Source organism: Malus sylvestris, chromosome 7, assembly GCF_916048215.2.
Source record: "Malus sylvestris chromosome 7, drMalSylv7.2, whole genome shotgun sequence".
Lineage (NCBI taxonomy): Eukaryota > Viridiplantae > Streptophyta > Magnoliopsida > Rosales > Rosaceae > Malus > Malus sylvestris.
This window is the reverse complement of record NC_062266.1, coordinates 25,907,541-26,047,362: the sequence shown is the minus strand read 5'-3', so window position 1 is coordinate 26,047,362 and position 139,822 is coordinate 25,907,541. Positions and strand designations below refer to the sequence as shown.

Below are 139,822 nucleotides of genomic sequence, written 5' to 3'. Positions count from 1 at the left end.
GGCATGGAATGGATAGCTTATGCTTGGAGCAAAAGGAATGGACGAAATTTGAAGTTTGTGCATCATCTTCTCCCTATAAATAACCATTTTAGCACACTTATTTCACCCAACACATTCACCTACCACTACATACACTCATTTCACCTAATACATCCACTCATTACAACCACCCAACACATTTATCTACCACTACATCCACTCATTTCACCCAACACATCCACTCATTTCAACCACCCAACACATTCACCTACCACTACATCCACTCATTACCACCACCCACTACATCCTCTTCCTAGCCTATAAATACATTCATCCACCCTTCATCAAAGGAGGGAGATATCAATCCAAACACATCCATTCATCTTCACATCCATTCCTCTATACAAACAAACCTTCAAACACTTACCAACACCTTGTGCCGTAGAAAAGGAAGGGAAGGAAAGTGCTTGGACATGCTTGCTGTCCAACTTGGATCGTTGGAGCGTTTAGGTGTTTTCTTTCTTTTGTTTCCAATGTTGAAATTCATTTTCTTTTGTTTTGTTGTGAATATGAGTGGCTAAACCCCTCTTGGCTAGGGGTGATTTCAAAGCCATGATTATGTGTGTAATATGATTTGATAAATTCCAGTTATGAACTCTTGAATCGTAAATGCAGTTAGCTTAACTATTTGATTGATAACTTATTTGTATTTGTTAATTAAGGGTCGACACTTAATTGGCATGCATAAATCCGTTGCTAGAATATAAGGAAGTTTCACATAATCGTTACAAACTTATATTCACATGTAGTGAAGGTCGCTTATAAACGATCGCGTTAAGTTCAATTCCTAGCATGAGTGACATGATGCCATAGTTGCAAGTGCTTTGTCAATGCTTATGATTTTCATTAAACGTAATGATCTTTGATTGTATCTCTATTATGATGTCATGTAGGGAACTTTAGAAGAATGTTTTGTGTTGTCGAATGATGTCATCCAATCTAATAAAACAAGGAAAATCTGAGAGTTAATTAGTAATGTCACGATTAATTTGGAGCATTGTCATTCATAATTCAATGAAGTAGTAACTGGAAATCGAGTTATTTGCATACATGTCATGTGTGGAGAAAAAGCCTCTAGCTATTCCATCCATCATCTTATTTCTCAAATTTGTTTTACAATCTGTCTAGTTTTTCATACTTGTTTGTTTGTTTCAACTTCGTCCAAAACTCAATCCCCCCCTTTACTTTAGTGTGTCTAATTATTTATAATCTGTTTTAATTCGTGTTTTTAAATGTTTTGATTCAAGTAAAAGTTAATTTTCGTCCAAAGTCATTCCTAGTATCTAGTTTAAGTTTATTTAGTTGTTTTAAGTTGTTTTGAGTATTTTAAGTTTGCTTTAAGTTTTGTGAGTCTTGTTAAGTATTTTTAAGTTTAGTTTTATGTTTTTGAGTCATTTTAGAGGTTATTAGCAAGCTCTCCTAATCCCCTGTCCAGAACGATCCCTACTTATACTTGTACTACAATTGTCAAAAGAGGGTTAAATTTGTGTGTTAAGATAATTTTCGCATCAAGCTACAATGAAAAACAATGTTAATAAGCCTAATAACTCCAACAAATTCTATTATAAACTTATAGTGAAATATGTTTACACTCAGTAGGAGACATTGTTGTTCGAGTAGCAATTGATGTTGGTTCTCCAAAAGTTCTTCTTGCATCTTTAAACCATGTTAGCTGAATTCAATAAATCGTGTTAGTTTAATCCAACAAAGTAATTATTATAATTTAAGTAATTGTGTACCTCATTTCCAAATTGGCCAACTACTGGTGATGCAGGGTCTAATTTAGAGTATACATTATATACAACACGTATAAGGGTACCATCATCTCCAACACCGGATCTGTATTAGTATCGAGGATTCAAATAATATGTTGTTCAAAGAAACACATACTCTAATAAGAGAAATAATACTTATGCAACTAAAGAAATGAATTGCCAATTATGACATAATTTATACCTGCTACATGCAAATCATGGTATAATGTTTTATACCATCGGTCTTCAATTATCTTTATGACCCACCTTGCACCATGTTTTCTTTCCAATTCATCATTCATTACACGCATCAACTCATATACTGCCCCCATAATAGGATACACTTATGTGTCAACAATCCGTAAAACCTTGTAAAGAGGTTCAAACACTTGGCACACATGTTCTGATTGAGTCCAAAAAGCATGATCAAACACTATACTTTGTACCATACGACCTACATTTGAGCTGCTGAAATTGTGGTTGGCCCAATCATCACTAGTGAATAGTTGCTTCAACCTTGCTTTCTTCTTAAGTAGGATGTCTAATGCAATATAGTTGGTGGCGAATCGAGTGGTAGCTGGACGAATAATTTCTCCTTTGCAAAATTCACGCATCTTTGCCAACAACCAACCGTGATTGTAAATATAATTTGTGATCGTTCTAGCTCTTTTGACCACAGTAGCAACATTCTCTCTCTTCCCCATTGCCTCAAACATGAGATCAATACAATGTGCTGCACATGATGTCCAAAACACATTATGATGCTTCATTAATTTTTTTCCAACTTTGACAAATGCAGAACCGTTGCCGGTCACGACTTGGACAACATTATGCTCTCCCATCTCCATGATTACATCCCTCAATAATTTGTAAATATACTTGTAGTTCTTTATATGGTCTAAAGCATCAACAGACTTCAAAAAAATTGTCTTTCCCTTGGAGTATACCATGAAGTTTATGATAAACAATCTGGTCGGGCCGGTCCATCCGTCACACATGATTGTGCAACCATTAGTTTCCCACTTTGACCTCAACTTGTTAATATACTCGCCAATGTCTTTATACTCCATATCCAAATATTTGTTTCTTATCTCATAGGGAGTGGGAGGTTGTACTCCAACACCGGCCTGTTGACATCCCACTACCATATTTTTGAAATGATGTGATGATGCTTTCTCAGCAGGGACATTTTCATAGATAAAGAAATTGCTAATTAGACGCCCCATTCCTTCCTTCACATTACCTCCAGTGAAATAACTCCAAACAATCTTTTGACGTGCTTTGGATGACTTATATAAACTTGGAGCTATTGGTGGTGTTGGTTGTGATTATCTAAGAATGCCTCCCCGTCTCATTTGTGCACCACCACTTGTCCCTGAACCTTGTGCTCTATTAGGAATTTTATGAAGGTGTTATCTTTCCCATGCTGACTGTTTGGAGGCACGTAATGCTTGTTTCAAACTGCGTCGTTCTTCAGGTCCTATGTCATCATCACATTCGTCCTCATCGTCATCATCATCACTGTCAACCGCTTGGCCATAGACTTCTCCTCGTAGCCCAGCTCGAATATTTTCCATTCCATGTGTTATCTTTTCCTTCTGCTGTTTTTTATTTTTTAATAATGTACTGATGAATGCCTTCACTTCTGGGGGGACATTATCGCATCGTTGGACATTTTTTGCTGGATCTAATCCACTAAGTTGGTACTTAAGTCGTGTCACTCCGCCACTCTTCATTACCCGACCACAATATTTGCAAATTGTGTCATGTTTGTTTCCGTCTATTGGGTCTCCATGTTCCCAAGCTGGATCACGTTTAGTAACTCCACTGGACATCTTAAACGTATCTATATTGATTTTTCATGAAAATTAGACAATTATTTTTTGGCCAAAAAATATAGTAGTGATGACGGTTATATAAGAGAACCTAAATAATAAAGTTATTCTACAGAAGAATTAAATACGAAGTAAAGAAATGATTGTAAAAATTTAAGTAATTATAAAAATAATATGGAATAATAAAATCTAATATTAATGAATAATAATCCAATTTGATAAAAAAAAAAATCCTAATATAAAACATAGTGATGAATAATAATCCAATTTGATAATAATCCAATTTAATAATAATCCAATTTAATGAATAATCCAATTTGATAATAATCCAATTTAATGAATAATAATCCAATTTGATAATAAAAAAAACCTAATATTAATGAATAATAATCCAAATTGATAATAAAACCTAATATTAATAAAATAATAAATAACATTAAACATATTAAAATTATCCTAGGGAATAATTATACAACATTACTTAATTACTTAAAAAAATTAACATGTAATTGTTAACATTACTTAATTACTTACAAAAACTAACATTTAAGTATTAATTACTTAAAAAAATTAACATGTAATTGTTAACATTACTTAATTACTTACAAAAACTAACATGCAAGTACTAATTACTTAAAAAAATTAACATACGAGTCCACACAAATTTTTTTGTTGTTGTATAAATTACAATAATATAAATATAAGTTTGTAAACTTACTTTAAATATGGAACCCTTTGTGTTCAAGCTCTGGAATGGATCTGGAATGGCTTTGACAGGGGTAAGGGAAGAAGAAGAAACGAAAATGCTCTGAATGGTTCTGATACTCCACCTCTTGAAAGAATATCACAGTGGCAGCTTTGAAAGGGGTAAGGGAAGAAGAAGAAACGAAAATGCTCTGAATGGCTATGATACTCCACCTCTTGAAGGAATATCGGCACACGGTTTTGAATGAAACCACCATCCATGGTCTGAAATTGTACAAGTTATAATTGTAAAAGTAGTATGAAATTGTCAAAATAATCGTAAAAGTTGTCAGGAATCCTGAGTGAGTCATGTGTCCTCCTGATAGGAGGAACCCCACACACACACACACACACAATGCACGCAACCATACACGCACACAACGCACACACACAAACATCACACACACAGACACGACCTCTGTCTCTCTCTCTCTCTCGATCCTTCTATATTCTCTCTATTCTCCACTCCCCCCCCCCCACACACACACACAGATCTCTCGATCTCTCTTCTCCCTTCTCCCACACACACACACACAGATCTCTCGATCTCTCTTCTCCCTTCTCCCACACACACACCACGGCCTTCTGCTCCTCCCTCTCCTTTCTTTCTGCACCGAGACCCACATACACCTCTCATTTCTCTCTGCACCGAGACCCACACACACACCACGGCCTTCTGCTCCTCCCTTTCCTTTCTCTCTGCACCGAGACCCACATACACCTCTCATTTCTCTCTGCACCAAGACCCACACGCACACCATCGCACCTGCTCCAGCGAGTTCCTTCAATTTCTCCGGTTAGGTAAGCTTCGGGTTTTTCTTTTTATGTTCTAGATCGAAGTTTAGATGTGAAATTGAAGTTCTATCTCGTGTTTTTGCAAGGTTTTTGGGATGAAATCGACTCGGGAATAGGCACACCCATCTCCGACGAGGCCGTGGGTGTCAACGAACTTTCCGAACACCTCCGACCATTTCACGGCAAATGGACGTTATAAAAACGTTCCTCTCGTCTTCTATTTCATTTTCATACCTAGATCGGAGTCTACGGGCTGTTTTACAGTCGCCCGGAGCTGTAGAAGCTTCGGCGTTGGTCTCCGACTTGCACAGTTTCGAAATTTCGTGATATTTTGACGAAAACCCCTTGGATACCTATTAAAATATCGGTTCGGGGAAAAACCGATAATATCGGCGATATATCGCCGATATTATCGGCATTTTGTTCCTTGGTCTTAAGTTTATGAAAAAAATAATAAAGAACCAACAATTGTGTCCTTAGTAGCATAACATAGGCACAAATAATATATTTGTGTCCATTTTTTTGTTTAAGCTTTCAAGGTAATGTATTGTGTCCATTTTTTTCTGAGAATTTTAACGAAAAGGTTTAGCTACTGTTAACTTTAACGAAAAATCAAATTTTTATACTAAAAAGTTAATCATGTTACTATTCATTTTACCCTTTATTTTGTTCTTATCGTTAAAACTCGAAGTTTTCAAGCATTTTTCATTAGTTTTTATTTATTTATTTATTTTTATTTTTTATTTTATTTTATTTTTTTACATTGGGCATAATAGACCTTCATGGAATGGGCAATGTTCCTCTATATTGGTGTTCAAAAAGACACAATATTTCATTTGTGTCCTTAATTTTGTACCCAATGGTCATTTTTTTTATTTTTTGTAGTGTAAGATGATAATTATTGAAGTCAAAGAAAGAATACAATTTGATTAAGTAACCAAAGAATATTCTGTCTGTTATCACTTCCAATGTCTGGATAAGTTCGATTCCAATCATCCAAAAAATCCGTTAAAAAAAGCTAAATTAATTAATTAGAATATTGGATGGATATGATTTGGTTGATGAACTGCTTAAAAAATTGTCACACTTCAACAATACATATAATTCTCTGCAGATTCCTGATTTCCTATGCAATTTTTCTTATTTTTCATCAATACGAAATTTTATTCATAATTCAGAGGGATACATCAACAATGTATAACAGATTAAAAGGTCTTCTTCCGGGAGCTGATCGTCAGTCACGAAGGGCCAATACAGATTTGTCGCCAAAAAGCGAGCTAGTTTGGTTAACCACATATTTTAGCACTACTAACGAGTGTGCATGATGCACATAATTTGTTTCTTAATTAGTGAGAACATAAAAGAAGTTAATTAGTTTGATCAAAGATCAAATTGTTTCTTAGATAATTAATTAATTAGTGATAAAAACGAGTTGGAATTTTTGTGATCTGGAGCTGTTAGGAAACAGATGTTCATCCACGCAAAATGTTCAGTAAAATTCAGGATTGTAATTGCAGTGCAGAAAGGAAGATCCAGAAAACTGAAGAGAGGTAGCAAAATGGACCTTAATTACTGCCAAGAAAGAGGAAGAGTTACATACTTCTAGCAGAACAACTTGGATAACATAATTACTTCAAAGTTCAAACCCTCAAAATTCAAAGTAAAAAAAGAAAAACACCAGAAACAAATAACTTCCCTTAATTAATTTATTTCATCATATAGTCACAATCTGCCATCTCTCTCTCTCTCTCTTCCCCTTTCCCAAAAGCTGGTAGCTTTAATCGTACCCATTAGAAGATTAGCTTGCAGAAGGTGAGCTTTCCCCTGAAGAATTGGTGTCACAGTTTGCTGCTGATCCTCCTGATGAACATGCTTGATTAGATCTGCCCCCAATCCCAAAGATACCGGCTTTGATAAGACCTCTTCTTGGTGGGAAATTCGTCAAGTCTCTCCCTTTTCCTTTCCTCTTCACTGGGTTGCTGCTGCTGTCTTTGTTTTCCATTTTTTTTTTCCTCAGCTGAATTATGGTGGAAAAGAATGAAATTGAGAGAGAAGAGAGGAATCGCAGAGGGCCAGATGGTATAGTGAAGTAGAGAGGTCTCTACTGTCCTATATATATATAGAGACCATATGTGATATCTACACATTTCTTTTTTCTTCTCTCACATATTTTTAATTTTTGACCATCGGATCAGATGAATTGAAGAATATCAAATAACATAAATTAACAAGATGTGAAAGAAATAAAAATAGGTCTAGATAGCACACCTATAGAGATATTTTGGGCCCATGATTGGCTTAGTGTCGCATGCAGATGATATATATATATATATATATATATATATATATATATATATATATATATTTAGTATGTTTATTTATGAGGAATGAAGGAATCAGTGTATATCATTTTTATTTTGCGTTTAAAAACACATAATATATTATACATATACTAAAACTCAAACTCAATATATTATCTATTATATATAAAGCCAGAGCCCTACTTTGGGGTCATGGCTTCGACAAAATATTTGGACCAAATTGCCCCTTAACCAAAAACATTCAAGAGCAGCCCATTATAATATAATCAAAGGAGAAATTAGGTTCTCATCCCTCTTTTTGCTACTTCATTGATTAAAATCTTATTCATTTTCAATTTTTTGATCAAGGTCTTTGGATATTAATAACATAATTAATTATTTCAATAATACAATATTTTTAAATATATTCCTTTAGTGTTAAAAATGTTACAATTAGTATATTTATATTTATGGCTAAATTTGTTATCATATATTTTTATTTTTAGTTTGTACCCATTTTGAATTTGCAAACCTTTTTTAATTTGTACCAATTTTCGTTTTCAGTTTTAATTTGTACCCATATATTTTTTTTTTGTCCCCATATTTTTTTTTTATTTGTGCCCATGTGTTTACCGTCATGTGACATTGTATAATTAATCAATGATAGAAAAATTACATATATTATATTTATGTTTTATAGCTAAACTTTGTATCATGTATTTATATTTTTAGTTTGTACCCACTTTTAATTTGCAACCACTTTTAATTTGCAACCTTTTTTAAAATTTGTTGTATTTGTTTTTTAGTTTTAATTTATACCCATGTATTAATTTCTTTTTACGCCCATATTTTTTAAAATTTCATTTGTACTCATAATTTTTTAATCTTTTATTTGTACCCTAATTTATTTATAATGTACCTATTCTTCTTATTAATGTACCACTTTGTTATATGTCAAATGTACCAATTTTTTTAACACTACGGATACATTCTTTTGCCATTTATTATTTTTTATTGTTACATAGTTTTTATCCATTTATTCAATCAAAATGTTTGAATTTTTTTATTGTAGCCGTTTCTAACAGTATTATAATGAGGGATTTTAAATTTATAGAATTATAAATCTCATAAAATATCTAACAATTAATGTCTAAACTATAAAAATATAAATATAAATATTAATAGTAATATAATGAGGTGTACAAAGTCAATGGACTTTGATCAAACTTTGAACACAATTAAGGTTTTAGTCAAAGAATGTTAGGAACTAGGGACCGCATCCAAAGTATCCCTATATCAAATAATGTGGGGGTAATTTGGTAATTTGGTCATTATAAAATATAATATAAATATAAGTGGGATGAGAGAAAAGAATAAAAAAATGGAAGGATGAGTGAAAGTTGATGGTGCCCACGTGAAGGGGAAAGAAAAATTATGAATATTGTGTTCAAAACATCTTAAGAGGCACGTAGTGCGGGTGATAAATTAGTAAAAAAAAATTTTATTTTTTTTATTTTTTATTTTTATAAATTTGTATCTTACAATAGGCTAGTAATAATGTGATTCAATCAGATGTTGTGAATAGTAATTTTGGTGTCACCAAGCCGTTCAAAACATCTTAAGAGGCGTGTAATACCGGTTATAAAAAAAGTCTTCCGCATGTTGATAATAATGTGATTAAATTAGTTGTTAAATGATTGTTTATTTCTATTTATAACAAACGATATTATCTATACTAAGGAGGATGGTGATGAGCTTAGCCCATCAATGGGCTAGCAATAATGTGATTTAATTAGTTGTTTATTCAATATTATTTTCTCTATTTTTAAACACGTTCAAAACATCTTAAGAGGCGTGTAATGTCGGTTATAAAAAAGGTCTTTCACACACGGATAATAATGTGATTAAATTAGTTGTCAAATAAATTTTTTTTTAACAAATGATATTATCTACACTAAGGGGGAGGAGGTGGGTTTAGCCTCACAATGGGCTAGCAATAATGTGTTTCAATCAATTGTTCATTAAATATTATTTTCTCTATTCTTATTGTAAATTCTATAGAGACCAATTTTATTATGTGAATTCAACTGTTTTAATTGGTTTATGAGGGGTTTCTTCTACCATGATATAAGATTATTCATTTACTTCAAATATTTGACTTTTTTTTTGTCAATTTACGCATATAAATACATTTAAAACGTGTAAGTCGCGCGTAGCACGCCGCGATTTAAAAAATGCCTTTTGCACGCGCTCATGTGCGTGCATGAAGGCTAGTACATATACTAAAACTCAAACTCAAGTGCAGTGTTCTTGGGCAGTGTGTGGACGAAAATGCCTCTCAATTTGTTTGTTAAGCCAAATTTTTGCCATCTTTTCCACAGTAAAAGGACGGCTCTGCCCTCGAAGGCCACGCATTGTTTCTTTCCTGTTTCGATTTCTTTGGATGCTTCGGTGCTCTTTCCTCTTTTCTTTATCGTTGTTGCCGTTCTCACCCATTTTGGGATTAGCTTTCTTTATCTCTCAAACCCTAATTTTTCTCCCTTTCTGATCTCATCTCTTTCCGCTCGCGCCGATTAGTCAAACTGTAAAAATTTCATCCATTTGCTGTCGTCACCTCTCTCCGCTTGCGCTGATCAGTTGAACTGTAAAAATTTCGTCTGTGTGCCATCGTTGTTCATATTATGCGGTTTAAAAACAAATAATATATAATTACTAAGAGATGTTGCTCATCTCATCTACGATCAACTACATGTCATTCTCATACCAGATAAAGTGAGTAAGCTGTCAATCAGAGACTGGCTGAGCCATGTGATTACATTTAGGGGTGGTTTGGGAGTGAGGTGCTTAAAAAAAAAGCACCCATGAAAAAAAGCTGTGAGGGTTTTAGGTGTTTGATAAACTAATAAAAAGGGGGCTTATTTTGGAAGCTGCTGTAAGAATAAGCTGAAATCAAAGGAAAAGCTGAAGCAGCTATTTGTAGCTTTGGAAAAATGGTTTTTTTTAAAGCACACGGAGCTACAGTGCTCCTTTAATGAAAAGATCCACTTTCAGACTGCTTTTTTTTTCTTTCCAAAAGCACTTTTACAAAAATGTTTACCAAACACTCTGCTGATTTATTTCACAGCCGTTTATTCTTACAACACAGCTGCTTATTCTCACAGCAGCTTTTTTTCAAAGTACAGCAATACCAAACCAGCCCTTATTTTGCTCATTCTAAGCAACCCTTTTCATTTTTCAGATAAAATTAAATTACTTTTAAACAAGTAATGTAAACAAATAATTCATATGCATCGAACACTAATAGCTCAAATAGTTAAAAATGTGAGTTGATTTTTATATTCGAGATCAGGCTTATTTGATCATTCGAAATGGACAACATTAAGTGGCTCAAAAATCAGATTCTACTGTAATGAAATCTTCAAAATTTTAAACTGATCATCGATTTAACAATTTTATTTATTTATTTATTCATAACTAGATCATACAGAACTCTAATTATTTTAGATTTGCCATCCTATTAGATTGAAAAAACTCTCTTTCCTAGCTAAGTTTTAGCTTTAACTAGCGAAAGTGTCTCTGCGCGATGCTGTGGGTTTTAAAACCGTATAAAACATATAGAAAGTTATAAATGTATATCCGATCGGCAATACTATTTACATACATGTGGAAATCTTACAACCCTATTTATGAAAAGGAACAAAATAGCAAATAATTTTGGCAAAACCATTTATATACGGTGACTTCATATTATGCAAAATTTGTGCAGACCCATTTTAAGAATAACATATGTGATTCTTCATTGTACACATAATTAAATTGTTACCCCATTCTTCAACACTATCAATCTGTTTTTGCCAATGAACACAAACACACACAGCCAACTACAGTTTCATTGTAGAAAGTGGTTCTACAACGTTTGAATTGATGGTACACAATTCTATGATTAGATGGGTGAAGCAAAACCGTATGCTTTTCATGCTTATCTAGGCTCAAGTGTATCCCTAATCTGTACATTATCTATGAAATCTTTGTAATTCACAATGAACATGTTCTGCGGAGGATCAGTGGTGTTGGAGAATCCCAAATGGATAGAACCCCATCCCACTGCACATACACAACCCCACGAAAATCGAAAAATACTTGGAACGAAGGCATGAAAAATTTAGATTTATTTCTAGCCTTTGAATTAAATAAAATCAAGCAAAAATCAAACAACAAAATAAGCAAAAACGTGCATAAGAAAAAAAAAAGTGTACGGAAATCATTTTCCTTTGAGTAAAATGAAGAAATTACATGAATTGGCCCTGAGAATTCCGTTAGAAAATGTCAAAAATCCTGTAGAATTAAGGGCCTTCTTAATTGGGATGAGCAGAGTGGACGAAATAGGCACATTGGGTGTATTTGTAGATCAAGACTTGGTGTTCTAGCTCTATCCATTGAGATGGAGAGAAAGGTCCTCTGCCTCCTGCTATACTCCATTGCATGGCTGCAGCTCCATTACTCAAACTCCCACTATTATGCCCTGAAACACAACCAGAAATCAGAAAACCGAAAAAATATATATATATATATATATATATATATATTTGAAGTTGAAAACATTTTTTAAAGAAAATTAAGCAATTCAGAGCCTTTGAAATTGGCCAAAAAAAGGGAGAACAGAGCTTCTGCACCTATAGTGAATATATTATGTGAACGTGGTTCTTGCTCTCTTTCTCTCAACATCACGATCATGAAATCTTCGACATAATCAAGAAAAAAAATTCTAAAGTCCAATTACATTAAATAAAAAATTCAAAACATTTTTTTAACATGCAATTATCGAAACATAAATACATAACTGTAAATAAATCTTCACAGTTTTGGAGGAGGAGCAGAGAGGAGGAGATGTGCGACCACCATGAAGCTCCAAAAGGTTTTCTAGTCGACCGGGAAGGAAGAAATCACGGAACATATGACTTTTTGTTCAGTTTTCATAGGCTATACAAATTGTTCGAACAGAAAATTCGGGTCTTTTAACAAATATTTAACAGATAGAACTAAAAAATTTTAAGAACAAAAACAAAAGGTTCGAAATTTACTCAAACCCAACAATAACAGACGAAATTAAAATTAATTAGAGCAAGGTCAGGGTACAAATTCGAAATTCTAAAAACCAAAATTATACGCAAAACATCAAAATTCATAACACAAAGAACTCACCGAAATCGAATCGAATGGAGAGAACGAACCATTAGGATATGAGGAATGAGGCAAGGCAGGGGCTACTATGAGTGAGTTTTGGGTTGTGGATTTCAGATATCTCATTCGGGGAAAGGATGAGGATTCTAGGTTGGGGAAAGCAAGGAGCAGGGAGAAAAAGGAGGATGCTTAAAAAAAGCAAAACGATTTCTAGGGTTTGATGGAGTCTGTAGCCAGTTGGACTTGCTAGAGAGTTTTATCATCGTGCTGTCGAAGAGAAAGAACGACAGCTACGAACTCAGCAGAAAGAATGGCAACCTTGTAATAACACAAACTAAGCAAGGGTACAATCGGAACTACACTGTGCTTATGAACAGTGTTTCGGTTGATTTTTTAGTTTTAGTATATATTGAATTTTAACTTTCTAGGGTGGAAATTTGGCTGCTTTTTGTAATAAATAAATCTTTATAGATCGTAGCTGAATTATATATGAAGAGGAAAGAAAGTTGGTGGGGGGGGGGGGTTTTGATGAGACCAAAGTGAGTTTTGTATATGACAGTGAAAAGAAGCAGATGTGTGTGAACACATGAGTTTTGGACACACACAAATAGACAAGTTCAACCAATCAGAAATACTAATATAGACAAAAGCACAACTGGCATATAATTTGGACCACATCAGAACTGTTGTTGGATACTTAGCAGGAAAGGGATCCTATACCTAATCCACCAAATTCGGAATCTGGACCATTGAAATTTGATCCAACAGCTACAGTTGTTATAACTTTTAAAGGGATCCCCTGTTTGTAGCTGTTGGATCAAATTTCAACGATCCGGATCATGAACTTGGTGAATTATGTGGAAAGGGATTCGGAGATGATCCCTTTCCTACTTAGCAAACCTCTCTCTAACTATCTTTTGGAGATTCATGAATATAACTGGGATACCGGGATATATCACTTTTTTCGGAAATTCTTACATACAAACAAATTAGAACAAATGTAATCACATATTATGGATTTATGGCATGCTAGGGTTCAATTGGTCCAACCCAAATAGAAATTCTAATTATTTGTAGATAAACTGTCATCTAAAAAGATTTGAATATATCCATATTGTTAAGAATGATGAACAGTTAATTTATAGCAAAATCAAAATGGACATTACATTTTTGTTACAGTAAAGGAAATCGAATGCTTTGACTTGACCGAACCCTAACCCATTTCCGTATTCACCCTTGCCGTTTGGGCAACCCCTAGGGCTTAAACAACTTGGATACTTGCCAAACCCTCAGACATTTAAAAGTAGCAATTTAAAAGAGAGAGGAAATAACCTACCCTTCCTCGCCCTTCCCTTTTTTTCCCCAAACCCTCCTCAGACATCTAAAAGTAGCAATTTAAAAGAGAGAAAATAACCTACCCTTCCTCTTCCTTCCCTTTTTTCCCAAACAGTGCTAGTATTTCTCATCAGAAGAATATGGGTAGACACTTGACGAGCCTGGTCTTTCCAGAAAACTGCCACCACACTTTCCTCCTGCTGCTCCTCCTGCTATGTAGGTCACAGTCTCCACTAGTTCCTCAAAGATTCTAGCTTTGACCTGACCTCATTTTGGTGGGATACTCTTATTGGCTATGACTTTTGATCCTTTGCCTTTCTTCACCGGCTTATTGCTTTTGCTTTCCATTTGATGAAGCAGCAGAAATTAAGAAGTAGGAGAGCAAGTGGTAAAGTGAGCTGAAGTGAACGTGTAGGGAATTATAATAATATATTGTTGGTGGTGGAAGCAATTATCAATTAAGGCAACTTTATCAAAAAGGACTGCAATCATATCATTCATGCATGCAGTGTGAACACTATATAAACTATTTGGGTGTGTTTGGAATCTTTGGATCCCCATACATAGATTCCGTCCCCTTGTAAACTATTTGAGTGTGTTTTTCCGTCCCCTTGTAAACTATTTGAGTGTGTTTGGAATCTTTGGAACCCCATACAGATTCCATCCCCTCTCTCTCTCTCTCTCTCTCTCTCTCTCTCTCTCTCTCTTAGTGCATAAACCATGTTAGGTACACAAAAATGCGCGGATGTATGTATAGCGAGAATATGCACGGATGTATGTATAGCGAGAAACACTACAAGAAAACATGGCTTAGGTGGCGACAGATGATGAGTCTATATTATACCATATATTTTACCCTAATCTTAGTATTAATTTATTGGTTATTTTGGTAGAATTTTGATACTTTGTTATATATTTCCAATGTAGGACATTCGACTACCTCTGGAGTAAAAAGTGATCAGACGGATGAATATTGGAGTGATTCTAATTGGAGGATGTTCGTGAGTCTTTCAAGATAATTGTGTCAAAATTCCAGATTTTTCTACCAGGCCGTTTGGCCGTGGTGAAGAAATAAAGGCCCAGTGCGCAGCTTTCCCAGATTGATGTTTGTGGACGTTTTGGAGGTCAAGATGGCATATTTTGAGGAAGATTCATTTTGAGGATTTGTAGGGGACGTCTCAAGCTTTCAAAAGAGACATTTTGGGACCAAATCGGAGTTGATTTGGTTCAAAAGTGTGATTTTCTGATAAGTCCGAATTTCAGTTCAAATAGGAAACCTTTTATTTTCTGTTTTATTATTTTATTATGTTTCCTAGTTTTATTCTAAGAGTTTTTAGGGTTTTATTTTGAATTAGTATAAATAAGATATTTAGATATTAGGGTTAAGGAGGAGAGGACGCACGCACTATTTGGAGAATTGCTTTTGACAATTCAAGTTTATTTTCAAGATGTTTTCTATCCATGTTTTTAATAATATTTTGTTTTACGGTTGTTCGTAACTAGTTTTGTTTGCTAGGGCGATGCCTTGAGCCTTAGCATGAATATGTAGTTTTTATTTAATTGCTTATGATATTATGCATGCATGCTTTGAATTATTAATCATTGTGCTTTAAACTATCTCTATATCTTAATGCTTAGCTACCATTAGGATGTTTAGATAAGTAATTGTATGTAATTCGGTCAGAATACCATCGGGGAATTGAGTATTGCTTCTTGTGATTAAGACCGTCTCCAATGGTTGGGCTAAAAACCAAATATTTTAGTCCGGAAAATTTAGCTTTTAGCCCAGAAACAATTTTTCTACTCCAACCGTTCTGACTTAAAATAAGTTAGTCTATTATCATGGGAAACTAATTAACAACATATTTGATAGCAACGTCTTGCAGGCATGCATTTGATCATTTAATATAAAACAAAATGTTGAGAAATTCCAAAACCTTTATGTTATATTCTCTCATATATGTAGCCTAAAATTGGGGACTCTGCACAAGGTGTTATGCTTAACAGCTTTTTCAGAAAGTGTTTGGTACATTTACGACAGAAGAATGGTTTAAAAACATTACCAAAACATGTCATGTTTCTCTAATACCAAAACATGTCATGTTTCTCTAAACTAAGAAAAATATACACTATGAACAAGTAGTTTAATATCCTCTCCAAAATATGTGATCCTCCAAATCATGAGATAAGAAAATGTATCTACCAAACCTTTTCCCTAAACATGGAGAAAGACTTAAATGGAACGGGTTCACCGCCACTTACACATGGAATTGTATTATTGAACACCATGCGACAGTGAACTTGCTCAATATAAGTTGCTCACAAGGAACCATATTCGCTTGGTGCCATATTGACCCCATTATTAAGCAACAGATCCGACACTTCTTGAAGATTAAAAAAACAACAAGCACAATGAAATTCTTTTCAAATTCCATGGCAACAATTCAATAAACATTGACAGATGAAATAAACAAATGCAGAGGCCATCCCAAGCATGAAAGCAATTCCATAAACACAGACACATAAACACAAGAACAAAAGCTAAATGATCAAATGTAGAGAAAACAAGAGAGACCCATATTGGAAAACAGTGAATAACAGAGGCCCTTTTAAGCAAAATTTCAAATTTTCACAGTTAAGATAAATTTACAAGAGAGAAATCAAGAAAAGTGCAATAATTTCAAGAGGTAGAGAGAGATTTGAGTACCTTATGAGAAGAAATTGGGAGAAAGGATAACTGAGAAACTAAGTCTTCTTAAATCAAAAAGAGTAAAGTATGAGAGCAAGCAGTTGAGGTTTGAGGAAGACGAAAGAGCGATGCAGTCATGGCCACCAACAATCTATCATTGACAAAGTTGAGAGACTAAGGCCTCGTTTGGCAACTCGGATTGTACTGACTATTTCAGTTGGATATGATAATTTGTGCATCGGATAGTATTGAGTAAATTTAGTCGGGTGTTTGGTGCAGTATTGGACTAGTGATTGGATTGCTAAAATAGAAAAAATACTTTTTTTTTTGTTCTTGCGAAAATTGCAGATTTGGATCTGAGGAAGGGGAGGGGAACAACAACAAATTCGTCACTCCTCGCAATCACTGACGCCAAATTCCATCATATCCATAGTTCTAATCCATTCAAATAAAAAGTCCAGATGAAATCTTTCCAATTGGATTTTGAATTTATAGGAATTGTGCAAATTGATTTTTGTTTTGGGTGAAGCAATGGGACATAGGAATGATGATTTATTGAATTGATACTTTATGAAATTGATTTTTGTTGATTGAACTTGCAAAAATTGCAGTTCAATGATTCATTGATCGATGCTCGCTCACTCAAGTCATATGCCTAGAAAAGATCGAGGAGAAGAAGTGAAAGGTTCAGACATAAGTGAAGTTGGGTTGTTCCAGATCCTGCAAATCTAATGGTGTCCTGAGAATAAAGAAGCATCAAGGAGTGGCGTATTAGAGGAGGGGAGAGAGGAGAAATGAAGGACTCGAAGACGAGGAGGAAGAAAGCAGATGCGTGTTTATGTTTTCAGTATGTTTTAGAGCTTCAGACAAATAACATTGGCCCTTTGGAGGGGATAAATTAGCGGGTGTTGACCGTATTAAATAGGTTGGACTGTTTAATTAGTCGGGCGACTATTTTCTACACAATTGCACAAAACACTTGGGACCGTACTATTAATCATATCCGGTCATTTATACGAGCTGCCAAACGAGGCCTAAGAGACGAAGTAGGGTGGGAGTAGAATAAATGAGTTCTAATTGGGGCTTTTGATTTTAATTATTTTTTTTTTGTTTTTAAGTTTTTTCCCTCTGCCTTTAGTAAAACAAATGGTGATGAATTAACTTTTCTCACATACTTAGGCATGAACCAAAATATCGATATTATCGGCGATATTTCGCCAATAATATCGTTTTTGTGAGAGGGCGATATTTTCACGAGTATCCATTTAATTATCGTCAATATATCACGATATTATCGATATTATCAGATGAATTCGTCGTTGTCGTTTGGAACCCTACTCCCCTATTGACGACAACCTCTTCGATCGCTTCCTGGACTCCCTCCTCTTCCTCGTCTTCAACAAGATCGGTGACTTGAAGACCCTCGGCCACCGCTGCGTCATTCTCTGTGGTGGTGAACGACTCTCGACGATGTGGCAGTCATCGGATCCCATTTGTTCGACGGCGGGACCCACTTGAACCCTTTGTCGCCTCTGTCCACGAGGTCCTCGTATGTGCACAGAAAGTGATCGAGTGGTGCTGCGTGTGACGGCGCGCTCGAATCGTCGACGATGAGGACGAGTCGAGGGAGGGGGTGTTCGGCGGGAAGAAAGAAATGGCTTCGCTATGGCGCAGGAGTACGGAGACGATATTGCCCATTGACTTTTTGATGGTGAACATCTTGGCCTGGGTGTCAAGCCGCGCCACCACGGCGTCGAGCCGCATGCAAGGCGGAGGTAGTTCATTTGTTCAGTGCACTTCCGGATCGCGTTCTCGGCGTAGATCTGTGTGCTGTCGACGTTTCCCTTCTCCATTGCCTTCTTGATCTTGAGCTTCTCAACTTTCTCCTCCTTCTCGCACTTCCTGGACTAGCACTGGAGCAACTTAGAGGTGAATTTGAGCTCCATGATCTGGTTCATCAACTTTTGGGGAATTTTTTGGGGGAATTTGATTTTCTAGGGTTTTGGTTTTCTGATCAGAGGAAGAAAGATCCGAGCTTTTGTGCGTTTTTGGACTTCAATACACGTGTTTCGTGTCCGTGCCTCAGAGAAGTCAATAAAGGAAAGGCCGAAGTTTCCTACCTTGCTTTTTTGGGCCCTTCTGTGCAATATTTTGGGCCTCGCTTGCAATTATGTTTTCAAAATATTTGGGGCATGTTAACCAAATTGTTAGTGATATCAAGGGTTTTGCCTCAAATTTTTGAATCATTAGTTGGAACCAAGGTCTAAAATATCGATATTATTGGCGATATTTCGTCGATAATATCATTTTTTTAGAGGGCGATTCGAACCCCTCCCTTTGTCAACCATGCACCTGGTCTTTATCCAACTTGCTACAGATGTGTTTGTGATTACATATTCAGCCTATAATATTTATATGGTCGTTAAGATGTCTGCAAGGCTTGCAAGCTAATATTTATTATCTAGGATAAATTTCTATAAAGTGTAAAATATTGTACTAATTCATTATATATAAATGATTATGGTGTGTTTAAACATCTTTCATTAATTACTACATATTTTCTACACTCACAATGTTTGCCAGCTCACTATATAATCAACTTAAATCAGTTAAATCCATCATGCAATGCATTTCCTTCCAATTTTTTGTGATAAACTAATAAATAATTGACTAAATAAACATCCTGCAAAGTTTCAATAAAAATTTCCAAGTTTTTCTTACAACTTCCATGGTTTTTATTCAATTTTTATCGATATCGATAATATTCCGATATTTCCATCGAAATTTTCATGTTTTTGGACTACCGATATTTCTGATATCATCGATATTTTATACCTTGATCTTAGGTTTTGTGAAGAACCCAACCTTTTTGTCACCGAGTGAAAACAATTGGGCGGCAAAATTTGGCGCCTAAAATTTTCTGAGGAATTTAGGCTTGCTATGTGACGAACAACATTCCAAAATTGTTTTGTATCCCACACTAGTATGTATGTGACGTTTTTTTTTTAAATTCCTCACATATTATACTAAAATGTGATGAATTTATGGGCGTCACATAAAATGTCGTCACCTAATCCTTGTTTTCTTGTAGTGAAAATAAAAAAAATGCACGTGGATAGAATCAACATTGTAACTGATTGTTTATTACTTTGTGTTTACATGTCTGATCACAGGTAATGATATAGATAGTCACACACAAAATTAGAAGCGAGAATAGCTAAGAATATTGCCTACATGTTGTATGTTTTATAGGAAAACCCCAAAGAAAAACAAAGCTAAGTGGGTGATTAATTATACACCTTTTTATTTTTTTAAAGGTGAAATTCATAAACTATTTATTGAGTAAAATGAGTACCTAAATTCATTAAAAATGTTGATTTCATCTCTAATCTAATATTTAAAGTTGTTCCATTGAATTTTTGTCAACTTAAGTCACGTGACTTGCGCATGACATTTAAAGATTAATACCGTCATTTCATTCCTATAAGTTCTCAATATTACATATAGGTTGCGAAGCTAACTTCTAACTTATCTTCCAAAGTTAACTTCATATGCTATTTTTTTTAAGAAAGAAATAAAACCTTATACTCATGGAAATTACTAATCTACCTTATACTCATAGAAATAAAACCTTATGCTGATTTGCTGATTTGCTGAAGCTGTTGATGAGCTCTTGGACTTCTCATTCCTATCAGATTGATAACAGTCTCTTTATGTTCTCAAATATTTTGGCTTTAATTTTACCTCTTTTGGGAGGAAGGAGTGGCTTCTTCTTTATACAGTGGTGGCTAATTAGTAATTTTGTCATCCATCCTTTTTGAGTTTGTAGCGGTGTGGATATGAGACTGAGGAGGGGTCGAAAAAGATTGAAGAAGTTCATGGATTCTTATGAGACCAAAGACAATGACAAAGCAGCTATATATTTTAGGGTTGCTGTTTTTTTTTTTTCAAAATTGTTTTTGTTGTGCTGTGAGAATAAACAACTGTTTAAAAAAAGTAGATAAATGTTTAGTAAACTATAGTGCTAAAAATTAATTTTTAGTGTTCACCTGCCTCCAATGAAATAGCTTTTTGAGAAGCACATGTAGGACGACTTCTACTTTTTGCTACTTTGGATTTGATAAAAAAAACACGTTTTTTTTTCATTTACCAAACACAATTAAGACCCTAAATTTTTTAAAAGCTGCATTTAAAAAATTTAAAGTAACCCTAAACTATCCCAAAGAGAAGATTTCCACACATTTCTTTTTTCTTTCTACACAATACTTTTTGTTTTTACTTTTTAAATTGAACAAATTAAAAAATTGAATTATAAATGTTCTAAAGAAGAAAATTTGTGTGTGGAAATTATTTTCCTATATTAGTTAAGCTAATTTTGTGAGCATGACCTAATTCCATGTAGTGTGAACGCATGAAAAATTCCTGAAGAGACAAATATACGTTTTAAAGTTGAATCAAAGAGAAAAATTAGGGTTGGTTCGGGTCGGGATCCCTCACTGAAACCCCTAACCCAAATTCCAAACCAAAATATTTCGGGATGAGATTTTATATCCCAAAACTGAACCGAAACTATTCAATTCTCGAAATTCGGGATTCCCGAAACTGTTTCCGGATTTTCGGGTCACTTCAGGATTGGGCATTGAAGCCCAAAATGTTGGGCTTTTTAAACTTCTTACAATTTAATCTCTTTAAATAGTAAGCCCACTCATTTTTCAGGAAAATAAAAAAAGTTAACAATTGCAGGCTTGCAGCCCACTACCCGCAGCCCACCTGTTTTTGTTTCACAATCACATAAATTCAATTCAATCAAAGTTCACCACTATTTCATCTCATAATTTCAATTTTCATACCAAGCAAGTAACAACTAACAAGTTAAGCTTAAGTTCACAATTGTCTACCAAACTAGTTAATTAAAAGTGCATGCAACCAAAATGAAATAAGTTAAGTTTTACAAACCAAACTTCCGAATGAATTTAGATTAAGTTACAAACCAAAAGCAAAACTTAGTTTATAAGCAAAAAAGTGCATGCAACCAAAATGAATCTTAAGTAAGTTCATTCCCTTTCGCCCCTTCGGCCCCTTCCCCTTGTTGATGAACGACCCATTGCCATTGATGGTGGACCCCTTCCTCTTGTTGATAATTGAACCCTTCTTTGTGTTGGTGTAGATGCTCTTGAAATGGGTGGTTGCAGAGGTTGTGATGGGCGGCGTTGAGCTTGAGGTGGTGGAGGAGGTGGCATTTCACTTTGTGTGGGATTCTCCTCACCTCCCATATTAGGCAACTCTAAAACAATAAAAACAATAAAACACAAAATATATTTAGAAAGTGAATGCATAAATTATAAAACTAAGAAAATAAAAACATGAAATCAAATACTTCACTTACCCTTCTCCAAGTATTCAAGTTCCTTGTAGAACATGAGGTCGTCGATTGTAGACTCCTTGTAGAAGGATATTTCATTCCCCCTTAGCCGATCACTTGTACACACCAAAACCTCAACTGTTCTCGGTGTTATGGAAGCTCTAAAATGATCTACAACTCTCCCACCAAGATTAAAAGCATTCTCACTAGCAACGGTGCTACTAGGAAGAGCAAAAATGTCCTTAGCAACCTTACTATATGTTCCACAATTGACTTTCCATCAATCCAAAATATTGAAACCCTTATATGTTAAGTTTTGGTGAGGATCATTGAAGTACATATCCACTTTATTGGATATCTCGTTTTGTAGGGCCGTCGCTCTTTTTGTTGGATCTTCTTTTGCATTCTTGTAGCAACATCATCATCTTCCAACCCCGAAGAATCATCTACCACAACACTTGGTCTTTGATCCATTGTAACACTACTACTAGAAACCTCTCCCTCCTTATACGCCTTAAACAAATATGTCAAGTTTTTTTTAATACTTGTCTTCACATCCAAGATTGCCTCACATGAATAGCGGAGTTCTTCTAAGCTTGCCTCCAACAATTCAAACTTGTACCTCGGGTCGAGTGCTTGAGCTATAAAGAGTATAGGGTTAACCTTTTCAATGTGCCCCCAATACTTGTCAAACTTAAGCTTCATGGAAGTTGCCACACCTTGCAAAGTGGCATTAGAGGAATTGCAAATCTTTTATTCTATCTCCACTTGCAATGCAATCATCATGCCGAGTATTAAGTTTGAAGTTGGAGTTAAGGTTGCACTAAGTGTCAAGGTGGCATGATAAAACTTTTTAAGAAAGTGAGCAAAACTCACCGCCCTCTCCCAATCTTCCAACACCGAAGGACCCACTCGTTTCACCTTGGTTGTGACCCCATTAATCTCTTTAGATACCTCCTCTTGAAAGTAAAAGATGAAAGTGTTGCACTCATCCGCCATCCTTGAGAACACTTGCTTAAATTTGAAGGCACTATTGAGCATTTCATAGGTGGCATTCCACCTTGTGACAACATAAATAAGAATATTCAACATCTTATCAAATCTCATCAAGATGCAATACTCCTTAAAAGTCTCCAACCTCGCAAGGGATGAGTGTATAAATTTGACACAATTCCTTATCCCTTCAATCTCAAGACTAAGCTCCGTCATTCCATCTTTAACTATCAAATTGAGGATGTGACAAGCACACCTCATGTGCAAGTGAGTCCCGTCAAGTAAAAGAGTACTATTGGACTTGAGCCTTCTCTTCATGTATGCAATGGCGGTGTCATTGGCACTACCATTGTCAACGGTAATGCTAAATACATTGTCTATGCCCCAATTATTCAAGCATACCTTTAGACACCTCCCAATATTATGATCATCGTGAGACGTAATTTGAACAAAATTTAGGATCCTCTTATGCAATGTCTAATCATTATCCAAAAAATGTGCCGTCACCACAATGTAGTTAATATTTTGGATTGAGGTCCAAGTATCGGTAGTGATACTCACCCTCAAACCATCAACCACCCCCTTGATTTTTTCCTTCTTTGTAAAATACAATTCTAAAACTGCCCCGCCACCTTGTGCCTATTTGGAAGCTTGTATTTTGGATTCAAGCCATGGATCCAATCTCTAAAGCCATCTTGATCAACCGCCTTAAAAGGCATCTCCGCTTTTGTTATCCACTTCATACATTTCATATCAAGCCTTTTTTTATTGAAAGTGTGAGCGACAATTTGACCCCCTATCACCCCTTGTGACAACAATGGTTGTTTTGAATCTGGAGCCTCGTAAAGACTAAAATTCGAGCATTTCTTCACATGATTAAGAATATCATTTGTCCCATGTCTAGAAGACTCCGTGGGCACTTGCATTTTGCAATGATTGCACTCCGCCATAACTGTTGTAATCCCAAATTCATCGGTCACATTTACCTTAGTGGCATCATTCCACGCCGGACTTGGCCCTTTAGTCCTATTACTTTTTTTCCGTTGACCCACCCTACTTGCTAATTGGCCATCAAAGGCATATGCCGCATGTCAAATTCAACACTATCCTCCTCACCTTCTTTTTCCTCTATTTCTTCATCTATTTCTTCTAACCCTATATCAGCATCCATATCCGGATCATTATCACAATTATCTTCATAGTATTCAGTTTGAGTGTATTGTGGATTTCATTTTACTAAAACCGAGGTCCTAGGTGTACTAGTAGATTGTGATTGGCTACCATTATTAGACCCGTCCATCCTGACAATGCACAATAATATATCACAACCATAGTTCAACATATATATAATATTCATATATCTCATATCTTGATCAAACACATATATATCATAACCATAAATCGATCCATAAATTGACAGAGTGCACATTCCATAAAATGATCCATAAACACATATTTATCTCTGATCCATAAATTGACCATAAACTAATCCATAAACATATATATATATATATATATATATATATATATATATATATCACATATATATTAAACACAGATTGCACATTCCATTTTTCAGGACTCAATATTGTAAGCTGAAGATTGCACATTGCACATTCCATTAATTGTAAACTAATATTTATCTCTGTAATGTTGCCGGCACAAGATTTTGAGGACCTAGAAGTGCACCATCGACATGTTGCAGGTCTTATTTTCCCACCCTAATCTGAAACCCCATAAAATTCATGCAGGTCCTATTTCCCCATCCCCTATAATTTTATTATACAAATTTGTGCACCTACCCATCCTAATCTTAATTTGAATGAACCCACAAATTCGATCACCCAACCTCCTAAAGGCATGCAGGTCCTGCACCTACCCATCCTAATTTGAAACCATAATCCTCAAACCCTCACACATTCGACAAAATACTCAGAAATCAAGTGAATCACCATGAAATTTGACCCTAAACAGTAAAGAACAAAACCCCATTGAAAATCAGAAACCCTTACCTAGATTTTGGGACTCGATTAGTGTCAGATTCATGTCTTCATGCGTCTGCGTCTGCGTCTCTATGTGTGTGGCCGGCTAGATGAGTTTCATTAAAGTGGACAGAAGACGGAAGGAGCAGTGGGACTCGAATCGATGGAGGAGCGGAGCGGCGGGAGCAAGAGCAACGTTCGGGAGATTGAGTGAGAGTGTGAGACTGTGAGAGCGAGTGACTGAGAGACCTTGTGAGGATAACAAATGACCTAACTCAATGGACGGTTGGATTAGATCTTAACCAATCCAACGGTCCAAGTAATTTCTAATTATAAATTAAAAATAAATAAATATATAATATTCGGTTCGGTTTGGGATTACCGGACACTTTCAAAGCTATGGCCGAATCCCAAATCGAAACTTTCGGGACGGGTTTGATTTCAGGTACTGAATTTTTAATGAAATTTGGTTCAGCCATTTTTCGGTCAAATTTCGGGACGGGTTTGGGATTTTCAAGAAAAAATTCCACCCCTAAGAAAAATCATTAAAATAGACAAGTGTTTTGCTGGTTTAACCAAAGGCCAGCCACCATAAGGCAACCAACCATCTGACCATATGAATGAGGATTCTTTCCGGATTTCTTTGTAAGGATTATGAGGATCCTTAAATCGTGTTCGTTTATTGTATATCGTGCGGTCAATTTTTTTCATGTACCATTCATATTTAATTTTAAATAAAAATATTTAAAATGATTTATAACCGCATGATGTACGATGAACATGCATGATTTGAGAATCCCCATGATCCTCACAAAGAGGATCTAGAGACGATCCTCATTCTGACCATATAACACATATGGATCACATCAAATTGTGTTTTTATTACCAAATCTTAAGATGGAATTGATCACGTATTACAATATAGATTATTCCCTTTTAATAAAAACGAAAATAATGAATCATTTATTTATATTATTTGTCAAATAGAAATAGGATCCGTCAACGCGTGTGGGTCTCATCTCTATTAGAGAGATGATATAAATAGATGGTAAGAATAACATTTTTAAAAAAGAACAATAGTGCTCCAAATGAATCCAACCCGGCCGTGGCATGTGGCATTTACAATTTCAACCTCGCCAACACAATAGTCGTTATTTAGGATAGTGCTATTCAGATACTTATTTTTACCTCCGACACGCTCTTGTTAATTTTTAATAATTGATATTCTTCAGTTCATTTGATTCGACGTTAAAAACTGAGAGGAATACGTGTGAAATAAAAAATAGATGTGAATAACACTGCTTTTAATTTATTTCTACATAAATAAAACTACTTTTTGCGGCCACCTTAATCCTTGCGGCCACCTTAATCCAGGGCCTAGACGGGGCCTGCCCAGGTTGGAGGGCGTTCTACGGCAAAGTCTTAGGGTGTAACTAATTTTCTATAAATCTCTCGTCACTTGATCATAAAGAATACATATATTCTTTGAGTTTCATATGTACTACAAATTTACAAGGTCCCTGATAATACCTTTTATAAAACAAAACAACTTGTATTTACTTAAGCATAACGTTTATCGTCCATTTGTTTTATGCATATCTTTTTTAAATCGAATGCTTTCTTTTGCAGATATAATCTTCAAACAGTAAAAAGAATGAACAATTTTAGTTAAGATGTTCGAACTGTAAAAGTTCATTAATTAGAATTGAGGGGACAAGTAAGTCTCCCATACTTTTTTTTCTGCTAAAATTTGCAGAATAGATAAACTATTTTCTCCTCTAAAAAATCCCGCCAAAAAAAAAACATGAAATACATTTCCATAAAAGACCTAAAAACTTGTACATAAATATAGTAATTTCCTAAATAACCAACTACCCACTTCAGCTAAAATGCCATGGGAGTCTACTGGCATGACCCTACCAGTCTTTTTTATTTCAAACCTCTATCTGTGTATATATATAGGAAGAAAAACCAATCAAAACTGCACCAATTCAAAATTTATTTCAAACTTGAAATGTGGCTATCTCTATTCCCCCTATGGAAGAGAAAAACTTACCTACACCTTAATACGTCGCATATACATCTCAGACTAATAATGTAATTCTAAATATTGTAACGTTCCTACATAACATTGTATTATTGATCCGTAATGTCATGGCGGTGTTGGTAAGCCTCTCTTCCTATGAAAGTGCAGGCTCAGCTTCCAAAGCATGCTTCCAAAGCATCCTCCTTTCTTTATTCCCAGTATTTTCACCACCGATGCTGCTGCAGCTTTTACTTTTGAGCCCAACGTTCTGAAAATCTTGGCTTTAATCTGACCTCTTGGCGGAGGCAGCCTCATCACTGGCCTCTCTCGGCAGTAATCAGCTACCATGGATTTGAATTGTACTGGAGCAACTGAAGCCATAAAAAAAAATACAGAGCTAAAAACCAGAGAAGGATGATAAAGTTCAAATTTTCAGAGAAGGGGAAGATTTTGAGGGAGGAGGAAACTTGGTGGGCTGCATACATTTATACACATTGGGAATTCTTGGGTGGGAATCATGGGATGGCTTGGAATAGTCAGAGGGGTTCACATAGTGTGAACGTGATTTTTAAATGCAGAAAATAATGAGTATAAAATTTGTGATGTGGGTTGGTGAAGTGTGTGTGTGTACAAGGAGGGACGACACCAGACAGCTTGGTTTTTTTTTTATATTTTTAATGTAAAGTCTATGTGATAGTATATTCACATGTGTGGGATGATGATTTCAAAGACGGACCAGGATCCTCTCCTGAGCTAAGGATGAGGATTCTCCTCATCAATCAGTGTGGGCCGTTGGATGAAAATTCAACGGCTACAAACAGGGGAGTTCCTTTAAAGTTATAATAATTGTAGCCGTTGGATTTTCATCCAACGGCCTACATCTCTTGATGAGGAGGATCCTCATCCTTAGCTCAGGAGAGGATCCTGGTCCTTCAAAGACTATATGGACTTGGTACAAGTAACAATTAACAAGCAAACAAAGGCCATTCAAAAGAGTAGCCAAGTATTCACTTGATTTGGTGGATAAAATTTTCAGACTGCTTGAAACCTATGGTCTGAATACTAAATGTCATAATACAATTGGTTAGACATTTATTTTTTTTCAAGTTTTCGATTAATTATATTATTACATTTAATGTACGAGACTTTGCCATCGACACACTAGAAAATCTCTTCGTTTGGTGAAGTAACATTGCATTCTTAATAGGATAATGTTAAGCAAATCATATTTTTAAACCAAATGAGGTGTCATTAATAGGATATAAGAACGTTAATCGACACTTAAACGTTAATCTAATCATCAACAACCATATCATTTGATTTAAAATTTAGTGTCCTTAACATTACTCTTCTTAATATATAAGAGTTATTTCCTGTTTTCTGCCAATTTGAGTTTAATAGATGTGGAAAAATAACTTATTCATATGAAATTGATTTTAGCATAATTTGTTTCTTCCGTTACACATGTTTATTTGTGATTTTTGGATTGAATAAATCAAATAAACAAAAATAATGAACGGTGCACAAAATATAAAAATAATGTGTGGAAATCATTTTGATATAATTTAAATAAATAAAAAATTTATGTATACGTGTCAAATTGTAATTTATCTATAGTAAAATGAAACATTTCCAACGTCATTTACATAACATACCCATAATTACAAAGGGACACCATGTAACCTTTTTCTTTTCTTTTTTTCTTTTTTTTTGGATCAAATGATAGATTTGTTAGACTAAATATTTAGATTAAGGAGCTGATGGGATTCAAACCACCTTGGGGTGCAAATACACATTCATTTCAATCGTTGTGGTAGAGGATCATTTGGTAACCCTCTTCTAGAAGAGTTAGTATTTTCAAGTATTATAAAAAGGGATAATTATTTCCCGAAAAAAAAAAAGGGATGCTACTACAAGTCTCTCTAGAAGATAAGGTCTACTTGTTCATGCTTAAGAGGCAAAGGAGATGAGTCAAAGGCTTAAAAGTCAGAAGAAGATCCTGGCCAGATTCTTTTCCTTTGGATTCAGGATATTCTGTGATCGTGTTTGTTCATCGTACATTATGCAGTCAGTTTTCGTTACGTACGATTTATATTTAATTTTAAATTTTAAATAATTTATTACCGTATAATGTACGATGAACGGACACGAACACGACAAGATACTTTTCCTTAAAAGTCATCCTTTAGATGGTCCAATTTATGCATCGTACAAACTGATTTCTTTGCCATGTCATAATCCCAGCCACTCCATCTCCAGTGCCCCACAAGATATGAAAGCTGTGAAAAGAATATGAAAGGTCTTTGGTCCACAGAGAGACAAATGTTGGGATAGGATGCCATTTTAGTCTTCTGATTAAGTCACTTGAGAGTGATAGAGGAAATTAAAATGCCATAACTTCTCATGTCGGTTCTTAACAAGAAAAATTGTTAGAAGTGGAAATTGAATTTGTTCACAGTTAATTATTTTAATCATTCTATAAAACAAAATTTTGTCCCAATATTCTTGTTAAATTATCACGTGAGTTACCACAAGATCACCTTTTTAAGGCATTTTTGTCAAACCAACCCCTCAACTTAACGATAATATTGACATATTTTTTTACAAATATGGAGAGTTATGTCAATCTCATATACTATTTTTATCGATTTTCATTGTCAATAATCAAAATAAAGAGTTATGTTAAATTTAGATATCATTTTGGCTAAAAATCCATTTAGAAAACAAATCTCTTTCACGTGTAAACTCATGTACTACACACTTTTCTATTTTCCCAACACTAAATATCTAAAAGTTTTGACTTCCATTGAAACTTTTAAGGTCAACATTTAACTACGAAGGGTTTCTCGGCGAAGACTTGCCTCATCTAAATGTGGGCGGTTTGGAAGTTTGCTTAAGGTATTAAAGTGCTTTAATTTGGAGAAATTTTTAGTTGTAAAGAGAACACGGATGTTACATCATTTATTATTATGTAAGTGGTGGAAAATTTTAATTTTTAAGTTATTAATCCTTTAACACACATAACCCACCATTTATATAGGCATACGTGGTGTGCCATCTCGTATGACGGTCACATTGAAAAATTTCTCCTTTATTTGTCCATTTCTATTAATTGTCTTGCGCATATTTAGGGTCTCACCACTAGAAACAATGTAGCAAAAGTTGGACAAAGTTGACCATTACTAGGAGTCTAAGAGTGAAATTTTCAATGTGTTTGAAATAATAGAGGAGGGGAGTATGCCATATATTTATACAATAGGAGAATTTTTCTTTTTTTTTCAAGTGTCTCTCCAATTGTGTAATAACATGTGACATTATATTCCATGTTCAGGCATGCTAAAAAATATCTCCATTACTAGATAGTGCAGATAAGTGAATTTTTTTTTTAATAATTTGCATCGGAGGCTTAAGTTTATTTGATTATTTAAACTTGTGATTAAATCTTACATCATAATTCTATACTTTTACTGCATGAAATTACACACGTGAGTCGTGATATAGTATACACACAAAATAAGATACGAGCGCTAAGTCATAAACATATCAACGTCTTGAAACAATAAAACAATTCCGCCAACTTTATTATGATAATTGTAGTATATTCTTAAACTCGTCATAAATTTATTACAGCTCTCATACTAAAATAATTTAGGGTTTGATCATTCTCTAATTAACTTAGGGTTTGATCATTCTCTAATCATGTACATGCCTGCAACTTGGATTGCTGGTACTAAGACCTCATCACCATTTTCCTTGACCCTGTAGAGTGGCTCCCCAACTTTAAAATTAGCAGTAATTCTCGCTTCGTATTTAGGCGACGATTTGACAACGAAAACCTTGTCGTGCTTGGTGACATGCAAATGTTTATGTCGTGCTTGCGTCAACGTTGGTGAACATACGACAAGAATCGCTAGCAGCAATGCCAGGAACTTGGTAGACATGTTCTTGATCATCAGGCCTCCATTGGAAGCTAGTTGAAGAAATTGTTGTTAATTTTCGAAAGGATGTTAATGTGACTTAAAATAGGGTGGTTATTTATATAGAGTGTGGTTAGGTCATAGTAATGGTCAACTGGCTTAAACAGATGGTAGAAACGGAAGTAGAATGGTAATTTAGGGTTATTTTTCTGCTGGAGGACGTAGTTCCTAAAAACGGTGGGCTGCCCTCTAGTCAACGCCTGGAGTTGGTTCATTAGAAAAATCTATCCCAGTTAGAAATTGGTTGGATTTATTTATTTCTATGTTCACTAGTTTTAATGATGAAACGAACTTTGTTTTGAGGCTATCTAGTATCTAGATCCCAAATTTGGTTAGTAACCCTCTCTTTTCGTTAATGAGTGACCACAATGTCCTAACTAATTGGTTTAATTGTGTATATAGGTATAGCAAATCTCACCTTCCGAGTAGGATGGTATCATGTGTTAAAATAATACTAGCCTAAAACCACACACTTTGTGTGTGAGAGCAATTCTTTTGCTTCTTGTTTTTTTTTTTTTTTTTTTTTTGGTAGTGGGTTTGTCGATAGAGATATAGGCGGGTGAGATAATTTAATGACAAGTGCGTGAGGGACAAGAAAAAAAGCAGTACAATAATTTTTTGCAATATTACCTTAATGCCCGTGATTTATCTTTTATGATATTTTTATTAAATTGTGAATGATAGTCAAATCGTATTTTCAATATCTTTTGATTGATAAAACGGAATTGATAATAGATAGTATATATGATAAATGAGATTAATAGTTATGAGATTAAACTTGTTTAACAGTTAAACAATAATTTTAGGCCTGTTCAGTAATCATTTGATTTTTTTGTCTTTACCTTTTGTTTGAGATGTGGGAAAAGTATATTGGAGAAGGGAGGTGGGACAAACAAGAGTTGTTGAAAGAGAGGGATAGAAGAAAATAAAGACGAATGAATGAAAACAAAATCTTAAAAGTTAAAATAATTTGAAATAGTTTTTGGTTTTTAGTTTTAAGTTGTTGAGAATGAATCACAAACTGATGGAGGAGGAACCTTATATGGGTTTATAAGTAAGTTGAATTACTCTTCATATTGTCAATTGATTTTATGGTGGATCTCAACCTACTTCAGTGTAACAGTAAGGTTGTTCCACATGTGAAGCCCAACGACCATATGTGCTTCATGTTACTGAATTGTGTTATTTACGTGTTAGGCATGAAAATTCGCCATACATGAAGGGGCATATTGAGAATGAATCCCATATTAATGGGAGGATGGACCTTACATGGTCTTATAAGTAAGTTGATTTACTCCCTATATTTACAATTAGTGTAATAGTGAAACCTTGTATAACCATTTAGTACTACGGTCTAGTAGTATTCTTCTTCACTTGTAAATGAAAAAGTCTTAGGTTCGATTCTCGTCAAATGCGAAGTTGAACCACATTATTGTTAGCTCATTATGAGGCTAAGCCCATCCCCCATCCTCATTCCCCTTAGTGTAATAATATCGTTTGTTAAAAAAAAAATGTGAAACCTCAACTTCCTTTATGGTACCATAGTTAGGTTGTCCTACGTGTGAAGCCCAATGGCCACACGTTCTTCATGTCATTCCATTTATGTTGTCCATGTGCTAGGCATGAAAATATGCTACATATGAGTGGCCTGTTGAGAATGAAACTCACATTGATGGAATGATGAACCTCGTATGAGCTTATAAGTAAATTGAACTATTCATATTGTTAATTAATTTTATGATGGAACCTTAACTTCTTTCATTATCATGTATTCATTTTCCTTATACATTTTTTCAAGGGTTTTTATCACAAATGGTTCCTGAAATTGACCCATCCCATCAAGATGGTCCATGGAATTGAAAATCAATCAATGTAGTCCTTGAAAATTAGTGTCGCAAATCAATGTGGTCCTTCCGTTACAATTCCGTCAAAATTTATGTTATGTGATGACGTGGCACATAACTGGTCCCACAAGTCTAATTAAATATTACTATATGAATTAAAATGTTTAAATAATAATTTTTTTTTAAGTTTTATATGATTAAAAATGAAAAAAAAAACAAGAAGATGAACATTTCATCTTCTTCTTCGCCTCCCACAGGAGCAACTACCCTAGTCCCTACCCCACCCTACCGAAAAACATGGACAAAACTCCGAATTCGACAAGTCCACCATTGCCATCCAAAAAGCCGCCTATTCCGTTGTACGTGAAGGCTTAACAGGACTAAGATCTCCTACCTCATCAACCCTATATTTCTGAACCCTGTATTTAATCTAGTCAAAGAATGAATTAAAGGGTAGGTTGCATTACTTATTCATAAGCGTTCACATGTGCAGTCAGGGGCGGAGGGACCATAGGACCACAGTAGTCCTAGGCCCAACCTGCTTTTGTTTATAAAAAAAAATTAGTACTACTTATTATTTTAATTATTTTAATCACTTTTTTATGACTCTTTCACTTGAGCCATTCCAATTTTCTAGACAAAATATCCGGCCCTCTTTAAATATTTTAAGCATATTTATGTAATCTAGTCTAACCCTAAAACCTATCTATTTCAACTTCCAACACTTCCATTCCTTTCCCCAATACTAAAAATTAGTATTTTTTTACTCTTTAATTTCTAGCCCTAGCCGACTGCAGCCTGCTGTTAGTCTGAAAAAAAAATAGTCAGGAACAGTACATGAACTTTAAAAAGGCCCCATGAAGCACCATTGTCTTTCAGTTCTTTGCCGTTGATCGTGTACTTTTTACCTGTAGTACACAACCTTGCTGCTTCTCTCATCTATAGCATGTCACAGTCTTCTATCAGTCTATTAGTCTTCAATAATTCAATTTCCATGATCCTCAAAGGTATGAACTTCGAATCTCTAAAGTTGTTATTTTCAATTAATTCATATATGTTGTTATCTACAATTATAAATTAATTTAACAAATAATATATTTTTTTTTGCAGATTAAAGAATTCCATTATTCCATCATTCCATCCAAAAAAGACATTGAAGACTTGAAGTTTAGTTAATTGGTCAACAACCCAAAGTATGTATTTTACTCTCAATTCCTGTTACAATTTTTTGTTTATAAATTATGATTAAATTGATGTCTTGCAATTTCTCTTAACTATTGCCTAATTTGTTTTAGTTTGTAAATTTAGCATATATGTTCATATTTCTTTTAATTTAAAGTTAGTCAATCTATGTTTTTTTACTTTTCAGTTATGGAAAGATATTTCAAAAGAAAAACACAACCTGAGATATTAGAACCGTCTCCAAAGAGTCCAAAGAACAATGAAAGTAGTTCAAAACAAACTTGTGTGGATTCTATGGAAATTAACTCGGAAACTCTCCAATATGATCCTGGATTGTGTACACCGATTTTGAGTTATCATCCTAATGTTCGAGACCAAGTTCGAAGAGCCTATCTCCAAAATAAACCTTGTCAACCAAAAACCCATGCATTTCCCTACACAAATTTTGGGACAAAGCCTAGAAGGTTCAATCCTGCTTGGTTTACTCAATTTCCTAATTGGTTGGAGTATAGCACATCACAGGATGCTGCCTATTGTTTATGTTGTTATCTCTTCAAACCTGATATTGGAGATCAATCTGGTGGGGATACTTTTGTTGGAGTCGGATTCAAGAATTGGAAGTGCAAGAAGAAACTAGAAATTCATGTTGGAAGACCTAATAGTTCTCATAATAGTGCTTGGAGAAACTGTGAAGCCTTATTAAACCAAAAGCAACATATTGAAACAGTTATCTCAAAACAAACTGACCAAGATCGAATTGATTATCGAACTCGATTAGGTGCATCAGTTGGTGTTAGTAGAATTCTCTTACAACAAGGTCTTCTATTTCGTGGGCATGATGAATCTGAAAATTCACTCAACCAAGGAAACTTTCTTGAAATTCTACGGTGGCTACGACATTATAATGAGGGTATAAAGGCTGTCACGCTAGAAAATGCTCCTGAAAATTTGAAATTGACATCACCTGATATTCAGAAGGACATCTCAAGTGCTATTTCATATGAAATCATCAGTGCAATCACTAGTGATATTAATGATTCTTTATTTTCCATTCTTGTTGATGAATCACGAGACAAGTCTTCAAATGAGCAAATGGCCATTGTATTGCGCTTTGTGGATAAGGGTCATGTGATAGAGCGCTTTGTAGGTATTGAGCATGTTGCAGATACTAAAGCTTCCTCACTCAAGTTAGCCATTGATGATTTCTTTTCTAGACATGGATTGAGCATATCAAAATTGCATGTGCAAGGCTATGATGGGGCAAGTAATATGCAAGGTGAGTTCAATGGCCTTAAAGCACTAATTTTAAATGAGTATGAGTCTACCTTTTATGTTCATTGTTTTGCTCATCAACTTCAATTAGCTCTAGTAGCAGTGGCCAAAAAAAAATTCTGAAATTGGAGATCTCTTTACTATGGTTTCTTCTGTGGTGAATATTGTGGTGGCATCTTCTAAGCGTCGTGATATTCTTAGAGAGAAACATGCTCATGTAGTTTTGGAAGCACTAGAAAATAACGAGCTTTCAAGTGGACAAGGGTTGAATCAAGAAACTACTCTTAAGCGGGCTAGTGACACGTGATGGAGCTCTCACTATAATTGTTTAATTAGCTTGGCTCACATGTTCTCATCAACGATAGAAGTGCTTGAGATTGTAAGAAAAGATGGAACAAGTTCTGAACAAAAATTTGAAGCAAAGGTTCTATTGACTTTTATTCAATCTTTCAACTTTATTTTTGGTCTACACTTGATGAAAAAGGTTTTGGGGATCACAAACAATTTATCGCAGGCATTGCAAAAGAAGGATCAAGATATTGTGAATGCAATGAACTTGGTCAATATATGCAAAGGAAGATTGCAAAGGATGCAAGAAAGTGGTTGGGAATCCTTATTTGATGAAGTTTCATCCTTTTGTGACAAGAATCGTATTAAAATTCCTAGCATGGATGATATTTTTACGAGTGGACAGTGACCAAACCGAAAAGCTCATCCCATCACAAACGTGCACCATTATCGGGTTGATTTATTCACCGATGTCATAGATAAACAACTCACTGAGTTAAATGATCGATTTACTGAGAAGAATACTGAACTACTTCTTTGTGTGGCATGTTTAAGTCCAAGTAATTCTTTCTCTGCCTTTGACAAAGAAAAATTGATGCGTCTTGCCCAATTTTATCCAAGTGATTTTTCAGAGCACGATCTTGAGTTACTCAAAGAACAGCTTGAGAATTATATTTGGGACATGACCTCTAATAGTGAGTTTGCAGATTTGAAAGGAATTAGTGATCTTGCACAAAAGATGGTTGGAACCAAGAAAGATCATACTTACCTGTTAGTGTACTTGCTTTTGACACTGGCACTCATCTTACCGGTTGCAACAACAAGTGTAGAGCGAGTCTTCTGCTATGAACATTGTTAAGAACACCTTAGCAATCGAATGGGTGATTTGTGGATGAACGATTGTTTGGTTGCTTATATTGAAAATGATATTTTTAATAGTATAGAGGACGAGGCTATCATGCAACGGTTTCAAAATATGAAAACTCGTCGAGGACAATTATTTTAATTATTGGGAATATGTAATATTATCAATGCTATGTTATTTTGAATTTTGGTTACTTTTCATATACATACTATGATGTTTTGGTTAACAGTTTTGTAACTACTATCGATTTAATTTTTTTTTAATATTTGTGAGAGGCCCCTCCTAACCCGAAATCCTGGCTCCGCCACTGTGTGCAGTGAAATATCAGGTTCCGCTCCACCAAGAACCCAGTTGACTGCTTCTTGAACATCCTCAGAAGGGTTTATAAGCAACCGCATCAGCTCCCCAAATACATTAAGCCGAGAATGGAGAACCTCTGGCTTCCCAAATATAGCAGAAGCAGCATTCCTCATCTGAGGGTGGATGTTCTTTAAGAAAAACTAGGCTGCCATAGCGTCATTCGTACCTTGGAACCTGCTGGAATAGTGTTAACAATCATGTGATGATATCTAATCCGATGATGAGTTATAGGCAATATCTTAGCACGTTTCTCATTTACCATATAATCGGCTGCTTCAATTTCATCCAGTTGCTACACAGAACGTTCATCTTCTTCTTCGCCTCCCACCCACCAGAGCAACCACCCTAGTCCCCACCCCACCCCACCTCACTGAAAAACATGGACAAAACTCCGAATCCGACAAGACCGCCACCGCCATCCAAAAAGCCGCCTATTCCGTTGTACGTGATGGCGTTGTCGAGCTTGCTCGAAGGCAATGAAGGACACGTGTCTTCAACCCATCAACTTCATCAAGACCCGGTTCCAGCTTGACTAGACCTGCACCTACAAGGGAACGTTTAATGTGCGACAGGGTGGGGTGGGATGTCGAGGTTGCTCGGGTGGGAGCCTGGGATGGGAAGAAGATGATGAACAATACATCTTCTTCTTCTTCTTTTTTCCTTTTTTTTTTTTTAAAGTTTCTAATTATATAAAACTAAAAATTGTTTTTTATTCTTTAAACATTTTTAATCCAACGAAATGGGCAAAGGAACAATAAGTTTCTGAAAGAGGAGGAACAAGACCCACACTCTTTGTGTGCGGTGCGGCTGCCGCAGCTTCCATCTCCAAAAGAGCCGCTGCTCCGCCTGCGCCTACCCTGCTACCTGTCTCAGAAAATATAATTGGAGTGAGAAGGCGCTGCGCCGAAAGACTACCGAAACTGGGCGGATGAGGTACCTGAGGAATGTGTTGAGAAGGTACCTGGGGTCAGTGGCGAAGCCAGAAATTGTCGTGCAAAGGGGCGAAAACGCTATCTCCACCGAATCAGTTGTAACTGGTAACACTAAATCCAATGTAAGAAGCTTATGCACTAATTTGTAGTCTTAGCACCTCTCAGTCTTCATATTATTTTTCTCTAATATATGGGAAATAATATTCACAGTGTCATTTTCTACCTTTCAATCATTCGTTTTTTGGGAACTTTAACAAAAATCTCTCGGTATTTGTTCATTTTAACGAAAAACCACATTTTACACTAAAAAGTCAATCCTGGTACTATTCACCTTACCCTTTATTTTGTCCTTATCGTTAAAACTCAAAGTTTTCAAGCTCTTTTCATTAGTTTTCTTTTGTTTTTTTCTAACATTTGCATTTGCGTTTGCATTCAATGAAGTAATAAAAATTAAGTGACATAAACAAGAGAATGAAGACAAAAAGAAAAAACAAAGGTTGTAAAAATTGTTGATGATGTTATCTTTTATGTGTGACTATTCTACTAGTTAATATATCAAATCTTTGGTCGGGATCATTTTTTATGATTGAGCATTATGGTGTAGTACCTAATGGGCCGGGTATTAGGTCTAGCGGCAGTTTTGATATCACAACAAATACAGTACCAATTTTGGCTAAAAAGTCAAAAGCAAAAGACGATCGTGTTTCCCTTGCAATATTAACGCCCTCATCTTCTGGTTTTCCTCCTAATCGGAGAAGATAGGCAACCAAATCTCCTTTGTAAGTCGTCGTTTTCAGGGCTTCAAATTCCTGCTCCTCAGAATTTGTGGTTTTCTGATTATTTCCTGGTGCTCTTCAAGCACAAAAGCAGCGATTGCAGAGGGGCGGATTCTTGTTCTCAGTGTTGAATTCCGACGATCGGAGGGGCGCCCCTCCTTGCTCTGCCGTAGCTTCGCCAGTGCCTGGGGTGGTTGCTCCGGTGGGAGGCGAAGAAGAAGATGAACTGTTCATCTTCTTGGTTTTTTTTTTCATTTTTAATTACATAAAACTTTAAAAAATTATTATTTAAACATTTTAATTCATATAGTAATATTTAATTAGACTTGTGGGACCAGTTATGTGCCACGTCAGCATATAACAAAAATTTTGACGGAATTGTAACGGAAGGACCACATTGATTTGCGACACTAATTTTTAAGGACTACATTGATTGATTTTTAATTTCATAGATCATCTTGATGAGGTGGGTCAATTTCAGGACCATTTGTGATAAAAAAAACCTTTTTTTTCAATATGTCTAGGATCATAATTGCTCTGTTATTCGATAAAAACAAAAAACAAAAAAAAAATAAAAAACCAAATGCATAGCAAACGGGCCCTTAACTCCTGCTTTTACCCTTAATAGGTTATTGGACTTAAAAGGAAGAGATACTAATGGCCCAAAGAATACCGAAATGCTTGGTACTATTTCTGCTGAAATGGACACTGAGCTATCTGATGTTGTTTTGTCTAGTTTTTGGGTCTTTGGATACATGATAAGTTGCCTCACCATGCCATTATTTGTTGGTTTCAAGGTTCTTGCTTCTCATTCCGTTGTTCACATGCATCCAGTTAGATGTCTTTGGGTATTTAATGTTTTTCCTGTTTTAATTTTGGAAATAAATTCTGAATATTGCTGTTGTTAACTAATTGGATTTTTTTCGCCCAAAAAAGAAAACTAGTAGAGTGTTGAGTGTATCACGCAGATCTTGACTGGGGAAGTAAGTTGGTAACACTTTTCAGCTAGTATGCAAGGATGATCGGTTTGGCAGTAATTGAATTCTCATAGAGAAAAAGTGAAGTTACTTTTAAACGGGCAGTATGTCTGAGCGGGCATGCACACCTGCAAGCTTTACCTGTTCATTTTGTAGAGCATAAAATACATTTTTATGCAATACTCCATCAAAGGTACAAAGACTTCTCCCCAACTCTCCTTCAAGGTCTTTTGAAAGTCTTCTTTCCAGGGAAGTCTGGGGATGACTTAGAAGCAGACAAGAACCTGAGGGCCATGAAGAAGCGAAGCACTTTGAAACTCCTTTCGGAACTTTTCTTTGTTGGAGTTATAGAAGATGGTGGTATTTTCGTGAATATCATTAAGGATCTTGCCAGTGGAGAACACTTAAAGGATCGGGATACTACTCAGACAAATTTGACTCTTCTTGCTAGTTTTGCTCGTCAGGGAAGAATGTTTCTTGGCCTTCCTCTCGCTGGGCCAGAAATTCATGAAGAAAGTGTCTCATCATACGAGAAGCTGCGGAAATGGAGCATGAAAATGCTAAAATCCTTAATGCTAAAGGAGAGCTCAGTGATGAAAGTGTCTCATCATACGAGAAGCTGAGAAATCTTATGAACATTTGTACCAAAATGTCTCATCGTAAGTTGCTTTACTATTTCACTGCAATTATTTGTGATATCTCATATCTGTTATCATGCCCATGACCAGGTCTGTTGGGTCTGGCAATGTTGTGATTTAAGTCTTCTTCCACTTTCTAGTCGTCTATGTTACATTGGATCCAGGATCCTTCTTTTAAACCTTGCATAGCTTAATTGCTCAAACTACTCTATTGAACATGTAATGATTGTTGTTATCCCAATTTTCATAGGATTGTCATTTAGAATACATCTCAGACTAATAATGCAATTCCAAATGTTGTAACGTTCCTACATAACATTGTATTATTGATCCGTAATGTCATGGCGGTGTAGGTAAGCCTCTCTTCCTATGAAAGTGCAGGCTCAGCTTCCAAAGCATCCTCCTTTCTTTATTCCCAGTATTTTCACCACCGATGCTGCTGCAGCTTTTACTTTTGAGCCCAACGTTCTGAAAATCTTGGCTTTAATCTGACCTCTTGGCGGAGGCAGCCTCATCACTGGCCTCTCTCGGCAGCAATCAGCTTCCATGGATTTGAATTGTACTGGAGCAACTGAAGCCATAAAAAAATACAGAGCTAAAAACCAGAGAAGGATGATAAAGTTCAAATTTTCAGAGAAAGGGAAGAATTTGATGGAGGAGGAAACTTGGTGGGCTGCATATATTTATACACATTGGGAATTCTTGGCTGGGAATCATGGGATGGCTTGGAATCGTCAGAGGGGTTCACATAGTGTGAACGTGATTTTTAAATGCAGAAAATAATGAGTAGAAAATTTGTGATGTGGGTTGGTGAAGTCTGTGTACGAGGAGAGACCCACACCAGACAGCTTGGTTTTATTTTTATTTTTAATGTAAAGTCTATGTGTTATTATCTTAACATGTGTGGGATAATGATTTGAAAGACTATATGGACTTGGTACAAGTAACAATTAACAAGCAAACAAAGGCCATTCAAAAGAGTCACCAAGAATTCACTTGATTTGGTGGATAAAATTTTCAGACTGCTGGAAACCTATGGTCTAAATACTAAATGTCACAATACAATTGGTTAGACATTTATTTTTTCAAGTTTTTAATTAATTATATTATTACATTTAATGTATGAGACTGTGTCATCGGCACACTAAAAAAATCTCTTCATTTGGTGAAGTAACATTGCATCTTAATATGATAATGTTAAGCAAATCAAAATTTTAAACCAAATGTGCAAACCAAATGAGGTGTCATCAATAGTAAATAAGAAGTTAATCGACATTTAATTAATAATTCAATTATCAACAACACATCATTTGATTTAAAATTTAATCTCCTTAGCATTACTCTTCTTAAGATGTAAACAGTTATTTCTCGTTTTCTGCCAATTTGAGTTTAATACATGTGCAAAAATAACTTATTCATATGAAATTGATTTTAGCATAATTTGTTTCTTCCGTTACATATGTTTATTTGTGATTTTTGGATTGAATAAATCAAATAAACAAAAATAACGAACGGTGCGCAAAATATGAAAATAATGTGTGGAATCATTTTGATAGAATTTAAATAAATAAATAAATTTACAGATGTGTCAAATTGTAATTTATCTATAGTAAAATGAAACTTATCCAACTTCATTTATATAACATACCCATAATTACGAAGGGACACCATGTAACATTTTTCTTCTGTTTTTTGGGTCAAATAATAGATTTGTTAGATTAAATGTTTAAATTAGGAAGCCGACGGAGTTCGAACCATCATGTGATGCAAAGACACACTTCTTTCCACCACTGTGGTAAAAGATCATTTGATAACCCTTTTCTAGAAGAGTTTAATATTTTTCGAAGTAATATAAAAAGGGATGCTAGTACATGTCTCTTTAGAAGATAAGGTCTACTTGTTCATGCTTAAGGCTTAGATGGTCCAACTTCATGCATAGTACAAACTGAATTCTTTGCCATGTCATAATCCCAACCACTCCGTGTCCAATACCCCACAAGATATGAAAGCTTTCTGTTTAATTGGGGAAAAGAATTTGAATGGTCTTTGGTCCTCAGAGAGACAAATGTTGGGATCGGATGGCATTTTAGTCTTCTGATTAAGTCGCTTGATAGTGCTAGAGGAAATTTATAACAACGGAAATTAAAATGCCATAACTTCTCACGTTGATTCTTAATAATAAAAACTGATAGAAGTGATCATTGAATTTGTCAACCGTTAGTCATTTTGATCATTCCATGAAAATTTTATCCCAATATTGTTGACCCTAAAAACTACCAAGCCTACGTGGCACGCAGGCCGAGTAATCTATAAGCCAGGGGCGAAGGGACCATAGGACCACAGTAGTCCTAGGCCCATCCTGCTTTTGTTTATAAAAAAAAATTAGTACTACTTATTATTTTAATTATTTTAATCACTTTTTTATGACTCTTTCACTTGAGCCATTCCAATTTTCTAGACAAAATATCCGGCCCTCTTTAAATATTTTAAGCATATTTATGTAATCTAGTCTAACCCTAAAACCTATCTATTTCAACTTCCAACACTTCCATTCCTTTCCCCAATACTAAAAATTAGTATTTTTTTACTCTTTAATTTCTAGCCCTAGCCGACTGCAGCCTGCTGCTAGTCTGAAAAAAAAATAGTCAGGAACAGTACATGAACTTTAAAGAGGCCCCTGCATGAAGCACCATTGTCTTTCAGTTCTTTGCCGTTGATCGTGTACTTTTTACCCGTAGTACACAACCTTGCTGCTTCTCTCATCTATAGCATGTCACAGTCTTCTATCAATCTATCAGTCTTCAATAATTCAATTTCCATGATCCTCAAAGGTATGAACTTCGAATCTCTAAAGTTGTTATTTTCAATTAATTCATATATGTTGTTATCTACAATTATAAATTAATTTAACAAATAATATATTTTTTTTTTTTGCAGATTAAAGAATTCCATTATTCCATTATTCCATCAAAAAAAGACATTGAAGACTTGAAGTTTAGTTAATTGGTCAACAACCCAAAGTATGTATTTTACTCTCAATTCCTGTTACAATTTTTTGTTTATAAATTATGATTAAATTGATGTCTTGCAATTTCTCTTAACTATTGCCTAATTTGTTTTAGTTTGTAAATTTAGCATATATGTTCATATTTCTTTTAATTTAAAGTTAGTCAATCTATGTTTTTTTACTTTTCAGTTATGGAAAGATATTTCAAAAGAAAAACACAACCTGAGATATTAGAACCGTCTCCAAAGAGTCCAAAGAACAATGAAAGTAGTTCAAGACAAACTTGTGTGGATTCTATGGAAATTAACTCGGAAACTCTCCAATATGATCCTGGATTGCGTACACCGATTTTGAGTTATCATCCTAATGTTCGAGACCAAGTTCGAAGAGCCTATCTCCAAAATAAACCTTGTCAACCAAAAACCCATGCATTTCCCTACACAAATTTTGGGACAAAGCCTAGAAGGTTCAATCCTGCTTGGTTTACTCAATTTCCTAATTGGTTGGAGTATAGCACATCATAGGATGTTGCCTATTGTTTATGTTGTTATCTCTTCAAACCTGATATTGGAGATCAATCTGGTGGGGATACTTTTGTTGGAGTCGGATTCAAGAATTGGAAGTGCAAGAAGAAACTAGAAATTCATGTTGGAGGACCTAATAGTTCTCATAATAATGCTTGGAGAAACTGTGAAGCCTTATTAAACCAAAAGCAACATATTGAAACAATTATCTCAAAACAAACTGACCAAGATCGAATTGATTATCGAACTCGATTAGGTGCATCAATTGGTGTTAGTAGAATTCTCTTACAACAAGGTCTTCCATTTCGTGGGCATGATGAATCTGAAAATTCACTCAACCAAGGAAACTTTCTTGAAATTCTACGGTGGCTACGTCATTCTAATGAGGGTATAAAGGCTGTCACGCTAGAAAATGCTCCTGAAAATTTGAAATTGACATCACCTGATATTCAGAATGACATTTCAAGTTCTATTTCATATGAAATCATTAGTGCAATCACTAGTGATATTAATGATTCTTTATTTTCCATTCTTGTTGATGAATCACGAGACAAGTCTTCAAAGGAGCAAATGGCCATTGTATTGCGCTTTGTGGATAAGGGTCATGTGATAGAGCGCTTTGTAGGTATTGAGCATGTTGTAGATACTAAAGCTTCCTCACTCAAGTTAGCCATTGATGATTTCTTTTCTAGACATGGATTGAGCATATCAAAATTGCATGGGCAAGGTTATGATGGGGTAAGTAATATGCAAGGTGAGTTCAATGGCCTTAAAGCACTAATTTTAAATGAGAATGAGTTTGCCTTTTATGTTCATTGTTTTGCTCATCAACTTCAATTAGCTCTAGTAGCAGTGGCAAAAAAAAATTCTGAAATTGGAGATCTCTTTACTATGGTTTCTTCTGTGGTGAATATTGTGGTGGCATCTTCTAAGCGTCGTGATATTCTTAGAGAGAAACATACTCATGTAGTTTTGGAAGCACTAGAAAATAACGAGCTTTCAAGTGGACAAGGTTTGAATCAAGAAACTACTCTTAAGCGGGCTAGTGACACGCGATGGAGCTCTCACTATAATTGTTTAATCAGCTTGGCTCACATGTTCTCATCAACGATAGAAGTGCTTGAGATTGTAAGAAAAGATGGAACAAGTTCTGAACAAAAATTTGAAGCAAAGGTTCTATTAACTTTTATTCAATCTTTCAACTTTATTTTTGGTCTACACTTGATGAAAAAGGTTTTGGGGATCACAAACGATTTATCGCAGGCATTGCAAAAGAAGGATCAAGATATTGTGAATGCAATGAACTTGGTCAATATATGCAAAGGATGCGAGAAAGTGGTTGGGAATCCTTATTTGATGAAGTTTCATCCTTTTGTGACAAGAATCGTATTAAAATTCCTAGCATGGATGATAGTTTTACGAGTGGAGAGCGACCAAACCGAAAAGCTCATCCCATCACAAACGTGCACCGTTATCGGGTTGATTTATTCACCGATGTCATAGATAAACAACTCACTGAGTTAAATGATCGATTTACTGAGAAGAATACTAAACTACTTCTTTGTGTGGCATGTTTAAGTCCAATTAATTCTTTCTTTGCCTTTGACAAAGAAAAATTGATGCGTCTTGCCCAATTTTATCCAAGTGATTTTTCAGAGCACGATCTTGAGTTACTCAAAGAACAGCTTGAGAATTATATTTGGGACATGACCTCTAATAGTGAGTTTGTAGATTTGAAAGGAATTAGTGATCTTGCACAAAAGATGGTTGGAACCAAGAAAGATCATACTTACCCGTTAGTGTACTTGCTTTTGACACTGGCACTCATCTTACCGGTTGCAACAGCAAGTGTAGAGCGAGTCTTTTCTGCTATGAACATTGTTAAGAACACCTTACGCAATCGAATGGGTGATTTGTGGATGAACGATTGTTTGGTTGCTTATATTGAAAAGGATATTTTTAATAGTATAGAGGACGAGGCTATCATGCAATGGTTTCAAAATATGAAAACTCGTCGAGGACAATTATTTTAATTATTGGGAATATGTAATATTATCAATGCTATGTTATTTTGAATTTTGGTTACTTTTCATATACATACTATGATGTTTTGGTTAACAGTTTTGTAACTATTATCGATTTAATTTTTTTTTTAATATTTGTGAGAGGCCCCTCCTAACCCGAAATCCTGGCTCCGCCACTGCTATAAGCTAACTACGTCCTTCGGTGAATGCGGGGCGTGCCAACTCGTCGGCCGAGCTCGGCCGAGGAGTAAAATTTGTTGATGTTGCGTTGGGTGCGCGGCTGACTTCTATGTCTTACGATTGCGACCGAGGAAGGAACACGTTTCGGCCTCTTGGGTCCTCGAACCTGAAGACAAGGCTAATATCCTTACGAAGTTCACGAATCGGCGTCGTTGGATTCGGTCACAGTGATGGTATTCGTCAGAGTAAACTCATGCCAAATCGACACCAAAGTGTAAGGGCACAGATACTCAAAGCGGATATAAGTCTTAATAGTGAACGTGGTTCGGCCGTCTGAATGTCGAACTCTAAATCCCACCTGAGAGTATCCAATCATAAAACAACTCAGCGTGCAAAGCACCGAGCTCAGTAAGCTGTAACACCTCACTTCGCCGAGAAGGCTAATGAGATGACCTCGACCAATAAGGATTCGGAAATCCTTCTCGACCTCGACTTGGATAGGTAACCAACCGTCCTCGCCGTAGTGCTGTTGATGCCAACAGAAGATGTTGCGAGATCGGCTGATTCTACGGTGACAGAGCTATCTATGTCGACTGAAGATATCACCGGTTGCTTTCACAGTGTTGTTGATGCCAACGGAAGATGTGTCAGCGAAAAGAGAAAATAAAAATCTCAAGTTGTTGAGAGAGTTTGCGCAGGGCAGTTGTGTGTTGAATTGCAGGAGCTTCTCGGATGTTGCCTATGGCTTTGTATTTATAGTGGCTGTAAACCCATTGGATGACATGTTTTTTCCCAACCAAAACTCCATCTCCCGAGTTATATGCGCAGATACATCCACACAATTCTGTAAAGAGTTTCAATTTAATTATAATTCTTCCCTCAACCCATCATCTGGTCGTTCATCTCTTCCAACGCATACGTCTTTATCTATTTCATGATGAGGCCATGTACTTGATGAGATGTATTTTATCTCAAACGGAACTCTAGGTTGATAACAAGAAGCCACGTGTGCTTGTCACTTCCTCAGATGTTGCATGCATGCCTAACTCCATCAATTCAAATGGAAAATCACAAACCAACTTAGTTTGACTGTGAATCAATCAAGTCATCACGTGCTGCATGCTTTTCAAATCAAATGTGATTAATTCAATCCTTTATCCAAGCAAAAAGGCATGACTTCATAGGCTTTCACAATTCTCACACTGTATTAATCCCATTTAATCTATCCTGATCTCCTCAGACTCAAAAGATCTCTCTCAAGATAATTACCATGATTAAAATTAATAGTAACATCAAGAAAAATCTGTTTAGTCTTGGGGTCATCTAATGATTTCAACGCAACAGGCCGATAGTGTAAAATCGGGTCCACGCAATTTTGTACAAGAAAATCAAGACGATTTAGAACCATGTGGCCTTGATTGCACGGGCCGATGGTGTAAATTTGAGCCCAAACAAATATTCTTGTTAAATTATCATGTGAACGACCACGTGATCACCTTTTTAAGGTATTTTTGTCAAACCAACCCCTAAACTTAATGATGATATTAACAGATTTTTCATATAATGAAATATGAGAAGTTTATGCCAATCTCATGAACCATTTTTATCGATTTTCACTATCAAGAACCAAAATAAAGAGTTATGTCAACTTCATATACTATTTTGGCTTAAAATCCATTTAGAAAACAAATCTCTCCCGCGTATAAACTAATGTACTACTCACTTTTCTACTTTCCCAAAACTAAGGGCTGGTTTGATATTGATGTGCTTTGAAAAAAAAGTTGCTTCTGCTATGCTGTGAGAATAAGCAGCTGTGAAATAAAGCAGCAGAGTGTTTAGTAAACTTTTTTGTAAAAGTGCTTTTGGAAAAAAAAAACAATATGATAGTTTTTGGTAAAATTTTATGTAAAACAGTTGTAACTGTGTGAAATAATCAAAAAGAGTATAATACTATATTATTATTATGATATTTTATTTAATATTACTATTTTTATGTGAGGATTTTGTGTGGCCGTGGGGTCCACACCCCATTTCCCTTATCCCCGTGTCTTCCTTTCCCTCCCCCAATTCTATTCTTCCCCTCCTTGCACTGAGTTTGATACTCATCTTCCCCATTCCCAAATTTCATTTTTTCATTCTTGCCCATCTCTTTTCTCCATCTATTCCTCATCTCTCTCTCTAACCACATAGCAACCGTAGCAGTAGATCCACCACCACGCAACTTCAATTCCAGATGCCGGAGTGTCGTTTTAATTTCAGATGTAGCACCGAATGGGTTTTAGATCTGGTGTTCACCAACAACAACCCATTCTTCAACAACTCCAGCTTTAAACCCATTCTGGCACAAAATCATCTCGAACCATGTAACTTGAAGCCAGTTATCGCTGATGGATGATGTGCAAGTGAGGAAAACCTAGATGCCCACACCACACCACAGAAGGCAAGAATCAGGACAAAATCAGTCCTTTCCCTTCTGCCCATTTCCCCCATCTCTCAGATTTCTCAGTCCCCAAATACCAAAACAAACCCACCTCTTGGATCTCATCGCCCCTCCCTCCTCTACATATCCGGCGAAATAAGAATATCAACTATGAAGATTCGATTTTCAACCCAGCAAGAAGGAGAAACGGAGGAGGGTATTTTTGAGAATGTGAAAGTTTCATTAAATTATACTGTTCACCGCCTCTTGAAAGAAGAAAAAAACCTGGTTTTGAGAAGCAGCATTTTGCCACTTTTCAACGTAAAATGACAGTGACTTTGAAAATAAACAGAGTTACCAAATACAAATTTTACTTCAGCTTTTTTTCATCCTAATTTTTTTTTAATCACCTCAATGACAAACCAGACCTAAATATAAAAAAGTTTTAACTTCCATTGAAACTTTTAAGGTCAACATTTAACTATGAAGGGTTTCTCGACGAAAACTTGCCTTATCTAAAATATGGGCGGTTTGGAAGTTTGCTTAAGGTATTAAAGTGCTTTATTTGTTCATTTCTATTAATTGTCATGCGCATATTGTCTCACCACTAGAAACAATGCAACAAAAGTTGGGCAAAGTTGACCATTTCTAGGAGTCTAAGAGTGAATTTTTAGTATGTTCGAAACATTAGAAGAGGGGAGTACGCCATATATTTATACAATTGGAGAAATTTTTTTTTTCAAGTGTTCCTCCATTTGTGTAATAACATGTAGCATTATATCTTGTGTTCCAGCCATACTAAAAAACATATCAATGTCTTGAAACAATAAAACAATTCTGTCAACTTTATTATGATAATTGTAGTATATTCTTAAACTCATCATAAATTTATTACAGCTCTCATACTAAAATAATTTAGGGTTGGATCATTCTCTAATCCGGTACATGCCTACGACTTGGATTGCAGGTACTAAGACCTCATCACCATTTTCCTTGGCCCTGTAGGGTGGCTCCCCAACTTTAAAATTAGCAGTAATTCTCGCTTCGTATTTAGGCGGCGATTTGACAACGAAAACCTTGTCATGCTTGGTGACATGCAAATGTTTATGTCGTGCCTGCGTCAACGTTGGTGAACATACGACGAGAATTGCTAGCAGCAATGCCAGGAACTTGGTAGACATGTTCTTGATCATCAAGGCCTCCATTGGAAGCTAGTTGGAGAAATTGTTGTTAATTTTCGAAAGGATGTTAATGTGACTTAAAATTGGGTGGTTATTTATATAGGGTATGGTTAGGTCATAGTAACGGTCAACTGGCTTAAATGGACGGTAGAAATGGAAGTAGATTGGTAATTTAGGGTTATTTTTCTGCTGGAGGACGTAATTCCTAAAAACGGTGGGCTGCCCTCTAGTCAACGCCTGGAGTTGGTTAATTAGAAGAATCGATCCCAGTTCGAAATTGGTTGGATTTATTTATTTCTATGTTCACTAGTTTTAGTGATGAAACCAACTTTGTTTTGAGGCTATCCAGTATCTAGATCCCAAATTTGATTTGTAATCCTCTCTTTTCGTTAATGAGTGACCACACTGTCTTAACTAATTGGTTTAATTGTGTATATAAGTATAGCAAATCTCACCTCCCGAGTAGGATGGTATCATGTGTTAAAATAATACTAGCCTAAAACCACACACTTTGTGTGTAAGAGCAGTTTTTTTTGCTTTTTTTTTTTTCTTTCGGTAGGGGGTTTGTCGATAGAGATATAGGCGGGTGAGATATTTTAATGACATGTGCTTGAGGGACGGAAAAAAAGCAGTACACTAATTTTTTGTAAAATTACCTTAATGCTCGTGATTTATCTTTTATGATATTTTTATTAAGGGGTGTGATATCCACACACCCCTTTTTACTTCTCCCACACCTTTTTGGTTTTCAGCTGTCGGATCGGATGAATTGAAGAAGATCAGCGGACAAAAATTAACAAGGGTGTGTGAGAAGTAAAAAAGGGTGTGTGGATAGCACACCCCTTTATTAAATTGTGAATAATGGTCAAATCGTCTTTTCAATATCTTTTGATTGATAAAGCTGGTTTGCTAATAGATAGTATATATGATAATGAGATTAATAATTATGAGATTAAACTTTTTAACAGTTAAATAATAATTTTAGGCCTGTTCAGTAATCATTTGTTTTTTTTTTGTTTATACCTTTTGTTTGAGATGTGGGAAAAGTAGATTGGAGAAGGGAGGTGGGACAAAGAAGAGTTGTTGAAAGAAAGAGAAGAAAATAAAGAAGAATGAATGCAAACAAACACTACAACAAAAATGGGCTAAGAACACAATTGATATGTGCCCTTTGCATTTTCATTGAGCACAAATATATATTGGTGCTCTTAGATGTCAATGAACACCAAACTATCACAAATGTGCTTTCTAAACAAAAAGGCACATTAGTTAGTGTCTAAACAAAAATGTATTTGTGCCTATTAAAATTTGAACACAAAAGTTTGTGTCACTATTTATGGATATTTGTAATACTAATTTTTTATTAATTTACAAAAACACAAAAAACATTTTCGTGCCCTCTAATTTAATATATTTAAATCATTTGATTTTATAGGCACAATGATCGTGTCTTCCTTCACCAGTCTAGACACCAATCATATTTTAGTTTTAGTTTTTATTGATCAAGGTGCCCCACACACACACACGTTTCATCACCATCACCTGGCACATCCATTATTTGGATCAAGTGGATGTTTTCTAAATGTATTTTCCTATTCGATACTTTATGATGTCAAATTACAGGGCTTTACCAATTGGATCAATTCTTGAAAAAATTACGGAGTTGAAATTTATTCGAATAAAAGTCAACAAACCAATAAAAATTTGTTTGTCAGCTTTTTTTGTCTTTACATTTAGCACACACAAAAAGTTAGATTATAAAATTGTGGTAAATAATGGTATGAAGCTGCTTAATGCTATGCAATGTTCTAGTCTCAAAATAGGCTAGCAATAACGGAGGTATGACTGGAGAACTACATTGGTTTGCGACACCAAATTTCAGGGACTACATTAATGGATTTTCAATTTCAGGGATCATCTTGATTGGGTGGGTCAATTTTAGGGATCATTTGTGATAAAAACCCTTTTAATAATTATAAAATCCTTTGTATGACACCGATGTTAGAAATTGTGTCCAGTAAATATTAATAAATAATAAATCACTCTATAGCAAAATAATATATTGGCACAATTATGGATTTGTGCCTGTATTCTAGTATAATATGTTTTCACTCCTCTACTATTTGTAAAGGACACATTTATTTATTTTTTATTACTTTCTCATGAAACCAGCCCCACCCGCACTCACAATTTTTTTTAAAACCGCCTATTTTTTACCAGTCGGTCCAACCCCTCTCCCTTTTCATTTGTTTGAAATTATCTTCTTTATGTAGAATTGGAGTGTGTGCCACTGAGGCCCACACCTCTGTTCTCTTCCTCAATCGAACTCCCTCACTTGTCTCTTATTTTTTCCCCTCATCCTTATCTCTCTCTAGTCTCTTTTCCCCGAGCCACACAACTATTAACCACCACCTTCTCTGACGACTTTAAACACACTCGTCTCCAAACACGGGACTAGTGCCCAAACCCTTGACTCAAACCTCAAATCGGAGAACCACACGTCTCAAACCTGAGAGAATTCCGACGAGTTCATCGCCTTCCCGACCAAGGTAAGGTCTGTAACTACCTTCGGTTAATTCCTTGGATGTTCTAAGTCGATTTCTGGCTTTGCATGAGAAAATTTCCACCACATTTGCGAGATTGAACGAAGAACTAACGATCTCCACTATTCTGGTGAGTTGCAGGTTTTCCGAGCTTTTCCCGCCCAAATCTCGTTGAAGACGATGATATTGATACCATAAACGAACTCTTCACAGTCCTAGGGACCAGATTCGAGCTTTGTTGGTCGAATTTGTCATGGATTCGTAGAGACCCAAATTGGCCGTGACTTTCAAGCCATTTTCCAGCCATCTCCGGCCATCCTTTGGCCTCGATTTAGGTAAAATCGAACTCCTCTTAGTCCCAACTTCATTTTGATATATTGTGTGTTACGAATGGTTGATATTTGACATTGATCTGCTTATGTTTCGAATTCGACTAATAGGTATTGATTCATAACCTTTGAATTTGGGTTTCATTTCGTAACCTTGGCAAAAAAAGGTCCGGATTCCACATAGACCGTCTGATTAATTTGTTTGTGAAATAGTAAAGATGGGTTCTATTCTTATGTATTAAGATTATCTTGTTTTACATTACTATAATCATTGAATTATTGAGTTTACTAATGTTGTTGTGTAGGAGGATAGGGAAAAACTATTTGAAGGAATACTTAAACAGAAATGGAAGATCTTCTCCTGATGATCATCTTCATTAATTCATTTATGGAGCAGCAGAGATTCGATGAGGTGAAAGGCTTGCTGGGGAAGATGCATCTGTCCAAAAATGTCTGCTTTCAAGTACTTTTTACATTAGAGATGAAATATGTAACATTACACTATGTTTGTGAGATTGAGAATGTATTGTAGGCTTTGTACATTTTATGAAAATTAAAAATAATTAAAAAAACCTCAATTTTAGTTTCAATTTTTCAAATTGTAATTTTAAAAAAAATATTTAATGCATGCATGCACAATTACATTATAAGTGCTAACATGCCTGAAAAAGGTTGTCTGACAACTTTGTCAGAACGGAGGCACAAAACACCATTTATTTGTGCTGACATCATGAACACAAAATTCAGTATTGTGCCCTTTTAGCAAAGGTAACGCCCATAGAGGGCACAAACATAAAGATAGTTGCTGCATTGTTGCTATTGATCTATAGGCACAATTGTTGGTGCTTTTTGGCCTCAAAAGACACTGATAATTTATTGTGTGCAGTGCTTATTTTTGTTGTAGTGAAAATCTTAAAAGTTAAAATAACTTGAAATAGTTTTTTGTTTTTAGTTTTAAGTTGTTGAGAATGAATCACAAACTGATGGAGGAGGAATTTTATATGGGTTTATAAGTAAATTGGGTTACTCTTCATATTGCCAATTGATTTTATGGTGGATCTCAACCTACTTCAGCTTAACAATAAGGTTGTCCCACATGTGAAGCTCAATGACCATCTGTGCTCCATGTTACCGAATTGTGTTATTTACGTGTTTGGCATGAAAATTCGCCATACATGAGGGGGGCGTATTGAGAATGAATCTCATATTAATGGGAGGATGGACCTTGTGTGGTCTTATAAGTAAGTTGATTTACTCCTTATATTTACAATCGGTTTAATGGTGAAACCTTATATGACTATTTAGTCCTATGGTCTAGTAGTATTCTTCTTCACTTGTAAGTGAAAAGATCTTAGGTTCGATTCTCGCCAAATGCGAAGTTGAACCACATTATTGCTAGCTCATTATGAGGTTAAGCCCATCCCCCATCCCCCTTTTCCTTAATGTAATAATATCATTTGTTAAAAAAAAAAGTGAAACCTCAACTTTCTTTATGGTATCATAGTCAGGTTGTTCTACGTGTGAAACCCATTAGCCACACGTTCTTCATGTCATTCCATTTATGTTGTCCATGTGCTAGGCATGAAAATACGTTGAGTATGAGAGACCTGTTAAGAATGAAACCCACATTGATGAGAGGATGAATCTCGCACGAGCTTATAAGTAAATTGAACTGTTCATATTGTCAATTCATTTTATGATGGAATCTCAACTTCTTTCATTATCATGTATTCATTTTCCTTATACATTTTTTCAACATGTCTAGGATCATAATTGCTCTGTTATTCAATAAAAACGAAAAACAAAAAACAAAAAACCAAATGAATAACAAACGGGCCCTTAACTCTTGCTTTTACCCTAATAGGTTATTGGACTGAAAAGGAAGAGATACCAATGGCGCAAAGAATAGCACCTTAGATGGGTTATTTAAGTGGGCTGCCTGTCTAACCGCAAGGTCCACAACCCATTTTTTTCAAGCGGGTCTAAAACGGCCAAAATCCGTGCTCCGAGTCCGACCCTAGAAACCCACCTTTACCAGTCGGTTATTTCCAATTGGATCATCGTCTCGTTTCGTCGCAACTCACAGCTCCATTGCTCTCTAGCCATTGGGCTCGGCCCTCTCTCTCTCTCTCTCCCCTCCCCTCTGAACTCACTGTAATTCCTTTCTTTCTCTGCAATCTTCATCACGTCGGGCGTAATCTCGATCAGGTAACCCTATTCCTCTCTCTCTCTCCCTCGCCCACGCACACACAGAGATATACGTGTGTATGCATATGGTGGTTTTTTCGCAAGTGAGATCTCGGTAGGGAATGCAGTCGCCGTAAACGACGTCGTAGACTTCAGTAATCTTCGCCTGTGAATCAAATTCGTGTTACTTTGATAGGGTTCGTGATCATTTGGGTTAGAATTTTTGGAATCAAAGCTAAAAGTTTATTTGAATTTAATTGGAGCTTATATTAGATGATAATGCTTTGCCCTAAATCAAATAGTAAGTTATTATTTGATGATTTTTTTGGGTGTTTGTAGTTTCTTCTTCTTTTGCATGCCAATTGGACTTTTTTTTTTGTCAATAGTGGTATCTTGTTACTAAGTTTCTAAGAGGACCGTCAGGGTAAACACCCCATTAGTTTCGTTTCGTTTCGTTTTCGGGTTTTAAGGGAAAGGGAGGTTGTGGGTGCATTCACCAGTCTAAATTGTGTAATTGCAAGTCGCATAATTAGAAAAGAAGTTACGTTGTTGATATGAAAGTTTTGCACGCATGGGGTTAGTATGCTTGGAAGTTTAATATATCAATTCTGTGATGTGGCTTTGTTTGATTATGTTAGTTTTTTCGAGGTTTGTGTTTTTCAGTTTTACATCGTCTTTTGTTTGTGTGGATTGGGTGTTAATTTAAGCCTGAAATGCCTTGTAACTCTTGTTATATAGGTTTCTGTGAGTCGAGACAAGTACGGAGATGGATCACCATGAGGAGGAATGCCGTGCTGGCAATGAACCTCATGGGAAGCAAGATGATGAGGTAAGTCGCTGCATCTGTCACTTTTAGAGATCGTTAGTTTCATTGCCCCTTTTTAATATTCTTTCTTTATTCCTGAGTCTTGGAACATGTAGTAAGATGGAACTTTTTGGGAACTAATTTAGTCACAAGCTTTGTATATAAGCTTTGAAACCACTATATTTAATTTGTTATATTTATTCCTCATTGAGCTAAGGATGGACAATTTTTACAATAATATTGTAGAGGAAAATTTGAAAATTAAATTAATAGTTGTGTTACTTGTGTTGTAAATTGGAATGTCTTTCAGAAGTGATTTTGGTAAGGTAGTTATTGATTCTTTTTTGCAGGAAGCTGCTGCTCGGCTTGAGGAAATCAAGAAGTCTATTGAGGGAAAGATGGCTCTTCGTCAAAGCAATCTGAACCCCGAGCGGCCTGGTAAGACTACAAGTGAATGATGAAATAATTATTAAGTTCTTATAATGAGTGAAAATGTATGAGGGAAGAAGACTCATGTAATCTTGCAAAGTTGCCATTCCTAATGACATAAATTGCAAACAAAGGGATGATGGCTGGCATTTTTTGTAAGGTTGTTCTATGCTGCTACTAATTATACTAAAAAGATTTAATCCTATTCTTTTTTTTTTCAAATACTTGAGGTCCTCCACATGAGTGCTGCTTAGTTCAGTATGAAGTCATACCACATTAGATGTCTAATAATCTATAATTTACTTGTAATTTCTCAAAACTAGTGTGTTGGTGTAATATTATAATGCTGATACACTTTCATCTACCTTATAATTCCTGACACTTTGTTGACGCTTCCATGTTACATTTTGGCATTTTGGGGAAGCTTCTTGCTTCATTTAAGAGGTCGTATTTGGTGCGATGGCAAGTGCCTTCGCCCATGAGCGGTAGGTCTCGGGTTCGAGACTTGGGAGCAGCCTCTCCATAAAGGGGGGTAAGGCTAGCTGACATTCACCTCTCCCAGACCCTGCGTAAAGCGGGAGCCTTGTGCACTGGGTACGACCTTTAGTGTTTTTTGTTAAAAAGGCTAATGAACATTAAACTGAAGGGGATTGAGGATCATTTCGCCCTTTAAAGGTGTGTTTTTTTTTTTTTTTTGCCCCTGCCTGTTTTGGGTAGGTTTGCTTTTGACTGTTATATTTGGATTTAATTGTGATGTATTGCTCTGTTATGACTCCTGTTTTACATCTTAATAAAAAAAATTTACTATAGAAATTTTTATAATTAGATAAGTTCATTGCGAAGATATTTTATACTTCAGGGTTTCATGTCTTTCTTTTTACAGATTTTCTTGTTGACATGTTTGTTTTACGCTTTTTCAATATAATCACCTGGCTAACCAAAAACACAATATTGATAGCAAAGTTGACATGTATGATTGCTACATGATACTGGAGAATAACAAAATTTATTTTGACTTCCAGACACAGGATTCCTTAGGACACTGGATTCTAGCATTAAGCGCAACACAGCGGTTATTAAAAAACTGAAGCAGATAAATGAAGAGCAGCGGGAAGGGTTGATGGATGACTTGAGAGTTGTCAACCTGAGCAAATTTGTCAGTGAAGCTGTTACTGCTATTTGTGATGCCAAGCTTAGATCGTCAGACATACAAGCAGCAGTCCAGGTTGCTTTTATGATTTTAATTGATATTTCAGAAGCATTTATATATATATATATATATATATATATATATATATATATATTTTCCTTTTACTCTTTTTATATTTCTTTTGAAGTTTTACTTAATCAAGTTCTTTGGGTCATCTATCCATGATTTTACTTTCAACATATTAGTCTGGATTTCCTCCGGTGAATGAATTAGAAAATATTTGGCTAATGCTTTTGCACAGTGAGTTTGCTTAAAAATTTAAGAAACAATATGATTATCTTCAGATCCTAACATTTCTAGAATTACACGAACTTCCAGTCATGTAGTGTTGTACTCGCAGGTTCCAAAATGCTGATCTCTATTTTCTTATCTTATTTAAGAATAGACGACAGCACTTGCTGATTGACAAGGTGTATAATAGCGAAATGCTTGGTACTATTTCTGCTGAAATGGACACCGAGCTATCTGATGTTGTTTTGTCTAGTTTTTGGGTCTTTGGATAGATGATAAGTTGCCTCACCATGCCATTATTTGTATTGGTTTCAAGGTTCTTGCTTCTCATTCCGTTGTTCACATGCATCCAGTTAGATGTCTTTGGGTATTTAATGTTTTTCCTGTTTTAATTTTGGAAAAAAATTCTGAATATTGCTGTTGTTAACTATTTGGATTTTTTTCGCCCAAAAAAGAAAACTAGTAGAGTGTATCACGCAGGTCTTTACTGGGGAAGTAAGTTGGTAACACTTTTCAGCTAGTATGTAAGGATGATAGGTTTGGCAGTAATTGAATTCTCATAGAGAAAAAATGAAGTTACTTTTAAATGGGCAGTATGTCTGAGCGGGCATGCACACCTGCAAGCTTTACCTGTTCATTTTGTAGAGCATAAAATACATTTTTGAATGCAATACTTCTGACACTCCTCTATTATTCGAAGATCTGCTCTCTTCTCCATCAAAGGTACAAAGACTTCTCCCCAACTCTGCTTCAAGGTCTTTTGAAAGTCTTCTTTCCAGGGAAGTCTGGGGATGACTTAGAAGCAGACAAGAACCTGAGGGCCATGAAGAAGCGAAGCACTTTGAAACTCCTTTTGGAACTTTTCTTTGTTGGAGTTATAGAAGATGGTGGTATTTTCGTGAATATCATAAAGGATCTTGCCAGTGGAGAACACTTAAAGGATCGGGATACTACTCAGACAAATTTGACTCTTCTTGCTAGTTTTGCTCGTCAGGGAAGAATGTTTCTTGGCCTTCCACTCGCTGGGCCAGAAATTCATGAAGAGGTACGAATTCTCTTTGGCTTTGTTCATTATTTAGTACATTCCATATATTTCAATATTGTTCTATTTGCCTTATTTGGCATTCCATTGAAGTTATTTTATAGTATCATACAGGCAGAAGGCGTGACTGACTGTAATTACGAGTCACTTATATTTATCCTGAATTTTTGCAACAGTTTTTTAAGGGCCTTAATATCACGACAGATCAAAAGAAATTCTTCAGGAAGGCATTTCAAACATATTATGCTGCTGCTGCAGAACTGCTGCAATCCGAGCATACTGTAAGAGTTTCCTTCCTGACCTAAGATAGCTCTCTCTCTCTCTCTCTCTCTCTCTCTCTCTCATAGTGGAATACTGGTTGCAACTTATAAATAATGAATTTTCTTGATACTTTAAGTCACTTCGCCAAATGGAGCATGAAAATGCTAAAATCCTTAATGCTAAAGGAGAGCTCAGTGATGAAAGTGTCTCATCATACGAGAAGCTGCGGAAATCTTATGAACATTTGTACCGCAATGTCTCATCGTAAGTTGCTTTACTATTTCACTGCAATTATTTGTGATATCTCATATCTGTTATCATGCCCATGACCAGGTCTGTTGGGTCTGGCAATGTTGTGATTTAAGTCTCCTTCCACTTTCTAGTCGTCTATGTTACATTGGATCCAGGATCCTTCTTTTAAACCTTGCATAGCTTAATTGCTCAAACTACGCTATTGAACATGTAATGATTGTTGTTATCCCAATTTTCATAGGATTGTCATTTAGCAAAAACCTGCATAGTTCTCCAACGTAAATAATACAATAACATAGGATGAAATAAACCAGATGTAACCGAATTATTAATTAACTAGTTTGGCATACTAGTCTTGTGGTTCTGACATGGGAATTTTATAGTCCCTCTGGAATTGTAGATAATGGTCTAAGACATGAAATGTTAGCATGGGCAGAAGATTCTAGCTGGAGATTGCAAGTATGAGGGAGATGATGTAACTTCACTTTCACTTACTGGAAAGTAACTAACTTTGTTAAACCACTCTAAAGTATGCATTAGCTAGGTGCATAATAATTGTACTTGATAATCCCCTACGCCTAACAAAAGGAAAAAAAAACAGAGAAAGTAGTAGGAGCAAACTATTACTAGAGAGAATATCTAGGAAATTTAACAGCAGCATGACTATACCCATAGCTGCAAATGAAAGCATCTGATTTCAACATCTGTACTGTACTTCCAGATGCTCCAGCTTTCTTTAATTTGAAGTCACACTAGCCACTAATTACTAAAATTCTTGATTGATTATTCTTCTCTATTAGTTTCCAGATAACTTACGTTAGAAACTATTTTACCACAGCTTAGCAGAAGCACTTGATATGCAGCCCCCAGTAATGCCAGAGGATGGTCACACAACAAGGGTTACTAGTGGGGAGGATGCTTCATCTCCTGTTGCTGGAAAGGATTCTTCGGCACTCGAAGCCATATGGGATGATGAAGATACAAGGGCTTTCTATGAATGCTTACCAGATCTTAGGTTTGTTTAAGTCGAATGATTTTTTTCAGTTACTTGTCAAATGGGCAAAAGAATGTCTTTTATGTATTTCATTTGTGTCGGTCATTATAAGTCTCTTAGTTAGATGGTGCTTCTTATACCACAGAGGTTGACCTGAAATGTATGTTTATGTTATTTCTAGAGCATTTGTTCCGGCAGTATTATTAGGAGAAGCAGAGTCTAAAAGCAGTGATCAATCTGCAAAGACCCAGGAACAACCAACTGTAAGGAATAAAATCTCATCATTTATCACCAACTATTGCTATTTGTAATCAAATTTGTTCCATATTCACTAATCTTGGTCCTTCAGAGCTAGATCTATTTTACTGTGATCGTTCTCCTCATTTATCTCCTGTTTTCACTTGAGTATCGTAGCATTGTGTGGCTTAATCTGTGGACAGTATATATGATGGGTACTTTGCCTTCTTTGAAAGAATAAGATTCGTGTTTTCTCTGGCAAAAGTTTATACTTGTATTTATATACTCAGATGAACATTTTTTATCTTCGTTGTTAAGGAACCCGCACTTGAATCAGACCAAACTCAACGAATTACAGAAGATACTGGAGAGGCTTCTGCAGATGTTGGTGCTTTACAAGAGGCCAAAAGCACAGAGAAAGGAAAGGACAAGGAAGAAAAAGATAAAGACAAGATCAAAGATCCAGACAAAGAGAAAGTTGACAGAAAAGGAGAGAACGACAAAGAGAAGCTCAAAAGTATTGAAGGGACAAATTTGGATGCTTTACTGCAGAGGCTTCCTGGTTGCGTGAGCCGTGATCTTATTGATCAGTTGACTGTAATTATACCTCTGTCTGAGCTTTACTACTGTTATTTCCCACTCCCACTCCTCTCTCTCTCTCTCTCTCTCTCTCTCTCTTACACACACACACATTTGGCTATCTAACCATATGATTCACATTGAAGATGTTATTATATATTTTCAGGTGGAGTTTTGTTATTTAAATTCAAAAGCAAATCGGAAAAAGCTTGTGAGGGCATTATTTAATGTCCCTAGAACATCATTGGAGCTACTAGCTTACTACTCGCGTTTGATTGCCACACTCTCGACTTGTATGAAGGACGTCTCATCCATGCTCCTAGCGATGTTGGAAGAAGAGTTCAACTTCTTAATTAATAAAAAGGTCGGGTTTTACATGTGATGTATTTTGTTGAATAGGAGTGGCTGGTTCTTCTACAACAAAGTTCACTTGTGTCGCTTTCATTTGAGAAGTTCATGATTTTCATATTAAATTTTAATTTTGTGCAGGACCAAATGAACATTGAAACGAAGATTAGGAACATTAGATTTATTGGAGAACTCTGCAAGTTTAAGATTGCACCAGCTGGTCTTGTCTTTAGTTGTTTGAAGGTAATATGCACATAACAGAATTGATGTATAGGTTCTGGTAAAGTTGTGCATTATTGATAAGGAAAATGCTAGGGAGACCACATTTTGTAAACCACATGTGAACCACCTCTCTAATAGAGTTGGGATCTACTTGTATTAGTGGGCCTTGCCTCTATTAGAGAGTTTATTTGTAGTTTTCAAAATATGGTTTATCTAGCATTTGCCCAATTGATAATCTTCTCAGTACATTGTGTTTATTATCGGCCGTAATATGTCTCACTCTGAGCTGCACTTATGCTTGGAGAAAGGTTCTTCTTACCTTTTCCTTTCTTTTAATAGGTCTTTGTAGGGGTTGCTGAAAATATTTTTAGATGCTTTGGCTACAGATTCAATGTGTATTTACTATTTTGTAAATTTGTATCAAATTTTTTTGTACCTTTTGATTGCAGGAGAATATATGAAATGCACGTCTTTGCAGTCAACCTTTTTTGCTCTCATTTTATTTACTTATTTATTTAACTGCAACTTCTGTGTGGTAAATCATAATTTAGAAGATGGGTTGAAGCAGTCTATGGTATCAGTGAGATTTAAGTTTATATCATTGTGGCATTTAGTTTGTGAGCTGTTTACTTAGCAGTTGTTCTTTTGTTGCCAGGCTTGTTTGGATGATTTCAGTCATCATAACATTGATGTTGCTTGCAATCTTCTTGAGACTTGTGGGCGTTTTCTGTATCGGTCTCCTGAAACTACTGTGCGGATGGCTAACATGTTGGAAATATTAATGCGATTGAAGAACGTAAAAAATTTAGACCCTCGGCACAGCACCCTTGTTGAAAATGCTTACTACCTATGCAAACCACCTGAGAGATCTGCACGGGTCACTAAAGTCCGTCCTCCATTGCATCAGGTGTAAATCGTTTTATTGGTTCAACTCCTCATAATTTATTTTGATATATCCAGCATTTGAATTAACCTTTCATTCATTTATTTCTTTTGCAGTATATAAGAAAGTTGCTATTCTCAGATCTTGATAAGTCTACCATAGAGCATGTGCTCAGGCAACTGCGTAAATTACCATGGGGTGAATGTGAGCCGTATCTTTTAAAATGCTTTCTGAAGGTTCACAAAGGGAAGTATGGTCAGATCCACTTGATTGCTTCTCTCACCGCTGGTTTGAGCCGCTATCATGATGAATTTGCTGTATCTGTTGTTGACGAGGTGCTCTCTTTCATTCCAAAAATCTTTTTGTAGCATTTTAGTTTCCATGCTAAATATGATCCTTTCATAATATGACTGGCCCCCCTTGCTGTGTGGTAGTATCTCTTTTAGATTTGTCTAACTTCCCAGATGCACAAAGTGTGGGGTAGGTTTAGGGAAAGAGGAAGTCTATCTTCTCTTGCTATTAATTAGAATGAAGAAAAACATTGACTAATTGTTCATTCATTTAAAGTCAAGGACATTCTAACTTACTCATTTGTTCTTTTTCTGTATTTATTGATTAGTGCTCGCTGTGACAAATTCAATCTAGTAGTAAATTATATGCTGCAACTGACTCAGTAACCTTGAGGCTCAATATACTTTCTCATGATTTGCCTGCCTCATACTTTAGTCAAACAGTAGTCTTGATGCTAGTACCATAATCATCCTAGGGAAAGGATAGGAAAGATGAGGGAGGGGACATGCGACTTTTTAGCAGTCTAAATAGTTTGCGCACATACCATCCATGTTATAGACTTATAGTTCATAATTGGTTTTCAACTTAAAAAATATGTACATATATTGTATTGGGAACCAGTAGAAAAAAAATTAAATATACATTGACATCTCTGAGATATGAAGTGTGCATGTGTGTGTGCAAGTTCAGACATTTCTGATTTTGTCACCAGAGATTTCTCAAAGTTATATCTTCACTTTCAGGTTCTAGAGGAGATACGGCTTGGCCTAGAATTAAATGAGTATGGGATGCAACAAAGACGGATTGCTCATATGCGATTTTTAGGAGAGCTATACAACTATGAGCATGTAGATTCTTCTGTTATTTTTGAAACTCTGTACTTGGTTCTTGCCTTTGGCCATGGCACACCAGAGGTATGTAATTTTTCGTGCATTTCCGTACACCACGATATAGTACTTGAGGAACGTTGCCATAGTCAGTGCTAGGCAAACTTATCTTGGTAACTATATACTAAATTAGGTTAAATGCATATTTTAGAATATTATGGTACTATTGGACATTTCTCCAATCTTAATATTTTTATTTTAAAGGAAAACTTTGCGGACTAAAATTGAAATCTCTAAGAATGTATATTCCACAATTAATTGTCACCAGAGTTTATTCATGATTCTAGGGTTTATATTTTTTTATAAATACGTATTTGCTTCTCTCTTATTTTTATAAGAAGGCATAAAGATATTGATGGTTTTATCATTTATTAGTATTATTATGAATCAGAAGTTATTTAAGTTATCTAAATACATGAACACGATGATCTTCTTACTTTGGCCATACTTTCTTTTTCTGTGTTACCAGCAAGATGTACTGGATCCACCAGAAGATTGTTTCCGCATGAGGATGGTTATTACTCTTCTTGAAACCTGCGGGCACTACTTTGACCGAGGCTCTTCCAAGAGGAAACTTGATCGATTCTTGATGAACTTTCAGAGATATATACTAAGTAAAGGTGTACTACCGCTTGATGTGGAATTTGACTTACAGGTCAGTCATGCTCCTCATATTCTGTACCCCACCCCCACCCCCACAGCTTTTTCTGTTTTTCTTGCTAATGAAAAGCTAGAATCATATAAGATTCTCTTTAGTAATCTGACCTTTATCTAATTTTCGTCTCTTACGTACTGTTCTGTACCTTTATGTGAAATATGCTATTCCAAGAATCTATCTTACCTATAATTCATATGAGATAAATATTACTCTCTATCATTCTACATGGGAAAGCTTATGTAGTAAACCATGTCCAGGACTTATTTGCCGATCTACGCCCCAACATGGCTCGGTACTCTTCCATTGAAGAAGTTAATGCAGCTCTTGTAGAACTTGAGGAGCGTGATCGTACCGTCTCCATTGAGAAGCACTCTGACACTGAAAAGCCTTCAAGGAGGAACACCTCCGACGAAATGTCAGCGAATGGAAAGAGTATTGTAAATGGAACTGGGGAAAATGGTGTAGTTCATGGAAACCTTGGAGATAGTGACAGTGATTCGGGAAGTGGCACCATTGATCGAGATAGACATAATGAAGAAGGATTGGGTGAAGAGAATCATGATGGTGGATCTGACAGTGATGAGGATGATGATGATGGTGGTGGACCGGCATCCGATGAGGACGATGAAGTTCATGTCAGACAGAAGGTTGCAGAGGTGGACCCTCAAGAAGCAGAAAAGTTTGAGCTGGATCTCAAGGCTGTTATGCAGGTAAGATTATATCATTGTAGTATATGCTCTTGCTGATGCATGACCACAATAGATTCATATATTATTGTATCGCATATGGTTGTGAACACATTCTGAATGCAATCACGGTCACTAAAAATCTTGCTTTCCTATTGTCCGTGGTCTGGAAATGATTTTGTACGTGATGTTATGATGGTGTTATATTTGCGTGCAGTTTTTAACCCGTTAAAAATTTTCTGAATGCAGGAAAGCATGGAGCAACGTAGGCTAGAGCTGAGAGGCCGACCAACATTAAACATGATGATACCGATGAATGTGTTTGAGGGGTCCACCAAGGACCATCATGGACGAGGGGTTGGAGGGGAAAGTGGAGATGAGGCGTTGGATGAAGAGTCTGGAGGAAGCAAGGAGGTCCAGGTGAAAGTTCTTGTCAAGCGTGGTAACAAGCAACAAACAAAGCAGATGTACATCCCTCGGGATTGCTCACTTATCCAGAGTACGAAACAGAAAGAAGCAGAAGAGCTTGAAGAGAAACAAGACATCAAGAGGTTGGTTTTGGAATACAATGACAGAGAAGAGGAGGAGCTTAATGGGTTGGGGAACCAAACTCTGAACCATATGCAGAGTGGTGGTAATAGACTTGCCGGCCGTGGCAGCACTTGGGAAGGAGCTAGCGGTAGAGGTGGTGGAGCACGTCATAGATATCACAGTAGTTATTCCGGTGGGGGAGCTTACTACAGCAGGAAAAAGTAAAAAGTGTGATTTTGCAACGAACGCCAGAAAGTCTGCTGTGGGATTTCCCTCATTCTGCAGATGTGGTTCGTTCTCTGCAAACTCGTGCTTATATAAATGGAACATTAATCACAACAGACGTTCCTATCTGATGGAGAAGCCATGCCTTTTTGGGACACTCGACTCAGACCATTCCTCTTCACCGCACAAGGTCATATGTTTTGTGGTCTTGTTAGAAGATAGTTGCAGGCGTGAAGAAATAACCAATAGAAGGGAATCGAGATAGCTAACCAGGAACCGAGACAGCAGTGCACAAGAAAGGCGGTGTCGTGATACTGAGGCGCTGATCCGCAAACACACGTTGTTCGGTCGTTAATTAGATCGATTTTACGTTTAGTTTAGAACCTGAAGTATGGGTCTCCCTGCGTGTATATATGTTAATATGAAGTAAATTAAAGATCTGATGCAAACTCTGCTTGGGCTTTTTTGTGTCCTTGTGTGTGCCAATACCGATTTAAGAACTGCCTAAACAGAAATGATCAAATGGAATTTTACCAAGGCCTTTTTTAGTAGGCTTATCATTTTTACTTTTGTTTTTTATATTCAGACGATGTTTTACTCTAAACTACTCTAAACTTTTAGTACCATGCCACGTTGATACATTAATGGTCATTAATGTGGGGGGTCTTATTGTCTTACTATCACCATCACTGTAGTTTGTCTTTCTCTTCACCTGAAGTGACGAGTTCGATATCAAATTATTGAAATAGTACGTAAAATTTAGTCTAAATCCCCCACCCTTACAAGTTTTCGTTGTTCTTCAGATTTTCCAAAGATCCAACCCTCACCACCTTACATCCAGGTTTCAAACTACGCTTGACGACTCACCGTCGTACATCCCAAAACTGACCAGCCCAACCGAAACTGCCCCAAATTGTTCCGAATATTTGGTTCTGAAACCGAACCAAGTCTGTTTGCAATTCGGTCTGATTTTGAAATAAAAACCGAACCGTGTCCGCTCCTAATTTTTAGCCCTGTGCCCTATCCAAAAAACATATGAGCAAAGTGGCCCACATGTTGCGTAAAGAGTCGTGTGGATATGCGTTTGAGGCATCTGTCATTTTCATGTTGTTAGCTGATCACTTTCTACCAGGTCAATTTGGTGTACTTTCCACCTCCATAATCAAATATTGGTTTAACAAATTTAGTATTGATTGCATATGTTGCACTCTTTGTCTTTGTTCTAAGGTCCACTCCAGTTCACAGTTAAAACTAGTTGCATATTAGCATATCTAAGAAGTGATGGGAGATTTGTGCAGAGACCAAAGATCAGTTATAATAATAAATATCAAATTCGTCATCTAAGTAAGTTGAACCTTGCATCTCACTTTCATCGGTAAAGAGAATACCATTATGCCGTAGTAGTAGTCCCGTTAGCTTTAGTTGCATCTTCATTATTATGCTAATGGTCCACTCCAATACTTTTATGATTATTAATAATTATTCTTTGCTTCATTTGTTGGGCTTTCACTCTTTACTTTGCAATTCCCCCAACCCTTTAATTGTAATTTCCATCAAGTTGGCCTGGGAAGAACCCTGTAAGGAAGCATGTTAAAAATTAATGGAAAACTCAGCCCCAATTATGGGTAAACAGACCTTGTACTTCTTTTTCTTAATAAGTGGAATTTGACTCCTAATATAGATTGTTGAACCTAAATTTAAAAACTATGATTAGCCTTTTTGGAGGGGTTTTCAAGAGGTTGGTTGTACTACTTTTCTTACAATTTATGCATTCGAAGAAAACTTCCAAAATATGTAAAACATGAGAGTCATTTCTAAGTGAAAGACTATATAGGTTTGAATCTTGTGAATAACGAGTTTGATATTAATTTATTCTCTCAAATCTTCAGTATAAATAATATTATTGTAACTTTGTACATATTTAATGACATATAACTTTGTATATATTCTAAAATATATTTTCTTGTATTCGAAAGTTAAGAGTCAGATTTCTTCTTCCTTACATCGATTGTATCAAACAAAAGAATTGAGTGTCGCTTAAAGACCGTGGAGATAAGGCATTGCAAGTTGGAGATGTAAATTTTTCCTTTTCAAGAAAGAAGAGGCTAGAATCTAATTCTATTCCATTGTGTGGAATTTTTGGTTCCCAAAATCTTGTGCCCTAATCTTATTTCCAAAAACAATAATTTACCAAAGCTATGGGAGCACGTTATTATAAATTTTACAGCTAAGTTATGCGTGCAACAAATGGAACATGTGGTTCCCACTTTCACCTTTTAGTTCAAAATGTGATACATCAGACGTAAGAACCCACTTAACCAAGGTACTAGAAGGATTAAAACATCTATATGTGTGTAGATTATATATAGGAAATCTTTAAGGAAAAAGATTTTCATTTTTTTTATAAAAATAAAAATTAGTTGTGGGGTTCACATTACATCGAACTTTAATGATCTGAACTGTCTATTTTTCAAGTTGCGCCTCATAGATCATTCTTGCAAACTATTAGCCAAATCAGAAATATTTAAGATATCTAATTGGATTCAAAGAAATTAACGAATACTTTGATATATAAGAAACAATGAAATTTTATCTTGATAATTAAATAAGCAAATGGTTTTGGATTGAATTGAATTTTTGTAAGGATGATCTATGAATTGAGACTTACAAAATAGACGGTTTATATCGTTGAAGTTCGATGTAGAGTGAGCCCCACATCTAATTCCCATTTTTTCCTTTGAATAAAGAGCCTGGTGTGTGTGTGTGTATTGATACATGCGATCCACGATCATTGCAAAGGTTCTTGCTTGTTCTTGTTTTTGGTCATAGAAAGAAGAATTCTGACTTTGTTGTCTTCTGCAATGTTCTAATTATATAAAATCAAGTAAAGGATTCAAGTCAAAGATTTAGTTTGAAATATAGTTTTTTCAATTCGCAGTATATTTTATATTTTAATCAAAGATTATTTGGGTAAGATAAGAACATACGCAAAGAATTATGAGGTTTTCTTTGTTAGATGCTAAGTAGGAAACAAAAACGAAACACTTTATTATACTTTGGTAATATGCTTATTGATTATTTGGGAGGGAACTAATACAATTTTAGTGGTTATTAGCATAGCGTTTTTAGAGAATGTATTCAAAGTGTAAAGCATTTAGACATTTTCTTACTTTCGTCGCACTTATGAACAAGAGAATGAACGAGACAAATTCATAAAAGGAGTGAACATGCAAGATATATAAATGAAAATTGCAAATAGCTAAAAACATTTAAGCTTGTATATCAGTGATCATGAACCAAAACCCAGTTAGAGTAATGGTTCAACAACTAAAATCTATGACCGTTGGTCCCTTAACCCATCAAAAAGTGAAATTATGGTCATTTTTGTCAGCTTTGTCAGAGTTTCCGCTAAAATGAGTCACATGCCACGCATGTAAGGCTAAATCAAGGGACAAATATGGAAAACCAAATGAGAAAATTGTAGTAATCCCCCAGCTTTAACCAAATTGGAGCAATGATCCCTGAACTTTAATCCAATTTGAGCAATAGCCTATCAACTTTAATCTAATTAGAACAATAGCCCCTTATTTTGACAGAAGTTCTAACGAAGTTCATGAAAGGATCATAGTTGCACATTTGATGAGTACCATTGTTCAAATTAGGCTAAAGGGGTCATTGCTACAATTCTTCAAATAAGTGCATTTTGAAAGAAGCATTAAAATATGTATTTCTTACAAGAAGCACTTAAAGTGATTTTTCTGGATTTATTTGAATTTTTATTAAAGATTGGTTTAAAAAGTATTTTCACCAAAAACGATGTTAGTTATTTAAAAACACTTCTAAACAAGAACAAAAATGATAATACAAGTGCATTTTCAAACAGTAGAATTGGGTCACAAAATCACCTATTAATAGTGAAGTTAGTTGGGAAAAATAATTGCCCTACTTATTGAAGCAAGATGCTACCTTGATATTTATTCTCACAAATGTAATAAAATAATATGGAAAATGGCCGACCAAAACACCCAAACAGTACTCGCATTATTTCATGTTTCGAATTATTGGAAAATGCCTTAAACTTGAGTCCACGTTTAATAATATGTGTGAAAAAATAAATGGTAGAAAAGTAGATGGAAAGAGGAGGGGAAAGAATCCTAGTCCAAGGTAAATAGACCCATAACTCCGAGCAAAGTAGTAAGATTGAAAACTTTAGTACGAAGGAGGGGAAGCAGCCACGTCAGTTAGAACCTTAAAAAAAACCTCATAAACTTGGAAAATGATCATTTTCCTGGTGAATCCCGTAATTGTGATTTAGTGCTGTCTTTGAGATTTTAGGAGCTCTGTGCGAAATTGGTAAAAATGGCCATCCTTAAGATAGTTTTAAGTTATAAAAAAGTATGACAATATATTGATACTAGAAAACATTCACTTAAATTAAAACAAAACCACTTAGTACTATGGTCTAGTGGTATTCCTCTTCACTTGTAAGTGACAGGTTTTATGTTCAATTCTCGCCAAATGCGAATTTGAAACACATTATTGTTAACCCATTGTCAGGCTTAGCCCACTCCTCCACCCCTTTAGAGTAGATTATATCGTTTGTTCAAAAAAAAAAAAAATCAAAACAAACTTTAGCACTCACTGATTACATATTTACAAATGTCCTTAATAATAAGTACAAAGAGCAACAAATATAACCTTCACTAAATAATCAAAAGCTATTTTATTTTAAATAGGCAAACATGAAAAAAAAACATCAAACCTCTAACTCTAAAGTTTCACTTGAATGTATGACGTTGTTATATAACAAAATTCAGAAATTGCCGCTTTTCATGATGTTATTATTGACACTCAAAATATCTCATTGTACTCCAACTTTTTGTATTTAGAAAGAAAAAAAATACTCTTATAAGGAGTGCACAATGCAGTTTAAAGTGCTAATAAAAGTAATTTTTTAAATATAGAACATTATTACATGATGTTAGATGTCAAAAATTTAGGGGCCCCTTCAAATTTGGGGCCCTGTATAACTACACCTTTCGCTCCCCTTCAACGCCCCCTTGTGATTGTGCATCATATATCGTACGATTAGGAATCATTTCAAAATTTAAATTTTAAAATTAAATATAAATAGTACTTAAAGAAAACTAATCGCAATGAACGATATCACAATCACAGGATCCTTAGGATCCTAGAAAAATTATCTGGTGAGAATCATTTTCCCGTAAACTTGCCGACAAATACATGACCAGAAACCATTATTTCTTATCCACTCTTTCACCCAATTGAGACTCTTTGATTTAAATAATCATAAGGAAAAAAAATAAAGAGATTTAATGAATATAATACTCTTCATGATCGGGGAGACCTTAAAAGTCAGACTACTTGTGGACTTTCTGTATTTTTTTTGTACAATATTTTATAATATTAACGTATAAATTAACATTAAAACGTGGCAGAGCGTTCATAGTAAGTCTTAGCTTTGTCACCTCATATTTTTGGTACAATGTTTTATAATGTTCCGCGAGAGTTAACGCCACGTTGTAAGGTGGCAGAGAATCATGGAGAGTCCCATTTTGCGAGTTTCCTTAGCATTTCTCTTCATCCTCAATTTACTTTGTGTTTGTTTCATGGAACTTCATGTGTATGATTGAAACAGTTTATACTATAAAATTGCTTTATAAAGATCATTTCTACAATAAATTAATTAAAATAATATCGTTTAGTTAATCAAGGGTAGCAAATAGATAAACTGTTCATATATAATGCATTTATGAATCCTTCCATTTGTTTTTGTATAGTTTGATGAGTAAATGACTTTATATTTTATTGATCTTTTACAAAAATAATTCTTATTAAAGTGATTTATAATATTAACGGATTCGATCATTAATTTGAACTTTCGTGGATCAACTACACAGTAAATTGACCAGGAACTCTTTTGCCAATCAGTAAGGAGTCAATTTAATTTAAAACAAAAATCTTTATTTTATGTAGCATTATTTAATCCCACAGTACTTGTTGCTTCTTCATTTGAAGTTAATTAATTATGAAAAATAATGCCACACACTTTTGTTGCCCCTTCGATAAACATAGATGTTTAGTTTTATTGATTAGGAAACTTTCGGGGTTTATTGTTTTTCATTAAGGAGTCAATTTAATTTAAAACAAAAAACTTTATTTTATGTAGTATTATTTAATCCCACAGTTGTTGCTTCTTCATTTGAAGTTAACTAATTACGAAAAATAATGTCATCCACTTTTGTTGTCTTCTTTTTTTCTTTCTCTTTTTTGTTCAAAGATATAATTTATTGAAATCATAATTGAACAAAAACGTTTACATCCTCAGCTAAGATGTTAAACAAAAATTCAGGTCTTAGAAAGCCTCACAAAAGGAACCACCGTGGTTAGCAACATACGCCACTGCATGAGCAGCGAGATTCCCATCCCACGAGACATAACAAAACTCAATCGAGTTAAATTTGGTTGCAAAGAACTAAATATCATGAAGAATAACCTCCAAAGACGCATCCACCACGCATTCCTTGTTTATCATTTGGATTAACCGCTGAGCATCTGATTCAAACATCACCCTCTCCAGACCTTCCTCCAGACACACCGTCATCGCCGCTCAAACTGCCGTTGCCTTTGCCATGATAGCAGAGTTGAAAAACAATGCCCTGATTTTTTTTTTTAACAAACAATATTATTTATACTAGGCTAGTCATAATAATGTGGTTCAAATTCGTTTTTGGTAAGAATCGAACTTAAGCCTCTTTCACTTACTTGTGAAACAATACTACAAGACAATAGTACTAATAAGTGGCTGAAGTTTATTGATTTTGATTAGGAAGGTTTAAGGTTGGGAGCCCTAAGACCTTGTGCTTTCTCGATCGTGGGAAAACTCAAGAATATTTCTTCTTGTTTTTTTTTTTTTTTTGGGGGTGGGGGGGGGGGGGGGTGGGGGAACCAAGAATATTTCTCTTTCGTTCTCCAAAGAAGTTAGCAATATCTGACCCCCTTTTTCCTTAAAAAAAAAAATTACAAATTGGCTTTTAGTTACACTAAAGCACAAGGATCAATGATTTAATTTTATGAATTTACAAAAAATATATTTGTGCTTAATACTTTAATAATCCTCTATGATATATAGGCAATGACTTATTTGTAGATTAATTAAGATTCATGTGCTCTTGATCACGCAAACTTCTACTAATTTTGAGATTGACGATTTTGAAAATGAACATGGAAATTTTAAACACAAAAGTTGTGAAATATATAGCTGATTAGTAAGGATCACCACTCATCGACATGAAGTTTAGCCTGAGCTTTGTGTACCACTTCTCTGTAAGTATAAGAGCATAAAATAATTTGATTTTTGGTGCGATGTATTGGTTTAGAAGTTAATAAAGTAAAATAATTTGCAAAATTTATTTCAATAGAGCCCGAGGTAGAACACTCAATCAGTTCGAATGGCTCCATTTAATTTGCCTTATTTATGTATTTTATTTCTAATTAAATGTTCTTAAATAACCCTAATACATAAACATATCCTCTCAAGGAGTTTTGCGCACTTCTATTCAATGAAGGTATCTCTTAAGAATACTAGAGCAAAAGAATTGACTTTCTATAATTATCTACCTCTCATGTTCATTTCTCTTATTGCATAATCAATCATGTGGGCTGAGTGAAAAAAAAAAAAAAACCGTACGTATGAAGTCCTCCTTGTGCAATATGCTTACAAGGGTAAACGATCACCCTTGTGGAAAACTTGAAGGTTGTTTCACATCATCACCACGGTGGTATGGTGAAAAAAAAATATAAAAAAATCCCTAAATAAAAGAAAAGGGGAAAACAAAAGCCAACAAAATCTATAAGAATTTGTACGGAATTGGTGGAGGCAAACGTTATTCGATCTGATGATATCTAGATACTATGTAAGATATTTACCAGAAGCGGTAAGCGGTAAATCTAGTATGTCTATTTTATTAGGTCAAGATAGACAAGAAAAGCATGTCTAAATTAAAGGAATTTAAGGTAGAAGGAAGGAAGGAAGCTCTTACTAGGGTTACTATAAGAGGAAATGTACCTACGCGTGGCATACGTGGTGGGTACGAATGATATATTGATTGATTCCCTCGTGATTTCGTCTGTCAACCATTTCCTTTCCATATCAAGAAACCTACGGCCCAGAATTGGTTGGAGTTGATTGTTAGTTGGCTTTATTATTTTAGTTAAAGACACTGACGAATGACAACTGACAACTGACAACCGATAGGAGGAGTCCCCGTCTTCATTAAGGGTTTTATCTTCTGCATGCATATCTTGAAAACTTCAGTGTACGTGTGTGGTTGGTTTCGCTCAAAATTGTGTGTTTCATATGATTATTTATTACGAATGACAGTTGACCAATATAACAGAATTGAAAAAGATGTATGGTGGGCGAAATAATCATTGAGATGTTTTTGTTGTTTATTATTTTGTTTTTCTTTTAATCTAAGGTTTCTTAAGACTATATAGTTATTGTAATATTCATTTATATTATGAATCTTATCAATGAAAATTATAGAAGAGTGATTGTTTATGATTATTTATGTTATGTTTCCGTCATGGGTCATTAGCCCACACTAGTAGGAAAAATAGCATGCGCAACAAAACATATTTCGTCGCAAAAGAGGTACTTGTGCAACGAAAAAGAACTATCGTCACGCAAAAAAGGTAGGAAAGGAAAAAAAATTGCGCGACGTAGAAATTAGTCGCACATGAACACTTCGCGCGACGAAAAACCATTGGCGTCGCGTAAAGTCAGTAAGAAAAACACGGGAAAATTTTTTTGACGCGGAAAACATGAGCGACGAAGCAGGGGACCTTTGCATGACAAAGAGTTCGTCGCGCAAGTTACTGTCAGTTTTTGGTCAAACCTTTCAGTGCATGTGAATATGAGGAATCAATACTGTATTTATTGCAGAGTTTGTGTGACAAAGACATTCGTCGCGCAAATGCCCTAACCTTTATATAAGTATGCGCTTTTGCTCTCCTTATTCTTCACAATTCTTTTGCTTGTGCTGGGATGAATGATAAAAACCGTGATTAGAGCGTGCCCACCAACTCGTATGATCTGAGGCAACATGTGGAGTTCGCGCATGCGATAGGTGTAGCCATGGAGAATAATTGTCCTACTGCGGATTGGTGCTCTTGGAAATATGTGCTCGAGAATGCAAAAGTACAGACATTGATTTCTATGGCAAACTAACAACTGTCGTGCAATTGCTTTACAAAGACTGATACCAAGTGATCATGTTTAAGTGTTAATGGTTTGATACAAACCCAAATAGGTAGGGAAGTGTTAAAATCAACCATGGCTTACTATCTGTGAACACTAACAGAACTTGGTACGACCATGGCTTACATTTTGGCAAACATGACAAAACAAATTGTGTATCTAGATGACCCTAAAGCTGGGAGAGGTTGGAAAGTTGTTCAGAAGATGGATCAGAGAAACGTGTATGCTATACCAGAATAAGACCCTATTGACAACGATGTCGACAACGTCGCTGACCAACGTTTAGAATCTTCAATGGAAAATAATGCGGAAACACTTCGAGATACAAATCTTATCTAAAAACTGTTTCAAATATGAGGAGTGGCTTCAATCGAAATACCGATTCAGTCAATTACAATTGACCTCGATAATCTTCTGCGATACGATGGTGCAGTGGGTCTAAACGACGACGGTGACGTACCTATCGAGGAAGACGATTGGGAGACCGAAAGTGATGATAGTGACAATAGCACAAGTTATTAAAGTTCTGATGATGAATAATGCAATTTATTTGTGACTTGCTATGTAAAACATATTAAATGAATTTTTTTTGTAATTTATTTATCTTATGTTATAAATAAATTGTTTTTATTTCAATAAATATAAATTCATACAAATTTTGAATCGGGTAAATTAATTTTTCAGCTCCTTGCGCAAGGAGCTCAAAAATTTTTACTTTCTGACGGGCACGAAAATAATTTCGTGAAACTTTGAATTTTTTGCGCAACGAATATCTTCTATTCGTCGCGCAAGAACCTCGAGATTAAACTGAAATCACAAACACTTTTCCCCTCACCTCTTCGTTTATATAAACTCTCTCCCTTCGACACACCCTCCCTCTCTCTCACCAATGGCGAAGCCACGTGAGGGCGAGGAGTGGCGGCCGCCACTCCCCTCGCCGGAAAACACAGCCCCAGCGCAGGTTCAGCCCCTCCACTCCTTGTCTGTTCTACGGTGAACTGGTCTGCTGCACAGCAGAAGGTTAGGTGGAGGGAACGAGGGTGGATTCGACGGAGGATGGAGGTTGGAGGAGAAGGCTGCAATGGGGAAGAGAATGAATACCATGATTATGAAGCTTGGATTTTGATGATTTCAAAAATTGATCTTTGGCTGTTTTGATTAATAATCTTTACAGTTAATGATTTTGAAAAAAATAAATGGGGAAGAGAACAAGTGGAGGTGAGTCTCCAAAGAAGAGAGGACTAGAAGCGGGTCTCCGGAGAAGAGAGGGATTCAAGGTGAGGTCGCCCGGAGAAGAGAGGCACTGGAGGTGGGTCTCCAGAGAAGAGCGGAGTGTGTTTGGTCACATGTTTAAAAGAAGAGTCGCGTGTTTGGTTACAAGAATAGCAGAGCGCTTGGAGAAACTTTAAAGGACAGGTGTTGTAAAATGGTTCCTCCACATAAGAAGTCAGTGAAATTAGGTACTCACTGTTGAGTACCCAAGTATTATCCTTGGGAAAATATTAAATAGACATGTGTTATAATGTTATTAGGCCACCTGTTATATTGTCATTTGTTTTAATCTTCTGACCTCACCTTTTTTTGTGGTTTGTTAACCCATTTCTCTCTTTTTTATTATTATTACATTATTTATAAATATTGTCTTAATTTTTTAAAAATAATGTAAATATTGTTTAATGCTTATTTTACGATAAAAGATTTTTTTTTAAAATTCATCTAGACTCCTACCTAAATCTTGCCTAGGCGCCTAGCTGCTAGGCTCCAGTCCGCTGCCTGACTAGCGCCTAACGTTTTTTAGAATCTAATCCTAACCAATTTAAGTTTCTTACATGACTTTGATATTACCACTTACAACTGCTTTGGTGAAGAGACTGTTTTCTGTTATGAATATTGACTAAAAACTTTGCACTCTCCAATGTGAAAGCAACCGCTTCGATTGAACCTTACACTCTTTTGAATTTCGCCCCTCCCCTCGGCAAATCCTGGCTTCGCCACTGTCTCTCACTAAATCTCTATCACCCTCCCTCTCGGCCTCTCACCCTCTCACCCTCTTGCCCCCTAGCACTCTCTCTTCCTCCTCCGACACACCCTCATCGCCACACACCCATCTCCGGTGCTCCACAGTCCCGTACCCATGCCCACAATCCGGTCCATCCATCTTCGCTGCTAACAAGGTAAAGATTTCAAAATTTTTTAATTTATTTCGATTTTCATTTGGGGAATATGGGGTTCCAGTTTATATAGCATTAGGTTAGAGAATTAAGGGATCGATTTTAGGGGGATTTGGGTTTAGGTGTTGGGGGTTGGATTTTTGGGGATTAGGGTTTACAATTTTTCAAATTTTAGGGGATTGGGTAGTGCTAACAATCCCACCCAATCCGCATAATTTTGTTACATGGGCGAAGTTACTTACTGCATAATTTTGTTACTTAATTTATGAACTGTGAGTTGAGAATTTAGGGATTAATTAGTTGATTTTTATTGTTGGATTTATTACGGTTAACAATGCTGACATGTTGTGTTCCTTTATCAAACTAATCTTGCTGGACTTTGCTAGTTAATTAAGGTTATTTTTTTTGCCGAATTGAGTTTGATTCCAAAACAAAACCATGCTTTTTCGAATTCCCATTTGCATATAGGTAAGTGGGGAAATGCATATGGAGTCGTTTTCTTTTTGTTTCATGCATATAGGTGAAGATACTTTTATGGTTTAATTGTCAATTTTATGCTTGATTTCAGATACTAGGGTTTACTTTTGGTGTTTCTTAGCCAATTAAGGAATTTAGATTAGTTGAATTCAGTTCCTTACGATATGTTTGGACTAGAGGAAAGTGAGACTGACCCACCATCTAAGAATTTAGCTTTTACTTCAGTTTGGAGATCCTATTAGAGCTCAATCTGTATTATTTGAAACTACTATGATATACCAGGATCATTAGCTACAAGGATCCTCAGAAACGTTGATAATAAATAATGTAGAGGCAAATGTTACAAGCATTTAGGATGATCATTACATGTGTATATTTAAACTTAAGGGGTCGAATGGCAGACAACACTATCATAATTTTGTGGTTGCCAATATTTCCCCTCCTTTTAGGCTTCTCGGACTCAGAGAGACAATGGAGCCTTTGGCTCTAATCATACACAAACATATAACCTTTAGGCAATAAATAATATAGATAGCATTACCATTAGGCAGTAAATAATATTGTTTGGATGTTTTCTTGAACATTGATCTCTATTAAGAGAAATGATAGTGTGACTTTCTCAAAAGTCAGAATTTTCATCTGACTTCTCATGACACAATAATATAAATTTAGCGTTAAACTATAATAAAAAAAAATTTCTTTTCAAAAGGTCCTTAGCATTCCTCTTTTTCTGAAAGTGCAGTTTCTCCACATATGAGAAACAGAGACATAGTTTCTTTTTTTTATTTTTTTAATCTCAATTGAAAGGAGGGGGAAAACTAGTGAAGGATATGTTTGTGTTTATGTTTTGAGGCCTACATAAGGCAACTGCTGTCCAAGCCAATTGGCTCTAAGTACCATATCTATTTTTGTTTTCTTTTTGTTTAATTGAATGGGGAAATGCATATAGGTAAGTGGACTGGTTTTCTCCTTTAATGAAATGCATATGGGTCAAGATACTTTTATGGTTTAATTGTCGCTTTTATGCTTGATTTCAGATTTAGGGATTAATTTAGTTCATGTTTAACGGTATATGTATGGTTCAAATGCATGATTTAGTTATGCGTGGGGTTGGTGTGAGTGATATGCCACATAATTAGGCATGTGATGGGATTTATGTATACTTAATGCTTTTTTTTATTTATAATTGTGTAGATGTCAAACCTTATTATAAGTTGTAAGGTAGTGACGATTGCACCTTGTTCAATTCCCCCGCCTCCTACATCAGCTGCCATTGCACTAGCAAAAATGGACCATAGGCCAGTTGATTCGGTTGGTCCCCAGGTCAGCCTCATTAGTGGCGCTACCTGTTAGTGCCAAGTGTGGTCACCACCGCCTTTGCATGCCTGACACGACATCGGCATCCACTAATGATGCCTCGGGGTCACAACAAGGTAAAGTTAAATAACGCCCTGCACGTTGATAACTGTTTTTTTCTATAGTGCCTTGCTAATTTCTCCATATAGATTATTCTACGTGATATTGGATTGCCTAATGATGCTAGGAAGGTGGTCATTAGTTCTTTGTAGAGAACAACACGTCTCTTAAAATGTTTGTTCAATTTTTCAGCTTAATTATGAGTTTTACTAGTTTAATTTTGTTCAAAATTTGAGCTGGAGCTGCTTTAAGTTCAATCTTTAGTTAGTTAGTTAGTTAGGTAAGTAGAAGGAACATGTGTATAATTTAGTTTTCTCTACATGTCCTTTATATAAAGGATTCTCATCTAAATGATCATGGTAGGCGTTAGGCAGTTAGTCTTCAAGTGTTGAAGTAATTCATAATAGAATTTCAATTTGCTGCTTAAATTCTCAAGTTCTACTATGTAATATTTCACTTGAAATCCACTACTGAAGCATTCAACTGTTGTTATTGTTGTTGGATATCATATATTATTCATTACAATGTCTAGGGTTTGGGAATTGTTATAACTTTAAGGGAGATTCTGCCAAAATTTAGGTTTACTTTGTTGTGTTTGTTTGACTGTCTTTTATTTTTTGCAACAAAGAAATATACATGGGGACCTTGTCTCTAGTTGAAGACGATGAAGGTCACCTGGGTGACCAACAGACTTATCACGATCGGATACGACGATGGGAATCGGGCTACACCAACGACATAGCAGCATAGCACATTGGTCCACGACATTGGTCACATCGTTCAAACCTATTGCCCTATGCAATGGAAGTGTTGGAATGTGATGCCAGACGAGGTGAGGACGAAGGTGAACTTATATTTATCGGTAAGTGTCCTGCCTTTTTATTGCTTTTCCTTTAAATTTTATAAATTTATATTACTTAATGTATGTAATTAATTTTTTACATTGCAGACAAACTACAATTTCGATGACATCAACGATGATATGTTGGCGTACGTCAACATGCTCTTTACTGAACGGTATAAGCAGTGGAAGAGCGACCTGCACCAATATTTGGAGACATTTGATGATCCACAGGTCGCTCTTGAGGAGGGTTCCTCGAAGGAGTTTGAGGACAGGGAAGAAAATTGGGTGTGGCTCTGCAGTCATTTTCAGGAGCCCGGCTATGTGGTACTTTTTTTATATTAAGTTTAAAAGTATTATACATTTCTTACTAATGTTTATTGATTTTTTTTATATTTCATTTAAATTAGAACTAATATGTTTATTTTTTGTATAATAGAAGAAGGTGAAAGCCAACAAGATCAATCGGGGGAAGAAAACTCTTCTCCACCATTCAGGTTTGAAGCCCTTCTCATATAGGATGGAAGCGCGGCAGCATGTAATAATAAAGCTTTTCGTATTCAATTTTTAATATGTCAGTAATATTAATTTTTTTTTTCGTACTAACATTTTTCTTATTTTGTTCTATTCAAGGGGATTCAAAATTCTGGGAGATCAATGTCTTTGGAGACGTTTATGTTCGACCCGGGGATGAGTTGGCCAAGTCCCTTCATGTAAGTATTCTTCAATTGTAATTACTATCTTACGCATTCAAGTATCATGGTTATTATTTGAATGTTATTATTAATATTTCATGTTTTATTACACAAATGGCAATGATGGAGAATAGGCAGTTGGTTCTTTAGGAGGCCGCCTTCCAGCTTCCTCTCGAGACTCCACTCAAGTATATGGATCCCCCCGAGGATGCGGGGTTTTAGATCGTTACAATTGGGGTTCTTTATTACATTTTAATTGCAATTTAATTTTATTATTTTATTACAAAATTAAAAACAGAACAAAAAAAATGAATTTAAAAAAAAAAAATATTTCTTTTTGCGTGACGAATATATTCGTCTCACTAACAAGGTTTCGTCTTACAAGAACAACATATCGTCCCATGTATGTATCCGGCATTTTGTGCGACAAATACATTTGTTCCTAAAAATTTTGTGCAACGAAGGCCAAACCGTTGCGTAGTGTTCTTGCGACCCATGCTATTGTTTGTCGCATAAAGTCTTTCTTCACGGTCTTTGCATGACGAATTTCGTGCAGACGTTTGTGTGACGGAAATACACCTTGCGCGATCAACTTATGTTTGTCGCGCTAAGGGTTAAACGTAGTAGTGCCATTTCATAAAGGATAGTGTTATTCACATTCATTTTAATCTCTTATACATTCTTATTAAATTTTTGTCATTGATATTCTTGAATTCAATCAATCTAATGACTAAAACTTGAAAAAGGTGTGAAAAGTAAATGAATGTGTGAATATAACACTATCACACAAGTCACATGCAACCTGTTCAACGACTTGCGCCAGTTACGAGGACTTTCGTGAAATACATGCATGTTAATCGTCCATGTATAATGAGGTTATTATTGAATAAAGGCACTCTAATTAAAAGTTATCTTTAGTGAAAGTTGTATGGACGGAGCATGTCAATTTCCAAGATGTAGACATTACGATCAAGTCTCAAGTATCCGATGAATGTAAATGAAATTTAAATCTTCTGCATTCATTTTGTGTGGTCTTTTTGAAGTTTATATCATAGGTTGATACGTGTTATGTTTATGACAACAGGGTTATAAGCAGGGTTATGTTAACGAACACGTGTTAATCAATGATGAGGTCACACAAAAAATGAATGTAGAAAATTTGAACTCTACAAATGATGGTTAGGAAGATAGGTAAAAGATTTATCTTGAAGAACTTATATATTGACAATTATTATCATATGTGGTGACAAGTTTCTTAAAATGGAACCTAAAAAAATGATAAATTATTATAATATAAAGTTTATTATGGTATATAAATGATCCAAATGGGAAATAAAAAATTATTACAATGTAATGTATATGAACGTAATCCATGTATGTAGGTACTTACCTTGAAATTACTTGGTCTTCTAGTTCTTAACGTCCATTTATCTCGAAATTACTTGATCTTTTAGTTCTTAACGTCATTTAAAAGTTGCTACTCAATACTACGGTATGTTGGTATTCCTTTTTAATTGAAAGTGAGAAGGCTTTCGAATCATGTGGATATCGAATTCGATACCAAATTAGGTTGCCCATTGTGTAGCTTAGCTAAACTTCCCTTCCCCTTTGTGTAAAAATATTGACGTATTAAAAAAAAAAAAAACCACGTCCATTTAAAAGTTTCTCAAAAAGAATAATTTTTCTTAATCCCCATGGTATTATTTTTGGGTGGAGCTATCTACACACCTCATTTTACCTTACGAACACTCTTTCCAATTTTCAACTGTCAAAACAAATGAATTAAAAAAGATCAAATGACAGATATTAACACAAGCTTCTTATTCTTCTTTTATTAATGGGACACCAAGAGGATATCTCCATTTGTCGCGAGGTCAGATTTTTCAAATAACGGGGTCATGATTTCAACCATAAAAACTTGTTTGGATCCTTCGATGAGCACCTATAGGAAAATTTTGAGTTTTGCCAACCTATGCGGAAGGCTTATGCCAACAACTACTATGATATGTAGAGGCCTTTCAAGGGCGGCTACAAGAAACTGTTGAGTAATGATGAAGATTGCCAAGGCTTGTCAACTTAGGCATTTCTTCGAGCATTTGTTGCACTCAATAAAGTTGTGCACGATACAGAGAAAAGGAAGATGATATAATGAAAGAAAGAAATAGAAGATGTAGGAGGATGAGGAGGTTCTAATTTAGTTTGTCATAACTATTTATAGAGTCAAATACACACATACAAATATACATGAAGTTTATGAAGTTATGGGATCATGAATAATCAATGACCGATGTTAGCTTGCCATTGATAACTACCGACTTCATTGTGGAAAATCACCAGTCTTAATAGTAGAATAATATTATGAAGGTAAACTTCAAAACTTGTTGATACACAAAATTAGTGAGACTTTGGAACAACGTAAAGTGTCAATTTTGTGACCTTCACATGGTTGCTCCGGTCTCCTAGTGATGATGATATGTAAAGAGATAGAGATAGAGAAGCAAACACTAGATGGACGTGGTTCACCCTAAGTTTGGCTACATCCACGGGGTAGAGGAATTCTCATTAATAGTGAAGGGGTTACACAATACTTAGGTTCAAGCATAATCATCATTAGTGGGTTCTAATGATGAGTTTAAATACAATAATGGCATTATTAGTCCTTAATTGTAAGAGAATGATCTTCTTTTATAGTTGAGGAAAGTCGGCTTTCGTCTGCTGTTGATGTGGGACTCTAGGAGCTTTATTCTGACATTGACACGTGTCATGTTGTGATTGGCCTCCTGGGTGGAGGGAAACTCTTGTGCTTCTGCAGGTGTGCCTCAACATGAACCCCTCAGTGGGTCCTTGAAGGTATGAAGTTGACCGGTGCTTGGTAGTTTCGGGATTAGTCAAATATGGTACAAACAAAACTAATCATTATTAGGCATACAAAGAAGTTAAAATATTCAAGCTTTATATTTTCTCAATGGCCTTTCGTAATGTGAAAATCTGGTTCCAGCGTTCTTTTATGACTTCTGTATGATTTGCACCCCCCCCCCCCGGGGCCCCCAAAAAAAAATAGATAAAAGAAATGTATGGCAACTACTTTTATTTTAAAAAAAAAAAAATTGAAAACTAGTACTTGAATTTTCAAAATTTGCCTTTTTTTGTTTGTTTCAGTTTTTATTTTTTGTTAAATTGAAATAAGTTATCAAACAAGATTTCAGTTTTAGTTTTCAAAAAGGTGAAAATAAAAATTGAATACTGAAAACAAAAAAATTATCAAACAACCCTTAGTTTTTTAAGAATATATTGTAAATACTAAATAAATATTCATGAAATGTTTAGACAATTATATTATCATTACCTCTTGTTGAGGCTAAATTAAACACGACCTACGTCCTCAAATTTGTGAAGGAAGACTTAACCCTAACAAGCAAATAGCAAAAATCATTTTTAAAGACATTCGATTAGGGAAATGATAAGCATGTACCTTTTTTTTTCTTCTACACACCTTTCTTTAGTCTTGTTCCTCATTCCTGTTTAATTTATTTAATCTCATGTTGAAAAATATAAAAAAATGTGTAAAATGTTAAAAAATGTGTTAAACTATAAAAAAAAATTTGTTAATATTTAACAACAATATTTATTAATGATCTAAAGTCATATAAAACTTGAGAAATGATTTAGAATAATAGTAGACTTGGAAGTTTCTGACAGGACATGAAAATAACGGATTTCGGGTCAACACGATAACTAATTCGATCATTATCGGGTGAAAAACCCCGTTAATAATAGGTTCTTAACGGGGTATACACGCAGGTAACATGTGAGTAACCCGTTTCGACCCGTTAAGAAAAAAATTATTTTAATAATTTTAAAGCTTAATTACTAAAAGATTTATTATAAAATACAATAGCCATATTAATTTATACAATATATTCTATATTAAATACATAGTTTTTTATTATTATTCTATATAAGTTAAAAAAAAGTGTTTTAGTCATTATTCATTTTTATTATGAGAGTTCCTTATTATCATTACAAGGATAAATTTTACTTAACATGTTGTTTCCCATGGTGATTGAGGAAAATTGAAGGGTTTGATTGGAAGAAAATGTGCAAGGTTCCAATGTTCTAATGTTCCAATGTCTTTAATTTTGCAAATCTTTTGAACATTTGATATTTTGTAATGTTCTAATATTTTTTTTTAATTTTTTATTACGCTCTTATTTTGGGTATGTAAATATATACTTAAAAGAAAAATGCGTTTTTATGTTTTGGATGTGACAATATGGTATGTATATACTTATTTAGTATTATGTTTTTTCATTTGATTATTTATTGGTTTAAAATATATTTTCCTTAATGGGTAACGAGTCGGGTCATATTACCTGTTAATATTATCGGGTCGATTTCGGGTTGGGTCATTTTACTCATTTATTTTAACGGATGTTACACGACACGGCCCGTTAAGATATCAGGTATGACATGTGTTTATACCATATTTAGGGCCTCGTATTTAAACCTCGTATAAATATTTGGGGGACTTAAATGTAATTATGTAATAAAGGAAAGGGCAAATATGTAATAAGTGAGGAGTCCTTATTCTATAAAAGGACCCCTCACCCTCACAATTAGGGGAGGCCAATCCTTAGGCCATATCCTCACCCTCTCAGAGCTTTCATCCTCACAGAGAAGCTCTCTCTCTCTCTCTCCCTCTTCAACTCTTACAGAGAAATACAATCAGTGTGGACATAGCCCAAACCTTGGGGTGAACCACGATACATCTTGTGTTATTTACATTTCTTGCAGATTCACGGTCGGATTTACGTTGTTCCAAGACCTCCGATTTTGTGCATCAACATTTGGCGCCGTCTGTGGGAAACGACACGAAAATCTATGTCGGTTCTCTTTCAATTTTTCACCTCCACCGTGAATCTGCAAAAACCCAAAAACCCAAAAACCTCACTCTTTGGGCTTTTCCATAAAAACTTTCGCATACCTCCAACCACATCTTTCTCTTTTTCCAGTCAGTCAACACGGAAACCAAAGATTTCAGCTGCAAATTCACCTGCTTTTGCAGAAAACCATAAACAACTCACATATCCGACTATGGCATCCCATCCACGACGTCCATTCATTTTCCTGATTTCGAACTCTAAACCTCTCCTAAATTACCATTCAATGCCACTCTTCATCTTCCCCCTTACTCTCTCTCCATTTCCACGAAATCTTTGACCTTCCGACCTTTCTCATGGCAACTCCCGCTCGCCTCCGCAGCCTTTCGAGCTCAGTTTCGCAATAATGGCGGTTCCTCCGAGCTCAATCTCTTTTCTCGTCTAGTTTCCACTACACTCAAGAGCTCCGTTCCTTAACAATGGCAGTTCTGGTTCCTTACAGCTGGGGACTCTCTAAGATTTCATATTTCTCAGCGTTCTCACACTCATACGAGCTCTGGAGGCGATTGGAAGAACACGAGGCTGACATGCCGACGTAGCTTTTGAATTTATGCACCGATTGGCCTCGGTTTCAGATCTAACCGTCGTTGATCTTCATTTTGGCTACGACTGCGAGGTGTTTTCTTTGAGAATGGTTGCTTGAGCGGGTGGTTGGAAATCAAGTTTTAGTTTTTATAAAATTATCAGTGGACTTTGCGTTTATAGCGATGAATCGGAGTTTTAGGGTTCAGGACTCGCAAATGCAAGCGATGATTAAGTAGAGGCAGCAGCTTAGAGCCTCGGTGAGGAAAGAAAAGAGCTCGCTTTATTCCTAGAGATGAAGACGCGCGAGAAGGAGCGGAACGATCTTCTTCTCAACAGCTCCGAAGAGTTCGATTCACCATTAGGGGCAAAACCCGGAACTTCTCCCATTTTCAGTATTTCCTCATCAATGCTGGCACCTCCACGCAAGACTAGCACTAATGATTTCCTCAATTCTGAGAATGACAAGAACGATTATGATTGGTTTGATGTTTCCTGTTTCGAAACTCATGCTCTGCGGATTCTGAAGATGTGAGAGCTTGGAGGTGTTTGCTAAGCTGAGAATGGTAGCATTCCAGATGTAGCAGAAGCTGAAAGGGAAAGACAGGCGACAGAAAGCGATCCTTCAAACTAGCCAGCCAGCAGAGATCAACACAACTAACCTCAGATGGTTTCTTCCATCAATCTCTTGGCAATTGCTCAACTCTTTCCGTCAAGCACTCACCAGTGATCTGATGGGAGTCTTATTCAACAATTGGGAAGCCTGCATAAAGCGATCCTTCGAACCAGACAACCAGCGGAGTTGAACATAATCATGATGTTAGAAATCGATCATTCAATCATGATGTTAGAAAAAGAAAAAGGAGGATGGGCTAAACGTGGGTTGTACTAGTTGTTGAGAAAATATTTCAGAAAAAGAAAAAAAAAAGAAGTGAGTAGAAAGGAGAAGTGACAGGAATAAAAGGAGAAAGCCATGTGCTTGCGGTTTCATGCATGTGAAATCATTTTCTAAGAAAGCAAAAGGAGAAAGCCATGTGCTCGCAGTTTCATGCATGGGAAATCATTTTCTTATTTCTGAGAAAGCAAAAGAGAAAGCAAAAGCAAGGAATAAACACCCTACCAGAATGATGTGATTTACTTTTCTTGGCAGATGTATGATGTGATTTATTTTTCTTATCTTTCGGAGACATCTGTATAAACCCCATCAGAGGGTAATATAAAAAAAAAATAAAAAATAAAAAAAAACGGCAAAGCCCAAAGCAAATGGTCTGGCATGTTGTGAAGGGCGAAGGCCCATAAGCCCGAAATAGCACCAACCAGGTCATCAAAAGTACGCCCATTACTCCACAATTATTCGGCAACTCGCCGCTATTACCACCAACTAGGTGATCAAAAGTACGCCCAGTACACCAAAATTATTCGGCAACCTGCCACTATTACCACCAACCAGGTGATGAAATGTACAACCCGTACTCTAATATCATTTGGCAACTAGCCATTCATGCCAACAACCAGGTGAGGAAATGTACAACTCGTACTCTAAATATCATTTGGCAACTAGCCATTCATGCCACCAACTAGGTGATGAAATGTACAACCCGTACTCTCCTTCATGCCACCAACCAAGTGACCAAAAGTACGCCCAGTACTCCGAATTATACATGAGCATTACTCATGTCATTCATACATAAACATTCATGAGCATCACTCATGACCATCATTCATGTCAACATTCATGAGCATCACTCATGACAACATTCATGAGCATCACTCATGACAACATCCATGACCATCACTCATGTCAATCAACATAAACATTCATGAGCATCACTTATGTCAATCAGCTTCAAAAGCTTCATTTACAGAGCTCTAGCTTCAAAAGCTTCATTTACAGAGCTTTAGCTTCAAAAGCTCCAACTTTGAAAGCTTCATTTACAGAGCTCTAGCTTCAAAAGCTTCACTTACAAAAACTTCACCTACAAAGCTTCAGTGCAGGGTATACAAATACCGCCTTCGAACAACTGCCACTTCGACCTATACATGGATTCAATTTGAAGTCTCCAGCCAACAGACTTTATTGACCGAAGACTTGGGGGACTACATTATGTACCATATATTGGGCCTCAACTAGGCCTCATGAAAATACTTGGGGGACTTAGCCCATTATCTATGTACTGAAGAACAAGCTCTTATTCTATAAAAGGGACCCTCTCACTTTCATTAGAGAGCACTCATGAAAAATACTTGGGGACTTAACCCATCACTTATGTATTGAGAAGTGAGCCCTTATTTTATAAAAGGGACTCCCTTACCTTCGTTAGAGAGCACCGCCGCCAGCTGAGCAACCGCTTCGCCACGAGTATCACTCTTAACCCATTATTCATGTACTGAGGAGCGAGCCATTATTTTATAAAAAGGACTCCCTCACATTCGTTAGAGAGCATCGCCGCCAGCTGAGCAACCGCCTCACTGCGAGCATCACTCATAACCCATCATTTATGTATTGAGGAACGAGCCCTTATTCTATAAAAGGGACTCCCTCACCATCATTATAGAGCATCAACTCTAGCCCATCATCCATGTATTGAGGAGTGAGCCCTTATTCTATAAAAGGGACTTCCTCACTTTCCACGCCACAAGCCTAGCCACCTAAGGCAGCATAAGCCATGAGCCGAGCAGCCTCGCAGCATGTGCTACTTCTAGTTGAGCATCATTTCAGATTGAGCACCGCCTCATATCAAGCATCAGTTCAAGACAACATCTAGTTACTTCGGCCCACACATGGATTGAATTTCAAGTCTCCAGCCAAAAGATTTTCTTGACTGAAGACTTGGAGGACTACTGTTTATACCATATTTAGGGTCTCATATTTAGACCTCGTATAAATACTCGGGGGACTTAAATGTAATTATGTAATAAATGAAGGGGAAAATATGTAATAAGTGAGGAGTCCTTATTCTATAAAAGGATCCCTCACCCTCACAATTGGGGGAGGCCAATCCTTAGGCCATATCCTCACCCTTTCAGAGCTCTCATCCTTATAGAGAAGCTCTCTCTCTCTCTCTCTCCCTCTTCAACTCTTACAGAGAAATACAATTAGTGTGGACGTAGCCCAAACCTTGGGGTGAACCACGATACATCTTGTGTTATTTACATTTCTTGCAGATTCACGGTCAGATTTACGTTGTTCCAAGACCTCCGGTTTTGTGCATCAACAACATGAAAACGACACGAACATAAAAAACACAACACACAAATGTCAAGTCTAAATAATATGTTGCGTAAAGGTTTTGTAGGATTTACTGAGGATTGAACTTTACTTTTTGTTAGACTTTTTAGTTTTTAGTACGAGTTTTATGACAATAATAAAATTTAGGCTTTTAGTCTTCTTAAGATTTATATAACTTTTCACTATGGTCTTTGAGATTTAAAATCGATATTATTGATCTATGAGTTTGTCCATCATTAATCATTTGTCATTCAATGAAAATTTCTGTTAAATAAGGATAAAATGACCAAAATATTCTTAATTTTTTGTCACATCATTTTGGCTCATTGTTTATTAAACTGAGGGTATTTTTGTCATTTTGGTTCTTATTTAACAAATTTTTTTTTACGGGATAACTAAAATGATGGACTGTGAACAAACTCAATAACCACTTTTATTGATTCAAATATTAAGGATCAAAGTGAGGAGTTAAGCCAATCTTAGAGATGATTGACTTAAATGGCTAAAATTTATGTATTTTGAGAATTTAATATAAAAAAGGGGCTTTTAGAAAATATATAAAAAAAAAAAAAAACTTTTACTACTATTTCGTTTTCTTGATCGACTATTTTTTTATTTGCCAAATTTTCTTGACCAACTTATCCTTTCAACTTTTTTTTCCTTATTTTTTTCCTCCCTTAAAGTCTGAACAAGTTATGTTTGCATCATGATGAGTGCACCTTCTTGATATTTTTCTCGTTTAACTTGAAAGAATCAAACCATGAACTTACTCTAGTATCAAACCTTACTGAAATTGACAAGAACATCTATTGCATGATACTTGTGCGGCCGTAAAAATATAATGTTAATGAACTCATGAAGTATACTCCATTTGACCAGGTACTAAATGCACATTGGTCTATGCATTATGCTGTAAATAAAACATGACTAGAGATATAAACCAACATTGTTTTGGGATATAAAACAAAAGCCAACCGCTTTCTTGTCATGTTTTCTTGGTTGATAATTGTGAGGAGGGGGTGGAGCTACCTTAGCTAGTTAGGATATTACCAAACCCAACCGTTGGATTTATTGAACCTCTCTATTTGCATGGGACCATCATATACACCATAATGTGAGAAAATAATATGAGAGGCAATCGAGTGAACAAAAATAAAAATAAAACTAAAAACAAATAAATAATACAAGAAGGTGGTCCTTCAAATAAAGGATACACATATAGTATTTCATTTTTTTTGGCATCAAACTCTGATACCTCCGTCCATCTTTGGGGTATACCTTTCTTACAACGTAATCTAATAATTTTACTAATTTTGGACTCGTTTTTTTTTTTTTTTTTTTTACTTCTTTTTATATTTTGCACATCATAGATATTTTTGGCTGCTAATTTTGTTTTGTTTGACTGCTTAATGACACAATGTTCTAAGTTCAAGCATTTCTTTGATTTTCTTAATCTATAATTTTACTGGGGCTTAGTCGTAGTGCGCCAAGTCGGACGAATAAATTATTATTCTTGTTTTGGAATTGTATTATATTTGAATTAAAATAAATTAAGGTTAATAATGGAAATTAAGTAGCTGTTATTTCATCTTCTACTCTGTTTATATTGGACACAAAAGTCCCATAATTCCAATAAACTTTTTGGTGCGTGACGATGAAGGCGGTGAGCGAAAACGACATGACAGGACCATTTGCAATACAATTTTTTTTAATGTTGTTCCAAATTTTATACGAGGCAGTGAGATGGATGCATTTCCAATTTAAGCACTAATAAGTCAATTTGATATTCCTGTCCTGTGCGTATGCCCCTTTTGGGAAAGAAGAAAAAACAACCACCAATCTTTATTTCCCCAATCGGCTGTCTGGCGTGGCGTATGTTTAATAATTGTGTGGTGCTTATCTCTCTTGATATTTCAAAGATGCGGATATGCGGCTCACTACTAAGTAGTAACGATGTAAATAAATTCGTTAACTTATATGTTTTATCAAATACACAATATAATGTGTGTAGAATTTTGTCACAAAATATCCTGTACAATTAATAGAATCATTTACTATGTTTTGTAGTTTATTTTTATTGTTTTGTCGATTTTGGATGTGAGAAGATTTTACATTGTTGTATACACAGTACAATATGGTTATATGGGAGCTCGCTTGAAAATTTTGCAAGTTACTTTTAAAAGAATCGATTCTCCAAAAAATATCATATGTTCATATGCACGAAGTGAAATATAGGATTATATACCGTAGTGTTGTCTAGCTAAATGTGGGTAGCTAGACAGATGTTTATATTGCTCGATTGTGAGTTCAAATTGTACACTCATGAGAAATAAGTTCGATCGATAATTCAAATTTGTAGTCCAGGAATAAAAACATCTTATATTGTTGCCATAATTCGTTCTGTCCAAACTCAGTGCTTATCTTTTATATATAGATATATAGAAATGGAACAATAATCGCAACAGACGTTCTTATCTGATGGAGAAGCCGTACCTTTTTGGGACACGACTTGGACCATTCCTCCTTACTGCAAAGGTCATATGTTTTGTGGCCTTGTTAGAAGATAGTTGCAGGTGTGAAGAAACAACCAATATTAGAGGGGATTCTGGATAGCTAACCAGGAACCGAGACAGCAGTGCACAAGAAAGGTGGTCGTGTGATGGTCTGCAAACACGCGTTGTTGGGTCGTTAATTAGATCGATCTTACATTTAGTTTAGAACCTTATGGGTCTCCCTGCGTGTACGTTTGTTAATATGAAGTAAAAGATCTGATGCAACCTCTGCTTGGGCTTTTTTGTGTACCTTGTATGTGCCAACGCTGAATTAAGAACTGCATAGACAGAAATGATTAAATGGAATTTTACCAATATCACTTTTAGTAGGACTTATTAATTTTATTTGTTATATGCAAATGATGTTCTACTTTAAACTACTCTAAACTTCTAGTATCGTGCCATGTTGATACATCAATGGTGATTAATGTTCGAGGTATTATACTCACTGTCGTACATTCCAAACTAAACAACCCAATTGAAACTATCCCAAACCGAATTGAAGCTGTCTCAAGTTGTACCGTTTAGATTTCATCTCAAAATCTTTGGTTTTGAAATAACCGAATTGAACCCAGTAAATGTTTTTAGTTCGGTTCAAGATTCGGAAATAAAATTGAATCGTGCTCACTCCTAATTAACTAATTCTTAGCCGTGTGCCCAACCCTAAAACATATGAGAAAGTGACTACATGTTGCGTGAATAGTCGTGTGGGTATGCGTTTGAGGCATGTGTCATTTTCATGTTTTTAGCTGATCACTTTCTATCAGGTCAATTTGGTCACTTTCCACCTGCATAACCAAATATGGCTTAACAAATTACTATTGATTGCCCATGTTGCATTCTTTGTCATTCTTTGTCATTGTTCTTCCACTCCAATTTTTTTATCATTTCTCGCAACGATATGCTATTCTAAGAAGTGGTGAGAGGTTTGTGCAAAAGTAAAACAATAGGCCGTAATAATGAGTATTTAATTCATCATCTAAGTAACTCAAATCTAAAATCTCATATTTACTAAAAAAGAAAAATATCATTAAACCATAATACTAGTAGACTAATAGCCGCGTTTACGTTAGTTGCATATATTGCACTCCTCAGCATGGTAATGGTCCACTCCAATACTTTTATGATTATTAATAATTATTCTTTGCTTCTTTTATTGGGTCTTAACTCTTTACTTTGCAATTCCCCGAACCCTTTAATTGTAATTTCTTATCCAGTTGGCCTTGGAACAACACTATAAGGAAGCATGTGAAAAAACCTTGCACTTCTTTCCTTAATAAGTGGAAATTTGACTCCTAATGAAATAGATTGTTGAACCTAATTTTAAAACTGTAGTTAACTTTTTTGGAGGGGTTTTCAAGAGGTTGGTTGTACTACTTTTCTATAATTTATGCATTCGTAGAAAACTTTAAATGTTTGTAAAACAAGAGAGTTATTTGTTAGTGAGATGTTATAGGTTTGAACTTCGTAATTAGTGAGTTCAACATCAATTTTTTTTTCTCACCTCTATAGTGTAAGGTCTAAAATATCCATAATATCCCGATATTTCCATTGAAATTTCCGTGTTTTTGGACTACCGATATTTTTTTGGACTACCGATATTTCCGATATCATCGATATTTTAGACCTTGCTAAGTCACTCATGTATCTTACCATGCAATATATAAAGTGTAAAATATTGTACTAATTCATTATATATAAATGATTATGGTGTGTTTAAACCTCTTTCATTAATTACTACATATTTTCTACACTCACAATGTTTGCCAGCTCGCTATATAATCAATTTAAATCAGTTATATCTATCATGCAATGCATTTCCTTCCAATTTTTTATGATAAACTAATAGATAATTGACTAAATAAACATCCTGCAAAGTTTTAATAAAAATTTCCAAGTTTTTATTACAATTTACGTGGTTTTTATTCAATTTTTATCGATATTGATAATATCTCGATATTTCCATCGAAATTTCTGTATTTTTAGACTACCGATATTTCCGATATCATCGATATTTTATACCTTGAGTGTAAGTATATTGTTGTGTTAAAAAAAAATCACATATAACTTAATATATTTTATAGTTTTGTAACTCAAATAATTAACTATGTACACTCTTATATTCGAAAGTTATGCGTTAGATTTCTTCCTTCAACATCGATCATATCAAACAAAACAATGGAGTGTCACTTTAAGATCGTGGACAATAAGGGCAATAGCCTTGCAAGTTGGAGATGCATTCAAGAATGAAGAGGCTAGAATCAAATTTTATTTCACTGTGTGGAATTTTTGGTTCTCAAAATCTTGTGCCCTATCTTATTTCCAAAAACAATAATCTACCAAAGCTATACGTTATTATAAATTTGACAGCCAAGTAATGCGTGCAACAAATGGAACATGAGTTGAATATCAGAGTGCACAACGAACAAAACTAACAAATAATAAGAATATTATTAAAAGAACGAGAATGCCGAAACGGCAACAAAACCCTAAAGGCTACATTGTGAATAGCTTGACTTCTCTAATGAATAACAAAGCACCCTATTTATAATAAACTAACCCTAATCTCTAACAAAACCTAATTCTAACGGGCTAAGCCCATAAAACCAAACATTCAAATAAACCAAAATACTAATATTTTCCAACACCCCCCGTCAAACTCATGGCGGTACACGACATGAGTTTGCCAACAAGCAGATGTGGATGCAAGCCTTCAAATTTTGGTGCCGATGCCGATGCCAATGCCAATTGTGAACTTCCAAACAAACTTGAACAAACTGATACGCAGCAGACAAACGGATGAACAAATTGATACCCATCTAGAACAGATTAAATTCCGAAGAATCGAACCTGCTCTGATACCAAGTTGAATATCAAAGTGCATAACGAACAAGACTACATAATAAGAATATTATTAAAAGAACGAGAATGCTGAAACGGCTACAAAACCCTAAAGGCTACATTGTGAATAGCTTGACTTCTCTAATGAATAACAAAGCACCATATTTATAATAAACTAACCCTAATCTCTAACAAAACCTAATTCTAACGGGCTAAGCCCATAAAACCAAACATTCAAATAAACCAAAATACTAATATTTTCCAACAACATGTGGTTCCCACTTACCTTTTGGTGCAAAATGTGACACATCAGCCTATGAAGCCACTTAACCAGGAATTGGATCCTCTTCGAGGCAAACCCTCGGGATCCTCCTAACCCACTAATATGGGTTGTTGGATTTTGATCCAATGGCATCAAATCTAAAATATTTGAGATATCTAATTGAGTTCAAAGAAAGACGAACACTTTGTTCAAAAAAAAAAAATGAAGTTTCATTGTGATAATTAAATAGGCAAATATTTTTGGATTGAGTTGAATTTTTGCAAGGATGTCTAGACTTACAAAACAGACTGTTCGGATTATTGAAATTCAATGTAGAATGAGTCTCATAATTAATCTTCATTTTTGATAAAAATAGAGATCTCTTTCCTTAAACCGATGTATGTGTGTGTTGTGTGTGTATATATATTATTTTACTACTTGCGATCGACAATTATTGCAAAGGTGCTTGCTTGTTCTTGTCCATGGCCTTAGAAGGAAGAAATTTTGACTTTACTGTTTTCTACAATATTCTAATTGATTGTTTATGTGGATGCAAATTTCTTCCTCCTTGTTCTTGGACAAAATTGCACCTACAAAACAAATAACATCTTAGGTCAACGCCAAGAGCCTCACGTGCCCACGATAAATGAGGGGTTTTTGGCCGAAGAACCTCCGATGCCAAAGTTAGAATTTTGAGGGGAAAATGTTTGGAGAATTTTGAGTGTTTAGCAAGAGTGAAGACTTAGGTTTTTAGAGAAAATGAGGTAGAATATATAAGGCATGGCCGGCCCCCTTGGGAGAGAAGGTGACCGGCCTCTTGTGTGTTTTTTGGGTGTAATTGGTAGTTTAATTAGCCATTAATAGATTAATTAGGTAATAAATCAATTAATTAGCTAATTAACATAATTGAAAAGGAATGTTTTGGGGGTTACCTTGTGGAGAAGATATGATGAGGGATGGATGAAATAGGTTATAAATAAATACCTATTTGGGCACTTTTGACTTGATTGAGGGATGATTGTCCATTGCTCGCGTAGGAATTCTGGTGTGCCTTGAGGGTAATTTTGTCATTTTTATCCAAAAATTCACGTGTTTCCTCTTGATTATTTTTGGCTCCATAGTTTAGAATCAAGTAAAAGGATTTAAGTAAAAGAATTATTTGGATAAGATATGAAAATATGTAAAGTATTAATCTTTATATATGATTTTGTAAGACATAGGAAACAATTTGTTAATTTGCGTGTGGATATTTTTTTAGGGAACTTAAACAGTTTTACTAGTTATTAGCTTAGTTAGCGTTTTAATAGAATGTATTCAAAGTGATATTTTTCACAGGCGAAACTAAGAGCTCATAAGCAAGAGAATGAACGAGACTAAAAAAAGGTTGCTCCAATCTGACCTAGCTGGCGAGCCATCCCAGTTCGCGGCAGAGAACAACAAATTCAGAAAAAGCGTGAACATACAAGATGCATAAATTAAAAACCAAATAGCTAAAAACATTAGCTTGTGTATCAATTATCATGAACCAAAAACCCAATTTTCATATATATAATGATCTTTCTAAACAAATATAAAGATACATAAGTGTTTTTCGAAAAAAACAAAAACACTAAAATATGTGCTTTTTGCATAAGTACTTAAAGTGCTTTTTCATGTTTCATTTGGATTTTTACTAAATATTGATTTAAAAAATATTTTCACCAAAAACTATTTTCTAGGATCTATTTGCAAGAAGTACTTAAATAGTTTTTCTATGATCCATTTAGATTTTTACTAAAGAGGTTTAAAACACATTTTTGTCGATGCAAATTTCCGCCGTCTCTAACTTTGACCGGAATGCACTTGCAAAACAATCAACATCTTTGATAAAAGACTTAAGCCTCACGTGCCCACGAAGTGGAGGGATTAAGCCAATAGATCTCCGATGCCTAAGTTAGTTTTTTTGAAAGAAAAAAAGAGATTGAGGTAATTATAGGAGGAGGGACCGGCCATGGTGTTAGGGTTTTACCCTACACATGACAGCATCCTATTGGCCAAGGTTTATAGAGAGAATATTCTAAAGATATTAAGTAGGAAATAATATCTTGAGATAATGGTGTAAATAACCTTAATTGATTTAAATAGATATTACTTACTTGAATGAAGTCAATCTTCAATTGGAATGTATTAAAGATAGGATTTGGGTAATTAATCCTTACCTTTAATGCTTTGACTTTTCCTTGTGGCAGTCGTATTTAGCTGTTTCAACCTTTTTGTGGTGCTGACCTACGCGTCGGAGTATCTAAGGAACATGTCCATTTAATAAGGGCAATCTTATCTTTCTTGAGCAAAAGTCTACATGTCGCCTTTAGAATTTTTTGAATTATTTTAGGCTTCACAATTTTCTCCAAACGTAATTCAGTCGTTTCAAAAGCACTTTCAAAAAAGCTAAGATACGACAATATGTCATTTTCATACTGTTTAATTGGGTTGCAAAATCACCAATTAATAATGAAGTTTGTTGGGAAAAATAATTGCCCTACTTATCAAGCAAGATGCTATTGCTCACAAATGTAATAAAATAATATGGAAAATGGCCGACCAGAACCCAAAGTTCAAACAGTACTCGCAATTATTTCATGCTTCCAATTATTGGACCTCCCAAAAAAAGAGGCTTAAGCTTGAGTCCATCTTTCTTTTTTTTTTTGAAAAAAAAACGATATTCATTAAAAAGATAACATGTGCACAAATATAGAAGATAGGGAGTATATTAAATCTTGATAAAAATCTTATAGGAGATATTAACTCGAACGAAGAGAAAAGAGTACTCCGCACATTCAAACAAAGAGAATTAACCTTTTAACAGTACAATCAAATCAATTACTATCTAGAATAATCTCTAATTAAATCCAACGAATCTTCAAATCACACCATCTCAGTATCATTACCAATTCCTGCATGTGCTAATGGATGTGCCACCTGATTGTCTTCCCGTTGAACATGGGAAGCTCTCACCCTGGGAAATGAAAGTAACAGCCGCCTAATGTCAATGTTTAATTGGTCCCATAGAGCTTTGAGTCCACGTTTAATATGTGTGAAAAAAGAAACGGTCAAAAATGTAAATAGAGGCATATATCAGAGCAAGGTTGTAAGACTGAAAACTTAGTACAAAAGGAGGGGAAGCAGCCACGTCAGTCACAACCTTGAAAACCTCGTAAACTTGCCGACAAATGTTAAATACACTAGAAACAATTATTTCGTATCTACTCTTTACGCCAATTGGGACTCTTTGATTTAGATAATCCTAATGAAAAAAGAGATTTTGTGATATAATACTCTTTTCTAAAAATAAAAAATAAACAAAAATTGGCTCTTTGAGATTGAGAAGTGTTGTATGCCTATTTGATTGAATGATCTAGAGTTTAGAGAGAGGGGCCTGCTACACTTAGAGAGAAGAGACAGTGATTTAATTGTGAGGTGTGTTTGATTCACCCCATTGTGCCTTTATTTATAGTAGTAGGATAGGTAAAAACCATTCTCTTTAGGATTACAATATTTAATAGGTAATCAATTCCTAATAGAAATATAAGATACATTCTCATATCTACTAGGATTCACACAATCACATTCCTATTATAAATATGACCGTAACACTCCCCATTGAGTGTGTAAATACTCAACAAACCATTGCATCAGATCTTCAGCAGATAAGGTAGAATAGTTGATGAAGTTATCGGCACAACGGGTGATCGCGAGTCTCAAATTTAATTGAAGTATGCATTTGTAGTAAAACTCACAAAACCTCGCTATGGTAAAATCCAAGGCATGGGGAAAACCCATAGACTAAGGAGAAAAGTGAGAAGTATGCATTATGTCTAAAACAAACGTCAAACATGACGAAAGTAGTGAACTCAACGGAGTATGATCATTCCAGGATGGATGTCTTTTTAAAACCTCGTTAGGTAGCAAAAACCCAGTGGGAAAAATGCTCCTAATCGTAAGAGCATTATGTATCCCTTGATGTATCCCTTCTTTAACTACTGGATACATGCTACATTGTCTTCAAAGATCGTCGTAGGAAGGTCAACGATTGATGTAAGACCACTAGTGCTTCGAATGTGTTCCATAACTTCTCTCAGCCAAAAGCACTCACACGATGCTTCAGGCAGGGCGAGAATCTCAGCATGGTTCGACGAAGTCGCAACTAGCGTTTGCTTGGTAGACCTCCAAGATATAGTGGTGTCTCTAATGGTAAAGATATAGCTCGTTTGAAAACGTGCCCTATGTGAGTTATACAAATATCTAGCATCTGCGTAACTAACAAGGCGAGAATCAATTCGAGAATCATAGGGGGCAGCAACACTTGGAGATTTACGGGTATAGAACAAGCTCAAATCCGTTGTACCCTTGAGGTAGTGAAAAATATCTTTAACACAATTCCAGTGCCTGTGTGTGGGCGCATTGCTGTATCTTGCCAAAAGATTAACAGCGAAGGAGATGTCGCATCTAGTGCACTGAGCCAAGTACAATAAAGCCCCAATTACACTTAGGTAAGGAACTTCGGGTTCCAAAATCTCTTCCTCATCCTCCTATGGATGGAAGGCATCTTGTTTAGCATTTAGAGTTCGAACAACCATATGAGTACTCGAAGGCTTCGCTTTATCCTTATTAAAACGACGCAACACCTTTTGGGTATAGTTCGATTGATATCCTAAGATTCCATCCGAACAATGCTCGATCTCTAGGCCAAGACAATATCGAGTTTTCCCAAAATCCTTCATCTCAAATTCCGATTTCAAGTGTGCATCAATTTCCTTAAACTCTGCATGAGTCCCAATGAGGTTCATGTCATCGACATAAACTGCAACGATTGCAAATCTGGAATTGACTTCTTTATGAACACACATGGGCATAATTCGTTGTTCACATAACCCTGACTTGTCAAATATTCACTCAGACGGTTATACCACATCCGCCCAGATTCTTTTAATCCGTAAAGTGACCTCCTCAACCTAATTGAGAGAGTGTTCCGTGGTCTAGAACTATTTGAACCAGTCAATCAAAGTCCTTCTGAAACTTTCATGTAAATTTCCGTATCTAGATCCCTATAGAGATACGCAGTTACCACGTCCATAAGTTGCATATTCAGTTTTTTAGAAATTACCAAACTGATTAGGTAGCGGAACGTTATAACGTCCATTACGAGTGAATACGTCTCCTTGTAATCAATCCCAGGGCGCTAAGAGAAGCCTTGCACTACGAGGCGTGTTTTGTATCGCACTATTTCATTCTTCTCATTACGCTTCCTCAAGAAAACCCACTTGTAGCCAATGGGCTTCATGCGTGGTGGCATAGGAACGATAGGTCCAAATACCTTATGTTTTGTGAGCGAATCGAGTTCAACCTAGATTGCTTGTTTCTAGTTTAACCAATCGGTTCTACGTCGGCATTCATTGACGAAACGTGGTTCAATGTCATTGCTAAGCATGATATCAGTAGCTATTGAGTACGTTAATGCATCGTCGACGATCATCTCATTCCTATTCCAAACCTAATCCAATACTGCGTAGTGGACCTAAATTTCACGATTCTCGGGAGGCTGACATGTTTCGTCTGAAGCATTACCTTAATCTAGAATAACCTCATGCGTTGGAATGGATGAGTGAGCGATGGTCGAATTCAAACTAGGGTCACTAGTTGGTGCCATTTTCCTCTTCCGGGGTTATGAATCCATTGAACCAAAAGGTCTGCCTCACTTCAGGGTGAGAGCAGATGATTGGCTAGCCGCCAGTGTACCTTGCTGCGTGGAAGGTGTAGCTTCCCCACCTTTGGGGAAGGTCTGGCCTTCCCAGGTAGGTTGTTGACGTGTGCAGGGTATGTTTGTAGTGGGTATATGTGATCTTGTCATCTTTGCTAGATCATTAAAAATATCTGGCATGCTTTGAGCAATGTTCTGAAGATCTATAATTTGTCGCACCTCAGTTTCAGACTGGGCAGTACGGGGATCTAAATGAGACATAGTGGGAGCATACCACGACAATTCGTGGTGTTCTACGGGAACGTTAGCATGCTTATCTCCCCCTAACTACGGGAAGGCTGTCTCATCAAAGTGACAATCAACAAAACGTGCGGTAAAAAGATCTCATGTCAAGGGTTCTAAGTAGCGAACAATTGATGGCGAATCATAACTGACATAGATTCCTATTTTTCTCTGAGTACCGATTTTGGTACGTAGCGGCGGCGCTATTGGCACGTAAATGACGCAACCAAACACCCGCAAATGTGAGACGTCAGGCTCGTATCCAGTGACAACTATAACGGTGAATGTGGTTGAGTAGTGGTAGGCCGCAGGCGAACCAACGTAGCTGCGTGCAATATTGCATAGCCCCAAGCAGATACCAGCAGTTTGGTTCTCATAACTAAAGTTCGAGCTATCAATTGAAGGCGCTTTATGAAAGCTTATGCCAGGTCGTTTTGGGTGTGTACATGGGGCACATGATGTTCCACATCAATCTCTACTGACATGCAATAATCATCAAAAGTTTGTGACGTAAACTCTCCAACTTTATCCAGTCGAATCGACTTAATCGAATAATCAAGGTGGTGAGCCCTTAGCTTAATGATTTAAGCTAGGAGCTTGGCAAATGCGACATTGCATGTGGACAGCAGGCAAACATGTGACCATCGTGTCGATGCATCAACCAACACCATAAAGTATCTAAATGGTCCACAGGTTGGTTGAATAGGTCCACAAATGTCCCCTTAAATCCTCTGAAGAAACTTAGGGGGGGTCGTGAATGATCTTTGCATGTGAGGGTTGAGTATTCAACTTCCCTAAAGAACACGCTTTGCATGGCGGAACTCCGACATAGGGATGTAGCTTATACCCGTGTGAAGATTTGAGGATACGGCGCATCATGTCACTTCCAGGATGTCCCAAACAGTCATGCTAAAGCAACAAAGTGTCCTATCATAATAGTTATAAAATTCATCACTACAAAAATTAGTTAAAACTAAGTTGTTTAGTTAATCAATAATAATAAGGGATCTTTTGATATAGGCACCTCATTTTTGAATTTTCTAGATCAAACATTCATGCCTTTTAGTGATTTGATTAAACTTTTTTTTATTATAATTTTGGTGCTATATGCACATTATATTGTAACAAATTTCCTATAATCTAGCATTTTGATTACACTCTCCTCCATTAGAGATAATTGTAAAAAAAAATAAAAACAAATTGGTTAGATTCAATTTATTTTCACAATAATGCTACGATTTAGTAATAATTATCTACTATTTAAATAGATAGATAGTTCACAATGGTTTATGAATTCCTCTATTTGCTTTTGTATAGATTGATGACTAATGATCTTCTATTTTGTTTATTTTTTTTCAAAAATCTTCCTATTAGAGTGATTTATATTATTAATGATTCCACTCATAAATTTGAAGTTCCTTGAATCAACTACAAAGTAAATTGAGGAGGAATTGTTTCTCAACCATTAAGGAGTCAAGTTAATTAAAACAAAAAACTTATATTTTATGTAGCATTTTTTAATCCCAACTTGTTGCTTCTTCATTTGACATTAATTAATTATTAAAAATAATGTCATCCACTTGTTGTCTCTTCGAAAAACATAAATATTTAGTGTTATTGATAAGGAAACTTTGGGGTTTATTGATTTTTGGTTAGGAAAACTTTGGGGTTTAGGTTGGGAGCCCTTATTAGAAGGGAGTTTTAACAAAATACTCATGGTACTGTTCACTTTTAATGAAAAACCACATTTTACCTTTAACTGACACTATTCACTATACTTTTTAAAATGACTTTTCGTTAAAAAAGAATTTTTTTTGAACTTTTCGTTAGTTTTCCTTTATTAGAAATTACTCGTTGGTTATTACATTGACCTGTACTTTCTCGTGAAAAAACTCAAGGATATTTCTTCTTCTTCTTCTTCTTTCTTTGGGGCAACCAAGAATATTTCTTCTTTGGTTCTCCAAAGAAGAAAGCAATATCTTATCTGACCCCTTTAAAAAAAAAAAAAATTATGAATTGGCTTTTAGTTACGCTAAAGCACTAATTTATATAAATATATTTGTGCTTAATATTTTAATAATCCTCGATGATATAGGAAATGACGTATGTGTACATTTGGTTAAGATTCATGTGATCTTGATCACGCAAACATCTACTAATTTTGAGATTGACGATTTTGATAATGAACATATTAGAAATTTAAAACACAAAAGCTGTGAATATAGCTGATTAGTAAGGGCCACCAACTTGTAATTGACATGCCTCGTCGACATGAATAAAAAACATATTAAGTCATTGTCAAATACATAAAAAATTGAGGAAATTATAGAAATGGTCCCTCAACTTTAACCCAATTAAAGTAATAGTCCCTCAACTTAAAATCCATGATTGTTGGTTTCTTAACTCATCAAAACATGTAGCTCTGGTCATTTTCTTCAACTTCGTCAAAATGAGTCACGTGCCACATGTGAAGTTGAATTGAGGGGCAAATATGAAAAACCAAATGAGAAAAATTGTACCAATAATCTATCAACTGTAAACCAATTGGAGAAATAATCCCTCAACTTTAATGCAATTGGAGCAATGGTCCCTCAACTTTAACCCAATTATAGCAATGGTCCTTCAAACATTACTCATTTTGATGGAATTTTGATGAAGTTAATGAAAATGATCATAGCTGCACGTTTTGACGAGTTAAGGGACAAATGGTCATGAATTTTTAGTTGAGTGATCATTTCTCCAATTTAGTTAAAGTTGAGGAATGATTGCTATAATTCTTTCCAAATAATTTGATTTTTCGTATGACATATTGGTGTAAAAGTTGAGAAAATAAAATGATTTGCAAATTCTGTTTCAATAGAGCATATGATATCATCGATGGCCCGAGGTATAACACTCAATCAATTAGAATTGCACCATTTTGCCTTTTTTTAATTTTTAATTTTTGTCTAATTAAATGTTCTTAGATAAACCCTAATAGGTATACATATCTTCTCAAGGAGTTGTGCGCAGTTCTATTAAGGTATCTCTTAAGAATACTAGAGCGAAAAAAAAAAAAATTACTTTTTATGATAATCTAACGCTCACTTCATTTCTATTATCACATACTAAGCTGAGTGAAAAAACGTACATATGAAGTCTCCTTGTGCCATATGTTTAAAAGAGTAAACGATCACCCTCGTGGAAAACTTGAATGTTGTTTTACATCATAATCACGGTGAACCATCATATGGGAAAACATAAGGAAAACCTTAAAAAAGAAAAGGAGAAAACAAAAGCCAGAAGCCGACAAAATTAAAAAAAAAAATCTAATTAATTGGTGGAAGCAAACATGATTCGATCAATGGTATATGTAAGATGTTTACCGGAAGCGGTAAGTGGTAAAGTTGTATATTTTATTAGGTCAAGATAGACAAGAAAAGCAAGTATAATATATAAGATTTAAGAGCAGTTCCACTGTGGGCTATTGCCCGGTGGATTAGCTTTAGAATAGGGCCAGATAGCCCGATGGAGATGGTCCAGCGTGTGCTGGCGATGGAGCCTGAGAGGGCTCGAGGGAGAGGCCAGACACGAGTTGCCAGCCTGAGAGCCCGAAGGCAACGTGACAGAAGGCTGACGTCAGGGCGACATCAACCACAATATAAAATTAATAAAAATAAAAAATATTGATAAAAAATGTAAAAAATTAATTAAAAAAAGTAAAAATAAAAGTAAAAATAAAATAAAAAAAATGTAAAACCCAGCAGGCTTCGAACTCAACAGCTATCGTTGGAGTTCGTCGTCGAGGCTGATGATACACCCACAGACAAATGGGAGAGATTCAGTCCCTCCTTCGCCGCATCTGCCACCGCACCCCACACTGCCTTCGCCCCCATGCACTCGTGATCCCCCTCCTTCCACTCGCGCGCCCAGATCACACGATTTGGGGGGGGGGGGGAGAGAGAGAGAGAGTTTGGTTAGGGAGCGGGGAAGATCGGGATCGTTGATCGAGGCTGAGCTGGGTGGGATGGTGAAGATGGAGGAAGAGAGGCGGTGATGGGGTGGTGAAGGAAGGTTTAGGTGCGTTGGGGCGGGGGGGGGGGGGGGGAGGGGACATGGGTTGATGGGAAGTTTCCGCGAAGGGGGGGAGGGATCTCGGTATGGGTGGTGTTTTTTGGTTTTTGGTTTTTTGTTTTAAATATTTATTTAATTAATTTTTTAATAGAAAGTGGTTCAACGAAACCGATTAAAAATCCTATCCGAAATTATAAATAAAATTATTTTGTATTATTTAAAAAAATATTAATATTTTATTGCCTATTGTCAGGGCTATTCAATGTAGAGATGGAGATGTAAAAAATAATTACTGTTCATTAAGGATAGTTATTATTTAGGGATGTGATATCCACACACCTCTTTTTACTTCTCTCACACCCTTTTAATTTTCGGCCGTCGGATCAGATGAATTGAAAAAGATCAAATGATAGAAATTAACAAGGAGTGTGAGAGAAGTAAAAAGAGGTGTGTGGATAGCACACCCCTATTATTTACTAGGTGAATTAAATAGTGAATAGTCCGGGAACGCCTTAGTAACGGTGGAACTGCTAAGGGAGAAGGAAGGAAGCTCTTGCTAGGTTTACTATAAGAGGAAATGTCCCCACGCGTGGCGTGGCGTGGAGGGTATGAATGATTGATTCCCTCGTGCTTTCGTCTGTCAACCATTTTCTTTCCATATCAAGAAACCTACGGCCCGGATTTAGCTGGAGTTGATTGGTTGTTGGCTTTATTATTTTAGATAAAGACACTAACGAATGACAAATGACAACTGACAACTGATCGATAGGAGCAGCCCCGGCCCCTGTCTTGATTGGACAAGGATTGTCTATCTTCCATTTCCAATGTCCTCCCGTACCTTTTTATTTTGTGTGGTTACGATTAAGTCTCGTCAATATTTTATATATCTTTTTTATAGATATAATAAGATAAAAATAAATATTAATATAAAATGTTAACGTGACTTAACCGTGATCACACAAACAAAAAGGTACGGAAAGACACTGAAAGTGGAGGGCAGACAATCCTTGTCCGTGTTGATTAAGGTTTTCCTTTCCTGCAATCCTATCTTGAAAACTTATCAGTGTACGTATGTGGTTGATATATATATCTCCAAAGAAAGGTGGGAGCAGTCGGCTCCTTTTATTATTTTATTTATTTAGATCAGATTACTGTATACAAATGCAAGTGCCTGTTTCATATGTTTTTATAATATTATGACAGTTGATGACCAATATGTTCCATTAACTTAATGATTTGGATGTCAAGTTAAATCATACAATATATATGTATAAAATGTAATGAGTGGTGGGTGTGAAATACATTATTCAGAGGTTTTTGTTATTATTATTTTGCTTTTCTTTTCAACTAGGGTTTCTTAAGACAATATAGCATTAATGTAATATTCATTTACATTTTGAATCTTATCAATAAAAAAGAGGAGTTTCTCTCAACTTCTGGTGTTCTAGGAAATTATAGATTGATGATTGTTCATGATTCTTTATGTTATAATTTCCACTGTGGTCCATTAGCCTATTTCACAAGCAACCTGTTGTACTACTAGAGCCAATTATGAGGACTTCTGCGAAATACATGCATGCAGTCCATGTATAATGAGGTTATTATTGAGTAAAAGTACTCTAATTACCAAAATTATATTTAATTACCAAAATTATAGTTTGATTTAGTTATCTTTGGTGAAAGTTGTATGGATAGAGGATGTCAATTTTCAAGATATAGACATTACGACCTAATCTCAAATAGTTGTTGCATGTAAATTGGAGTTCAAATTTACTGCACTCATTTGTGTGTAGTTTTTTTGTAGCCTCTATTATTGATTGACATCAGTTAAATTTATGACAACATAATTAAGGATGGTTAAGTTTATGGACACATGTCAATTAATAATAGAGGTTATAGAGGAGTCACACAAAAAATGGACGAAGAAGATTTAAACTTTGTAAATGGGGTTTAGGAGGAAGATAGAAAGGAGTATGGTGTGTGAATAGCACAAGCTTATCTTGTATAAGTTTTACCGTACACACATTTATTTCTCATATACCCTCTGTCGAAAAGACACTAGTGCAATTCTAGTAGAAATAACTCTCTGTTAATTTATAGCTAGACAGTACGATTAATAGCAATAAGCAAATGAGTTGTCATCTTAGTCAGAAAATGTGCAAGACGACTTCATGTATTTTTCTACAAGGAATGAAAAAAGTATGGCATTTTAGTTAAATATCAGTCTGACTACTAGGGCTCTTACTCAATTTAGGTCAGAGTTTTGCTTTTTTAATTTACCCCCATGGTTTTGCTTTGTGAAAATCTGTTACACTTTTAACTAATATTAAAGTTATATATTTGTATTACAAATTGTTGACCCTAAAAACTACTAAACCTATGAGGCGCGCAAGCCGAGTAATTAGTAAGCTAACTACGTCATTCGGTTGTATGCAGGGCGTGCCAACTCGTCGGCCGAGGAGTAAAATTTGTTGATGTTGCGTTGAGTGCACGACTGATTTCTCGATCTTGCAACTGCGGCCGAGGAAGGAACACTCTCGGCCTTCGGGTTCTAGAGCCTGAAGACAAGGTTGCTAGTTCTGCGAAGTTCACAAATCGTCGGCGCCAGATTCGATCACGGTGATTATGTTCGTGAGAGTATAAGCACGCCGAATCGACACCAGAGTATAAGGACACAAGTACTCAAAACAAATGTATGTCTTGATTGTGAAAGTGGTTCGGCTGTCAGAATGCCGAACTCTAAAACCTAGTTGCGAATACCCAATCATAAACAACTTGGCGTTCAATGTGCCGAGCCCTAGTAACACCTCACTTCGCTGAGAAGGCTGATGAGATGACCTCTACCAATAAAGATCCGAAAATCCTTCTCGACTGAGATTTGGATAGATAACCAGTCGACCCTGTTACAGTGCTATTTATCCAAACTAAAAGTTCTTCACGGTCGGCTAATTCTACGGCAACAATGATGTTTATCCAAATTGAAGATGTTTGCCGGTTGCCTCCACAGTGCTGTTTATCCAAACTGAAGGTATGTCGGCGGAAAAAGAAAGTAAAAATCTCAAAGTTGTTGAGAGGTTTCGCGTAGAGCGAGAGTTTGCACATGGCAGTTTGTGTGTTGAATTGGAGGCGGGTTTGTTCGATGTCCTCCCTCCCTATTTATAGTAGCCAACCTGTATTGAATCCCAATCATTCTCCGATTAGAACTCCTTTCCCCGATCCAACCTTATCTTGGCCAGTCCTACTCCTACTAGGACTTTGAACTTAACTCGTTATCAAGCTGCATTCAATCTCAAACTCCACCATCCTTATCTTGTCGAAACTCCTTCTCGTAATAGGACTCACCCACAGGTTCCTGACGGGATATGGCCAGCTTCGACTGCGCGGCCCATGAGTTGGATAACCCCCAACGACACCTAAACATGGCCTCTGGGCTAAGAACAATTCTAAACTCGACCCAAACCAATATTTTTTGGCCCAAACACAAATTCACAAGCGGACAGTTAAAACTAACGCGTAATATTAGGGAAACTAAATTTATAGACAAAATTTACAAATGAAATGATATGTCATCAATAAGAAATGAGCACATTTATCAAATGTTAGACAATAATCCAATCATCAACCTTCATGTTATTTAGTTTACAAAATTTTATCTACAAATTCAGTCTCCTTAGCATTACCCAAAAACTAATAGTGCAGGATGATTTCCACAAAGCGGTTAAATTTAAAATGCAAGAAAGGACACACAGCCTATGATAAGGAATGTTCTCCTCAAGCTTGGCTTCTCTCAAGTCTCAACGGTGGGTGGATTTTATTTTGTTCTCTGTCTCTACAGTTTCTTACTCTTTTTTTATTAATGGGGCACCAAGACTATATCTGCATCCGTTGCGAGGGCTGCGACAAGGAGACAGAAACTCCAGCATAACTACTGGTTTCATAGCATAATTACGGGTCTTAATAGCAGAATATAATGAAACTAACCTTCAAAATTAATCTATATTAGGTATACAAGAAGTTAAAAACATTCAAGCTTTACATTTTTCGTAATGTGAAATTCTGATTTCGCCATTATTTTATGACTCTTATGTATCATTGACCCCCCAAAAGAAAACAGAAAAAAAGAAATGTATTGAGGCATCCAGCCCCACGTAAGAGTCCCTTATCCAATTGGAATCCCAAGTATACAAACTCTGGTATGAGTAGTACACAAAGGAAACACCTTTGGTTTTTGTTAAAGGAAGAAAAGGAATGATAACATTGCTTTTGCAGACCGTCAGTTATGTTTTTAAGGAAAGGACAAATCCATATAGAAGACCGTTCATCGACGGTTTCTTTATCATTTTTCTCCACCGACGAAAGCTATAAAAATTATGGGAACTTTAACGAAAAGCACTCGGTACTATTTACTTTAACGAAAAACCACATTTTTACACTAAAAAGTCAATTCTAGTACTATTCACTTTACCATTTATTTTGTCCTTATCATTAAAACTCAAAGTTTTCAAACAATTTTCATTAGTTTTCTTCAAAAACTACTTCAAGCCTTCAACACTGGGAAAGAAAGATGCATAAACATGTTTCATTCATAGATAGGGACTATTTGACAACCATTTTGGTTTAGGGTGTGCTATCTACACATTTTTTACTTCTCACACACTCCTTATTAATTTTTATCATTTAATCTTCTTCAATTATTTGATCCAACGGCCGAATAAAAAAAATTGAAGATTAATTTCTTGAGTTCTCAAAATTCGGCCTTTTTTTTCTTCAGTTTTTATTTTTCTTAAACTGAAATTAGTATTAAACAAGATTTTAGTTTTACTTTTCAAATAAATGAAAAGAAAAAATAGTTATTAAACAACGCTTAGTTTTTTTTAAAAATAACTTGTAAATACTAAATAAATATTCATGAAATGTTTAAACATGAATTATATTTTCATTACTTGTTGATGCTAAATTAAACACCATCTATGTCCTCAAATTAGTGAAGGAAGACTCCAGCCCTAACAAGCAAATAGCAAAAATATAGAAAAATACAGAAACATGACGAAAAATATACACTTATAGTTTTGTCCCTCAACACACATTTCTTGAGTGTCCCATTTAATTTATTTAATCTCATGACGACAAATATAGAAACATGTGTAAAAGGTTAAATAATGTGTGAAACTAAATTTCCTTAAGTTATTATTCAACTACAATAAAAATGAAAGATCTAAAGTCATATACTACTTTTTGTTAAAAAAAGAAAAAAGTCACTCTACTTGAGAAATGATTTAGAATAATAGGTTGCGTTAAGGTTTTGTAGGCTTTTACTGAGGATTGAACTTATGGCTTGTTTACGCACCCATAATTGAACGAAATAAAGAGTCGATTACGAATTATTTTTATGTTTACTAAAATATGGAAGAATCAAGAATGTATGGGGCCCATATGAAAAATCGAATCCATCCCTTCCTTTGGAGAAATTGGATTCACTGGTGGGATGTGGGAATTGAAGTCAAGGTGTTGGGGGCAATCAGAATGCATGATTTTTACTCATTATATCCCTACATATTTGGTAAAATACCAAGTTTGCCTAGAGTATATTTAAAGCAGTTTGGAGATGATGGCCTTAACAAAAAACAGTTAGGGATAGTCTACCTAGTGTGTATTTACAGTAGTTTGGAAAAACACTTAATTGCAACCAAATAGGTCTATTCTGAATATAAAAAAAAATTAGGTTTTAAAGAGGTGGAAAAGGGGCAAAAAATTATGGTTTATAGGTAGAAAGTTTTTGTAAGTATATGTTGTTATGGAAATTAAAGTTATTACCCAGCACAGATTAATTTATTTAGAACATTGGCAATTTTAGCAAACTAGTTTTAATTTCGATTCAGGGCATCTAGTAAACAACTTTTAAGGAATCAGCATCACTCTTACTCTAATTCTAGACAGTTTAGTAAACAACTTTCATAAGAATTCGATTTAAATTCCTCTTTAATCCAACTTCTTCTCAATTTGATTCCTCTCAATCTGATTACAAATTAGTAAACGTGCCACTAGTTTTTGTTAGACTTTTTAGTTGTTAGTAAAGTGTAAGAGAAGGGAGAATGGGTACTGTGGATGCAAATTTCTTCCTCCTTGATCTTGGACAAAATTGCACCTATAAAACAATTAACACCTTAGGGTCAAAGCCAAGAGCCTTATGCTCCCACGATGAATGGGGGGGGGGGCTTTGGCTGAAGAACCTTCGATGCCAAAGTTAGAATTTAGAGAGAAAAGTGTTTGGAGAGTATTGGGAATTTTGCAAGTGTGTTGGAATGATCTTTTGGTGAAAATGGGAGCCTATTTATAGGGATAGGGTGTAACTTATGGTTTAATGTGTGATTTAATGGATTAATTAGGCAATTAATCCATTAATCAACACATTTTTGGAATAAATATTTTGAGGGTTATGTAATTTATATGAGATGTTTTGAAGGTTATGAAATAATTACCTTGTGGAAAATATAGGATGAGGATGAATGAAATAACTTTGAATTTGTTACCTATTTTGGGCACTTTTGATTTGGTTGAAGGATGATTGCCCACTGCTCGCGCGTAGGAATCCCGTTGTACCTCAAGGGTATTTTTGTCCTCTTTTGTCCAAAAATCCATGTGTCGCCTTGTGATTATTTTTGGCTCCACAAATGCCCCCACACCTGTTGGGCTGCTCGTAAGAAAGGGCAGCAGGTGTAGAGATCATCTTACTTTAGGAAGTGTATGACTGCTTCCTATTTTGATGTAGATTCCCTCTTTAATAGGAAATTATGTCCTTCTAGGAAAGGGAAATAAATTTCTCTCAAGCCTATTTAAGTCCACCTTAAGTGGGTTATTAAATCAACTTTGGAGAGCGATTTATTCTACCCTACAAGAGAGAGAGAGAGCTTAGAGAATATTTGTTGCCCCTCCTCTAGCAATCTTCTATATCTTGTCCGTGCAAAGGATCGTCTTTCGTTGATTTCTTCGTCTTCTCCGTGTTGCACCAATGTAAGAAAATTTTAATTTTTTTTCTTGTCTTCTTCTTGGATAGTGCTATTGCGGGGCAACCGTCGGGGTGGTGTGGCATGTCGGTTGGCAGGGGCCAGGAGTCGGCTCAGCATAGGCCGATAAGGCATCGTGGCAAAGGCCACTGCTTAGGCTGTTTGGCTTGGCTAGAGCCAAGGGCAGCTTGTGCGGCCGGGGTTGCGGATTATGGCGCTGGGGCGCAGTGCTAAGCGAGCCACATGGCTCATGTCCTTTGGGCTCTTTGACCTTACTCGGGCCAGGCTGGCGACTGAAAGAAATGAGGAGGTCGTAAGCCTCATGGGTTGTTGGAATGTTGGGCATGTAGGCCTCCTGCCTGCTAGAATGCTGGGTTGAGCTCATCTGCTGAGTACCATGAATAACATTGGTTGCCTAGTTCTTTTTACTGAGAGAAAGGTAGGCTGCTCCTGAAAGATGAGGTAAAGATGATTAAGACGGATGTATTGGCTCGTCTAATCGCTGTCATAGAGCCTACTATGAATTAAGATGGAAAGAAAAGATCTTCCCCGCCTGCTTAAGAGATGCCGGTCGAGAAAAATTGAAGACTTCCTTCGTTGCTCATGAGGGTCTGCCTGCTGCCGAGATGTTTGTGATTGACATAACTTCTTCCAATGGGAAGAAAAAATAAGGCTGCTAGATCTGAGCCTGTGGCGTCTGCCATGTCGACAATGGCTAGTATGATTGTTGATAGGATTGCTCAGCATAAAGGTCTTGTTATGCCCCCAGTGCCGAAGTCTGCGCCAAGATGTCTGTTAGGAGCAAAGTCCAGTTCTCATTTGGGAAAACTTGCTATTATGAAGAGTGATAATGTGGACTCTGCTGCTAAAGTGGCACTAAAGCCCACTCCCTCTGCTGCTGAGATTGATTCGTCTGCTGGGAAGAATGAGACTGTTCGCGTGGGCAGCTGTGAGAAATCCATTAAGCCTGCTTTTGGGGAGGCTGCTGAGATCTGTGTGTTTTTTAAACCAGATCTGCTTGAAGACATGGACGTTTGTGCCAAGTTTGTCGATGGCGTTAGAAAGGTTGTTTGCCCAAGTTCCTTTGCGAAGCATACGGCCGGGTATAGGAAGATTACTCTACTTGCAATGATATAGTAAATGGCTATTTTGGTAGCCAAGTCTATGCTTCTTGACCAAGAGGACCCCAAGGCTACCGATGAGGTGGCAAAGGCTATGGCAGCTGAAGCTTATTCTTCTGCCAAAAAGATCAAGAGGTTGAAATCTGAGCTCGTCACTTTGAAAAGGTCTAATATCTCTGCCCCCACTTCTCTGCAGCTTGAGACCGCTCAGCAAGAGATTGTTGACTTGAAGACTAGGCTTAACGCGATCCAAGTTAAGTATGAAAGTACAAGAAATGAGATCGGATGTCATATACCTTATATTCAAGATCTTGAGCATGCCATTTTTTAGCTTCGTTCTGCTGCTTATGTAAAGGATGAAGAGTTGATTGCTGCTTATAACCAAGTGATCCACTTCAAAAGAATCGTCGATAGGCTTGAATCCCAAGTGTTGGAACTTCAAGGTGTACTGAAGATCAACGAAAGTCTGAAGAAGGAAGTGGTTGAGCTGTAACATGTTCGTGTTGGTCTGCTCGAGGAAGATGAATAGTTGAAGAGTGAGAATGATGGGCTCGAGGTTTTGAGACCTTCTTTATTTCTCCGGAAGACTTGCTTGCTTTTACTTTTGAGGCTTCCGTTGGTGAAGTTGGTGCCTAGGCTGGGGTAGCCAGGGGTGAAGCGTTGGATAATGCCACTGCTAAGAGCGTCGTGACTGCTAAAGGTATGATGACCGAGTAGTCGTGGGATGTCCAAGTCGCAGAAGTGTAGTCTTTTAGGTACCCTTTAGGATTTTCTTTGTTTTTCCTTGTAGCTATTATTTTGTTTGAACTCCTTCGGCCTTTGCTAGTTGTTTATAAACATGTTTCCTTCGCTTTTCTTCATCTTCACTTCTTTTGTTCATGCCCTAACCTTTAGACTTTTATAGACCAGTGGCAGGTGTGCTACTTTTCTATAAGAAGATAGGCTCGCGTAGCCTATGCTGCCGTAAGTGTTGGTGTAGAACTTTGCAAAGTTGTTAGTTATAGGGTTAGCAGCCGGATGCCTTACTTACAGAAGTAGACAAGTCCGCGTAACCACTAGATTGTTAACCTTGGCTTTCTCCAATTCCATAGGTTGCGTAGCAAGTATCACAACACTTTAGGACTTGGTGTAGATTGTTCTGCGCTTGGCAAAGGTGAAGCTTATTGACTACGTATCATGTCGATAGTGGATAAAAATTCGTATATGCACACTAGCTTGTTTAACCTTTCACAAGAATGTGCAATTGCATAAGTCTAGCGTGGTTTTACTGCTCGAAGGGCAAGCCGTAGACAGTATTCTGGAAATCATAGGCTACCTTAATGCACTCGATAGCAGCTTTAAGGTTCCAGGGCAACCGTCTGTAGGGCGTATTGCATAATATGGCCCTCCGTCTCTAGGGCCGGTTCCCCCCGGATTAGGCCAAGAGACCCAAGATCCTTCAGTTAGCTAAGCCTTGAAAAAGACCATTATGGCTACTTCTAGGAATCCTGGTGCAAGCCATCGTGCATCTAGTTATACTAGGGCAACCAGGCTCATCCACGTCTGATATTCAGAGTGTAAAGTTTATCCTCTCGTCTTGGAGATCTAACCCATGTGGGTGTCGGAGAATTGGTTTACCCTCTCACACTATAGAGTAATTAGTTTACCCTCTCGCACTGGAAAGCATGGTTGGTCCCTCGAGGGGTGCAATTCCTGCTATGAGTTCCTAAAAATAGCGCAGTCTTTTTTTGAAGTGCAGGAGTGATCAGTTGTTGTAAACATATAGCCAAGCCAAGTTGTGATTACTTCTGAATTCCTCATTGAAAAACGAGTGAAACGAACGAGAAATTAACTGTAAGGTAGGAACTGCATAACAACTGGATAGTCTTCGACTTGTGAAGTGGTGCTCGTCTAGCTTCTTGAATCTTCGAGCTTTGATGTAGTGGGAGGTCACACATGGTACCTTTTCAAATTGTAGGCACTCTACTGCTTTTCGATCTTTTTTTGTTTCATAGTGGCGAAGGTGTAATTACTCTTGCCGTCTACTCTACTAATCTTGTACGGACCTTCCCATATGAGATTCATCTTTTTGGAGCCTTCTCTGCGGGCAGTGATGAAGGTTTTTCTTAGGACTAAATCTCCGGGCTGGAACTGTCGGATCTTAGCATTTTGTTGTAGCTGGAGAGGAGCTGCTGGTGGTAGGCTACAATACGGGTGCTGGTCTGCTCGCGCTTCTCCTCTGCCAGATCTAAACTTGTGACCATCTCCTTACTGTTCTGTTCAATTCTTGGTAGTAGAGCGGTGATACTTGTCTTGATGACATTGGGATGAATGATTGCTTCCGAACCAAATGCCAAAAAGAAAGGAGTCTCACCGGTTGCTCGTCTTTTGGTGGTGCGATATGCCCATAGACATCCGGGGAGTTTGTCAGGCCATTTTTCCTTATTGTTGGTGATAGATTTCTTGAGGCAGTCGAGGATCATTTTCTTCGACCTGCCCATTGCTTTGAGGATATCTCGGCATAAATATGTGTTGTTTGATGCCTTATTTTTGGAAGAACTTCGCCAAATCTTTGCCCACGAATTGTGGGCCGTTATCGGTGACGATGGATTAAGGGAAGCCAAATCGACAAATGATGTTCCTCCATATGAAGCGCTCTATGTTCGTCTGAATTGTGGTCGTTATGAGCTTTGCTTCTACTTATTTGGTGAAGTAGTTAGTTGCCACGATCATCATGCCTTTGCCCTCAGTAGTCTGGCTAGTGATTAGCTGGGAATCAAAATAAATTGAAAGCTTTTTCATCGCCAAGTCTTTTGTCATTCAAAGGCCTGCTAGTGGGGCTTCGTACTCTGCTTTGTTGTTGGATGCTTTGAAACCTAGAATGATCACTTGCTTAGGCATCGAACCGCCTGGGGTGACAAGGACCACGTCTGCTCCTGAACCTTTGTAGTTGGATGCGCCGTCGACATGCAAATGCCAAAAGTCTCCATCGGGTGGAGCAAGCGCGGCTAGAGTGCTCGGATACTTCCGGGGCATCGTTAGGCTACTCTGTTGCGTCACTTAGGCTCGGTGTGAAGGCGTAGTATGGAGCTGTGGAGATGGGCCATGTCACATGCAGCAGGAGATGCTCAACTGCCGGTATTCGACCACTATAGAGTTGAATCATTGAGTAAGGGTCGGCTAGGGCTGTGTGACGTGCAGCAGAAGGTAGTGCTCAATTGCTAGTACATGTTACTCTTATGTAGAATCTTTTGGGGCGACGAAGACAAAACTTGCTTCTGAGTGTTGCTTTCAGTGTTCGTCTACCCTTAGTGTGTCTTTTGGGCCGAGTTGTTACGTTCGTCAGAAAACTTTGCATTCGCCAGGGTCTACGCCTTTATTGTCGCGCGTTTGGATTCGGTGGAATACTACGTCATGATGATGACTGCGTGCGTTTGAAGGTAAAACTTGAGCTTCCGGGTTACAACATTTATCGCCAAAGTTAGATTTTGAATTTCTAATAGCATCAAGAAGAGCTTTTGAACTGTAAAATACAGGTAGTCTGGCCCCCAACTTTTCTCGTATGATAGTAGAGCTTATTGCTACTTCAGATATCGTCAAACATGTGAATGAGTCTTCCGCTGCTTCTGGTTTGGATAGTAGGGAGGTGATGTTGGGTACTTCTTCAAGTCCTTGAATGTGCATTGGCAAGCCTCGTCCCAAAGTGCATGCTTCTCTGCCAAAGCAAAAGAGTCTGCCAAAGTTAGACTTTCTTTCATGATCAATTTTCCGAATAGTAGGTGGTCTACTACTGGAAGTCCTTTTTGGAAGGCTGCTCTAGCTATCGAGTCGTTGCATCCAACTATCTTTGCCTTATCTGCTTTGAACCTTCTCATATAGTCGCAAAACGACTCATTTGGGTTCTTCTTGACGTCGAACAAATGGTCGGACTTCTTTTTTATCGAGCGATAGGATGAATATTCTTTGGTGAAAACCAAAGAAAGTTTATCGAAATTTTGGATGAATTGTGTCGGCAAGGTGTAGAACTAATCTTGCGCATCGCCTTGTAAAGTGGTGGAGAATATCTTACACATGAGATCATCGTTGTTTCGATAGAGGATCATTGCGCTTCGGTAGTGTTTTAAGTGTCTCTCCGGGTTTTCATCCCCTTTGAAAGATGTGAAATGTGGCATGCTGAACTCGCGTGGAGGCTCTGCCTGCTCGATCTCGTCCGTGAAGGGTGACCTGCTTATGTTGGTCATGTTTCGTCGTAGTGCCTCGTCGATGACTTCATTGCTTTGGAAATTGCGCAATCGCTTGGTCAAAAGTCTCTCTACTTCTTCCTGAATTTGCTTTTATTGAGGTAGTGGAGCTTTCGGCTGCCCCCAACTGTGACTTGCTGGTCTAGGCTGCTATTCCATGTGTTTGGCTCCTCTATGCCGCGGATGAGATGCTTGTAGTGCGTTCCTAGCAAGCCAGCAAATTCTTCGCAGGTTGCCAGTTGAACTTGAGCCGTATTGAGTGATTGCTTCTCTTCGTCCATCTTGCTGCCTACTCCGATGTGAGGTGGATAATGCTCCTTGCGAGCTTAGCCGTGAATGAACACTTCGCTTGGAAGGTTGCTCATGTTGACTATCGGAGTGTGACCCCGACCGCGAATGTATGTGGGCCTAGTCGAAAGTGCATGCTCATCCGTGCTCTAAGATGAGAGTATACGTTATCTCGGGTGCCCAATCAGGTGTACATTGCTTGAACGCTCGGTTCGTGGCTGGTCGAGTGGCTGCTTGCGAGACGTTACTGGAAAGGTTTTTTGTCTGCCCTTGTCCTACTTCGGGACACCTCGTCTAGGGCATGTTGCATCTCGGTGCGCTACAAGAGCTGGTTCACCAAGGTCGTCTGCTGTGGAAGGGCGCTCGTCAACACTATGACTTGTCGAGACAAGTGTTGTTCGCCACTTATATTGGAAGGGCTTGGAAGGAATGACTCATTGGGCAGTGGAAGGGTGGTAGACTCCGGGCGCGAGATTTGAGTTGGAAAATGTCAAATCTGCGGAAAAATATAGTGAGAATGCCCCCAGCTCGATGGTAGGTCTGGATGGTTGATATAGTCTTGGGTCGACTTGGGCTGCTTAGAAAGCCACAGGAGTAAACTGGGCCACGAGAGCAGGCTAGGCCGTGAGAGTGGGCTGTTCGGCAGGAGCAAGCTGGGTTGTGAGAACAGGTTGTTCGGCAGGAGCTGGCTGGGCCGCGAGAGCAGGTTGCTCGGCTGAAGTAGGCTGGACCACATGAGTGGGCTGCTCGGTGGAAGCAGGCTGCTCAGTGCGTGATGCATGCGAATGTGAGGCTTGGGCTTGAGCCCGTGCAAGCTTGTATGACACGACTTGGGCCATGGTGGAACCTCGTAGTGGTGGTACCACTCCGCCTATGACCACATTTTGCCTCGTGGATCACCGCGGTCCCATTTCTTGAGTATTAGAATTTTCACTTGTGGAATTTTCTAAATTTCTAGCCATTATATTTTTCTTATACATTTTATCAAAGAACCTTTGCAAATAAAAAATTCTAATAATAAGAACGTATGAAAAATATTCAAATGGACTAAAAAATAGAGAAAAACCTTTTTATGCCAGAGTCTTCTATGAGTATGGATCTTAAGTTCTCAATGAAAGCACCAATTTGTGGTGCAAATTTCTTCCTCCTTGATCTTGGACAAAATTGCACCTACAAAACAATTAACACCTTAGGGTCAAGGCCAAGAGCCTCACGCGCCCACGATGAATGGGGGGGGGGGGGGCTTTGGTATGAGATATTTTGAAGGTTATGAAATAATTACCTTAAGGAAAATATAGGATGAGGATGGATGAAATAACTTTGAATTTGTTACCTATTTTGGGCACTTTTGATATGGTTGAAGGATGATTGCCCGCCGCTCGCACTTAGGAATCTCTTTGTACCTCAAGGGTATTTTTGTCCTCTTTTGTCCAAAAATTCACGTGTCGCCTTGTGATTATTTTTGGCTCCATAGGTACAACCTCACTAGCAACCTACGTTTCGATTCGAAAGGAATTTAAAATTAAACAAAAATCTGTGTTCACTATCTATGGAATGGAGTGACTATCCTTAATCTCTTGTTCCCAACCCCTTTTGATCCATATTTTAAGGACATTTCTTAATACGGGTTTGAGATGGAATAAAACTTGGCCGTAGAGTCCCAGTCCTCCGGGGACAGACTTTTTTGTATTGATTTTTTACTCCCTTATGGCCTTACCTTTAAGGTTATTCTCTTTCCCCGCAAGGGAAAAAGCCTTTTTCCAAATAGAGTAGTCCATTTCTGTCTTGAAAGCCTACCCTGCAGATAGAATTTCTTATCTCTACAAACTATCCAACCCGAAGACACTTATTGGTGGTGGAGTGCTTCGAGTACGATTTGGCCTTATCCCAGCAATAAAAAATTCCTCATGGCCTGGCTCACCCGCCTCTAAAGCTGGAATGCCTTTATAGAGGAGGTTATCCGAGGAATCTAGAAATTTTAAGTGGGATTGGAATGTGATTGGTGATGGATGATGGTTATGAAATTAGTTTTGCATCATATGATAAGCCTATGCAAAAACTTTATCTTTTTTTGGCGCAGGTACGTTATTAGATTGAGTTGAATGCCTGCCAACGCATAAAGGTCTCAATTCAAGCGAGAGGCGAAACAAGGGAGGCGAGAACATCTTTGATCAAAAGCTCAAATGTGTTGAAGAATGAGAAAGACTTTAAATAATTCAATCAAACAGATCGAGAATCTCATGGGCAATTAACCGAGTTGGGTTGGGTGTCCATGTTACATAACCTTTCTTCTAGCCAAGAATCCCATTATTGACCAAATCGGGCGAATTCTTGGCAAATGAGAAATCTATGTTTTAACACTCAACACCTAGAAAGAGGAAGAGTTACTAAGACAAGAGCTAGTAAGCAAGCAAGAAGGACATGCTAGAAAATGCAAGGCATGAGGCTCTTTTAGGAAGATTGCGTACATGATCTAGTAATCTAAACCTTGTTTCTTCTGGTCTACCTGTATTAGCATGTGCTTTATTACAGGTAGTCTTTTCTCATGTTCCTTTAGTCTTTTCAATGGTACTTGAATCTTAACTCGCGGTCATGTCTCGCCCCCAGTAAAGTGGCTGGTTCTATGTCCCCTCTATATTTCATTAGTTCCAAGCTCAAGTGCCTGCTCATCCATCTTTATTCCAAAGGCAAATATTTCGCTTGAGCGACTGTAACTACTATGGTTTACAGCCAATAGTTATTACCAACCATTTCTCATGCCCTTTATAAAGCTTTTAGAGAGAATAGGGAGTAAATGGGACCTTCGCTTCATTAGGAAATTGACCCAAACCCTATTTCTTCTCTTGCGGAGCCTTGAGAAAGTAACCGGCATCAGGTTAGTACGGTTCTCATGCTAATTTGGCCCCCACTGATTCATGAGCTTCTTCTTTAGTCTAAGATTCAAAATTAAAGAAAAAAAATGGCCAGGCAAGAACACAAGGCGGTCGCCATCCGATGGCTGGTAGCTCTACTAAACGAAGAACCGCTCGTAGCCTATTCTTCTCGAATAACATTTGTAGTAGCCTAGGAGAAGAGAAGCAAGCTACCTTCACCTACCTCCCATCTATACCTGTAGGCAACAACAGTAAGAGCTAGTAAGCGTAGTAACTGTATTGGTAGCCGGGATTCAAAAGAATTAGGTTTGATAATACTAAAAAAAGGGAATTGTTATTGGCCCTCCAAAAATCTCATTTTACACTCCAAATTTCTATAATTAGAAAGAAAAATACACTTGTGAGGAGTGTATAATGAAATTTGTGGAGTGCTAATAACAGTTCCAAAAAAAAAAAGAAAACATATCATAATGATGCACCTACCACTGTTTAATTAAATCTTTTGTTCCATATAAAAACCTTTTACTTCTATTTCAGTTTCTTGACCGACTTATTATTTCAAGCGTTTTTTTTTTCCCCTTTCTTTTCCTACCTTGAAAGTCTTAACAAGTTATGTTTGCATCATGATGTGTGAACCTTCTAAATGTTTTTCTCGTTGAACTTGAAATAATCAAACCATTAACTTACTCTACTACTAAACTATAACCTTAAAAGACTTAACCTTCTTGTCAAACCTTATTGAAATTGACAAGAACATCTATAGCATGATACTCGTGCATCTGTAAAAATTTAATTTTAATGAACTCATGAAGTATACTCCATTTGACCAAGTACAAAATGCAGATTTGTCTATGCATTACGCTGTAAATAAAACATGACTAGAGACATAAATAAACATTGTTTTGGGATATAGAACAAAGGCCAACCGCTTTCTTGTCCTGTTTTCTTGGTTGTTAATTATGAGGAGGGGGTGAGTTTATTCAACCTGTCCGTTGGGTTTATTACCAAGTCCAACCGCTGGATTTATTCAACCTCTCTTTTTATATGGGACCATGACCATCATATACACCATAAATTGAGAAGATATGAGAGGCAATCGATTGAACAAAAATAAAAATAAAACTAAAAACAAATAAATAATACAAGAAGGTGGTCCTTCAAATAAAGGATACACCTATGGCATTTCATTATTTTTTGCATCAAACTCTGAATCCGGATCCTCTTTGTGAGGATTCTGAGATCCGTCAATCATGTTCGTTTATCGTACATCGTGCAGTCATAAATTATTTTAAATATTTTTATTTAAAATTAAACACAAACAGTACTTGACAAAAATTGACCCCACGAACTGACTGCACGATATACGATGAACGGATACGATTCACAGATCCCATGATTTTCACTGAAAGGATTCGGAGAGGATCTGCTGGTCAAACTCTGATACCTCCATCCATCTTTGGGGTATTCGACCAACCATAGAATGCCACGTATTCATGGGGCCCCTTTAGATATATATAATTTAGGTTAATTTTTTTTTTAAATTAAGATTTTAATCATTGTGTGACAATTCGCATTTGCCAGCCGACTGCTTGACCGTCCAAAATTGCTGACTGCCAAACCTATACGACATTTCCGCATTTAGTAACTGCCTTTCTTACAACGTAATCTAAATTCTAAAACAGTAAGTACAAAAATATTCTTGTAATTCTGACTAATTTTGGACTTCTATTTATATTTTGCACATCATGGATTTTTAGGCTGCTAAATATAGAATTATGTTTTAGTTGACTGCTTAGTTACACAATGTTGTCACTTAATACCACTGTCTAGTAATATTCTTCTGCAGTTGTAAATAAGAGGTCTTATGTTTGATTCTCACCAAAGGTCAATTAGAATCACATTACTGCTAGCCCATTGTGGGGGTTAGCACATTGCCGACCCCTTAGCGAAGATAATATTGTTTGTGCAAATAAATAAATTACACAATGTTCTAAGTTCTTTTTTTGTTTTTTGGTTGAAACACAATGTTCTAAGTTCAAACATTTCTTTAATTGTATTATACCTATTCCAACACTTGAGCAAAACTCAAAATTTAGGCTGTAAACCTACCCCAACAAAATTACCCTCAAGGCAAACCGGAATTCCTACGCGTGAGCAGTGGATAATCATCTCACAATCAAGTTAAAAATGCCCAAATAGGTATTTATTTTTAAACCTATTTCATCCAGCCTCATCAATTCCTCTCCACAAGGTAACCCCCAAATCATTCATTTTCAATTATATTAATTAGCTAATTAATTGATTTAATATTCAATTATTCCTAATTAGCTACAAATTATGAACCTCACCCAAAATACCAACCAAGTGGCCGGTCCTCCTCTTCCTAAAGGGGACGGCCACAACCCTAGAAATACTACATTATTCTCTCCAAAACTCAATTCTAATTCTCCTACTAAACTCTCTAAATTCTCCAAACACTTTTCCTCAAAAATTCTAACTTTGGCATCAGAAAAGTTCTTCGGCCAAAGCCCCCCCATTCATCATGGGCGCGTGAGGCACTTGGCCTTGACCTAAGGTGTTATTTGTTTTGTAGGTGCAATTTTGTCCAGGAGCAAGGAGGAAGAAATTTGCATCCACAAATTGGTGCTTTCATTGAGAGTTGAGCCCCACACTCGTAAGAGACTCTCGCATCCAAGATTTTCTATTTTCTTGTCCATTTGTAGATTTTTCGTACGTTTTTATTTTTAGAATTTTTTATTTGCAAAAATTCTTTGGTAAAACGTAAAAGAAAAGTACAATGGCAAGAAATTTGGAAACTTCAACGAACAAAAATTTCAATGTTCAAGAGAGGGGACCACGACAATCCATGAGGCTAAACGTGACAATAAGTGGAGCAGCACCACCACCACAAGGCACCACCATGGCTACCACCGCAGTGTCCACCACAATAGCCACCCACGACGAGGTCCATGGCGCCACCATCACGGCCCAAGCCGTGTCATCCAAGCTTGTCGTGCCACCAAATCCCAAGGAACCAAGGCCACGGTCCAAGCTGTGTCATTCCAAGCCCATGGCAAACCAGCCCATGCCGCCCAAACCCAACGCGTTGCCAATTCGAGCCCTAGCCTCGCACCCACATGCGCCACACACCGAGCAGCCTACTCCCATGGCCCAGCTTGCTCTTGTCGAGCAACCCACTCTAGTGGCCCAGTCTGCTCCTGTGGCCCAGCCTGCTCTCATGGCCTTCTAAGCAGCCCAAATTGGTCAAAGATTAGTTTAATCATCCTGGCTTCAAATTTCCTGACCGACGATTGAACCAGGAGCATTTTCACCATATTTTTCTGCTGATTTGACATTTTCCAACTCAAATCTCACACCCGGAGTCTACCACACTTTCACTGCTCAAGGAGATACATTTATTCCAAGCTCTTCCAACCCAAATGGAGAACAACACTTGTCTCGACAAGTCATAGAGTTGACGAGCACCCTCACACAACAGACGACCTTAGTGAACTAGCTCTCACAGTCCACCGAGATGCAACGTGCCCCAGACGAGGTGTTCCGAAATAAAATAAGGGCAGGCGAAGAACCTCTTCAGCAGCATCTCGACAAGCAATCATGAACCGAGTGTTCGGGCAGTGTACACTCCTGACTGGGCCCTCAAGATAGTGTATACTCTCGTCTTACTGCGTGAAGGAGTGTGCACTCTCGACTAGGCCCACGGATGAGCATACATTCACGGTTGGGGTCACACTCTGATAGTCAACATGAGCATACATTTGCAACTAAGCCTGCAAGGAGCATCTTCCACCTTACAGCGAAGTAGGCAATACCACGGACGGAGAGAAGCAGTCACTCAATCCGGCTCAAGTTCAATCGGTAGCCTACGAAAAGTTCTCTTGTCTGCTAAGAACGTACCACATGCACCACAACGGCGGCATAGGCGAGCTGAATATATGGAAGAGCAGCTTAGACCAGCAGGTCATGATTGGGGGCAGCTGAAAGCTCCGCTACCTTAATAAAGGCAAATTCAAGAAGAAGTGGAAAGACTCTTTACCAAGCGATTGCACGATTTCTAATGCAACGAGGTCACCGACGAGGCACTACGACGGGACATGACCAATATAAGCAGGTCACCCTTCACAGATGAGATCGAGCAGGCATGGCCTCTACGCAAGTTCAGCATGCCACATTTCACATCCTTCAAATGAGATGAATACCCAGAGAGACACCTAAAGCACTACCGAAGCGCAATGATCCTCTATCGAAGCAACGAGAAGCAACGACGATCTCATGTGCAAAATATTCACCACCACTCTACAAGACGAGGCGCAAGATTGGTTTTACACCTTGCCGCCACAATCCATCCGGAGTTTCGACGAACTTTCTTTGGTTTTCACCAAAGAATATTCATCTTATCGCTCGATCAAGAAGAAGTTCAACCATTTGTTCAATGTCGAGAAGAACCCAAAGGAGTTGCTTCGCGACTATGTGAAAAGTTTCAAAACAGATAAGGCAAGGATAGTCGGATGCAACAACTCGATAGCTAGAGCAGCCTTCCAAAAAGAACTTCCAGCAGATCACCCAATGTTCGAAAAATTGATCATGAAAGAAGATCTAACTTTGGGAAACTTTTTCGCTCTGGCAGAGAAGCATGCACTTTGAGATGAAGCTTGCCGATGCACATTCAAGGACTTGAAAAAGTACCCGACATCACCTTCCTACTATCCAAACTGGAAGCATTGGATGACCTATTCACATGTTTGACAGTATCTTAAGCAACAATAAGCTCTACCATCACACGAGAAGAGCTGGGGGCCCGATTACCTGTATTCCACGATTCAAAAGCTCTCATCGATGCTACCAGAAATTCAAAAGCTAACTTTGGCGATAGTTGTTGCAACCTGGAAGCTCAAGTTTTACCTTCAAACGCATGCAGTTATCTTCATGGCGCATTATTCCACCCAATCCAGACGTGCAAGGATGAAGGCGTAAACATTGACGGATACAAAATTTTCTGACGAACACAACAACTCAGCCCAAAGGCGCACCAAGGGTAGACAAACACTAGGAGGACACACTCGGAAGCAAGTTTTATCCTCATCGCCCTAAAAGATTTTACATATGAGCAACATGTACCGGTAATGGAACATCACATCTTGCTACGTGTCACACAGCCCCAACTGATATTTGGTTCATAATTCAACTCTAGAGTGGCCCAATACCGGCAGTTGAGCATCTCATGCTGCATGTAGCTAGCCCTATCTCCACGGCTCCTTACCATGCATTCACGATGCAATAGAGTGGCCCAACGACGCCCCAGAGGTAGCTGAGCATGCCTTAACCGTGCTTACTCCACCTGATGGAGACTTCTGCCATTTGCATATTAACATCCAACTACAAAGGTTTGAGAACAGACGTAGTCCTAGTTACCCCAAATGGTTCGATGCCCGAGCAGGCGGTCACTATATGCTTCAAAGCATCCAACAAAGAAGCAAAGTATGAGACCCTACTAGCAGGCCTCCGAATGGTAAAAGACTTAGCGGTGAAAAAGCTCACAATTCATTCTGATTCCCAGCTAATCACTAACCAGACTACTTGAGGCATTCCCAGCTCACAATTCATTCTGATTCCCAGCAAAGTTTTATTATAGACTACCTGGTCAATGGCACATTCCCCATGGAAAGGTTGCAGTCTAGAAAGCTCTAAATAAAGGTAGCACACTACTACATGTGGAATGACATTCTCGTCCTCCGACACAGGACCACATCTCCGCTGCCTAACGCATTCTGACGACCTAAAGGTTCTAAGCTCAATCCACGAAAGCATTTGTGGAAATCACTCCGAATGACAATCCTTAGCACAAAAGGTTCTAAACGCAGGCTATTACTAGCCTACCATACACCAAGACGCTAAAGAGTTAGTAGAAAAGTACAACCGCTGCCAACACTACAAGCCGGTACCAGCATTGCTTGCCAACAAATCACACTCGCAAACGAGTCTTAAGCCATTTATGCAATGGGTAATCGACTTGGTAGGGCTAATGTCGCTCGCTACTAGGGGCAAATGCATGACGATTGTGACAATCGATTACTTCACCAAATGGGTAGAAGCAGAGCCCATGACTACCACGACATAGACGGACATAGAGCGTTTCACATAGAGGAACATCATTTTCTGATTTGGTATCCTTCAATCCATCGTCGCAAACAACACCCCACAATTCGTAAGCAAAGATTTGGCAAAGTTCTTCCAAAAGTATGGCATCAAGCAGCACATGTCAACGCCGAGATATCCTCAAGGCAATGGGCAGGCTGAAGCATCCCATAAGACGATCCTCGATTGCCTCAAGAAGTCATTCTCCGACAAGAAGGGAAAATGGCCAGATGAACTCCCCAGATATCTGAGGGTGTATCACACCACCAAACGACCAACCACCACACTCAACTGCCAAGCATTGAGTAGATCAGTAAGGAGATGGCCACAAGCTTAGATCTGGAAGAGGAGAAACGCGAGCAGATCATCACCTGCATCATAGTTTACCAGCAGCAACTCCTCTCCAGCTACAACAAAAGTGCCAAGATCTGGCAGTTCCAACTGGAAATCTAATCCTAAGGAAAACTTCATCACTGCCAGCAAAGAGGGCTCCAAAAAGATGAATCTCATCTGGGAAGGTTCGTACAAGATTAGCAGAATATGAGGCAAAGGAAATTACACCTTCGCCACCATGAATGACAAAGAGATTGAAAAGTAGTAGAACGCCTACAATCTGAGGAAGTACCATGTGTGACCTCCTACTACATCAAAGCCTAAAAACTCAAGCAGCTCAACGGGCACCACCTCACAAGCCGATGATTATCCAGTTGTTATGCAGTTTCTACCTTACAGCTAAGTTCTTGTTCATTTCACTTGATTTTCAGTGAGGAATTCAGAAGTAATCTACAACTTGGCTCGGCTGCATGCTTATGATAACTGATCACTTCTGCACTTCAAAAGAAGATCGCGTTCTTCTTAGAGACTCATCGCAGGAATTGCACCCTCCCCCCCGAGAGACCAACCATGTTCTCCAGTGCGAGACGATAAACTAATTACTTTCCGATGAGAGAAGGTAAACCAATTCCCCGACACTCACATGGGTCTGCTCTCCAAGGCGGGAGGATAAACTTACACTCCGAATATCCAGACGTGGATGAGTCGGGCTGCCTTGGTATAACTAGGTGCACGATGGCTTGCGCAGGGATTCCTAGAAGTAGCCACAATGGCCTTTTTCAAGGCTTAGCTAACTGAAGGATTTTAGGTCTCTTGGCCTAATCCGCGAGCAACCAGGCCCCAGAGACGGATGAGGCACATTACGCAGTACGTCCTACAAACGGATGCCCTAGAACCCTAAATCTTCTACTAAGTGCATTAAGGTAGCTTACAATTTCCAGAAGATTGCCTACAGCTTGCCCTTCGAGCAGTAAAGCCATGCTAGACTTATACAACTACACATTCTTGTGAAAGGTTAAACAAGCTAGTGTGCATATACGAAGCTTTATTCACTGCCGACATGCTACGTAGTCGATAAGCTTCGCCTCTGCCAAGCACGAAACAACATACACCAAGTCCTAAAGTGTTGTGATACCTGCTACGTAACCTACAAAATTGGAGAAAATCAAGGTTAACAGCCTAGTGGTCACACAGACTTGTCTGCTTCTGTAAGTAAGGTGTCTGGCTGCCGACCGTATTGCTAACAACTATGCATAGTTCTACACCAACACATGTGGCTGTATCGGCTACGCGGGCCTATCTGCTTATAGAAAAGTAGCACGCCTGCCACTAGTCTATAAATTTTAAAGGTTAGGGCATGAACAAAAGAAGTGAAGATGGAGAAAAACGAATGAAGCAAGTTTATTAAATTTTCTAGCAAAATTGATAAACAACTAGAAAAGACCAAATGAGTCCAAGAGAAGCAAAAAACAACGAGGGAAACAAAGAAAATCCTAAAGACTACCCAGAAGACTACTCTTCAGTAGCTTGGACACTCCACGACTACTCGGTCGCTACACCTTGAGCAGCCGCGACATTCTTAGCAGCGGCATCATCCGTCGCTTCACCCCCAGCTGCTCCATCTTGGGCACCAACATCTCCGACTACTTCACCAATAAAGGCCTCAAAAGTAAAAGCAAGCAAGTCTCCCAGCAAACTCGAAGTCAGACGGCCTACCAAAGAGAGGATCTACATAACCCATATTGTAGAAATCAACCTGACTATGAACAAGCGGAACCTCGAGCCCAGCCTTCTTACCTTTCAACTGCCTGATCTTTTCGAACAGACCAACACGGACGTGCTGCAGCTCATTCACTTTTTTCTTCAAACTTTCGTTGATCTTCAATGCACTTTGGAGTTCCAACACTTGGGGTTTAAGCCTATCAACGACTTTCTTGAAGTGGATCACTTGGTTATAAGCAGCAATCAACTTTTCATCCTTTGCATAAGCAGTGGAACGAAGCTAAGAAATGCTCAAGATCTTGAATATGAGGTATGTGACATCCGATCTCATTCTCTGCGCTTTCATACTTAACTTGGATCGCGTCAAGCCTAGTCTTCAAGTCAACGATCTCTTGGCGAGCGGTATCAAGTTGCAGATAAGTGGGGGCACAAATATTAGACCCCTTTAAAGCAACGAGTTCATATTCCAACCTCTTGATCTTTTTAGCTGAAGAATAAGCTTCAACTGCCACAGCCATTGCCATATCCTTGGCAGCCTTGGTATCCTTTTGGTCAAGGAGCATAGACTCGACTGCCAGAATAGTTGTCTCTTGCATCATGGCAAGTAGGGCAGTTTTCCTATACTTGGTCGTATGCTTCGCAAAGGAACTTGGGAAAACAACCATTTTAACGCCATCGACAAACTTGGCACAAACGCCCATGTCTTCAAACAAATATGGTTTCAAAAACGCATAAATCTCAGCAACCTCCCCAGAAGTAGGCTTAGTGGATTCTTCACAGTTGTCCACATAAGTAGTCTCCTCATTTCCAGCAGGTGAATCAGTCTTAGCAGCAGAGTCCACCTTATCACTCTTTATAATAGCAAGCCTCTCTAAAGGTGAACCATACTTAGCTCATAACGGACATTTTGGTACAGACTTTGGCATTGGGACATGACATGACCTCTACGCTAAGCAATCCTATCGGCAGTTGTACTAGCCATTCTCGACATGGCAGGTGCCATAGGCTCATATCTAGCAACCTAATTTTTCTTCCCAGTGGAAAAAGTCATGTCAATCACGGGCCTTTCGACAGCAGGCGGACCCTCACAAGCAGTGAAGGAAATCTTCAGTTTTTTTCAACCGACATCTCTTGAGTAGGCAGAGAAGATCTTTTTTTTCCACCTTCATTCATAGTAGGCTCCACGACAGCGATCAGACGAGCCAATGCATCCGCCTTGATCCTCTTTACCTTCTCTCTCAGGAACAACCTACCTTTCTTCCGGCGAAAATGACTAAGCAGCCAACGTCATTCACGGTACTCAGTAGGGGAGCTCAACCCATACTGGTTTTTCCCTCATTTTTTCTCTTAGACCAGCAGGCAGGAGACCTACATGCCCAGCATTCCAGCAACCCATGAGGCATGCGACCTCTTTATCTCTCTCAATCGTCGACCTGGCCCCCGTCAGGTCCAAGAGCCTAAAGGACATGAGCCATATGGCTCGCCTAGCACTGCGCCCCAGCACCTTAATTTGCAGCCCCAGCCCCGCAAGCTGCCCTTGGCTTTAGCCAAGCCAAGCGGCTCAAGCAGTGGTCCTTGCCACAACACCTCATCGGCCTATGCTGAGCCAACTCCTGGCCCCTGCCAGCCGATGTGTGGCACCACCCCAGCGGCTACCCCATGATAGCACTATCCAAGAATAAGACAAGGAAAATTAAATTTTTCTTACCTCGGTGCAGCGCGGAAAAACGAAGAAAACAACGAAAGACTGTCCTTTACACAAGATGTAGAAGATTGTTAGAGGAAGGGGAACAAATATCCTCTAAGCTCTCTCTTTCTTGTAGGGTAGAATAAATCGCTCTCCAAAGTTTATTTAATAACCCACTTAAGGTGGACTTAAATAGGCTTTGACAGAAATTTATTTCCCTTTTCTAGAATGATCTAATTTCTTATTAAAAAGGGAATCAACATCAAAATAGGAAACAATTCTAAAGCAAGAAGATCTCTACTCCTGCTACCATTTCCTACGAGCAGCCTAATAGGTGTAAAGGCATTTGTGGAGCCAAAAATAATCAAGAGGCGACACATGGATTTTTGGGTAAAAGGGACAAAATTACCCTCAAGGCACACCGGAATTCCTACGCGCAGGCAATGGACAATCATCCTACAATCAAGTCAAAAATGCCCAAATAGGTATTTATTTTTAAACCTATTTCATCCATCCTCATCAATTCCTTTCCACAAGGTAACCCACAAATCATTCATTTTTAATTATATTAATTAGCTAATTAATTGATTTATTATTCAATTATTCCTAATTAGCTACAAACCATGAACCTCACCCAAAATACCAACTAAGTGGCCAATCCTTCTCCTCCTAAAAGGGTCGGCCACACCCCTGTAAATACTACCTTATTCTCTCCAAAACTCAATTCCAATTCTCTTGCTAAACTCTCTAAATTCTCTAAACACTTTTCCCTCAAAATTCTAACTTTGGCATTGGAAGTTCTTCGGCCAAAGCCCCCTCCCCCTAAATTCATCATGGGCGCATGAGGCTCTTGGCGTTGACCTAAGGTGTTATTTGTTTTGTAGGTGCAATTTTGTCCAAGAGCAAGGAGGAAGAAATTTGCATCCACACCCTTGGTCTAAATATGAGTTTTACCTAAAACTCATTCTTGGGCAAATTTAGGCCAGAATTCTCCCTGGGTTAGTGGGGAGCTCATCATATATGTGTATTTTTTATAGTTTTATATTTATGAATTCATTGGTTACAACGACTAAGATCTAATATAATTAAATTCAATAGTAAAAAATTAAATAAAAGAAGATCTAATGGTCCAAATTTAAACCCAACGGCTAAAACAATTAAAAAAAAATTATTTCATGTGTTTCATATTCATAGTGTTCCACGAGTTTTATGGTATCAGTTTTGTGATTTTTCAATATTTATCGGAATCTAAATGTTTTTAGGTTAAAATGTTCATAAAACTAAATTATGATAGTTTACATAATATTTTTTTTCTAAAGTTACTTCAAGAAAAAATTATCTTATATTTATTTTTTAATAATCTCGGGCTAAAAATTTAATTGGAGCATAAAAACTGTTTATAGGTTAAAACTTAAATTTTCTGGGTTAAAATTTTTATGTTTTAACCTAAGGGTTGAAAATTGTCTTAAACAATAATTTTACCTTGGAATTGTGTTATATTTGAATTAAAATAAATTATGGTTAATAGCTGAAAATATGAAGCTGTTAATTCGTCTTATACTCTGTTTTTATTGGACACAAAAGTCCCTTAACTCCACTAAACTTGTTTGTGTGTGACAATGAAGGTGGTGAGTGAAATCGACATGACAGGGCCATTTGCAATACCAAAGATTAATGTGGTTCCAAATTTTATACGAGGCAGTGAGATGGATTAGCCCTGGCAATTCCTAACACGATACAATACGACACGAAATTAACAGGTGTTTGGGTCGACACGATAACGAATCGGATCGTTATCAGGTAACCCGATAAGTACTTATTAAGATAACGGGTTGGTTCGGGTATACACGTGGGTAACACAATACACGATAAGCAAAATATTAATTTAAATATTTTATAACCCTAAAAAAATACTATATTAATTTAACAATGTTATACCCCTAAAAACTATAATAAATATATATATTAAATTAACTATAATAATTATAATAATTATACCCCCAAAATATTAACTATAATAATTATATATATATATATATATATATTAAATTTTAAATTAAATTTTATACCCCTAAAAACTATAACAATTATTAATTAATATGCATCCACCGTTCCACCCTTTGAAGAAAAAGGGAGGGAAAATGAAAATTATAAGAAAAGGAAACAAAAAAGAGAGGGAAAGATGGGAGTAAAATATTTATAGCTATATGAATACAATGAATAAATTCGATCTTCAATTTAAAATATTTACACTAGTGGATACCACAAAATCTTATGTTATATTTAATGAAAGTATGAATAAACTCTTAAGTGTTAGTGAATCTATTGTTTTGATGGGATACGCATTCTACAAAACTACTTTCAACGATCCAACCGTCAAACATGTTTGTATATACTTCGAGATCGCATATGCCAAAAATTGCAAAAAATAAACATTCAAAAATCAAGTATCGGGACAAAACTTTTCGACGGTTATAAAAAGAAAAATCACGATTTAACGGTTATTTTAACTTCGATTTTGATGATTTTTACAGCTACACTCCTTGACCCTATATGAATATAATGATTGAATTCGATCTTCAATTTAAAATATCTACACTAGTGGATACCACAAAATCTTATGTTATACTTAATGTAAGTATGAATAAACTCTTAAATGTTAGTGAATCTATTGTTTTGATGAGATACGCATTCTATGAAGCTAGTTTCAACGATCCAACAATCAAACATGTTTGTATATACTTCGAGATCGCATACGCCAAAAATTGCAAAAAACAAACATTCAGAGATCAAGTAACGGGAATACAAGTATGAATAAATTTGATGATTTTTTACAGTTACAATTATTTTAACAATTATTTTAACTCCAATTTTGATGATTTTTTACAGTTACACTCCTTGACCCTATATGAATACAATGAATAAATTTGATCTTCAATTTAAAATATTTACACTAGTGGATACCACAAAATCTTATGTTATACTCAATACAAGTATGAATAACCTATAATAATGGTGAAGTGTTATTGGCACTCCAAAAATCTCATTCTACACTCCTCACACATGTATTTTTCTTTCCCAATATAGAAAGTTTGGAGTGTAGAATGAGATTTTTGGAGTGCTAATAACAATTCCCATAATAATTATACATATTAATTTCCTTGATGGCCAAAGTTCCAATACAATTGCCTCATGATGATCGATGTAAATTGAGGATTTTGTAAAAGGAATAACATGCAAGCTTTGAGTTCCATTGGCAAGGTTTAAACTTTTGAGAAAGGCTTCACAACTTTGAAACAAAAAACTATTTCATTTTGCATATCCTTGCACATTTTATATTTGTAATAGATTAGTAGTGTATGTATTATTTTTTTTATTAGGCTCTTATTTTCGGGTGTAGATATAATACTTAAATGACAAATGTATTTTAATGTTTTGAAGTAATATTTATGTGGCAATGTGTGGTATGTGCAAATTTAAAAAAAAAAAAAAATTTCTTAGCGGGCGGGTCACTTTACTTGTTGGGTAAAGTGACCTGACCTGTCAAGGACTCGTTAAGATAACGAGTTTGACACGACACGACCCGATAAGATAACAGGTATTACACGAACACAATAGACACAACCCGTTTGCTAGGCCTAAGATGGATGGATTTCTAGGAGGTATCCAATTTGGGCACGAATATGTCGATTTGATATTCCTGTGTATATGCCCCTTTTGGGAAAGAAGAAGAAAACAACCATCAATCCTTGTTTCCCCAATCGGCTGTCTTACGTATGAAACATTTTCACTCTCAATGGTTTCAACTTCTTCAAATAATTTTGTCCATTGCATTAGTACATTGCTCTAATGGGCCAGTTTGAGATTGCTGTTTATTTATTTATTATTTAAATATTGTTTTTGTTGTGCTTTAAGTAAGGTTTTAAAAAACACTAGGCGCAGTCGAACGGTGGGTAAGGGTCTAGCGCATAGGTCGCTAGGCGGGGCCTAGACGGATTTATGTAAAATTATTATATATCTTGTAAATAAGTGCCGATTAACACTTAAAAAAAAAAAACTATACTTGTATGGATAATAAAAGAATGATAAAAACCAAAAATAGAAGTAGAAGAATACACAAAGTATATCCATCTAACAAGTTCAATATTAAAAAAAATAGTAAGCATATAATCATAAGGAGGGGTATTCTTGGATGATAGACTAAATTCTTCTTGTTCATGATCCACATAGACTAAATTATTTAACCTTGTTGTATCTAGTTTATTTCTTTTCTTTGTATGTATCCCCTCAAAAGTGCTCCAATTCATTTTACAATTGGATGAACTTGTAGTCAATCCATCCTTTGCAAATTAGGTACACCATCTCCATAAGTATACCACCATGAAACTTAAAAAGAAAAAAACACACAATTAATAAGTAAATAAATAAACCAAACCGCCTAGGTGCCGCCTATAGTGGTAGTTGTGGTGACAATGGCAGCGGTTGCGTTTATAGTAGTGGTGGAGGTGGCGGCGGTGGTGGCAGCAATGATAATAGTGGCAATTGTGGTTTTGGTGGCAGTGGTGGTGGGTATGGTTGTGGTGGTGGTGGTGGTGGTGACAACAATGATGGTGTTAATGTCAATGGTGGTGTAAGAGGTTAGGGATTGTAGTGGCATGTGGTAGTGCTCACTATTTTAATTTTTATCCAATGATAAAATGTGTCTAGCAGAATAAATATGTTATTTTGTAAAATTAATGAGCATATTACATGAATTTAAAATATTCATTAAAGGCTCAATTCTGTTTTTTATTAAAGTAGTTTTAAAGGGCAACCTACGTATTGCTTTTAATAGTTGCCTTCTGGAGGACATTACTTTTAAAATAGGCATGATATTTTATTTTTAACAAGCAATTTTTATTTCTTAATATTTTAGAGATGCGTACATGTGGCCCACTACTAATTATATGGATTGTTTCTTAGGAAAACTAATGAAAAGAGCTTGAAAACTTTGAGTTTTAATGATAAGGACAAAATAAAAGTTTAAGTGAATAGTACCATAATTGACTTTTTAGTGTAAAAATGTGGTTTTTCGTTAAAGTGAACAGTACCGGGAGCTTTTCGTTAAAGTTCCCTTGTTTCTTTAGTTTGTATGTATTATCATGTATACACTACAGAGGTTTCAAGAACATTAATGTTGAAGGGGACTTAAAACTAGTTATTGATCAGCTAAGAGGATTTGTCAAGTCCCTTGGAGACTAAAACCCATCTTAGATGACATTGCACGGGTCGCAACTCCTTCAACAATATCACTTGGAAGCATGTTTTTAGGGAGACCAACTTCCTTGCGAATGGTGTTAAGAGATGTGGCCTGACTTTTAGAATCTTCATATTTCGTTCCTTGCCTTCAAAAGCATGGAATGTGTTTTTATTTGATTGAACTGGAACCGGTTGTACTTGAGGTTTTGATCTTCAATTCAATCTCTTTTCTTGAGATAAAATAAAAATAAAAACAGTACAGTATGTGTAGGGTTTTATTACAGAATATTTTATACAATTGATAGAATCATTAATTATATATTGTAGTTTATTTCTCAATGTTCTGTCAAATTTCCCGATATGAGACGATTTTGCATTGTTATATACACAATACAATATGGTCATATTAGTGCTATCGCCTAGAAATTTCATCCGTCCATATTTTAGTTCTTTTTAATGAATAATTTTACCAAAAATCTCATGTGCTCATATGCATGAAGTGAAATATGGGATTATATATCGTAATGTTGCCTTGCTAGATTTTTGTAGCTAGATAGATGTTTATATTGTCCCATTGTGAATTTAAATTGTATATTCATGAAAAAATCAGTTTGATTAATAATTCAAATTTGTAGTCTAACAATATAAACATCTTATATTGTTGTCATACAACTCGAGAAAAAAAAACACATACACATATATATAAATTAAGGAAAACTAATGAAAATGGCTTGAAAACTTTAAGTTTTAACAATAAGGACAAAATAAAGGATAAAATGAATAGTACCAGTATTGACTTTTTAGTGTAAAAATATGGTTTTTCGTTAAAGTGAACAGTACCGGGAGCTTTTCGATAAAATTCCCGAAGAATTTTCCATGTACATATATTTACATATACATATACATATATGTATACGTATACACCCTCTAGGTTTTAGGTTATTTTCAAAATGGGTTCATCATGTTTAACATTATTACATAGGATCATGAGGTTTTAAAATCGTATCAATTTATACGTTTCATCTGTTTGAACATTTACTCCTTGTTAAAGTGGTGATATGTCATATGAGGGATCCATAATAGACTGGCATATAAGCCACAATTGCACAATTTGGACTAAAACTTTTCGATTGGTTGTCTTTTTAGGTAAATAAAGCATCGATTAGGAGAAGATGAAGCTTCATAATGAGTTTGTTTTTGTCCATATGGTGCTAGTATACCTTACATAGATCAACCTATAAACAGAGTCGACATCCACCGCGTCATTAATTTATCGAAGGACCAACCCATAAATATATATTAGACAATTTCAAATATGTGATACAATGTGAGAAAATTAAAACTTTGTAGTTTGTTGTGAGAAATTACTCGTAACATGGTGAGAAAATTGTAACAATGGTTCCTTAATTTTAAAGGAAAACTAATGAAAAGTCTAAAAAAACTTTCCTTTCAATGAAAAGCCATTTTTAAAGGTATAGTGAATAGTACCAGGGAAAAGTGCAGCTATGGTTCTTTAACTAAAAATTCATGATCATTGGTCCCTTGACTCATTAAAACGTGCAGCTATGGTCCTTTTTCTTCAACTCCATCAAAATTCCATCAAAATGACTCATGTTTAAAGGACTATTGCTACAATTGGGTTAAAATTGAGGGACCATTGCTTCAATTGGGTTTAAAGTGGAGAGATCATTTCTTTAATTGGGTTAAAGTTGAGGGACCATCTCTACAAAAAAAAATTCATTTGGTTTTTTATGTTTGCCCCTTGATTTAGCCTCACGTGTGTGACACGTGATTCATTTTGACAGAAGTTTTAACAGAATTGACGAAAATGACCATAATTACATGTTTTGATGAGTTAAGAGACCAATGAACATGAATTGTTAGCTGAAGGATCATTGTTTTAATTGAGTTAAAATTAAGATGTCATTACTACAATTTCCTATGATGTAAAATATAGTAACCCATAAATCGAGCACCTTTATGCTATTCCTCTTGTGATGCTTTTTAGCTTGGGTCAAGTCACTTCACTATTTAGTGCAAAATCAAGTTACCTGATTTATACTGCCCTTGATTCAGATTCATATTAATGGAAATCAATTTGGTAATTTACTTTTAACTTCCTTAAAATCTCTCCTTACTCTTTCCAAAAACAAGTACATTAATTTTTAAATTTTAATGTAAAGATTATGCTTATAAAAATCATTCAAATAGAAGTTCGTTTAATCATCTAGAAGTATCGAGTAAATCGACGGTGTAAGTATCAAGTAACATATTAATGATGAACCGTTCACTTATTGATACATTTTGATGACTAAACGATATCTAATTCAATTGATTTTTGTAAGGTTGATTTTTTAATGAAAATTAAGAAATTGTACGATTTTGTTAAAAAATTTACGATAATGATACGTTATTTGCAAGTATAGAAATAAGCTCATCCTTCCAAAGAGGTTAATACAAGCAGGATAATATTAGGGAGACCATCTAGTTAAATCATATTTTGAAAACCATATGACGTGGTTATTGATGATTTGATTGTTACTTAAGTATTATTAATGTACTTATTTTTTAGGGTAAATTACACTTTACCACCTCAGGTTTAAGGTCTATTGCAACCTCATACAACATCTTCAAAACATTTCACTTTCATACCTCACGTACTATTTTATTTCAATATAATACATCTGTTACATTTTCCATCCATTGATCCGTTAACAGCTGATGTGGCTGCCCAATTTGTGCCTATGGCAAAAAAAAATAATTGTTTATACATTAAAAATATTATAATATTGACCCTATTTTAAAAAATAAATAAATAAATAACTAAAACCCAGAAACCCATTTCCTCCCGACCCCACCTCCCTTTTATCCGCTCTCTTCACCTCCCCTCCCATCCAAAAACCCCACCCCAACCCCACATCTGCCATCGTACTTCTAAAGGGCCGGCTCTGCTGCCTTCACTTCCTGCCATCTTCTTCCTCCGTTCCAATCTCTGCAAACCCTAATTTCAATTCTCCAATTTCCCCATATTTCTCCCTCAATCCCTATTTCGTTTCCCAAATGCAGCGCCTTTCGTTCTCCAAATCTACGAGATTCGAAAGAGGGCCGAGGAATTGGGTAATGGGATTAAGGGTAAGGGGAAATTGGGAAGTGGGTCGTTCGATTTAGAGGAATCAGATGAGGAGGTTTGAATCTGAAACATGCTTTAGAATCGTTGAGTGTGAATGGCCAAAGTGGGAAGAAGTACGATGGCAGAGGTGGGGGTGGGTTTTTGGATGGGAGGGGAGGTGAAGAGAGTGGATGAGAGGGAGGTGGGTCGGGGGAATAGGTTTCTGGGTTTCATATTTTTTTTAGGGTAAAGTACAAAAAACTACCTCAACTATTGGTGTCACGACACTTTCATACCTCATCTTTTAAATTGACAATGTCATACCTTATCTTATGAATTTGTGCCAATGTTATACCTTCCGTTAGGGTTGCCGTTAATTTCTCAGTTAAATGCTGATGTGGCTTGATTTGTGGCCCATTTTCTATTAAAAAATTATTAAAAACTAAAAAAAAATATTTAATATTTTTAAATATTAAAATAATAAAGAAAAGTAAAAAAAACACACACACACACACTTCAATTCGTCCCCTCCCCCTTCTTCTCCCCATCATCATCTTCTTCCCCTTTCCTGCAACTGCAACCCAAAAAAAAAAAGAGTAAAAAAAAAAAAAAAACCAATTTGTCTTCCCCCCTCCCCACCCCCCTCTTCTCCCCTCACCCACTCTTCGCACCCAACCTCCCCACCTTCGCACCCAACCTCGCACCCACTACCTGCAACCCAAAAAAAAAAAAAACCCAGATCTCGTTGAGGTGGAATCGGGAAGAGGGTGGGTGCGGCAGGGGACAGACAAAGTGGGTTTTTTGTTGTTTTTTTTTTCTTCTCTCTTCTTCTTCTTCTTCTTCTTCTTCTTCTTCCTCTTCTTCTTCCTCCTTCTTTCTGGGTTTGTTGGGGAGGGGGGGAGAATTGGGTTGGGTTGGGGTTTTTTTTTTTTTTTTTTCCTTCCTCCTCCTCCTCTTCTTTCTGGGTTGCAGGAAGATGGGAGGGAGAAAGAGAGAAGGGGGAATGACGAACTGACCTTAGGTTTTTTTTTTTTTTTTAATAACTTTTATTTATTATTTTAATATTTAAAAATTATTAAATAATTTTTTTAGTTTTTAATAATATTTTAATAATTTTTTAATAGGAAATGGGTCCCGAATCAAGCCACGTCAACATTTAATTGAGAAATTCACGCCAACCCTAACGGAAGGTATAACATTGGCACAAATTCGTAAGATGAGGTATGACATTGTCAATTTTAAAAGATGAGGTATGAAAGTGTCGTGACACCAATAGTTAAGGTAGTTTTTTGTACTTTACCCTTTGTTTTTAATATGGTAAACTATTATAATATTTTAAATGCATAAAAAATAAAAAATAAAAATTGTCACGTGGCACAAATTTGGCAACCACGTCAGCACAAATGTGGTAGCCACATCAACTCTTAACGGACCAATGGATAGAAAATGTAACGGATGT

General features: G+C 36.5%; 3 protein-coding genes and 3 long non-coding RNA genes across 7 annotated transcripts in view; 5 read left to right on the top strand and 1 right to left on the bottom strand.

Annotated features, from left to right (window-relative positions):
* LOC126630754 (uncharacterized) overlaps nucleotides 1-649 on the top strand; it is an 8,187-nt gene extending 7,538 nt beyond the window's left edge. The window contains exon 2 of the long non-coding RNA XR_007626098.1: nucleotides 490-649. This is a non-coding gene — a long non-coding RNA (uncharacterized LOC126630754). The remainder of the gene's footprint in view (nucleotides 1-489) is intronic.
* Nucleotides 650-11,621: 10,972 nt separating this feature from the next.
* Nucleotides 11,622-13,258, bottom strand: LOC126630752 (uncharacterized). Its single transcript, XR_007626095.1, has 2 exons — nucleotides 12,670-13,258; nucleotides 11,622-11,989 (listed from the first exon to the last, which is right to left on the bottom strand). It is a non-coding gene; the product is annotated as an uncharacterized LOC126630752 (long non-coding RNA).
* Nucleotides 13,259-34,227: 20,969 nt separating this feature from the next.
* Nucleotides 34,228-45,710, top strand: LOC126630229 (uncharacterized). The gene is made up of 4 exons (XM_050300339.1): nucleotides 34,228-34,855; nucleotides 43,973-44,431; nucleotides 44,519-44,689; nucleotides 44,911-45,710. The coding sequence occupies exons 1-4, from the start codon at nucleotides 34,228-34,230 to the stop codon at nucleotides 45,708-45,710; spliced, it is 2,058 nt and encodes a 685-aa protein (XP_050156296.1).
* A 6,208-nt stretch (nucleotides 45,711-51,918) lies between these two features.
* Nucleotides 51,919-52,876, top strand: LOC126630753 (uncharacterized). 2 transcript variants are annotated; one of them, XR_007626096.1, is made up of 3 exons: nucleotides 51,919-52,030; nucleotides 52,166-52,359; nucleotides 52,659-52,876. It is a non-coding gene; the product is annotated as an uncharacterized LOC126630753 (long non-coding RNA). The 2 variants fall into 2 exon arrangements; XR_007626097.1 differs by having other exon boundaries at nucleotides 51,919-52,035.
* A 1,520-nt stretch (nucleotides 52,877-54,396) lies between these two features.
* Nucleotides 54,397-65,877, top strand: LOC126630747 (regulator of nonsense transcripts UPF2-like). The gene is made up of 18 exons (XM_050300910.1): nucleotides 54,397-54,561; nucleotides 55,279-55,369; nucleotides 55,696-55,783; nucleotides 56,797-56,999; nucleotides 57,916-58,260; nucleotides 58,434-58,538; nucleotides 58,655-58,782; nucleotides 59,609-59,785; nucleotides 59,946-60,027; nucleotides 60,320-60,598; nucleotides 60,747-60,944; nucleotides 61,070-61,171; nucleotides 61,806-62,057; nucleotides 62,150-62,368; nucleotides 63,068-63,238; nucleotides 63,681-63,866; nucleotides 64,127-64,579; nucleotides 64,805-65,877. Exons 2-18 carry the CDS (start codon nucleotides 55,307-55,309, stop codon nucleotides 65,309-65,311), a joined length of 3,558 nt encoding a protein of 1,185 aa, XP_050156867.1. The 5' UTR covers nucleotides 54,397-54,561; nucleotides 55,279-55,306; the 3' UTR covers nucleotides 65,312-65,877.
* A 13,601-nt stretch (nucleotides 65,878-79,478) lies between these two features.
* LOC126630228 (uncharacterized) lies at nucleotides 79,479-80,216 on the top strand. Its single transcript, XM_050300338.1, has 4 exons — nucleotides 79,479-79,520; nucleotides 79,608-79,826; nucleotides 79,939-80,037; nucleotides 80,133-80,216. Exons 1-4 carry the CDS (start codon nucleotides 79,479-79,481, stop codon nucleotides 80,214-80,216), a joined length of 444 nt encoding a protein of 147 aa, XP_050156295.1.
* The last annotated feature ends 59,606 nt before the right edge of the window (nucleotides 80,217-139,822 follow it).

What these genes read in the sequence shown, in the direction of transcription:
- LOC126630229 (XM_050300339.1), top strand. Translation starts at nt 34,228, where the DNA reads ATGGAAAGATATTTCAAAAGAAAAACACAACCTGAGATATTAGAACCG. An exon ending in TAGAATTCTCTTACAACAAG is followed by an intron (nt 34,856 to 43,972) that starts GTCTTCTATTTC and finishes TCTTACAACAAG; the next exon opens with GTCTTCCATTTCGTGGGCAT. An exon ending in CGAGCTTTCAAGTGGACAAG is followed by an intron (nt 44,690 to 44,910) that starts GTTTGAATCAAG and finishes TTGATGAAAAAG; the next exon opens with GTTTTGGGGATCACAAACGA.
- LOC126630747 (XM_050300910.1), top strand. Translation starts at nt 55,307, where the DNA reads ATGGATCACCATGAGGAGGAATGCCGTGCTGGCAATGAACCTCATGGG. An exon ending in GAATGCTTACCAGATCTTAG is followed by an intron (nt 59,786 to 59,945) that starts GTTTGTTTAAGT and finishes TGTTATTTCTAG; the next exon opens with AGCATTTGTTCCGGCAGTAT. An exon ending in ATGTGGAATTTGACTTACAG is followed by an intron (nt 63,867 to 64,126) that starts GTCAGTCATGCT and finishes AACCATGTCCAG; the next exon opens with GACTTATTTGCCGATCTACG.
- LOC126630228 (XM_050300338.1), top strand. Translation starts at nt 79,479, where the DNA reads ATGCCAGACGAGGTGAGGACGAAGGTGAACTTATATTTATCG. An exon ending in AGGTGAACTTATATTTATCG is followed by an intron (nt 79,521 to 79,607) that starts GTAAGTGTCCTG and finishes TTTACATTGCAG; the next exon opens with ACAAACTACAATTTCGATGA. An exon ending in GGATGGAAGCGCGGCAGCAT is followed by an intron (nt 80,038 to 80,132) that starts GTAATAATAAAG and finishes GTTCTATTCAAG; the next exon opens with GGGATTCAAAATTCTGGGAG.